Genomic DNA, 141,689 nt, shown 5'->3' with positions numbered 1-141,689 from the left:
GAGCCTTGCATGCGAAGCAATGCAAATAAAGTTTAATAATATATAAGGCTTGATCGTTCCAGTTCAGACTGTAATACCGCAGGCTCGGATCGAGGCGTTCAGACTTGCTGTAGGACTGGCGTCTCTGGGTCACTGTGGGACGTGGAGGGCCCACTGGGTTTCTGCTGGCAGCTAGCAGCAGTTCTGCATCCAGCCTTGAACATTAAGTGATCAGAGAGGACCGTGTCGTCTTCGTCTTGGTGCTGAGCTTTGTGTCACAGATGATAATAGTTGCCATTTCAGAAAGCCACATAACTCATGCTCCTGCCCCAAAAAAAGGATCAGCTTTTCAGGAATCATTCCTGACAGATGTGTCTAACCTGTTCATAAAACCCTTCAGTGATAGGGAGGCCAACATTTCCATAGGCAATCCCTTCCAATACTTTTCTGTCCTTACTACTACAAAGTACTTGGGCTTTTTACCCTTAAATTCTTGACTGCTGTTCAGCTTTCTGTTGCCATGGACAAGAAGATCGTCTCTCTTCAGTCTCTCCTTATTGTCTTCATACAGGACACATTCAGACACATTTCAACTCTTTTCCCTCAGCCAAAATACTTCTCACAGCAGTTCCAATGAGACCTTTTTTCCATGACCTCCAGGTATAACAGCTGTGACACATTTGTTTGGAGGAAACTGTAAGATTAGGAAAAACAAGCTGTTCTTAATTTTCCTTGAAAATAAGCTATTGTTGTAGCTCTCCAAGATCCGTGCTCATTATAGTACTTTGAAAAGTTACCAATCTCAAGGCACACGCAATGCAAGGGAAGTCGGCTCATGTATCTTCTTTGATTGACTTTTCGTCTGGGAAGATTTCAAGAGCTCTTGGCACAGCTTTACGGGGACATTGAGCACTGGGACTTCCCCATGCTGCGAGGATTAGCTTCCCAGTTTGAGAGACCTACACGTGGGATGTCTTTACTGATGGAGGCATAGGGCGAGGAGAGACCTGAGTCAAAAGCAGACCTGCTGTCCACACATGGCCTTAGGATCCCCTTCAGAAAGGTACAGTGCTCCACCCTCACAGCCTCCAGTGTCTCCCCTGCAAGGCTGTTCCATAAGCTGAATGCCCGAAGAGTTCTGAAGCTCCTTTGTAATCCCTGTTATATTTATTTGTAGCCAATTTTTTCCCCAATTGGTTTCATGCCAACATTGTCCTTATGCATAAATAGGCGTCTCAGCTCCCTCTTGGGTGCTTTTATGTGTAGTAATCCTACCCCTTCTGGCCTTTGTTTTGTTAGGCTAAGCAAACTGAGATCGTCTTCTGTAAAAGCTTCCTTTCTCCTTGTTATGCTTCTTGTCAAGGAAGCATCTCAGCCATGCAAACTCTTTCCCACACGAGAGATGTAAAGCATCTCTCCATGACCATGTAAGTGCCATCACCTCTTCGGTAAAACCCAACTATTTATAAATGCATTTGCTGGATGTTGGAAAAGGAGCTGAAAAAGCACACGCATCCAAGCAGAACAGGGAGCGAAAAGTTTGGCACATCTACCTGGGGGGGGTTATAATTCGACAAGGATGTTAGGGTTTATGCTGTTGTGCTTCACAACAGGGCTGTTGGAGCCTCAGCACTGGATCCTGTGATTCATTTGGGTCTCTGCTTTGATGTTTTGTTGAAAGCCTTCTCCAGTGGTCTGGCAAAGGGATACAAACCGGCATTGGTCTGAACCACTGGCTCTGTAGTATCTAGGTGGAAGGAGTTTGGCAAAACCTTACTCTGTACCACAAAAAAGTTGCTTAGAGATCTCCCACCAGTCTGGGCCTGAGTCTCTTTAGCTCCTATGTGCTGATCTTTGATAAGGAACTAAGAAAAAAAAATTTTTTTTTGAAAACTGGGTGCTTTTCATCTTTCTTTGCACTCAGAGCTAGAGGTCCTCTTGACATGGTTCCCACAAGACCGGTGGTATTGCCCCTTCAGCCCTGCATGCCCCAGCGAGCAGCAGGTTTCTGAGGACGGTGGGTTTAGTAGGCACCACTCGGGGAAGAGGGGCTCAGAACGATGCTGTGACTTGATGTGCAAGAGCAGTGAAGCTGCCAGCCACAAACTTGCACCCTGCTCTTCTGCAGGTCCCGGAGATGAACATTTAAAAGCTCTTCCAGTTGCAAAATCCTGGAGCTCTTATTTTGGGCAGATCTGTGCTATAGAAACCAGTTGTGCTTTTCATAGCCATGTGTAGGTTTTGACACCTGGGCAGGGGACATCTGAGGGCTCAAACCCCATCCTCCTTCCTCCTGAGGGGGCTGCGGGCGATGCTCAGAGCTGGGGAACTCCTTGCCCGTGGCTGAAGTATGTTCCTCCATCGGAAAGGAGTGGGGATGGGAAAGGAATCAATGACAAAGAGGAAGAAGGATCATGGCGAGGCTTTGCCCGACCTGGGGATCGGCCCTGCTGTGCTTCAGGGCTCGGGCTCCACTCCGCAATCTCATGCCCCGAGCCCCAGCAGCGTTCAGCCCCCTTTGGGCTGTGCTGTTGGGGAGATGGTGCCGAGGATGCCCACGTCCCTGTGCTCCCCTCTGAAGCCTCTCAGCAGGAACGTGGTACCAGCATCCATCCTCAGCACGAGCACACGCTCTCCTCGCAGGGAGCAATCCCGCTGCCGGCTGGTGTTTGCAGGGAGGACGGGGAAGGGTCTCCTGTGTCTGTAGGGTGGTTGGAGACCCTGTGTGAGTGGAGGGGCTGGATCCCAGGAGAAGCTGGGCTGACAGCATGAGGCTGAAGCAAGCACTGCTGTGAAGCGACGTGGCCGCCTTCCTCCCCCAGCCTCCTGTCCATGTGCAGAGACGATGGTGCCACACCAGCAGCATTGAGCGATGCTTCCCCCTAAACGCACGCGCTCGTTTTCTCTGCGCCAAAGCTGTCCCATCCCCTCTCCCGTCCCTGAACCAGCCCACGTACCTGGGCACGGTTGGGGCTGCGCCGGGGCTGAGTAAGGGTGACTCAGAGCTGGCCCGCGCAGGGAGAGGAGCTGGAGCGGGTCCCACCTCGTGGTGTAGCATCTCTCCCCCACTCCTCCTCCCCGTCACCCCGCACCTCAACTCCTCACCACCGGTGGGTGGAGCAAGACTAAACTGGTCTCTGCATGCATATCGCCTTTGTCTGGTGTGGATGAACATAAACTGCTGGAGGGAAGCATTTTAACGATGAAAACCATGCGGGGCTCAATTGTTCCCTGCATCCATGGAAAATTACTCCTGCTCTCTCTCCCCTTTGCTTGAGCAGCTCCAAAACATGCTTGTAGGGGAGGGCGAGGAGGAGGGAGGTGTATGTGCCTGTGGGGTCAGAGCTGCTGCGCTTTTTTTCCCCCTGCCTCTAAATGATTTATTCTGAAAGACTCTCGCCTTTGTGTCATTGGGAAAAACACACAGCAATCAGAAAGCGTTTTGGGGCCAGCCATTTAAATGTCACTGGGAAAACAGTAGAAAGAAATGAATCCCCGACATCCCCGCGATGGGGCCCCATCCCTCCCTCCCTTCCCATCTGGCACAAGTAAAAACAGATGGGAGAGGTGGCTGTGGTGGGGCCGCGGCGAGGGTGCTGGTCCCACTGCCCGCGTGGGCTGCGGTCCATCGCTGCCGGTCCTGAGCACGCACCGGGCACGAGCTCCCCTGCGGCGGGGAGCACCTCCCTGGGCAGAGCGGCGGGCGGGGAACGGGCAGGGACATGGGGGCGCGCGCTCGGGCGCGGGGCGACGCCGTGGCCGTGGGCACCACTCTGGTGCTAGGGCTGCCAGTCGCTGTCCCAGGAACCCACCCTGGGAGCTCTGCGGGTCCGTCCGTCCATCTGGCCCCTTCATGGCTCTCGTCCTTCGGGGCTGACCGGGCACTCTCCTCCTGCCTCTTCCCCGCGGATTTGCTTTGCCACGGTGATCCATTTTTCTTTTTTCACTTTTTCAGACCCTGCCTTTTTCACCCAAACTTCTGACTCGTTTGCTTGCCCACGCCCTTGATTCTTCTCCTTCTCCCTTTTGTATTTCCCCCCTCCTGCCACTCCCAGCACTGCCCAGTTTTCCTCTTTATCTCCTGCTCTCGCTCTCATTGTCTTTTCTTTGTGGTCCTGACAACAACGTTCTCAGGTATAAAAAAAGGAAAATCCCAGTGATACGCAGCTGTGAGGCTTTCATTAGCGATCAGGGCTGACCAGGCTGGCTTTTTTATTCCCTGCGCAAACCGTGCCTTCCCTCGCCGCTCTGCGTTACCCCTGCACTCCCTTCCCCAGCCAAGCTCCGGTGCTGCGAGACACGTGCTGGCCCCGCCGGCTGCCTTCAGTTGTCTGCTCTGCGAGGATGGAGTTGGGAAGGCTCAGGGCAGAAACCTTCCCGGGAGCTGGCTCCGTGCTGGGCCTGGATTTGTCCCCAAAAACCAGGCAAGAAGGGAGCGGATGTTGCAGGTCGGCTGGGCAATCGCTGCTGTAGCCAGTGACGAGTGGTGAGCGCCCGAAGGAGGAAGGCGGCGGCGTGGATGATATGTTGGGAAAGGGATTGAGCTAAATAAATGGAGGCTGGGCGTCAAGGATGATTTCTGGTTGTGGGATGTGGCAAGCAGTGGATTGTATCTCGAGACGAGGAATAGAAAAACTGTTGTTTGGATGCTGAAAACTGAACTGAACAAAGCTCTGGAAGATGCCGTTGTATAGTTGGGGACGGTGCATTTAGGGTTAAAACTTGCAACAAAAATGCAAAGTACTCTAGTAAACCCCTCTAGGATCTTCTACAACCCATCTTTAGTGAATTTATTTACCTTTCTGTGATGTGGGGAGCACGGCAAATGTCATTCCCTCTGTGTACAGAAAGGGAAGCTGCAGCACCGCGAGGCAGGGGGATTGTCCCCGGCCAGAGCCCACAGCAGGTCCAGACTCGGTGCTCGGCCTCGGTCAGCCTGTGGCTCTGCCCCAGACCCTCCTGCACAATTTTCTCCCGTCTGTGCAGTTCAGCCCCATTGTGTTGCAGGAATGCAAGGGGCTGCCCTGACAGGCTGATCTTCTCTTGCCCATGGTGTGAGCTGGTGCTTATCTTCAAACGTTCCCCTTGCATAGGTGTTCCTGGCACCTGCAATGTTTTTCGCACCAAAGAGTCTTGGGTTGGGCTTTTTTGCATATATTTTTGCCTTTTTGATTTGTTTTCCTCTGCTTTGAAATCCCTCTTGTGCACCTGGTGCCTTTCTGAAGCCTGGTGAGAGCCTTCTTCCCAAGGGGGGATGGAACAGGAGGCAGGCTGGTTTTCATCCCAGGTCCTTAGCTGTGGCTCTGCAGCCTGGGTCTGCCCATGGGACGCTTCAGGGATGCGACATGAGCCACCCGATTGCCGTTGCAGTTCCTTTCACTCTCTAGTACCCAAATTCAGGTTTCTTGCAAAATCCTGATTCCTACAGGGACCAAGGGAAGGAAGGGAGCCAGAGGCATCTCCTGGTACAATACGGGAGCCACTCCTGTCATTCCCCTCTATTTGTTCACCTTTTTTTCCCCCAAGACCTTGAGCTGTTTCAGCTTTCTCTACCCTGCCCAGGCCTGGACAGGACAGCAGGGAGCGATATTTAAAGCGTTTGTGAAACTGCGGCTGAACTCGAGTAGCTCTGCAGTGACCTCCTCTCCCGTCTTGGTTTTGAATTCTTCGCCTCCCTCTTTTCCATGTAAGTGGAGGGCTGCTCTATTTAGGGACTGGTGAACACCCCATCAAAGGCATCTCCAGCAATAGGTTTCTGTGGCTCTTAGGTATTGCTCAGGGTCCCAGTTCCCTGGCTTGCTCGTGGTTGTTAAAAAGGCACCGGAAAGATGGTGTGGGGAGGCAGGGCTGGGGCCAAGCTCATCTTAGGTGTGGCTCCCAAGCCAGTCTCTTTTGCAAGCAATTGCTCACTGCAGCCTCCCCGCTTCCTTCCCCACAAACCCAACAGCCTCTCCCTTCTCAGTATTGGAAATTATTTCACTCAGAAATCAAGAATCATGAAACTGAGGTCATGGGACCAGTTAGTTACATGAAGGGAAGCAATCCCACAGCATTTTTTCCATATGAATAATACTGAGAATCCCTTTTTGGGCACACGTTGCATCCCGCCGTAGGCATGGTTACACCGAGAGGCATGCGCAGGGCAAGAAAGTCGGAGCCCCAGGGAAACTGGAGAAACGTTCCCCGGCAGCGGGTGGGGTGCAGGGGGATGGTACTGGTGTAAATCCAAAGTAATTCTATCAGTTTCGCTGGAGTTAGACCAGAAGTTATGCCCATGTCACTGACATGGCAGCCTTGACTGTTTGACATCTAGGGTTAGAAGCCTGAAGGACACGTGTAATTTAAGCCAATGGGGAATTTCATGGCTCTATAAGACCACTGACCTTCATGCCAGGAGGCAGAAGCCGGGGCAGTAGCAAAAAGGGCAGCTGTAGCAGAGCGTAGGTTAGATCCTCCCGTCCTGCGCTGCCCGGGAGTTTATTCAGTGTTTTCTTGCTACACCTCTGCCTTCGTCTCATTTAGTTAGTAAATCACCCTCCCTTTGTGCAGCTGTTGTATCCCGAATTGGCAAAAGTTGCACCACTTTACCACTTATGCCATTTTTTGGCCTTTTTATATCCCGTAAATTAAGTCAATGATGAGCTTGGCATGGGATCTGGAAGTTTTTCACAGCAGGATCAGTTTCTCCCCTTTAATTAAACATTACAGGTTCCTCATGAATCATACTGCATGCTGTTAAACTTTTATGAAAAGCCTTAACATAGTAATTTATGGGAAATCTGTTTTGATGTGCAGATCTGGGCTTCGCTTCTAACCTTGGACACAGTTGCGAAGCTCCTGTAAATCATCCAACTTTGCTGGATTTGCATCTACCCTGCAACTGCAAAGCAGCAAGTGCAGCCAGGCTGAGCGGGCGTGCAGTGCCGCGGCTGGCCGACCCACTCGCTGAACTCGGGCTCTCGAGGCTGAACTTGGGCTCTCGAGTCTAATAGCATGGACCCGTCCTCCAGACGGGATTTTAACCCCTTTTCGTACGTCTTCACTTGGCTCCTACCGCAACCCATGATAATAAGATCCATGACTCCTTTACATGTCTGTGCAGACCTTTGCTGGTTCTCAAGCTGTCGCTTGCTAATTGCATCTGGAACCCCAATTTTTGTGCTTTGTGAATTGGAGAGTCACAGCTCCCTCTCCAGAGCTCTCTCGGGTTTTCGTTTCTCTTCCAAGCTGATACCTTCCTCTCTTCCATCTTTCCTCGTGTAGAAGCTCTGCCGTATGCACTGTCTGCTGCTGCACCCATCCCAGCCCTTTTTCTTGCTTATCTGTGTCTTTTCTGAGGTGACCAGAGCTGCTGGCAGCGGTTGAGACGTGGGTACTCGGGGGATTTCTGCAAACGCAGGATGGGCTTTTCTAGCATCATCTCTGCACCACTCACAGCGGTCCCCTAGGATGCCTTCTTACTGTCATAAGCCCTGAGCTGACATTTGCACAGTTACATCCGCAGCGTCTCAGAGATCTCTGAGCAGCATTAGCTCATTTATAGCCTGTTATTGAAGGTCAGTTATTGCTTTTTAAAGAACATAAGTGTATGTGATTGTGCTATCTGGCACCCCACCCCTCTTTCTAGTAACTGTAGAAAGCACTGACCAGCAACAGATAAACGGGAAGGAGCGATAAATGTTCCCGGGATGGATGTTTTTCCTGTTTGAGTGAAGGAGGGAGGTGCAGGTCCACACGTCTGTGCACGGGCAGGCAGGCAGAGGCTGTCCCTGCCCGCCAGCTCTCCTGCCTGCACCCCAGCCAGGGCACCCTGCTTGTGCCCACCGAGGGACGTGCAGGGTGGTGGGGATGGGGGGCAAATGACAGAAATTGGTAGGAAGGCTCCTTCGGTTCCTCTGGGCACAGCAGAAGTTGTCCCATGTGGTGGGTTGAGCAACACCAAATTTCAGCTGCTGTGCTGGTGCCTTGTCCCACGCACCAGCACAATGCTCTGGTGCAGGACAAGTCAAGTCACGTATCACTGGGGTAGGATAGTTTCAGACCGCTCACCACTCTCATCAGACCCACAGTGCAACAAGCTGTGCTCTCGGAGGGGTGTCTGAAAGTCGTTTTTAAAAAAAACCCCAAAACTCTTTGCAATGTTAGCTTATGTAAAACATCTGCTTGGCAGAGACAACCGCATGTCCAGTCCCAACGTGGGTGTCAGATCATTTCCACCCCTTTTCCACATCAAGTTTTTTTGCCCATTATTCCCACTGCTCTGCCTACTTAGTCCTATTTATAGAGTGCCTTTCATTGGAGTCTCTAGGCTTTTAACCTTTATTCTTGGAAAATTTTTCACTTCTTGGACCTGCCATGGAGCGGTTACTTGCCAACGCTCCTCCCCAGCCTGACTTGAAAAGAAATTCCCACGAGGCAGCCCAGAGCCTCGAACATCCCTGCGGCCAAAGCCCGGCTCTGCCTTGTGCCGTGACCTGTCTCGGCTTGTCCCGTGGTTCTCAGCCTGGCTCTGTTGTTCATTCACCTGCAGAAATGGTTTGCTGCCTTTGATGCTTCTCCGATGAGATCACTCACCTCCGAGTACAGGAGCAAAACACTCCAAATGGGATTCTGGCGCGGGCTTAATTGGATTCTCCCGGCTTCTTCCTCATTCTCTTACTCATCACCTGCTGGGCCACCGCAGCTTCTGTCTCTGGTCCTGGTCACTGTAGGACAGAATAGCCTGGTCACCATAGAGCAATTTGGGGGGGTTGGTCCTCCAGCTGGGGATAGCTTCCGTGAGCGTGAAAGGGGGGAGTTGCCTCTGTCCCGCCCCAGCATTCCTGTAGCACCCTCCTTGCATTACGTAGGGTCGGAAACAATCAGTGGGTTGTTGGAGGTGCGTGTCGCTACCTGCTTTCAGGTGGTCGGTGGGATCCATCCGACACGGCGAGAGGCTGATGGGGAGGGAGAGGGCTGTTCTACCCCCATCTCTGGAGGGGCAGAGGCGGTCGAAGGGGAGGTGTCTCGTGCTCTTCTCGCTTTTGCTGTTAAAATCCCCGGATGTCTAGAATGTGAAATCAGCTGCATCACTGCAGAGACCTGAGGCCGGCTTGGAGACCGTGCTCTGCTGCGCTGATGAGACCTGGCTCCTTCCTGAGACGCAGAGGCCTGAGCCTGGCAAATGTGGTGTTTGGAGACGGGGGGCTGCTGGTGCCTGAGACTCCTGCAGCATTTCCTACGGAAAGAAAATCCTCGTGGTTTTGCATGCCTAATTTGGGGCCTAACTTGGGGCTTGAGGAGGAAAATCTTTCAGGCTGTTGTTTGCATTTCACTGGAACAAAAAAAAAAAAAAAAGCAAGCAGCAAAAAGGCTGAGCTGGCTTTGCTTTCATACCTCCCAGCGTGAAGCAGGCTGGGCACATGTGGGGTGGGGAGGAGGAAGAGGAACTGATGAAACTATGGGTAGCTGTGTTTAAACATTTGTCTTGGAGCTGTGTTGCAAGCGTGCATCCCTTTAATGGGCTTCACTCGTGCCCCTGAGACACCATTCGAGGGCAGCCACGCTTCAAAGTCAAATGGCTGCCCCAGAACTGGGAAAGGACAAGGCAATTCCTGCCCAGTGCCCTGCCAAAACCCCCCTTCCAGCTGCTGTGCCTGGGTTTTCTTCCCAGGAGGGAGCCTACACCTGGCTCCAGGTCGCTGGTCCTTTAGTTGAGGTGTACGACCAAAGTCACAAGATCTTCAGTGGTCACTTGAGGAGTCCCTAAACAAGAGACGTGAGGGTCCAGCCGGGGAACAGAGCCTGGCTGGCGGGGATGCTGAGCACCTTGCTGCTGGGCGAAGGCTGTGGAGCCACTCCTCTCCTGCTCTTCTGCCCACTCAGGCACCAGTGTTGCCATTTTTTAATAACTCCATCATCACTTTAAATAGCTGTTACTACCAGAGCCCACGGGCTCCTGCCGCAAGTCCTCGCTGGCTGCGCACGCAAGCAAACATCGGCACGCTGCCATTTCCCGTGCATGTCTCTGCATCTACCTGCCCCATCCCGGGGCGCATTTCATTACTTTGTGCCTTTTTGCCAAGAAATACCAGACTGGTGTCGTAGACGATCATGGGAACTAATTCAGTCTGTGCCGAACTTTGCTGCTGTGATCAAAGGTGTGATCATGGAGGGCTACATCCTGCCCCGAAATGTGGCACGGGCTGCTGAAACCGGAGCGAGAATGCGGTTGTTTGGTTTCTTCAGGAGGGAAAAGAGAAGGGTCAGTAGTCAGAGCAAGCCTGGGCACTCGCATCGCCATGTGGTATTGGTGAGAAAACAGCATAAAACCAGGGCAGTGCTCCAGACTGAACGATTGCTTAACTCGGGAGCCACCCGGGTGGAGGTGCTCGTCCAAGTCCCTTTAAAGACCTTCCCCCGGCCAGGCGGGCAGGAGCCCGCTTGCATTCAAGGAGCCCACTTTCATTCAAAGTTCATTCTTGAATCTTCTGCTCTGTCATCCTCTAAAAAATTCTGCCTAAGCTTGTATTAATCATGGCAAGTTGGTGATTGCAGTGTGGCTTTTCCAGGGCATTTGCTTTCTTCTGGTGATGGCTGGGAGCTGTGAATGAGCATCAGTGCTAAAGACGGGCCTTTTTGATGCCAAAGATCCGCAGCTCCGTAATTTCCTCATAAATCTAGCATAACCCCATGGATTCAGAGAAGCTGCCTTGGATTTACACCGGCAACGCTCCTCCTGGCCTGCAACCCAACGTCTCAAGCGAAGCGTTTGCAATTCAGCAAAGCCCTTGCAGGCTGCGGGTATTAACAGTGACCCGTGAGCATAAAATACGGCGGAATCTCTCCTCCTAGCGCCGCGCAGATGGGCCCTGCGCAAGCTCCCGGCCGCGGGTGCCGAAAGCAGAGTGACGCTCCTGGAAGGCTTTTGTGTTTGTGCTGTGGGGTGGAGGGGAAATTTAATTGCTTGGCTGCTGACCGTCAGCTCCAGCCAAAAGCACGCTGGCTCCGGTGTGGCGGAGCAGGGTGCCGGCTTCATGGGCTCCGGGTGCTTGGAAGCTGGGTTTATGGCAAGGGGGGACGCTCCGTTCTCTGTCCGTCTGTCCGTCTGCCCGTCTGCCTGTCCTTTGCTTCAGCCAGCCACAGTCAAAGGTTTCTTGTAGTTTGGTCACGGCTGTGGGGGGTCTCAAGCCTTATTTTAAATACAAATCTTGTTGCGTGCTGTTTGAGCGGGACATAGTTTAGGAACAAATGACCAGCAGGGACATTTTGGGAAAGGACTAGAAAACATTAAGATCATGAGCTTTGATGTCTTCTAATTTAGCCCAGGAGGATGGGAGCCGAACGCCCTACAGTTCCTACAGACCTGCAAGCAGGGCAGGTGCAAACATTTATTTATTTGCCTCCCTGCAGTGGAATTGCCTGCACTGGACAAAACCTGGTCTGCAGGATGACGTTGAGGATGGTGGGAGAAAAGGAGAGAAAACTGAATAATTAAGAATGTGGCTTTGGGAAAGGGAGTTTGCTGCTATTTTGAGGCCTAAATGGTTTGGTTCTTGCGTGTTACTATTACATAATATATTTCATTTGGCATTACTTTATGCGAGTAGGGAGAGGGAAAGCTGGAGCAGAAGGGAACTTCACTCAAAAACCTTGTCCCCAGGCCCCAGCCTTTCCTGTGCTGCTTATAATTAATAGGGTAGTTTGGAGACCAGCTAAAATTTTGGAGGAGGAAAGTCATCATCAAAGTTTCCAAACCTCGGAAAGATGACAAAACACGTCCATGAGGACCCCAGCAAGTGCCTTACAGAGGCATGCAGCACCAGAGCAGACAGTCCTGGTCTTGTCAAAGGGGGAATTTTTATTAAGCAAGCAGAACCCAAACCTCTCCAGCCTTCCTTTACTGTCACAAAGAAACCCAGAAATGCGTGGTGTGAGGCGGGGAGGAGAGAACAGACAAGCCTGGCATGTATGAAACCTTTGCTCTCGGTTTCTATAGTCTGCTGAATTTTAGCTTGGGAGTTTCTTCTCTGGTAACAGACAAGTTATCAGACTAACAAGTTATCATTTCTCTAAATGGCGAACCATCAGGGTGGCACTGGGGAACTGGGAAGCACCAGCCAAGGGTCTGGGGAGTGGTTAGGAAGCTCCTGCTATTTTTGCTGTCGCTGCAATACTTTCTGCTGTACTTTGTGGTGTACTTTATACTTTTATGACCTTCCTAACCCTGGAAGTCTGAAGCCTGCCTGGGGCGTCTCCTCCCCTTGCCATAGAATCATAGAATTGTTTTGGTTGGAAAAGACCTTTAAGATCACCCAGTCCAACCATTAACCTAACACTACCAAGTCCACCACTAAACCAATTCAGGGTAGAGTAATAATTAATCTCCTGTTTCCTGGCTTGGTGGCTGGATTATTTTTTAATGAAAGTAAAACTAGAATTGAATCACTAAAGTTGGAAAGGACCTCTAAGATCATCAGCCCAACCGTCAAACCAACACCCCCATGCCCACTAAACCACATCCCAAAGAGCCACCTCTGCCTGTTTTTTGAACACCTCCAGGGATGGGGACTCCCCCACCTCTCTGGGCAGCCTGTTCCGATGCTTGACCACTCTTTCAGTAAAGAAATTTTTCCTAATATCCAATCTAAACCTCCCCTGGTGCAGCTCGAGGCCATTTCCTCTCGTCCTGTCGCTGGTTGCTTGGGAGAAGAGCCCAACACCCTCCTCGCTACCCCCTCCTGTCAGGTGGATGTAGAGAGCGATAAGGTCTCCCTCAGCCTCCTCTTCTCCAGAGCAAACAACCCCAGCTCCCTCAGCCGCTCCTCTCAAGGAGGCTGTCGTGCAGCCCGCAGGAGGGTGCTGGGGCTGAGCCTCCTCGCTGCCGTCCCGCAGCCCAGCAGCTCTGGGCGCAGCTGCCGAGGGCTGTGAGCATCCCCCCGCGATGGCAGAGGGGCGAAAAGGTGTTTCTCTAGACACGAGCTGATTGCTTTTGAAATGGCTGCTCAGTCCTGCTGAGGCTTTGCAGTGTTATTAATGGTGTCAGGACAACCCTGAGCCCTGGGAAAGGTGCTAAAGCTGGCAGGACCTCCTCCCCGTGGGGTGCCATCGTCCCGAAGAGGCCGGCTCCTGCGAGGAGCAGGGGAACAGCCCTTCGCCCGTCGCACGGGGCAGCTCCAGCAGCACAGCCCTCTCACTCCCAATGCCCTGTGTTGTTTGCAGGGCACCTGCTTGGAGCAGAGGGAAGCGGCTCCTTCGTTGGGTGGGATTCGGAAAGGGAGGAACGGGGCGGCATCTGCAGAGCCCACGGTGCCAGCACGGGGGGACCGAACCTCACCAGATAAAGGCACTGAAGAACCCGCCGCTGCCCCCCTGCAGTCAAAATGGGGAAGATTTGTGATCATTGGGATATTATTCCCAGGCTATTCTAGCGCTTCTTACCCAAAGCCTCACTTTCTCCATAACCTCCTTTTGCCTCAGTTTCCCCTGACACGGCTGTTTCAGACTGATAGGGCAACGACCCCCAGCAGTAGCCCTTCAAGGGACAAACATCGCAGCCACTTTCCCCATTCCCAAATGGCACTTCCAAGGACAGTTCGTTCAAAATGCCATGTTCAAACACAGTCGCGTACTTGTATTCTCCTCGGAGGTACAAACAGCTGTAAATCTTCAAAGAGAATAATGATTAGCCCTAAGTGGTGCTGGGCTGCGAGAAAACGGATTATGGAACAATTACTGAAAGCAGCCGAGACTAAAAGTGCCATTTAATGGGATCCGGCATCTTCTGTTCCCACTGACCTGAATGCTGCTCCTGCTGCCAGGCAAAGGGAGCGAAAACCTCTGAGATTTGTAAGTCGGAGTATTTAGGTCACGCATGGATTACAGTGTGATCAGATTGGCTTTAATGTAGAGCTGCTCTGAATACCTATAGATCATATAGTGCACTAAGGAATCAATGCTTCCAGTGGCTTTTAGCAAGGTGATGGGGCGAGCCTGGTGAAAGGTTCTCCCTGCGGCAGCACCGGGGTGTTCTGTACCGGCTACCGGCGGCACGGTGGGTTATGGGTGTTACTCACCCGTGATCCCAGCTGCTGCGCTGAGAGCAGTGGGGCCGGGAGCCCTGCGGGCAGGATCGCTGCCTGCAGCACATCCCTGTGCCGTGCTCGTCCCTGCTCAGGCACAGATGTCACGGCGAGGGAGGAGGTGCAGGGCAGGAGGGGCTTCCCGCGCCCTCGCTGTTGCCTCCTCTGCTCTTCGCAGAGACCTAACGAGCTCATTTCATTTAAGAGCACATCCGCACAGCTCTCGGCCAGTTACGAATGCATTCGACGTGGTGTTTTCTGCCCCTGCCAGCCTGGTCTCGTCACGGTGCTGAGTGGCCCAAGCTCCAGCCAGTCCTGGGGCTGAGGTCTGTGGCTGGACCATGGCAACCTGCAGGGACCAGGACCTGAGGGCAGGACTGCGGCTGCTTCTTGTCCTGTTCAGGTCTGCCAAGCTGAGGCCTGTCCCCAGCACGGTTCCTCCATCACCACTGGGAAAGATTATGAAACAACCCAGGCCCTGAACGCGATCGGGACGCTGCTGCCAGGTGGGTCTGTGTGTCCGGCACGGCCGCTGCTCTGTCCCTGGATGGACAGCTGGCCGGCTCTAGCTCAGGGCTGGAAAGCCAGAGGTGACGTGAGAGCGTTTCTCTGATGGATGTGATCGCCTTTGCCATCCTCAGCTGGACAAATGTGCCCACAGGTGGTTAAGCCGGTGCTCGGTCTGTCGCACCATGCTGTGCTCCTGAAGACCCCGTGGTGGCATGTCCTCCCAGCCTGGTCCGTAGGCAGGATGTCCCCTTGCCTTTAAACAAAGACCCGTAGTGTTTCTGGCTTGCTGTCCCACCAGGCTCACCCACAGCTAAAAGCTCAGGGTAAGAGGAAGAAGAAGGTCCTCAAAGATGCTGCAAGCTGTGATTTCTTAAACCAGGAGCTGGCCTGAGATGACAGTACCCATCCCACAGAGCTCCCGTCTTCTCCCTCTCCCATTCCACACCACGTCAAACCCTCGCCCCAGGAGAGGAGGCAGAAGATACCCTCAGCTGTGTTTTCCTGGCTAACCAAATCACTGAGGCTGTGGGGAAAGGCCCAGGTCTGAGTTCTTGCAGCAGTTCTCTGCTCTCAAATGCTTTCCATTAGCCGAACAGAGCAGGGCTCTGGCCTGCAAGCAGCATTGCACCAGGGCATTGCACCAGGGCAGCGGAGCCCATCCAGGTATCAGCTGTGCGTACCGGCTTGCGTAGAGGATGTTCCATCTCTCTCGCTGGCCCCCCTCCGACACGGGCAGCACTACCCAACCCCACGGCAATGCCTGGTGGCATCAAGCCACAGGAACATCCCGCTTCCAAAATGCTCCGGGTTTTCATTTAGCTGCACCTCCGCAAGGAGATTGCTCAGCTCAACATATCTAAAATCTCCTGTGATGATAGATCGTGGTTTGACAGGAGAAGCATAGCTGGCAGAGAAAAGACATCTCTTTGCTTCCTGTAACTTCCTGAGCGCTTCTCAATAATGCCAGCGCTCGTAAAGGTCTGTGGTTCTTGCAATCGTGCGGAGAAATAATCTCCCCGGCTGACGCTGATGTGTTGCCACCTCAGGGTAAGGAGGCAGCAGCTGTGTTTCAGCACACAGACATTGCACAACCATTGAGGATGGGAAGAGCTGATGTACGCTGGATCCAACTGAAAGAGGAATTTTAGGTCAGCAGAATATTGTCAGCACTGGGACGTGGCCAGGTTGCTATGGGGACACCTGTGCCTTTAGGTTTTTGATTGTGCGAGGAATCGGGGTGCTCTTTCACCTGATTTTTCCCAAGAAATCATGCTTCTGCGATCCTCTCTTCCAGCCGCCAGCCCCGCTCCCACTCCCATCGCATCTCAGCCCAGTGGCAACCTCCAGCCACATCTAAGAGAAGGGTGGAGGGCTCCGAGATACGAAGCACCTACAACAAGCCTCTGCAGCACCTGGCCTGAGCACCACGTGCATCTCCGGCAGGTATTTGTCTGGTGCCGGCAGCTCCAGGCAGCACGCGGGGGCACTCCCCTGTAGCCCCGGATCATCCGGCACCCACCGCCGCCCACAGCTGCACAAAGGGCGATGCCGGCGTGGAGGTGACGGGGCTCTTGCTGGAGCAGGGACCAACCTACAAAGCTGTCCTCTGCCCAGGGGACCTAGGCTTAGCAGACAACATCCAAATTCCCATCTTTAAAAGCAGGTCAAGAGCCCAGCCCTGCCTACCTGAGGAGTTGAAGGATAAATGCGTCAAGGGCTGGAAGGATGTTTTCAATTCCCAGGCTTTGGGAACGCAATTGAGTGGGTCTGGTGGGGCCAGGGATGAAATCTGGGGGAAAGACCTGCAGCCAGCCCGGTGAGCCGGAGGGTTTGGGCCAAGAGCCGGGGCAGCAGGAAACCCACCCGCAGAACCGGCACAAGCATCAGCCTCCCCTGGTGCCTGTGGCAGGAGGAGCCTGAGTCGGGCTGGGGCTGCTGTAGCAGCAGGGGCTCTGGGGAGAGGGGGAATTGGAGAGAGGAAAGGAAAATTCATCCCCAGAACTAACCTGTGCCGAAAATAATCAGTGACTAATTTCATGTCTTTATGATTGGCTTTTAACTGCAAGTTATTAAAGACAGGGAGAAAGCAGATTATGTCCTGGTGGGAGGATAAATGAGTGTTGCCATAGAAGCGAGGGGATGCTGCAGCACAACTCGGTCCGTCTGGACCACAAACCACGAAGCCATGGCAGAGCCTCGGGGGCAGCCGGTGCGCTGCGGCCAGAGACACGCCCGTGGGAATCAAAGGCAAGCTGACAGCCTGGGAAGTCCAAGAAGGCAGATTTGTGTTATCAAGCCAAAGCCAGAGAGTCAATATTTAGCCTGGACACGGAGCCCAGCCCTTGTGCAGCTGGGCTCCCGTCCATCACGCTGCTCAATTGCCCTCCTGAGCTCTTCCAGCAGTGGCTTTCTCTCCACCTGGTCTCACAGCCCGATCATGTTTCCACCCCTCTCTGAGCTAACCCCATCCCAGAGACGCTTTTATCAGTCTCAGGGCAAGGGAGAAGCCGGGATTTGGGGGGTTCGAGGGATTAGGAAAGAATTTGCCTCTGGGGATCTCTTTCCTCCATCTGCCTGGGATAAATTGTCCGATGGAGATGGAGGCTTTGCAGCTTGGCGGGGAACTGCTCAGAGCTAAACATGTGGAGGCAAAAACACTCCGGGTCCCTCCCTGCTGCAGGAACTGGGTGTTGAAAGGTCCTGGAAAGGGTGGGTAGAGCTCTCTGTCCCATGGCCCCGCGCTGAGAGGATGTTTTTGCCTGGGCTCTGTGCATGCAGACGTTGCCCGTTCAACCCCCGGGTTCTTTCCCGGGAGGACCAGCTCGCCCACGGGAGGCAGGAGCAAGCTTACGAAGCTGCAAGCACCACGGGAAACATGATCAACTGGAAGAAGAAGGGATTTTTATTTGGCCTGTTTATGATTTTCTGCTTTCATTATGTGCCTATAAAGCAAACATGCCTTGCTAGTTAACAGCCCTGACCTTACTGGAGCGGGAATAAAACTGAGAGAACTCCCCTTGGCATGTGCGCCCGCGGCCCTGACATGGCGTGGGGGGCTGTGTTTACAGCTCCATCCCTTCCTCCATCTGCGTTCAGCTTCTGCAGCACGTTATTTATACCCCAGCAGGGTTCATGGCGTGCTCAGCCCTGTCTCTGCCAAAGAGGGGAAATCCCTGCTCTGGAAAGCAGACGACTGTTCCCGAGTTCATTTGCTGCATGGTCCTAAAGCGGGACCATGACCATGACCTAGTCTCACTGGGTGTCCGGGGCCCTGGAAGAAGGCTCAGTCCCCTCTGGGATGCCACTGCCCGGTTTATTCCTCCTTTAGATCTTACAATCAAAGACCTTTCACACTTCTGCTAAAGAAAGATGTCAATACTGCAGACATGAAACATCACAGTTTCAGGGTGTTTTTTTTAAACCTGAAGCCTTTCAGAAGTGGCTCTCCGTAAGAGAGAGATGTCCTCAAAGCAGGATGCCTCCAAGATGTGCCGGGCTGGTACCAGCCACGGCTGCACCACGTCCCTGGGGACAGGCGCTTCTGCCCAAGGCTGTACCTGCCCGTGCTGAGCTGGGGGCTCTGGGCGACCTTGCACAGGCAGGGCCAGAGCCCGATGGTTCTTTTCAGCTCCCCAAATGAGAGGTGCTTCATCTCCTCGAGACCTCCTGTGAGCGGGAAGCTGCAGTGGGGTCCACATCCCTCCCCGCCTCCCCAGGAGGTGCCCGTGGCTGCGGCAGGGCTCCTGGGGACCTGGCTGCAGGAACAGGTACCGCGGGGAAATCAGAGGGGTCTCTGAGCAAAGGACCTGCTCTAGAGACTGGCAAAAAGCGGTTTTCACCAGGGTTGTCTAAGCACTGCTGGTCCCAGGGGATTGCTCGTCCTCTCTCCTGCACCACCTTTTAACCGTGCCTGGCAGGCTTCTGATCCGCCTCTCCGCATCCCCGGCACCCGTGTCCATCCCACAGCTGGCTCAGAGACCCCAGGTTGGGGAGCAAAGGGCCCCTTCTCCCTTCCTTGTGCTCTCTGGGGGGGCTCACAGAGGGACAAGCCGCATCCCAGGTGCCCTTGAGAGCCGCATCCCGCTGCGTCCACCTTGCTCGCTGCAGCCCCTGCTTTCGACGCCTGGGGCTAAACTGCCTTTTCTGGGGCTGAAGCGCGGGTGCTCCGGCTCCCGGTGATTGGGTGCTATTTTGCTCCGGCACGGTTCGGCAGCTGTTGCTGTATATTACCCTGGCGAGCCAGAGCCAGCCGGGGGGCTGGAGGCAAGGCGGCGGTGGTCGAGCCCCAGGTACGAATTTCTGTGGCTTTTAACCCTTTCAGTGGGATGCAGGGCAGCCCACGGGCACGGCCCACAAGGCAGCGCTCGGCTCGCTGCCGGCCGGTGGCAGACTGGGGGCCACAGGGCCCGTCCCGGTGCTGCCGTGTGAGCGCATACAGGGAGAGCGGGGCAGGCGAGGGGACTATTTTTGGAAGTTTCTTTGATGTGAGTCAGCAGCAGAGGCAACCTCGGGAGCTCATGCAGGAAAAGTCCCAGCGACAGCAGAGCGGAGCTGGTTATTCATTGAGTGGCTGTAGTTTTGTGCATTTAAGAGAAGGTCTGCGTGTGGAGCGTGCATCCGAGGGAGCAGGAGCACGGGCAGCGCCGGGGAGGGGATGGACGGATGCAGCAGTCGTACGGGAGGTCTCCTGTGCAGGAGGGCTGGAGCTGGGCTCTGGGGCTGTGGGTGACCAGCCTGCCCGTGGGCAAGCCATCCCTTGCATCAGTGGTCATCCGTGGCATCAGTGGCCATCCCTGCTGTGCTTGGCCTGGGCAGTGGCTGTGTGCTTGGTACATCGGTGCTGGAGCTGGTCCGATAGGAACTGGCCCTAGGAAACCTGGTCCTGCATGTGGCACAGCCCGTCCTGGCTGGGGTGAGGATCCTGCGTGGGCTGTAGAACCCCAAAATGCCTTCCTCTGGGGCACAGGCCCCCATCTCCCATCCGGGGGGGAACAGACCCGGACACAGAGCCGGTCAACTCGTGGGACCACGTTAATGCCCATCGGTGCTGGGGGAGGATGGCTGCCTGCCCGGCCATGGCACGGCTGTCACGGAGCCCTGCAGCCATGGCAGCAAAGCCTGGAAACACGCCCGGGGGCTGGCGGTGGTTTGGGCTCCTCTGTCTGGGTGAAACCCAAGGGAAGGAGGCGTGGGAACAGCCCGGCACCCCGCGACGCAGAGCTGAGCTCAGCCGGTGACCGGGGACCACAGCGAGGACGTGGCAGGACGGCCATGTGCTGTGGGGCACTACTGCCCGCTGACCACCCGGCGCTTGTTTTATCCCTCTTGGTTTAGTGGGAGTCCCTGAAGTGGCATGGCAGCAGGTCCCCATGAGGTGTTGGAGAAAGACTTGGCATGCCCTGAGGCCACCGACGAGCTGCCCAGGCAAGCAGGGAATGCTCAGAGGTGGCCAAGGAATGGGAGAAAATGTACCTTGTCCTCACCACGAGCCGGCGGCCAGGAAGTGCTGGCCATGGCCGTGCCAGTGCCGCTGCCGTGGCGCTTGAGGCACCCAGGAGAGGGCTCAGCCCGGCAGAGATGGCTCTTTGCGGCACAGTGAAATCACGGGGCGACCTCGGACATCGAGGGGCACCTGCGCGGCGCCGACCCCGTGGGGACATCAGCCATGGCCACAGCCAAGAGGAACGGAGACTTGTGCCCTCCTCTGTCTTGTACTCATCTTTGCTCAAAAAAAATGTGAATAACTGTAGCTCACATGACAAGCACTCGGGGGGAAAACTCTTTAAGGAAAAATTCTCCATCTTTGTGCTTTCCTTGGGGCTCGGAACCCCCCAGCCAGCACAAGAGTCCTGGGGCAGCTCCTTCGCTTCCCAGCAGAGAAAGAACCAGACTCGCCATCACTAAAACAAAGCCAAAGACTTTTTTTTGATTTTCTGTTGAAAGCCAAGACCTTTCAGGCCATGGTTCCCCAGCCAAAAGGTTTCCTCTTAATTTATTTGTTTTGCTTCCAATATCATGTCTTAGATTTCATCCTGGGAACTGGTATTTTTTCTCAGCGTTCACTCTTCCACAAGCTAAATCCAGCTCAAAGGAGGCAGAAATTCCTCCTTCTGGTGAGGGCTCGCAAGGATGTGGCATCCAGATCCCTGCAGAGCGAGGGCTGTGCTTGCAGGTGCCGAGAAGGCTGAGGCCGCTTGGCGTTGGGACCGTGTCGGCGCATCCTCACCCCCGTAGCTCACTCCAGACCCAGGGCAGCGAAACCCTTGGGGAGCCCAAGGAGCCCAGCGCGCTCCCCAGCCCTTCGTTGCGTCGAGCCGCTGCAGAGCCCTGGGGACCCGCTGGTTTTCTCTCCCACTTCACATCTGGGAAAAGCTCTGAGAGTCACCCCTGAGCTTCGCGGTCCTCTTGGGTGGCTTGCAGTCTTCTTTGAGGTCTGGTCGCTCCACGGTAGCCGGAGCTTGTCCTGCTGCCTAGGCTACAGCCTGAGCTGCCTCCAGCCTTCCATCCCCCAGCCTCGTGGTTTCAGGGTGTCTGCGCACACCCTAGGCTGTTCGTCCCCCGTGCACCTTGGCAGGGAGGTCACCGTCCCCCTCAGCCGCAGCTCCCCGGAGATATCCGGGACGGTGCCATTTTGGGGCTCGGCAGCCCCAGACGTCCACGGTGATGCTCTTACACCCCGACCTTTCCAGCTGCTACTGCGATGGCTGGGGGCTTCTGAAACCTCTCTGCACGGGTGACCTGGCTGCGCTAATGGGGGAAACGGGGCCATAACGTCCCTGCTCTGTGAGCAGTGGGTGACAGTGGGAGGACCGCACGCCCCCGGCCCCTGGTGATTCCCACCTCTCCGAATTCGCTGCCTAACGGGCTGCGCTGTGCTTGCCTTTAACAGATGCCGACGTGCCGGTGAGCAGCAACGGGGAGAGCGGTAGAGCCCATGTAAGTGTGCGGCATCCCGGGGCCGGGGGGCTGCTGGGGGGTCCCCACGGCAGGGCGGGGGGCTGAGCAGGGTGCCGTCCCGCAGCGGCATTCAGCCAGGAGGGCTCTGCGGGGCGTTGCACCGTGTCCGTCCCGGGGGAGCCAAGGCCACGTCCTTCAGCTGTTGCTGTCACTGATCTGTGCCAGTGGGCAGCTCTCCCTTGTGGCACCGATCCGGTGCCGCTGACGCAGGCCAGCAGCCAACCCGGCCACCAAAACCCCGTCGCCAGCAGCACCGAGCCCAGAGCCCAAGGCGTCGTGCGCTCCCTCCCCTTCCAGCACACCGACCCCGCCAGCGAGCGTGCCCTGGGTCCGACCTGCCGCCCTCAGGGGATGTGTGCTCATCCAGGCTGGGGGCGAATCCAGCCCCGAGGGCTGCTCTGGGGTGGGCTTGCTCAAGTGCAGCCCCGGGGGTCAGCAGCCACCAGCCCACCCGTGTGCGCTGGGGCCGCACCCCGGCGCCTGCTCTGCAGCACGGAGCCAGCTAGTGGCTAAATCCATCTTAGCAGACAAAAGAAAAAAAAAACCTAACATGTTTTTAAGGCTGCTGATGCAAATATGCGCATCAGGGTTGGGTGATGAGCCTGGTTAGCGCTGCTCGGGGCCGGTGGTGGCATCGGCGCAGCCCCGGGGGACCCGGGCAGCGTGAGCACGGGCTGTGGGGCACAGGGATCGGGTCCCTCGGCGGCTGCGCTGAGCACCCCTTGCTCTGGGAGGGGGCACACACCTGCAGCCATGACCCCCATGCTGCTTTTTTTCCCCACGGGGCTGGGCGATGCTCTTACACCCCCGGCCACGCTCGCGCCCCTCCCCGCAGGGGCTAGAGGAGGCAAGGACCCGGCTTGGCGTCTCTGAGTGGGATCCAGACGAGCGCGATCTGAGCATGCCAGAGCCAGCGCCGCTCGGCGTGGACAAGAAAGTGGCGGAGAAGAAGCGGGTGGAGAAGGTGGGAGCCAAAGGCAGCACTGCTGGGCCTCCAGGTAGGTGTGCAGAAAAGCCCTTCTCTGCCCCAAAATTGCCAGCCTGGCCCCAGGTGGCCACAGAGGCATAGACCCTGTCCTGCGTCCCCGGCCAGCCCGGGAGGCACCGCCTGGCCCCAGAGCAGTGATGGACGACGGACGAGCTCTGCTCTCCACAGTCCCCTGGGAGCTCAGCGACATGGAGACAGGGCTTCTCATCCACCTGCCAAATCCCGCTCCTCCTCTTCCTCTCCGCCCTGCCCAGATCTGCTGCTGGGGCGGGGAGCAGCAGACCCAGGAGCACAGGCAGAGGTTTTCCCCACTTGAGCCCCAGGATGCTATAACGCCATCGTGGCCCAAACACCTCGGATTCAGCCCCCATGGCACTTTTCCCCACCCCTGCGGTGCAAACACCTTCCTCTGCGGGCGGTGGCAGGCAGGCAGCTCCTGCCCCTGCCCATGCCCGTGCCCCTGCCCTCCCACCCCACCTCAGCATCCCCTTTGCCGCTTCCCAGCTCCCCCAGTAACGCTGTTTTCCTTGGGGGTCCCCAGTCCCCAAGAGCCTCCCCGTGCAGAGGAAGGTGGAGCCCCCCAGCCTGGACCCCGCAGAGGAGCCGCTCCTCTGGGAAGGGCTCACCCTCAACAAGTGCATCCTGGTGGCTTCCGTCGTCGCCCTGCTCAGCGTCACCTTCCAGGTGCTCCAAGGTGAGCCGGGAGCCAGACGGAGGGGGACAGGGTGGGCAGACTCTGCTGCCACCTCCTGCCTCCTCTTCCCTCCTCTCTTCCAGCGCCGTGCTCCAGGGAAGGAGTCAGCCGCGGCAGGCAGGACCCTCCACCACCTCCCCTTCACGGTGGGTTCGGATGCTCCAGGCTGCCCCGATAGCCCGGATCCAGCCTGAGACGGGGCCATGTCCCAGGGTGGGGTGGCCCTGGGACCCCAGGGACATCACACCCGAACAGCCTCGTCCCCTGCTGACGGTGGCCCGTCCCTCTCCCCTTCCAGAGGTGGTCAGCGCCAAGGAGGAGGAGGTCCAAGAAGTGGTGACTGCCCAGCCTGCCCAGCCCGAGAGCAGCATGTTCGAGGACCATGATGGTGACGAGGATGGCGATGATGACGGTGATGATGACAACGATGCTGACAGCAACCTGGTACGGGTCTGGGGTGGGGGGAGAAACAGGGTCCTTGGGCCACTTCCCATGGGGCGGGAGCATCTCATCCCCAGCGGGAGGGATGGAGAGGGGTCCCGGTCCCTTGGGCTGTGTCACCGGTGCCTGGTCCCCTCCGTCCCCCCCAGGCAGAGCCCTGGATCTTCAAGAAGTGGTTTGGCCGCTCAGCACCGGAGGACGGGGACAAAGAGCCCGTGGATGTCCCCGAGGAGTCGCCGGCTGCAGCAGAGGTGAAGAAGAGCCGGGAGAAGAAGCCAGAGAAGAAGGAGGAGAAGGCCCGGGAGGGCCGTGCCACTCAGGCGGAGCGGAGCAGCCGGAGGGAGGCGCGAGCCAAGGACAGGGTGCCGGGGGACAAGCCCAGCAGAGCCCCCCGGGCCCCCCGGGAGCTGGAGCAGCCGCCCCAGAAGAAGCGGGGCCGGGAGGGGAAGGAGAGCCGGCGGGAGCGGGATGAGCCCAGGAAGGAGGGGTGGAAGGGCCGTCCTGGCAGGGCCGAAGGCAGCGGGGAGAGCCCGAAGCGGGACTGGCGGCAGCAGAAGGGCAGGAAGCCCTGGGAGCCAGCGGCCGCCCCGGGGAAGGACGGCACCGCCAGGCCCAGGGAGGGCAAGAGGCGCGACTGAGGCTGGGACGACCGAGGGGCTCGATGACGCTGAATCCAGGGGGGTCCAACCCTGCCACCACCCCCGGCAAGGGCACCCTGCGGCTCCCTGCCTGCTCTCCAGAGACGCGCTGGCGGCATGGGCAGCGTGAGCAGTGTGGGCAGCGTGAGCAGTGTGGGCAGCGTGAGCAGCGCAGGCAGCGCTCCAGGATCTCCGAGCAGCAGCGGAGTAGCCCGGGAGCCTGGCACGAGCCTCACTGGGGACTTTGGGCCCCCCTGGATTAGATGCACAAAGGCAACCTGAAAGGACCAGGGGAAGGAGCTTCTCTTCATCTGGGCTTCGCGCTATTTCTCCATCCCCACCCGAAATCTCTCTTGCAGTTCATTTTCACTTGTGGTCCCCAAGGCATCGGGGCGGCGCAGTGGGCACAGGGATCCCAGCGAACAGAGTTTGTCTCCAGACTGTGTAGCTCTTGAATTCAGTTAATGGTTTTATTTAAAGCGAATCGAGAGAAGTGTGTTCTGGGTTAACGACGCCAGGCTGCTGCCGTCCTCAGAGGGACGTCAGGGCAACGACCACCCTGACCTCGCCGGGCCCCAGTGCATCGCTGCAGGGTGGCGCGAAGCTTGCTGGTAACAAAACAGGGCTGGAGAGCCCGTCACCCCGGGGTCCCTTCGGGCCTTGCCTTCACGGAGTCGCTTTTAGGAATGAAACACAAGTGCAATATCACGCAGCGCTGTAGCAACTACAGGAGACGTTCACAGCCCCAACCCACGGCAGGTTTAAGTATTTGCTAAATCAATAGAGGTTAAAATAAACTATTTTCATTTTTAATAAGGTATTAAATTGAATGTTTTAAAAAAAAACCAAAACAAAAAAAAAAACCAACCAAAAAAAGGTGTTGTCACTGGTTATGTTTGCGTGTTCTCTGTGCCCCCCGTCCCCGGTGCACAGGGGCTCCTGGCTAACCCGGGTCCCCACGCACGCTGGGGACGGGGCCGGTGCGTGCCAGCCTCCGGCCGTGCCCCTGCCAGCCCCATGGGGACGCTGCAAAGCCCAAGGGCTGGTCCAAGCATGGGGGGCTGCAGCCAGGATGAGCCCAGGAGCTGCTTTCTGGGGATTTGGACCCTGCGGCAGCCCCAGTGGCTCTCACTGAGGGTTGGGCTTAGCTGGGAAGACGATCTGGGGGCAGCCGGGCTCTCCACGCTGACGCCGGCGGGGATGCGGAGCAGGTGCTTTGGCAGCCGTTTGCACCCGCTCCTATTAATGGTGTGAGCAGCCCAGGAGGTGTAACAGGATCGCTCCCCTCTCGCAGCCCTCCCTTCCCTCGCCCCCCGGCTCTGGCAGCGTCCTGGGTGCGGGATCAGCGCGGGGCAACGCAGCCGTGACCCGGCAGGGAGCCCCAAGCCGCTGCCAGGGGCTCTCCATGGCCCCTGGCTCACATGGGGACGGATCCCCAGATAAAGGCTGGTCCCTGTGAGGGGATTTTGCCTCTTGTTCTGCTTTCGCAGGTGGAGCCGTGTAGCCGATGGGGGCTTAGTGACGGGCCGTGGGCTGGGAAACAGCCAGAGGATGCTGCGAGTGGCGGCGGGGGGCTTGGAGGAAGCAACAACTGCCCTGCCCAGCCGCTACATGAACAGAAGGCAGGGTTAATAATAATAAGCATGGTCCTGGCCAGATCTGCCGAGCCTTGCCCTCCCACCATGGCTCTGCAGCGCCCGTATCCAGCCCAAACCCTGCTGTGGGGTCAGGGCCATGCTGCAGCACGGCCCCATGGGCACCTCGGGCATCCCCGGCATAGGAGCAGGCGTGGGGAAACGTTGGGCTGCAGAGCAGCCCCCAGGGACCGGCACAGCTACAGACAAACCCAGAACCAGAGCGATGCTAATGAGCCAAACCGTGGGGAAAGGACACGTGGGGAGCTCCCGCCTCGGAAAGAAGCACCAGCTCTCGAGCTGCAAGGGCAAACCAGACTGGGAGCAGGACGAGGGGGAGCAGGGAGGCGGGCGGGAGCCTCTACCGACAGCCACACTCTTCTGCCACCATGTTGGGGAACTTGCGGACCTCCAGCCCCTCCGTGGAGAGGCTGATGATGAGCTGGTCCGAGTAGCGGACGGGCACGCAGCAGGGAGCCCGCTGGAGGGGCGAGCCCCGCTCCTGCATGCCCAGCAGCAGCACTGTGTGCGAGTAGTAGCTGGGGACACGGGTGGAGAGGGGCAGCCTGCAGGGACCCTCGCAGTTGTTGGCTGCGTAGACGGTGGGCATGACGATGAACTTGCGGTCGTGCAGGTCGATGGTCAGCTCCTGCAGGCGGCAGTGGGCCTGGTGCCGCGCGCTGCGGTTCTGCCGCAGCACCTTCCTCCGCTCCTGCCAACGCGCCCGCACCGTCTGCAGCGCCTTCAGCAGCAGCAGCGTGTGCAGCTTCCCGGAGCCGGGCGGCTGCTTGCCATCTTGACTCTCGCCCGGCCCCGGCGGGTAGTAGCAGAAGCTCAGGAGATGCTGGAAAAGCCCCATGTTGGCTTGGAAAGCCGGGATGTCCTTCAGCTCCTGGATCACTGCCTGCAGCTTGCCCATCAGCAGCTGCAGCACGGTCCCCTCTGGCTGCCAGCCCCCCAGGTGCTGCTCCAGCACGGCTCCGCTGTCCTGGGGGAAGAGCAGCACCGACGGCTCCTCCGACTGCACCAGTCGCTCCAGCGCCGCCTCCTCTGACAGGTTGAGCAGCTGGTGAGGGAGGGTCTCCATCACCTGGAAGTCCAGCCAGTGGTGGGAGCTGGGCTGGGTGGGCGGCTCGCTGGAGGGGCTCAGGACCTGGCGGATGAACCGGGTCAGGGCGCCCAGGAACTGGCTGCTGCTGCCGGGCGCCGGGGATGAAGCGTTGGCTTGGCTCGGGGCGGTGGGGGACGGCAGCTCCTCGGGTGGGCTGTGAGGAGAACACAGGGAGGGTCACAGGGACCCCTTGTACCCCGGGGGTCCCGCCAGGCCCTGTCCCACATCCTCCCACCGCAGTCCCACAGCAGAAGGGCTGGGGCTGCCCCTTTCTTCCCTCAGCTCCCAGCCCCTGCGTTTTTCCGTGGCTGCAGTGAGGGCCACGGACCTGAGCTGCGGGTATGGAGCCACGTCCAGCACCCTGCTGGCAGAGAGGTAGGAAGAAGGGGCCAAAGCCACCTCCTCCTCCTGCTGTGCCTTGGCCAGCAGAAGCAGCACGGGGGTCATCCTGGTGAAGCACTTGTCATCCGAGCCAAAAAGGAGCTGCTGGGTCTCCGTGCGGGGTAAGGGGGAACCTGGTGGGGAGAAGAGCAGGTGAGGATGGTGGTCCGGGGTCTCCCACACATCCCCACAGCCCCTCGTTACAGAGGCTTGAGCGGATCCCAAATGTCAGGACTCAGGGGGCACAGACGTCACCGTCGCCCACTGCCGCGGGCTTCCTGTGCCCCTGCGCCCCTACCTCCCGCTCCGCGATGCCTGATGGCCAGGGAAGCCTCGAAGCTGAGCTGCTCGCTGCTGCGGGTGACGGATGCTAGGGCGGCTGCCAGGACGAGGTACTGGGTGTCCCTGGCGAGGCAGAGGCTCTGCACGGAGGCAAAAGACGCGGGAGCCCCGGGGACGTGGGTGAGCCATCGCGGAGGGGGCACCCGAAGGAGCCCCCCGCTGAGGTCCCTGCTGGCTCCGGGTCACTGTGGCAGGGAGCAGCGAAAAGGGAGGGTGGGGACCACCGGGAGCGGAGCAGGCAGGGGGGCTTTGCCACCCAGCCCCAGGCTGCTCCGGGAGCCGCGGGGTGCAGGGAGGCCCACGGGAGCCGCGGGTGGGCAGAGGGCCCCGAGCGAGCCGGGGGGCCCGGGGAAGGGGGGAGCCGGGCCCCCCAGGACGGGCTGGGTCCCCGGCCGCGCCTGTGGCCTTGCCGGGATGGGGGACAGGGTAAGAGCTCCATCTTCAGGCACGGGGGCGAGGGTGCTGGGGGGGGGCAAAGGTGCTGGGGGGAGCAAAGGTGCTGGGAGGGGTGCAAAGGTGCTGGGGGGGGTACAAAAGTGCTGGGGGGGCGAAGGTGCCGGGAGGGGGGCAAAGGTGCTGGGGGGGGTACAAAAGTGCTGTGAGGGCGAAGGTGCTGGGAGGGGGGCAAAGGTGCTGGGAGGGGGGGGCAAAGGTGCTGGGGGGGGACAAAGGTGCTGGGGAGGGGGGCAAAGGTGCTGGGAGGGCAAAGGTGCTGGGGGGGGCAAAGGTGCTGGGGGGGGCAAAGGTGCTGGGGGGGGGCAAAGGTGCTGGGAGGGGGGGCAAAGGTGCTGGGAGGGGGGTTGCAATGGTGCTGGGGGGGGCAAAGGTTCTGAGGGGATGGCAAAGGTGCTGGGAGAGGATGACGAAGGTCCTGGGAGAGGGTGGCAACGGTGCTGGCAGGGGGTGACGAAGGTGCTGGGAGGGGGCAAAGTCAGTGGCGGGGGGGCAAAGGTCCTGGGAGAGGATGGTGAAGGTGCTGGGAGGGGGTGGCTAAGGCACTGGGAGGGGGTGGCGAAGGCCCTGGGAGGGGGCAAAGGCACTGGCGGGGTGGCAAAGGCACTGGGAGAGGATGGTGAAGCCGCTGGGAGGGGGTGGCGAAGGCCCTGGGCCAGCAGAGCCCAGATGCCCCCTCCCACCTTCCCTGCTCACACCCAGGATCAGGCCCCGGCCGCAGCCGCCCACCTGCTCCCGCGCCAACCCCGTGCCGGTGGCCAGCAGCTCCTCTCGGCGCCCGGCGCCCGGCCGCTCTCGGCTGCCCGGGTAGAAGAGCAGCAAGGCGAAGCGCAGCTCTCCCAGCGACCGGCCCACCTCTGCCTGGAACACCAGCTTGAACCACAGCCTCGCCTGGGCTTCCCACTTCACTGGAACGGAGAAGACAGGGGGGTGAATCGCCCCTCCGGCGGCCGCGGGGCTGCCGGGGGGGTGAAGGGTGAGGAAGGGGCTTCGGGGCCAAGCACCAGTCCCGCGCGGTGGCCAGAGCATCTGGGACGGCAGCCGGCAGGGTGGAGGGACACAGCAAATCCCCTTCCCCGTTTTCCGGGAGTGGGTCAGCAGGGCAGACCCTGCAGCCTCAGCGAGCGGGGGGCTGCCTCGCTCCCAGAGCGGCTCTGGCAAATTTCCACGGGCAGATCCCCGTGGAAATCTCTTCTCCCATGGCAGCTCCTCCGCAACTGGGGACGTTGCGGCCGTTGTGTCACAGCCAGCAGCACTGCCCGGGGAAGAGCCGCTTCCCCACTGCCCAGCACTGGCAAATTCAGCTGAAAATCCAAAATCTGAAATCTGGGAGGGGAAGAAGAGACTTCAAGAAGAGAGAAACAACCGTGACCCTCTTGCTATGCGGGAGGCCGGATGAAAACCTCCCTCAAGCACAGCACTTACCATCGAGGCAGGTCAGAGGAATGCGTGTTGCTGGTTTTCGCATAAGGCTGAAGCTACGCAAGCGAGCCCAGGGCTCCTCAGCAACACCGAGCAGGAGATCGGCGTGCGCTGCAGCTGACTGCGAGCAGCCGGGCTCACGCCACAGCAGGACCAGCCAGGTCCGCTCGTCCGACCCCCTCCTCTCTTTTTGCAATCAGAGAGAGTTGGGACAGGGTCCTAACCCGTGTCATTAAGGCAGAAAGTGAGAAACACTCGTCATCTCGAAAGCAGAGCGGAAGCCACTGAGACTGTGGCACCTGGGCGTGAGACAGGCAGGGACAAGGCACCCTATCGCACACAAGCTGTCATCACTACCAAAGCTTCTTAAAAATGTACCCAGAAAGACATTTTACTGTCTTGCTTTGCTAATTTTAAAAGGAACCCAGCCCCACAAATTTAATTCTGTGTTTAAATCTCATTTAGGGCAAGCACACGGCATCGGCTCCCCGAGCCCTGTGCTTGCCCTGCTCCGCGCAGCCTCGGTGCAGGGATTTCACACCAACCTTCCTCCAGATGCAGCACGAGGAAGCGGTCCTGCCCCGGCTCCTGCACATGTGCATGGATGTGCTTCAGGGGATGGAGAGCAGCACCTGCCTCCCCGGCCGGGCAGAGCCCGAAGGTCTCCAGATAGCTTTCGTCCCAGCTGGTGCGTTGTCTCAGCAGCTTGATGAAGCTGCTTTCGTAGTGGGTGAGAACACCCACAACTTCCAGGTGCCTCGGGGTCAGCCCGTCCTGGTCCATTTTCACCCTGCACACGGGCCCTTCCAGCCCCCCGAGCGGCCACGGGTGCAGGCTGGAGCCGAACCAGCCGATGCCCCCCTCCTCAGCCATCCCCTGGAGGCATTTTGCTCCTGGGTCAGCCTTAGAAAAGAGGCGAGTAGCAGCAGTCATCCTTGATCTTGCCGCCGAGCTGGGTCTCACTCTTTCCTGTAAGCTTGCATTTTCTCTCTTTCTCTCCTCTGCTTCAAGTCCCAGCTCCTCCGGCAGGCTCAGCTCCAGCCGGTTAATTGGGGAAATCTTTTCCCCAGCGCTCCCCTTCCTCGGAAGTGCTGCGGAGGGGAGCAACAGCACCAGGCACAGCAAAAGCACCCTAAGAGCAACCTTCATGTTCCCACTTCAGCTACTCCCAACGCAGTCGTTCGAGCCGCTCACACGCATCTCAAAACGCTTGGGCGGAAGGGGAGGACAGCGTCTCCCTTTTAAAAACCGGTGGCCTTGAGTTGACAATGCACAACACACCTCCCTTGAGAAACTCAAAGGCTGTCATGCTAGAGAGGAGGGACGGATGTTTGAAAGAAACTTTTTTGTTCTATTTTTGGGTTTGCATCTAGTATTGGAAACGTAAAAAAATTAAAGCTGTTTCTCTTACTGGTAGGGACGCACGTCCTTGACTTCAGATGTTTTCTAAAGGAGGATGGATGTCTAGACTTGGATCTTCTTGGGGACTGGCACATACTCTTCCCATCAGCAGTGAAACACCAGGAGGGAAGAATTCGCCAGACTAGGAGGGGGATAGAGACAGATAATGGGCAGAAGCTAAGTAAATGCCTGGAAAGCGTTCTCCCCTCTTCGCTGGAAGGCTCCCCCCTCGGCCAGTACCTGACACGCTGCAGGTCAGAGAGGCCGCCCGGCGGGGGCTCTCGACACGGCTCGAGCCCCAGGCTGCTTCAACCTGCGAAGGAGAATCTCATGGGGCGCAGCAGCAGCCTGGTGACTTTGAACACTTGAGAGTTGGCTCAGAAAGGCTCACAACACACCTGTTATAAGGAATTTTCCCTCTATGAGATGCCAATACTCACTGTAACACTTGGGATTACCAATGCCACCTACCTAACCCGCCCCGAAGAAACCTCCCCCCCACCCAAGGTATCTCCTTTTTTTGGCAACGGAGGGCAGGGGGAAAGGTACTTGCAAAAAAAGTTCCAACGCACGTTCAGACCCTTCTCTGGGTTTCCAAGATTTTGCAGTTTGGAGCTCAGGGTCTGACCGCAGCACATCATGAACAGGCTGCGCACCCAAACCGGAGAGGGACAAAGGGCACCACACCGCAGGGCTGGGGAAGTGGGACCTCTCTTCTACAGGAGCTGTGACAAAGGACACGCACCTGGCAAAGGGGAGACCCCCACCAGCCGACTGGGGCATCGGGCCAGCTCAGCTTGAGCCAAAGTGCTGCTAGCGCAGCGGTAAAGCCAGCGAGGTTCTGACGCACTCTGCCCGGCTCTGGTGTTTGCGCGGCTCCGGGCAGGACCCGTGTCAGGCCAGCTGAAGAGGCGAAGACTTTGATTCCTCCATCAAAGGCGCACGCAGCTGCAGGGCTGCGGCCGGCACAGCCTCCCCGGGTCAGGCAGCCCGGCCTCCAGCAATGCCTTTACCCGCCGAGCACCCCGCTATCGCACGCTGAGACGCCCCAGTTCAGTGAAATGAATCCTGGAAAGGACAGAGAGGAGAGATCTCAGAACTTCTTCTACTTTTTAATGGGAACCAAATGATTGTTTGAAGGAAACATTTAGTATAAATAAAACCGCAGAGAACTAAAAGCTTGCCAAAAGTAGTCTACTAGTGGGAGGATATATACAGTAAAAATCGTACATGACAGCAGGTGCTTCATAACAGTACAGACAACATTTAATGAACGATAACAATAAACACAGATTTAGTATCACTGCAGCTCTGGTAATTTCTTTTGACTAAACATTCCCAGAGATCCCTGCCAGCGCCAGAGACGAGCGCACCAGCGCTTTGTTTGCGAACCCATGTTTGGCATAAACAGTCTAGCGAGCGGCGGGTAGGAGCTAGGCAGCTGCGTACCGGGGAAGGATGATCGCCTGTCTGAAATTGTCAATGGAATCTTGTCTGGCGCTTTTCAAGGACTCCGGAGCCGCCGTCCAAACCCATTTCCGCAGTTGGGATGTTTCCATGGTTTAGCTGGCACCACCTGAGCTACTGTACAGCGCTCCGGCAACGGGAGGAGAAAGGTTTCCAAATGCAGCGGGAGCGACGCTTTTCTGATTGCAACTGTAATTCAGCAGGAAGACAGAGAAAACCACGTTTAGAAAATTCTGCTTGCCCTCCATTCTGCCCGCTGCTGCCATTACTGGGGATACAGTAACGAAGCCTTTCCGCGTGTCTGTGACAGTTCTACCCATCACCGAATGAACGGCTTGATAAAGGGCTTCAGCTGAATAGCAACTGATTAACTGGCTGGTAATTTATGGGACACACATCAAGCAGCCTAGGAGGGGGCAATACGTTAAGCTAACACAGCAGAGCTGAGCTTGATGTAGCTACTTCAGTTGGAAGGAGGTGAGGTGCCTAGAGATCTCCAGTCCTTTGCCTCCTCTTTGGAGGATTTCCAAAATGTAACCAGACTGGGAATGTTTTATATATCTAAGGGCGAAAGAAAGTGAACACACGGCAACGTTTTTAACCAAGACACGGGAAAACACAGAGAAAGGAAAATTGAGACTTTTTAATGAACCTACAGGGTTCTGTGAAATTCACAGGCATACAAAACAGACATATTTCTCTGAATCAGTTGTGTTCTGCATATAAAAAGATGCGAGCTAGAGGAGTCCAGCAGGACTGAGTCCAGGAGGGGCATCAGTTGGAGGGAGGTGGAGGGGGGATAGTGCCTGGCCCCTCCGTGGGGAGGGGTGGTCTCATCATGGGTGGCAGGGGAGCAGGAGGGGGTACACCGGGCGCTGGTGGCAACTGAGGTGGCACTGGCGGCGGCGGCACGGGTCCGGAGGGGGGCATAGGAGGCAGAGTCATGCCTCCTGGGGGAGGTGGCGGCATGGAGTCCGGCAAGGGCGGCCTTGGGGGCAAGCCGTTCATCAGCGGAGGTGGAGGAGGCCGCTTCACAGTTGGGGGCCCTGGAGGGAGGTTTGGGGGAGCTGGGGGCTTCTCCATCTTGAAGTGGAATTGAAGGAAGAACTGGGGAGAGGAGAAAAGCAAAGAGAAGGGAACAATTAATCCTCAGGACAGCTCTGTGCCATCACACAAACACAGCTGCTCTGCCTCCAGGAACACAGCTCGGACTTCTCCTGAGCAGTTACCTCCACAGATCATGGCTGCCCTTCTACCCTGGCAGCGTTCATCACTTGCACCGGTCCTGTCCGTATTTTAACCCCTCTGAAACTCATTCTAAGCACTAAGCTAAGTGACGGGGTCGGTATCCCCCACTACGCATTCGTCCCCTGCTCTCGCACGCGACACCCAGTGAGTACATCCGCGCCGCAGGCGCAGCCAGCCGCGCGCAGGGAACAGGCAGCGAGGAGCCACGGAGAGTGCACAGCGCGGTACGTTTATGCACCCTTCTGCTGCTGCCAGCAACCGAGGATTCTACCTCCCAGGTTAAATCCTCGCAAAGATCACACACAGGAAGATCCTTCTGTCAGGAGGAGTCACTGCACAGTTGCATTGAATGAAGATTTTTAACATCGAAGCCAGCACAGATACCACTCTCCCTGCACTGCCTTTCCCCACAAGCCGCTCTGCCCTCCTGCTCACTCTTTAACCCTTAAGAAAGATGTTGCAGAGCTCCAGCTACCTGTTTGGTTTCCCTGTTCCAGTGGGTCCAAAACTTTCCTTCTGCTTTGTCGATTTCTCTGCTTGGCACCTGCAACAAAAAAGAATAAGGCGCTATTATTAGCACCACCAGATTAGCTCGACGGCCCTTTTTAGCACCAGGGCCTGCAAGATAAGCGCAGTTATTCCAGGCCTCTGCGAGACGCGCTAGTCTCGGATGTTATTAGATAGAGATGGGGGCAGGAAAGAATTGAGTTACTTCCCTATCGGTCAAGGACAAGTGTGCTGGCAAAAAACCCCTCTCTTAACATCTGCACAAAGGCTGAGGAGCAAAGCCCAGAAGGTTCCTTTCTGTGCCAGACACTGAGAATTCCATGGCTCCCCAGAGCTCAGCACACAGCCTAGTTTTCATGCCAGAGTTCTCCACTAATTCTCAGCAGGGTTTAATGACTTCCAGTCATGTCTTCTTGACCCCCCTTTCCACTCCATTAACCCCCTGAAGGCTAGAACAGAACTCTCTAATGATGCTCACTGGAAATTAATGTCTTGGAAAATACGGGAAGAGGACTTTCCCAACAATGTTCATCCCAAATCTTACCTTGAAAGCTATGGTTTCATAGGGCTCTGCTGCCATCAAAAGGTATTGCCAGCGTCTATCTGGGGGCTCAATCCTTTGCTCGTAGGCTGACATGAACCGATGACGAGGCATGATACTTTCTGCAATCTCCGGATAATCAATCTGTTGGGGGGTTATTTACAGCATTAAGGAGAATCACTCCCCCTTCGTACAAAACAAATCCCTCAGCTATGAAGCGTATCAAGAGATCAGCTCCAAACAGAAAAATGAGTGCCACCGAAGGAAACCGCTCGACAACTGCGATCACGGATTTGCTTGACACAATCAGCAGCAGAGGACTAGCAAGGCAAGGCCAGGCCTCTTTTTTTATTATTTATTTCATGAATCCTGCTGCTCGTTTAGCAGCACTTTTACTTGGATAACCCGAACACCAAGAATTTTAAGGGTGCCCTTACCTGGAAGAGAAGGCTCTGCTGGCCTGTTTCTGGATCTCTCTGTTTGGTCACTGTAAAGAAAGCAAGAAAGCTCAGTACATCACATAGCAGGGTTAGAGCAAGGGTTATTTCTGCCCTAGGAAACACACAAAGTTTCCAACAACAAAGTATCACCAGATTTTTCTCCCATTTATCAAACAAAATGCCACATTGTCTTTAACCGAAGCTACTAAGGATGTCTACTGGAATTCAGCTGCTGTGGGGCAAAGACACCGTGCACCGCAGAACAAAGCTGGGAGATAAAGAAGCCGAGTTGTAGACTGAAGGCCAAAACAAAACAATGGGGAGTTCAGAGAAAAAACTTGAGCTATACATGCAATGAGTGACTTATGAACATCAGTGAAAGACGGTACAGCCCAACAAAAGAAGAGAGACTGAAATAATGTCATCATCTCTTGCATGACTACTAATAAGAGCTGAAAGACCGAGACATACCAATCTATTATTAAAATGGTTCTCACTCGACTGTCAGCAATAAAGAGATGTTCCATGGGTAATTTAAACAATAAAGGACATCAGGAGATAAGCCCATATCTTATTCATGGACAGATCTGCTAAAAAGACTAATTAATAATTCACACCCACAGCACTGCACTTCAGGCAAGCTCCAGCAGGCATTAGGTATCTGCTGCGACAGACACCCCTGACATACCCTTATAACCCGGTCGTCCAATTTTCACAAATTTCTTCACTTCCACTTTGACTTTTTCTGGTGCGGGCTGGGCAGGGGCTTCCTTAGCTTCCTTGGCAGCTCGACGGGCCCTGGATTCATGTGAAATGTGCCCAATTTAAAAGGTTAGCCACACTTGTTTCTAAAGGATACACTAGGAGCAGTTTGAATCCCTCACCATGGAATATTCATCGTTTCACAGAAAGCACGCCAGGAAAACCTGCTATTTCTCTTCCACATGCACCTCTACAGGCCAGCTGTATCCAGGCCTTCCCCTGACTAAAGGCTGTCATCTCAATTATCTCATCCACCCACAAGATGACCTTGGTGCCCATCTCCACAGATGGATTTGAGATGACTTCTTGAAATAAAAAAGAAAAAAACCCACAAACTAGTCATTGAAACCAAAGCAAACTGGATTTCTTAAAATAAAACTTAGAAACCTCTCCCAGCCTGCATTCACAAAACCAGGTCCTTATACCTAGACTCAATTTGCTTTTAAAACTCCCTCTCCCCCTTCCTTCAGAAATCCCACAACTGGCTTTGAACTTGAGCTCAAAATGGAGCTTGTCAGCACCACTTTTTGGAGCAGATCTAGGCTGTACCTCCTGGCTAGTGCCAGGCTGTTCGCTAGAAAACAAACGCAGTGAAAGAACATTCAAGCACAGCGTGCTACTGTATAATGGAGTTCAAGATCTATAGATGCACACGAGCACCATTTTAAAGCACTTAGGTAACAGAAAATAAAGTAACAGTGCAGAACGACTTACAAATTGGTCTGATGCTTCTTCCCCTGGGTATGTGCTAAGTAACTTCCCTGAAATAAAAAACAAGGTAGAACAAAGTTAAATGAAGACAGGACTGTTCCTACGCTGACAGATACTTGTCACAGAGGAGAGTCTATATCACAGGTTGACAAGGACATTTTAATTCTTAGCAGAGAGGAATCTTACTCAAAAATCGCAGATTGCTCTCAACTGCTGAACTGTCATAAACTGTCAGGCTTAACACATACAAGCCACTACCCACCCATCATCTCCTTAGCAGTCAGTCATCAGGCGCGTCCCAGGTTCTTGCACTCAAAGCTACTATTATTTTAAACTACCGGCTGCCGAGATCAAGACAGACAGCTGTTCAGCTCACCTCATTGTTGTGCAGCGTTAGGCAAAGCTTGCATTCATAAGAGCCCAAGTGATTTTTCATAAAATAAGGGTCCTAGGAAGAGAATTATTAAAAAGTTACAAGCAAAATACACGGCAAAACAACAGAATAATCAAAATACCGCCTAACTTTTCCTGCACTGGAAGAACTGAGCTTGTAGACTTAAATTAATAGTGTAACACTGCTTTAGGACTATGAAGACAGAGAGAAACCACAGCAGCTTTGGTAATTGGTGACAGCACACCCAACTGCAGGCAAGAAACGGAAAAATACGAACGAGTCCCAAGAAGACTGAAAATAATGTAGTAACAGCTACTTGAATACGCAAGTGCTGACACCTCTCTGGTCAGCCCTGTCACAAATGTTTCTTGCTCGACTCCCACATTACCAGAAACAGAAGTATTTAATTCCAATCCACAACTCTCTGCTATATCTCTCGCCCTCCAAGCCGTTTCACTCAGGCAAAGCTCTAAACTTATCCCCACAACAGACCGCAGGACGGGAGTCCCGTGTCTTTTCTTTCCTACGCACGCAGAGGCCAAGGCTCACCTTGTTGATGTCGATGGTTTCCAAAGCCAGCTGCCGGAGCCTCTCCCTGCGGTCTCGGTTACTTTCTGAGGCAGAGGCTACGCCTCCGCTTCCAGTTTTACCTCCAGGACGATGCTGAAAATCCATGATGGGGACTTCTGTGCTTCAGCTACTTACGGAGAAAGAGAGAGTCTGGAAAAATGAGGAAAAGCAACGTGAGCGATAACTAATGCTTCTCCTAACCTGGAGCTCACAGCACTATTTGGACCCGTCAGTAAGGACATGAGACAAGCACAGCAAACCACGTCCCGGACACTCGACACGTGATGCGATTTCAGTCGGCGCAGGTCTCGTACCACTGACTCAGTAAGCCGAGTAGAAGCAAACTGATCCAAAATAACCAGCCCCCCGAGCCCTTCCCATCTCCTCAGCCCCTTCCTCCACACAGAGATGTGTTCCTCCCCCACACACGCAGCAGCCCCACCAGTGACCCCTCCCAGCCCCCCCAGAGCCTCCCAGCCTCCACCTTGCTAGCTGACAGCCCCGGAGCCTGCCGTGGGCCGAGGCCCCCCTCCACCAGCACGGTTCAGCGCTGCCCCACCCCCCCCAATACCCCCCCCGAGGCCCCAGAGCCCCCCCACCTCCCCACACACATACGTGAACCCCCCAAGAAGGGTAAGACCTTTGCAGGACACAGAGACACCCCCAGACCCTCAGCAAGGGTCAAAACCCCCCTCAAAACACCCCCAACCCCCCAGGAAGGGCCAAAGCCCCCCCAAAACATCCCCAGACCCTCAGCAAGGGCCAAAGCCCCCCCCAGGCACTCCTACCCCCTAGCGAGGGTCAAAGCCCCCCCCCCCCCCCCCCCCCCCAGACCTTCAGGAAGGACCTGAAACATCCCCAGCCTCTCAGCAAGGGCCAAAGACCCCCCCAAACACCCCCACCCCTCAGCAAGGGCCAAAGCCCCCTCAAGCACCCCCCAGCCCCTCAGCCAGGATCACCCCCCCAAAACACCCCAAGCCCCTCAGCAAGGGACAAAGCCCCCCCACCCCCCCGGGACAGTCAGGGCCCTACACATCCCCCCCCCGCCCCCCCCCAGAACCCTCCCGAGCCCCCCCACCCCCCCGGGACAGTCAGGGCCCTACACACACACCCCCGCCCCAGGCCCCCCCAGAACCCCCCCGAGCCCCCCGGCCCCCCCCGGCCCGTACCGGCGCGCGCAGCCCCGCTCCCCGCTCTCGCGCCGCGCATGCGCGCTGCCCTTCCCTCGCCCCCGCGAGCGACTTCCGGCTTCCGGCGCGAGCACTTCCGGGGCGGGCGGGAGCGGTTCCGGGGCGCGGGCGGCGGGCGCGGCCGGGGCGATGGGGCGGCCGTAGGCGGCCGTAGGCGGCCGTGGGCGGCGGGGCGGCCTCGCCATGCGGTACAACGAGCGGGAGCTGTTGTCCCTGGCCCGGCAGCCCGCCGAGAAGGCGGCGGAGATCTTGATGCGGGTGCCCAAGAAGGGGAGCGGTGAGGGGGAAGCGGGGGAAGGCCTGAGGGGGGGGCCGGGGCTGGAGTTGCTGGGGACGGGGCTGGGGGGGCGCCTGGGGAAAAGGGGCTGGGCGAACTGGGGGGCAGGACTGGTGGGACTGCGGAATCAGGACTGGGGAATTGGGGGCAGGAGCGGGAGTACCGGGCGGGGCGGGACTGGCTGGGGTGGGCAGGACCAGGGCAGGGCTGGGAACAGACTGGGAGGACTGGGGAGCGGGACTGGGGAGCACGAGTGGCGGCAGCTCGAGCGGGGGGTACAGGGCCGGGGGTCTGGATGGGAGGGGTGGGGCGCGGCTGGGGACAGCGAGGCTTGTAGGGGCCCCGAGGGACCGGGGGAGCGGAGGAGGGGGCTCTTCCCTGAGACCTCCCAGCAAATTCCCTTACGACCCAGAGCTGGAGCATGAGCTACACTCGCTGCCTGGTCCCGGGCCCTTGCTCTGCCCGAGGACCTGCGGCGTTCTGGTGGGCTGTGTCCCCAGAGGTGACATCTGTGCTGCCAGCCCCCGGCGGGGGCTCCGCCGGGATTGGGAGCATTCCCCGGGGGTGGCTGAGGTCCCGTTGGCCGGGTGGCCACGTCGTCTGCGTGTCAGTGACACGGTGCCGCGGGCTCTGTCTGCCCAGAAGCCACTCGAGAAGCTGCAAAGTGACTTTGTCACCCTGTGGCTGCGGTTCCGCCGAGGGCAGCCCAGCGGGGTCGGTTCAGAGGGTGCCCTTCCCGGGCGGGGAGTGGTGTTGCGAGCTTCTCTAGGAGCAAAGGCCTGAGCTGTACCGGAGCCTCCCCATAGGTTTAGTGGAATTGGCGCCGTGCTGGGCGCTGGCAGGAGCTTCGCTCTGCCCCTCGCGCCGGCTGGCTCGGCCTTTCTGCCCACCTCAACGCTCTCCTTCTTTGCAGTGTTAAAGAAACGCCTCGTGAAGCTTGTTGTCAACTTTCTCTTCTACTTCCGGACAGACGAAGCAGAGGTATGGAATCTGCTTTGTTGTCGTTGGTTGTTTTCCTCCCTCCCTCTCTCTTCTTTTTCTGTGAATTGATCGCGTGGGCTTTGTTAAATGGTACGGTAACAGGCTGCCAGAGCCAGGACAGAGCATCCACGTTTCCTCCTACATCTACTCGGCAAAAACTCCTGGGGGTGAGGAGCAGCACTGCCATCTAACCACAGCCAGGCGCTTCTCCCAGGAGCTTGGAACAAATCTTTTAAACATAACCGTTACCCCAAAACTGCAGAAGGTGGCATCTGTAACATTTGTTTGTAGGACTGTGCCTTATTGTGCCAAACTGTGAGGGGAAGCTAATATTTCACTCTCCCGGGAAAAGAATTAGCGTTGTTTCTTCTTTTTTATGCCAGGAATTTTATTTGTGGACAATGCTCACTGTTACTGGGAAACTTTTGTGGCCACACCCTGTCAACATTGTTACTTTGGGTGTGCAGAAGCCCTACTTAGGTCTAGGAAAAAAAGAAATGAGGGATGGGACTTTTGGGTTCTGTTTCTGGCTTTGCCACTGCTGAGATCTGGTGATTTTTAATTAATCCCTTGATAACTATTCCTGAAGATTCTCTTCTTGGAAAATGAATATAAAAGCAATCTTAATAACGTGTGTGAAGAATGGTGCTGTTTGTGCGCTGGTGCTACAAGCAACGGAACAGGAAAGCTTTTAGTGGCATTTTTAGACACAATCCATCATAAATATTTCACCCTGATAACGGCCGAGCTCCTGTTTTCAGAAATACCCTTTTCTCCTTTCTGCCGAAGCGCAGTCGCTAACGGCCGCTTCGCTGGTGCCGCGGTCGCAGCTCTCCGGGCAGGGCTGAGGTGCTGAGCTCTGGCACGTGTCTGGGCAAAGACTCGGCTGTGGCTCCTGCGCTGGCGCAGGACAGGGCTCTGAGGACACAGCCTGTCTCCTTCGCCGCACCCCAGGCTGCTCAGCGCTCTTCTGGTGGCTATTTGTAAGCGCTCGTGTGTGTTCTGGTGGAGGGGAGAGGGTGTTCTTGAATGGATCAAAAATAGTTCAGCAGGTAGGCGGAGGGTGCTAATGTAAAACCGTTGTGCCAGAAATACAGAGCAAAACAGGTTTTTCAGTATCTTCCCTGCTGCCTTATTTGGCTCTCGTGTTTTGTTTAGCTTGGACAAAAGATTTCGCTTGTGGGTTGCTTTTGTCTATGGCTTTTATCACCCTTTGGTTCTCACGTCCTCGCTCAGTGTGCGCTGGCTGGCAAATAGTACCTGCTGTTTGTCTGCTTCTCCTGAGCTGTCCTCGTTCATCAGCACGCTGTTCCTAACCTCTTGCAAGGACCGCCCTTACAAAGTGCAGTGTGAGTTGCTCTGTGTGTCGTGTTAAATATTTCATCGTCGTTTGATTTACTGAGCAAGGAAGTAAACTTCTTTGCTGCCTTCACATCACAGAAACAAATGCTAAAACCCAGACTGAAGCTGAGCAAGTAGAAATGTTTTAACACCCAAGTAATGTACGCCAAGTGTTACGGGTAAGACTAGCACAACGAAGCACGTCAGCAGACGCCAAAAGGTCGATTAAAAGAACGTGGGACGTTCGTGCAATTAGACTGAATTACTTTAAAGGTAGCACCAGGTTATGAAACTCGCTTAAAATGCACCAGGCAAACTCTGTGGGAGCAAACCGCTGTCGTGCTGGTGGACAACGTGGGTTAAACCCTCTCTCCGGGTCTTTTCCAGCCCATTGGAGCTCTGCTGCTGGAGCACTGCAGGATCACCAAGGAGGAGGAGAACGTCTTCTCAATCAGTGAGTTCTGCCTGTGCATTCTCTTTGCGTTTCCCTGATGGCAAATAGAGCTACGTAAAAGGAAATGTTTTGCTGCTTAGTTCCTGCTTTTCCCTCTGCTTCTCCGGTAACGGTGGGGTTAGTGCTCCTCAGCCCTTCTTGTCAGCTGCCAGTTGTTGCTCTGGCATTGCTGTGCCCCCTCCCGAGGGCAGTGGTATTTCATTGCTGGCCAAAACAGTCTGTGTGATTTGCACAGCTGCACGTGAGGGGAGAAGCGGTAACAACAGACGGACCACGGCTTAGTGCTTGTGGAAATCCCTCCCTAGGAGGGTTTGGTATTGACAGATTCCTGCTTCTGTGCTATTGCATTTTATCAAAAAAAGTGAGCCTCAGATAAATCATCGGTCGGGCTAATCTAGCGCCAGTCCTCCCGCCACGCTGTTCGTCCTTGTGTTGATAGCCGTGGCTCCAGCTGGCTCGTGGTGTGTCGTCCTTTGTAAGCAGCCTTTCATCCAACAACTAATCATTGTGCGAGAGGTATGTGGCGAAAATAACAGGATGTTTCTCCAAGGCCATCCCCATATCTTTTGGCCTGGGTGTCGGGCACAGCTGCTTTTCTGTGCAGAGCCTTGTCTCCTCTTTTAGCCGGGAGAGGTGGTGTTCTCGCTGTCTCCAAAGGACCCTCAAAACAGCCTGAACATACCGATCTCTCATAAGCACCACGCTCTGAATTTCTGGGGCTTTAGGACTGTCGGGAGCTCTGGCAGATGAGGAGTCCCGAGAAAAGTGTTAAAACCGATGGCAGCTGGTGTCAGGTTGTGTCCCCACACAGCAGCCCTGAGGGGTTTGATGGAGTCTGACCCAGTTATTTCTCAGCAGCAGCCTAGATCTCTGCGGACTGTACTAAAGAGCACAGCTCTGGGGACAGTGGAATTAATTAGCTGTCCTGATTCTGTCTCAGTAAAGAACTGGAGTTATGTGGGGACTTGCTTTCCACTGTGCACAGTACCAAATTCCCAAAAGCCTTGAGCAAAGGCAGGTCAGTACCTTCTCCGAGTATGATTTAATTCCTCTGCATATATCAAGATCCCTTCCTCGAGGCCAGTTTCCACTTTGATTGCTAAATCTCTGGTGACTGTTTGCGAGGAGGCTCAGGGAGTGTCGGTTCTGAATCTGTCCATGCTGGTCCGGTTCAGTTCCGAGCTGTCGCCCTCAGTTTGAGAAGTTGCTCTTTCCTCTCCGAAGTCTTTGGCAGCTCTGCCAGGACCCCCCTTAAACCTTTTCCTTATCCTGGGCAGGTTTCATTGAGGAGCCAGAGAGGAAATACTGCTTCGAATGTGACAGCGAAGAGCAGTGTCAGGAATGGATCGAGGCACTCAAGCGAGCCAGGTAGGCTGAGCCACTAGTGCGAGGTCTGCGTCGTGCGCTCTGTGCCATTTATTTTCTGGGATCAGCTTGTAGTGAACCCAGGGAGGAAAGCGATCGTCTCTTCCCATGCAAGCTTCCCTTCAGCTCTAAATAGCATCTGAAACTTCTTCACATCCTTTTCTGCTCAGCCTGCCGCATGGTCTGTTCTTGTCTTACAGCTATGAGTTCATGAGGAGGAGCTTGATTTTCTACCGGAATGAGATCCAGAAAATGACAGGGAAGGTGAGTCCCTTGAAGTTGTCTTGTCAGGTCGTGACCGATGGGTTTGGACTGGAGCAGGGGCTGGTAATCTCGGGTGTTGCCGCTGACTGTCCTGCACAAGGCCATTTGCTGCCGCGTGTACAAAAGAGATCCCGTAGTAAGCCAGCTCCTGAAGCCATGGTCTCAGCAGCCAGACCCGAGGGTCTTCCTCTGCCGAGCAGCCTGCGTTGTTGTGCTCAGCTCCGGCTCTCGTATGCACGCTCTTCCAACGGTGGAGTGGTCCGAGGTTTGTAGCCAGACAGGTCTGGCCTGGGCTAGCCCGGACTCCCACCGGTTCTCTGGAGGAGCTTGCAGGCAGCCCTGGGCAGATCAGAGCGTATGTGGGTCGAGATGCTGCTCACACCTCTGCCGGGCTCCTCGCAGCGTCCCTGCTCGAGGTGATGGGGGTGGCTGCGGCTCACCCGCGCGCTCCTGTGCCAGAGTGGACCGAGTGCAGCCCATGAACCTTGGTTACCTGCTGCGTTACCACTGCTTGACTTTCTGCACCAGAAACACCAGCCGGGGGCTGGAGTGGGACAGATCCAGCACACGACTGGAATCGGCGCCCAGCCCGGCTCCGGACTGCAGGCTGGTTGAGGGGTGGTCCTGCTGGCCTCCCCCATTGTCTGCGCCTCACTGGTGCCTTCCCTGTGCTCTTGCTGCAGGACCCCCTGGAGCAGTATGGGATCTCCGAGGAAGCCCGCTTCCAGCTGGGAACACGCAAGCAATAATCCCCTCGCCTGGGCTGAACTGGTTCCTGGGCCCGGGCTCACCCCGGAGCGTCACCCCCAACCCCCCCCCCCCCAGGAAGAACAGCAGCAGCTCCCCACAGCAGCGACCAAGTGACTTTTTAATTTATTAGCCAAATAATTTTGTATGATTTATGTTTTTTTTAAAGGGAACTCATTGCACATTCCCACTTGCCCCAGCTGTGGAGGCAGCCAGTCTTAACTGCTCCCTGCAGACCGTGCCCTTGAGCTGACACGGCCCCACTGCAGCGGGGGGAGCGAAACCACGCTGGCTCCTGGCGAGAGCAGAGGCCGCAGGGGCTGAACAGAGCTCGCAGCGCCTGCTGCCCGCCCGTGCAGGCTCGCAGCTTCTGGGACAGGCCCTGAGCCAGCCCCGTCCCTCTCCTGCACGGAGCTGCTAGGCTTTTGTAGCTCAGGATCTTCCTGCAGTCTCCCAGGGAGCCATCGAGGGTTCTTCATCCCCTTGCTGTAAGAGGATGGATTGCATTTCTGTGCTTGCAGGGTTAACCCTGTCATGCCCTCCCCTGTTCGCTGCAAAGCCATTTCAGTGGCTGAGAGCTGCTAGCAGAGCCCGAGGGCCAGGCTGTTGAGCAAGGAGGAGTGGGAGGCCTTCCAGTAAGAGGGGGAGCGCTGGGCCACGGCTCCAGCTGCCAGGGAAGGGCATCCACTCCCCTGTGCCACGGCAGCAGTGTCTGTGCAGCCACTGGCACCTGCCTCTGGGGGTTGTTTTCTTTTCCCTTCTCCGGGCAGGTGGTGCTCATTCCTAGAGGCTTGATGAAGCCCCTGCTGCAGCCTGTTAGAGCGCTCTCACAAATGCTGTAGACCAAAGCTGCAAAGCACCAGGGAGCGAAGACAGGGCTGAGAGATCTGCGTGGTGATCCTGCCTCCCTCTGCAGTGCTGGGGGCTGGGCTAAACTGTGCAGTTACTCAGCGTCCCAGAGAGGAAAGCCAGATGGAGAGGTTTGCAAAGACAGGAACTGCTCCACTTCGGCTGGATGTTTGAGCTTCAGGGCATGCAGAAGTTAAGCCCGGGGAGCATGTGACAGGCATTAACGCTTTATCCCCTGAGCCATTGCTGCAGCTCTTCTCCCCTTTGTGAGCATCCAAAGGGGAAGACCAGAAAACTGTGCCAAGGTCACAGTGATCTGCCAGGGAACAAGGGCTGCCTTCCCTGGGGCGCCTGTAACGGAGCGATAAGGAACAGCGTCTCCTCCCAGCTCTGCACCTTCAGCCATGGCTCTGCCTGCACAAAGGAAAATGCCCAGAGATGAGGGATGGAAAGATGCTCCCCACACCTGCGCCCAGGGCTCTGGGAGACCCAGTTCCCTGCCTCCCAGACCAGGAAAGGCCCCAGGTAACACTGGCAGACAGTTGATGACAGAAGGAACTCGACTCTGCTGGGGCAGGTAAACGCAGCACGAGGGCCTGGCCTGAGCTTTGGGGCTTTGCAGCTCTGCGCTTTGGCCCGCCCAGCTCGCAGGAAGGCTGCTCTGCAGGTAAGGGCACGTGGGAGGCGAGGTGGGGTAGAGCAGCCTGTGCTGCAAAGGGAAGTTTTGGGTCTCTTCCTCTTTGGCTGGGAATTAATGCTGAAACAAGAGCCCATGTTGCAAGCTTTAGTGGCTTGGCCTTCCCTCTTTACCTCATGCTGCTGGGTACCAGGAGAGTGGCAGATGTCACTGATGCTTTATTTTTAACCTCAAAGCCAAGATTTTCCCTTTCCCTCCCCAGATACTCCCTTTCCCTCCAGTGGTTCTAGGTGCTTGCTCCAGAAATTACCAAAATAAGCAGAGGGGCCGCTGTCCTGCATCATAAGCTGAGGGCATGGCAGGGTGGAAGCAGCAAACGGGACAGATGGCAACTCCGGTGGAAGCAGCAATGAGGGATTAAAAGCAGGAACATACAAGAGCTTGTGCTTTAGGGAATTAGTGTCCTCAGATGACTTTAAAATGCATTTTAATCCTCACAAGCCTACTCTGCTTTACCTCGGTGCAGGGGCGTGTTCCTGACATGCTTGTGGGGTACATGGCAGCTTTACTTACTGTGAAAAAAAAAAGACTTGTCTGTCTGGTCACTCGGGAGAGGATGGACAGACACGCTCCAGGCTGGGCAGCGGGATAACCAGAGCTGCGCTGCAGCCGCTCTTCGCCCTCCTGTAGCGCGGGCCGAGCGGCGCTGGCGTGGGCTCCCCCACCGCAGGGACCGCAGCTCTCCGGCCTCGGCGCTGGCTTACCAGCGGCGAACGCTTCCGCAGCTCCCGCCAGCCAGCTTCAGAGGCGGAACGTCCGCATCCAAGCTCGGCTCCCCAAGGTTCAGCATTAGCAAATTCTTCAATATGCGGAGTCAGCCCGCGTATAAACAAAACGCCGGGAATTCTGCCAACATTCAATCATTTCTAGCAAACAAAATTCTCGTGCTAGAGCGAGGCTCACCGTTTTTGCCAGCCGCCTTCAGTAGCTAACACCTCTCAACCGTGTGCCTTCGGGACGATCGCTAGCGTCCTCTCTTTACGCGCCTTTCGGGAGGTAGAGCTGGCACCCACTATCTTCACTGTACATAAAATGGGCATTTTATTTAGAGGTTATGGGGAACAGTTGGGCGAGCAAGAGATAATCTCAACGCTTAAAGAGGCAACAATGCCATTTCTTAATGGAATGTAAGACAAATGCTGTGAAGAGTTACACAGGCCAGCGCCAGGCCCAGTAACTTAGATCAACTTCTAGAATAGCGCTAGGACGCTGGGTTAGGGTTCAGGAGTAAAGGAAGATGGTACTTCTAGACACTTTGAGATCTGCATCATCTGCTGGTGATTTATAGAAAATTGTTCATTTCTCATACTCTGGTCACAACGCTTTATTTCAGTGGCCCGTTCCAACGAGCGCTGCGTACGGGCTCCCTGAAAGTGTACTGAAGCCATTTATCTGTTGTAGAGTGAACATTTCCAATAAAAACTTGTTCCAATCTTTGTGGCAGTCAGAGCTGTTCTAAGAAACCAAAACCGCCGGGGAGGGGTGGCTGCGGCGAGCTCTGGGTCCAGCGCGGCCCCAGAGGGACCAGGGGTCTCAGCCGGCAGCTCTGCGCCTCGCAGGGCGCTGGAGGAGGCGTCGCGGCAGGGCGCGGCGATGGAGCAGCGGCACGGAGGAGTCCCACGAGGAGCAGCAGCATGGTAGCTGGAGCAGGCGGTAAGGCGCCGGCTCGGGAGGCAGCTGCGGATGGCTCCGCAATGTGGTTTTTAGAGGCCTTTTGCTAACGGAGCCGAACGCTTGGCAGCGGCTTGAGCGACAAACACGTTGGGGAAGACGAGCTGGGTCAGGCTGCTGCTGCATCCCGTTCCCAACATCTAAAAACCTCTCGAGCCTTCCCACGTTCCGCGAGCTGTGCAAGCGTTCAGCGAAGCAGGGCCCTCACCTCGGTGTAAGAGTCCTACGGCGAATTAGCTCCGAAAGAGTTAGGGCCATCGCTTCCGAAGTTTAAATACGTTGGCCGGCTGATCTCGGTTTCGTTCTAGTGGTGAAATTACCGGCTAAAAGGGTGAATAGGAGCTGTCGCTACGGTGGGTTTGTAACGTCCCTGGCGTGCCAAACCCCGAGAGCTGAACCGTCCCCGGCTTGGCCGGAGCCGAGCGCGCTGCCTGGCTCAGGCTGCGGGGCAGCGCGGGGGAGCCTGCGCCAGCCGCTGCCGCCGGTGAAGCCGCGGTCCAGGAGATCTCGTTTCCTCGGCGCGTGCCGAGAGCCGTCCCCTGCCGCCGCCGGGCCTGCTGAAGCAGTGACACTCCACAACAGTACGGTGTATTAAAATACGTACACTTTAATATAAAGACAAAACTTCAAAGCATCGTTTCAATTACAAATCAAGGTAAAGACACAAGAAATTAAGTGGAGGGAGGGGAGAAAAAACTAACTCTTACATTGTGGAGAATTAGAAAGGCAGGGTGGAAATATATATATTATACATACATATATACACACCAGAAGAATTCACACTACCTCTATGGAAGAATTAAAGGAATGACAGGACAACTTACTGGTATAAAAAAAAAACCCAAAACAAAACAAAACAAAAGATAAATTAGGGGAAGTTTGACTTTTAAATAATTCAGTTTAATAGGCTAAATTATATAAACTAATTCCTATTCACTAGGAAACATCCCATATCACTGTTCTAAGAAAATGTTTTTTTTTAAAAAATCCATTGAAAAATGGATTTTTATTAGTAGTTAAAAGTTTACTAATCAATTCCTGAGCAACAGCAACCTCATAATCTACTGCTTTCCCCATCAAAGTCCCACTCAGCGAGGGCAGGCTCTCACTCCTAAAAAGTTTAAGTAGAACAGAGACCTAAAAAGTTGGTTTTTAATTTGAAATTGATCACTTAAAAGATTAATAGGTTAAAAAAGCCAAGCAGGATGGATCAACCCATTCCACCTTTTCCTCATTAACTCCAGAAACAAGACCTTTCTAAAGAATAATTTGACTGCACCAGAAAAGCAACCAGATGTACCTTGAAAAAAACCAAAGGATGACAAACTTGAGAACTTCAGGGTTAGCACTGTAGAAGTTTGAACTTTAAGATGCGATTTTGTTTTTAAACTATTAAAACTTAAGAAACCTCTTCAGAAAGAAGGTCGCGAACAGCAAATATACTGGAGAAGTACTTCCCTTTTTTTCATCTCGGGTTTAAACCCTGAAGTTCACAATAATAGCATCTTTTATTGCAATACTCAGTCTAAATAGATATTTATATATTTATAACGCGTAAGGATAAATAAAATATGGCACAACAACATTTTTAAAACTGGTAATCCATCTTTTAGTGAAAACCTGATATGCAAGCTATGGAAATGTTGGAGCAAAAAAAAGGAGGGGGAAAAAAAAAATCTTTAACAGCCATAAAACTTCAAATACTCGTACACTGACTACACATCTGTGCTTCCAAAAAATCCAATTCTTGTGATTTTTCCTCAGTGCTGCAAAGATAGTTCACAAAAACACTGTCTAGTTTCTTCTCCCCAAACTGTGATTTTAAAATACGTTATTGGTGGTTTGCAGTCCACTGTACAACGTCCATTCCTTAACTGAAGAAATCATCGTTTGGAGCTCCCAATGCTTAATCCTCTTTATGCTTTTGGCTCAGGCAAAGCAACAAATGCAGAATTTTTCAAGACAGCCACCTGTGTGAGTTGGGATAACTCCCTCCAAGAAAAAAAAAATACATCAATAATCTTCAGGTTTCCATACCCTGTATTAAAAGGACCGATTTCAACACAGAAAGCAAATGGGTTATACATGGGACTCGATCAACCAAAGCCACCTTAGGTCAGCACTAGGACAAAATTACCAAGTCCTAACGAACGGCTCTTCTGCGAGCAGCACCCGCCACCGGCACGGGACGGCGACCCCGGGCTGGGGAAGCGCGCGTGGTACCGGTGCTCGGAGGCGATCAGCACCAACTCCAGACCCGGCCGGGGAAGGAACGGCCACGGGGAAGTCTGAGCCGGGAGGGGAGTCTCCGATCAGCAGCTTGAAAAGATGCTCCCGGCACTGGCAGTCTCCTCGTCCAGCAATGTGGCAACACCTTGAGCGGGGCAGGCAAGCGCAGGCCGACGGAGCAGCGCTCGGTAACGTAAAGGCCCAAAGCCGCAAACCTCGCGCCTGCAGGGCCACCCTGCTGCCGGGGAACACCTTGCGCCAGTGCGTCCCTGCTGCAGGAGCACCACGAGGGCACGGGTCCCCCGGGTCCCCGTGCGAGGGCCGCTGGCGTGTCCACAGGAGGAACAAAGAGGGGGGCCCTCTGAACGCGCTCGGAGGAGATGAAAGCACGTGCTGGCCCTCAAACGGCTCACAGGGACGCTGTCCCACAAAAACCAGTCACCTGAACGCGAGCCAAGTCTACCCCGCTGCAGATACCAGCTCTGCATCCGCTGATGCTCTCCCCCACCATGCAATCGCTCAGCCTCTCTGCTCGGACTCTCTTCCAAGTGGAAAAATTACGGGTGGGGGAGCAGATGCTGCTTTCTAAATACACAATCCTAGCAAGAATCAAACCACACAGGTCCCCGGAGGTGACCCCAAGCTGCCTGTCCGTGGCCTCATGACTCCAGAGCAAGAGACCTTCTCCTGGAAGGGGAAGCCCAGCAGTAGGGGAAGATACAGCCTCTGCGGGGGAGGCTGGGATGAGACAGAACCTGGTCACCACGGGGAGTAAATCCGCCGTGGTGTGGAGCACCCGACCTGCAAACGCTGTTGTAGCCCCGCTGCCTTCGGTATGAATCTGCGCCACAACAGAAGCGGGCGAGGCAGATCTGGCTTACATCCATCTCCTTCCCGCTCACACCCCTCCCATTTATTTTCTGAGGCAAAGTGACTATCCCAGATATGTCTGTACAGAGAATCATAGAATAGTTTGGGTTGGAAGGCACCGTTAAAGGTCACCTAGTCCAGCCCCCCCAAGGAGGAGGTTGAAGAAGCGTCACCAACACCTCTCGGAAGGAAACGCTTGTCCCCAGCAGGGTGAAGGCAGGCAGCCACTCGCCTGACCACGCTGCAGAGCCACGCGGTCAACCCCGACCAGCCACGATGGCCAAGCAGTATTGAAGCAATGCTCCAGTTTGAAATGTTATTCAGATGAAACGGAAGAGCTTATCAAGCCTGAAACCCATCTGCTCAGCAGATTTCAAAGAAAGAAGTTACTTGCTTGGGTATTGACTAAAGAAAGAAGCAAGCTACTCAACACTTTGACTTGAGATTAAGTAACTTGAGTGTTGGGTGAGTTTCAGGCTGAGGAGTGTCAAGTCCTGGGGATTTGAAAGCTCTTGAATCACAAAAGCAGTGACTAGTAGATCTTTTCATGATCAAGTGATGCAACCTTCCTGCCTGGGGTACTTCAGCGACTGTAGGTGCTATCACAGATTCAGAGCCTACAAGCTCACCTTCATCCCCACGTGCCCATCCCACCAGCGAGTCCTGGCACAGGGAGGATTCAGGCTTCACAACCCAGGCCGAGTCCACAGCCAGAGCCAAGCCAAACCCCAGCAAACAGCGGCACGAACACAAACCGCGTGCTAAAAGATAAAGCAGCTACTACTGCTAGGAGGAAGGACATGAGATGGAAGCACAAGAAAGCATTTCTAAGTTTGTCTGGCCAAGGAGACACGAGTTCCTGCTATTAGAAGAAACTAGTCAGAGACGGTGCTTTGCCTCTAAATGTCACGTACATCCAGGATGCGCTGCACTCCCTGTTGTTGTCAGCTTCCTCAAAAAGCAGCTTCCCCTTCGCCTCTCCCACTGCATCCACAACCTGAACTAAGAGAGGTGAAGACGCTTCCCATCATTATGGTTGCCCAGACTGATTCACACCTTCCTAAAGGAAACAGCCTTGTTTGCAGCAGAACAAGAGGCAATGCAGGGGCAGCTCAACCTCCCCGACGTCCTGCACACCAGCTCGGTTTCAGCAACCCAAGCCTCTATGTCCTCCAGTAACATTTTCCCACTTTCCCCCTCAGCTACACAAAAAGCAGAGCAATCTGACTGCTGGGTGCCTCAGACACCCCTGGCTAATGGAAGAATTGTTGTTGAATGACTAATTTGCAGCAAATAGCGAGTTTAGGTTTAGTGTTTTTGGAGCGCTCCCAGCTTCACAGCACGGTGGGTCTCAGTGGACTGAACCCGGCAAGCGCGAGCCAGAGGTAGCAAATCACCAAAAAAGGAAGAGCACGCAAGGCTTGTTCCTCAAGGCTGACATTTAGCAGCAGGGCACAGGTTTTGCTCAGCACAACGCTCAGGAAGTTCCTTTTTTTTTTTTTTGGCAATGTATGTGCTACAAGATGTATTTTAGCTTCCTGATGAGTCCCTTGCTGGCAGCAGCGGCGTGGAGGAGAAGGAACATGTGTGACAGCCACGAAACGACTGGACCCGGCAGGATGTGGTAACACAGAAGGAATTCCTTTTTGGAACTGGCTGTTTGGCTTTGATGACTCAAAAGTATCTCCAATTATTGAAAACAGGTTTCAGACCTCTGGCACAGGGCTCCTACAGTAGGGTCACAAGGGTCTTATTCTTGTAGCCATATGGATCAGATCTTAACATCTCAAAGCCATTCCTTCAGAAGCCCTACGGCAAGGTAAACGCTCTCCCCATTTTGCAGACAGAGAAACAAGTTGAACTTGCCTGAGGTTGTGGCAAAGCGATAAAAGATCGGGGAGTGAGGAAGATGACAACACAAATCTCTTGGCAACAACATCTCCCAGCTAACGCAATACTAAGACATCAGTCCAAAACCTGCGCTCGCCTGGCTTCCCATCTCACGCTGCTCCCTGCAAGCATTAGCTTATCAGGCACCTTCCTGGAAGCGCGTCTCAGTGGGGATTACTACGAAGATTTAGATTACAGCTGCCGCACGAGTGAAACACATTGCAATTACGCAACGCATCGCAAGGTGAAGGTGCCAACGGTGCCAGGCGTGGGTGGAAGACACTGGCAAGGCCAGAGCAGCTCCAGACTCCAGCAGCGTGGGCTGCCAGGATGGAAACATCGGGTCACCGGGGACGACAGCACTGAGGTGATGTAGAGGTAGATGAAGGCCCGGTCCCAACAGACCGCAGGAGGCTGAAGCAGATGCTCAGCAGGTTGGCCAGCAGACTGAATCCCTTTCAAGTACGTCCCAACTATGCGCTTATTCCTGGGTCAGCATCTGGTTTCCTTTGGCCTTCCCGGATGACGGCTGGAGAGTCACAGACTCCAAAACGCTGGGTAGGCGAAAACATCTTGCTAGCGCACGTACGCTCAGCTACAGCGAGCAGGCTTCTGCTGCTGATCTCCGATGGCTGCTCGTGAGCAAATCCTGCAATGGACACCGGCTGGCTGCTGATCACCACAGCACCCGCTACCGCAGGCGACGCTGAGGGACAGAGGGGTTTTGCTTTTCTGCAACACCCGCAGGAGAGCAGATGACAAACGCCTTGCCTGGGGCCTTTGCTCCAAAGGGTCATACAATCACTTAGGCTGGAAAAGACCTTTAAGATCAAGTCCAACCATAAACCTAACGCTGCCAAGTCCACCACTAAGCTATGTCTGACAGTTCTGTCCTGCTCCCCAGACACCCGATTCCTGAAATGCTGTGAACCCCGGGGCAAAGCAAGTCGTTCCTGCAACAAAGATCGGGCCATCCTCTTCAGCCGGGGAGCGGTGCCGGGAGCCGGCTGGGCGATACGGCCTCGAGCAGGTGTTGGAAAGCACAACGGGTTCGACAGAGCCTGTTCCTTCTCCAGTCAGGCATCTTTGCTAGTGTCCTGTGAGCACCTCGGGTATGAGCACAAGCGAACCCTCCCCGTACAGAACAAGTGTGGCTGAGTGCTCTTGCTGGATTTCTTCTGCAGTTTGAGATGAAGGGGAGCACAAGAGGTCCAAGGAGCACTGTATCTTGGTCCCTTTTCAGAAAAGAATCTGATAAAAGCAGAGTGATTAAAAGCTACTTTTATTTCCTCATCTCTCTCATCGGGGATATGAATGATAGGGGGGAGATGTAATTAAGGCTGCTGCCCCTCCAGCAACCGCTCAGGCACAGCCTACCAATTTAAAGCCTTCAAAGACCTGAGCACTCTGCCGTTTGCTGGGAGGGATGCTAAGGCAGCTCTGCAACTTCCAATTACCCAAGGATCTGGCAGAAGCTGGAGCTGCCCAACTCCCAGCTGCAAAACATCTGGGTTACATTGTCTTCCTGGATTCCAGGACATAAACTGTGTACGGCTTCTACTAGAAGCTACTGGATGTTTCTCAGCTATCACCCTCTGAGCATTTTTGCCCTTTTCCAGGTTTTCATCTTACTGTTAATAACTCAGCAGGGCGCACCGCTGTCAAGTCCTCTCCCACACGCATAGCAGAAAACAGTTCCAAAATGTCCCTAATTTCCAGGGCTATCAATCCCTTCCCTTTCCGGTGAATAAGAAGGCAAAGTTAGATCAACAGTTTCTGCGCACAAAGGCTGCCTATGGAAGACACACTTCAGAATCAACAAAATAACTGCACTTTGTCCTAAATCTCTACTAAGATTGCCGGGGATGAGGTACAGAGAAAAGGGCCCAACTGAAGTCTGTAGAGGGTAGGAGCTGTTACGGCACCTCTGCCCCACCGCTCCCTTGAACACGGCCAGCATGGTGCTCCCAGCTGTCCCTCCCGGATCCAGGTAGTAGGAGAGAGCACACAAGGCTGGAAGTACCTTGCCTACTTCAAAAACAGAGGCAGGAGTTAAACAGCTAATGCGTTCAGCCCAGCTTTTTGTGACCACAGGATGCTCCATCAGGTGGCTGCTAAGGCAGGGCTCAAGCCTAAGGTGAATGCCCAATTGCTGGAGGTGGGAGACTCGTTAGGGAGCACTAACGACCTGGAAGGGATTTAAGGACAGTGAGTGCCTCCGACGCAGAGCAGTCAGTGCTGCCCCTCAGAGCACCGGGGCCAGCAGGCAGATGTTTCCCAAAGCCTATATGTGTTTTAATTCTAGTCATTTTGCTGTTGCAATTCCCCTTCTTTTACTGTAGTTTCCTTTATTGGTGCTTGGTCCGGTCTGAACTACAGACCAGCGTGATTTCTACTTAATAGATCATCCTTCTCCTCTGTGCACTTGAATAAATAAGTTTTTACAAGTTTACTGTGCATTGTACAATCTAAAAATAAATGAAATAAAGTATATGAAATTTATAATTTTTCATCACATCTCTATAAAATACAGCCGCTGCTCCGAGCGGTACTTTCTGTACACAGAACACCAAGTCACAATACAATTAACTGCACCAGTTTGATAGTGTGGCAGCACGGTAAGCTAGATTGTGGTGTTTTTGTGAACTACCATTTAGACCTACTTAAAGCAAAGAAATACAAAAGCAAAATGCACTTTGTCAATCAATGTACACGGCTAAGCCATTTCTGAATCAAGTATCAAAACCCTACTAACAAAATACATTGGACTTGGAACAAAAACGACAAGCTGAGAAAATCTGCTACCTGCACCAGTACAGAAGCACTACGTTCAGTCTTCCCAACGTTGGTGAAAGGGGCCTGACCAATACCAGTGATTATGCACCCTGTTCATATGCCAATGACATCCAGACTAGCTACCAAAATTCACAGTGACTTGAGTGCCACCAGCAACTGCAAATGGCCCAGTGAAGTAGTTAGAACGGGGCAGGACTTGAATTTCTTCGGTTCAAACTGTGCCTGCGTTGGCTGAGCTTGCCTGGGCTACCCCAGGTACTCTAGCTGCCACTCCGGAGGGGAGTACTGAGTTCTTGTTTGTAACGAACACAATTAAAAACCACCCAGTTAACAGAGCGCCCGGCTCAGTCCAAATTAAAATAAAACATCAGATAAAAGACTGCCATTCTCTGTAGCTCACACTGCTGCAAACCAAGTGGATTTTGGTATATGAACAGAGTAAGTTGAATAAATAAACTGCAGACCTTTCTGAGAACTGGGTTTGGCATTGGTCAACCCTCCAAATTCAGCACCAAGGATTCAAACTAGAGGCACAGTTCTGACGGATGAAATAGCACCGAGAGGAGGCTCTTTACATCTCTGCTGGTGTGCCAGTCCTTTATTATTCAGAGAATTTAATAATAAGTTGTATTTATGATTCTAGGTGGAATAAAATAAGTCAAAATTGTTTTCACTTTAAAAAAAGATAAATATCTAAACTATCAACAATACAAACTGGAGCTTTAAGCATTTCTTTTGCCTTTTTTTTTTTTTTTGCCTTTTTTTTTTTTTAACTCAGATTCACAGTAAATATTTTCTCCGTTGTTTAGGTCTTTTTATGTTTTTATTTTGTCCAGTAGTAAGAGAGTAGAAACCCCTGCACAGGCCAGGTGAGCACCTTTCAGTGGAAGCCGAGTGAAGTTGGTCCACGTTGTCCTTGCATAGGTCACATTGGGTTGAGGTAGAAATCCTAGTTACCTGCACAACAGGAGGAGAGGAAGAGACTCATCTAAATAAAAGACAAAAATCTACTGTGTGTTAGATGCGTCAATCATTTCTACATTGCTCCAAGACCTCGTTAGCCAGCAAAGAAGGAGCAGCTCTTGACCCAACCGCAATTAGACATAAAGGATGCCTCCAAGAGCGACACGCAGCCCCTCGGGGCTATTGCAGTTTTTAAAGCTTTCTGCCAGCGTAACCATATTGAACTCTGTCCTCCTGTGACTGACCTCGAGGGGGTGGGGGGAAGTTCTTCCCCGCTCAGTACGTCACCTTTTTCTAGCACACACTAATCTGCTTTAAATTTTTTATTACCCTGGGGGAGAAACATTATGAGAAGCAAAGCAGTTTATTTTAGCCTCCAATTCCAGATTTCGACCTTGGTTCATCAAGGACTCTGAGCACGTGTATTCACAATGAAGTCAATGAAACTGCTCAAATATTTGACCTGTGTTCAAGAGTCACATGGAGCGGGACCACAACTACGGCACGTCTGTCATACACCATCTCCTGGTAGCATTATTTCTGCTCCTTTGCTCCACAATCCAGCTTTGTCATCCAGCTACCCTTCTCCGTACGTCACTTTTGTGCCTTGCCTATTTTGCTCAGAACCTTTTTGTGACAGGGACCATCACATTCGATGGTATGGAGTCTAGCCCAACATGACCTCAGTTCCAGGTAAGGCAACTGCTTCAGCAGAAGGCTTTCGCGCCGTTCTTGCTTGAGTCGCTCATGTATACAACACCCCAAGCCTAACCGTCCTCACCCCTTCTCCCGCATCTCGTTTCTATTCAGGGTCTTTCAAGCCCACTCTGTAACTGCATCACACTGTTGGTCTCTGGGGGTGTGCAGGGACCACATTACTCAAAACTCCTCCTCAGCCTCGCTTTCTTGTACAGAAGGACGGAGGTAATACTTACGTGCCTCACAAAAGCCTAATGAGGGTTTGTTCGTGTCTGTGGAGCAATTTGAGGATGAAGACACTATACACAATGCACAGTCAAAGGAATCTCTCAGGTATATTGTAATTGAGTCATATGTTTTATAAGCGGCAAAGAGTATTCAACCATATATTGTATGTAGCTTTGGTATCAGTGAACAGCAACAACATCAAAGACCTACAAGAAAAGCATGGAGCAAGCTCTGGGGCCTAACATACTGATTTAACTTTGCAAGCACGAGTTGTTACATCAGGATGCCACAGAGTATTTTCATTAACAACAGTACCCAACTCTGTGGTGGTACACTTTATTCTGGAGTTGCTCTAAAGGCATTTAAATACTTGCTTCAGGAAAAAATGCATACAGTCTCCGGAAACCCTCCTTTCTTCTATGGCCCCAGCCTTTATGAAGCATGGACCACAGTTAGCCCTGCAGATTCCCTGTGTTCTCATTCACAGTCTACCCAGTAAGCCAGTGATTGCCAAGTGAGCATAAATACAGCGTCTGATGGTTACTGTCAGCCCTAGCAGGCAAGTCCAATAAAGCTGCAGTGCACAGATAAATTACAACCTTTCTTTGCTACCTGCGGTTGTGTTTTCCAGTGATGCAGGGGGCACATTAACTGCAATGCAAGACCAGTGCATTTGCTCTCCAAGACAAAGCTGCAGCTTGTAACCTAGAGATTTTTAACTTTATGATTATTTAGAGCAGCTGTTGTTGACTACAGTAAAAACAAGACCACCGCGTTGCCACATACAGTCACAAAGCAACACCATCACGCATCCTAACACTATGCGAACACACACTTGTGGAGATGCAACAGTCTGCGTCAGAGGACAAAAAGAGGGGGAGGGGGAATCAAAGTAGGCAACAACCACTTCCAATAAGTGTATAAAACCATACTTAAAAATAGACATTTCCTCCCGATTACTGATCTTCAGAAATAAACATTTTCATGAAGTGATCCCAACCTGAACATAATCCTAATGTCAGATGAGGCAGACCAGAGTTACCATTGTGAGCACGCCTTGTCGAGAAATCCTGACTCCCAGAACAGAGAGCATTAAGACTCTCCATCCTCTGCAATCAGATTATTTGCTTCCCACATTTTAGAAGTTTCTCTGTTTCACAGAGCCCATCCCCAACCTATCTCTGAAAAGGAAGAAGCATCATTCAGCATCTTGTACAAAACTCCTCTTTTTTTTCTCTAGCCTTACCTTACAAAATAAGAACTGTTAGCTAAGCAAGCTCTTTATCGTGGCTTAACCCCAGAAAGGTGCGAAGCATAAGGAGACTGCATGCCAAGTGTAACCCACATAGCGGACGTGCCAGCTGCGTTGGACTGCGTGATCATGGGCGCGGACTGTGCCAGCGCCACGCGGGGCAGAGGTGGGTGATGGACTGTAAAGGAGGGGCGGGAGGTTTTGTGCTGGAGAGAAGCTAGCTTAATAGACAAAGAAGCATTAGCAGATTGGACAGAAGCAGCAGAAGAGGATGGCAAAAAAGCTTCGCTAGGTGGGATGGATGGCAGGTTCTGCAGAAGCGCAGGCTCAGAGTTAGAAGCAAGTAATGGAGGAGGTGGGGGCAATGAAACGTTAGGAGGGGGCGGAGGGGAATGGAAAACAGATTGCACTGGCACTCTGTTGAGGTGCTGAGCAGATCTAGTCTCACTAGATGTTACTAAATTAGAGGAAGGGGGAGGGAAGGATGAGGATGAGGTGCTGGCAACAGCCTGCAGAGGGTTTAAGCTTAGCACTGTGCTGCTAGAGACAGCACTGCTGCTGAAACTGGCTCCAAATTGATGAGGAGAGGAGGCAGAAGGCACCGCATGGTTAAAAATACCTGCAAACAGGAGAGAAAAACTCAGCTTCAACAGATGGGCTTTGTACAGTCTCAAGTGACAAGAGAAACAAAAAAGAAAAAAAAAAAGAAAAAAAGCAAAATTATAATAGTTACAGCCCCATACAAAAATATGCAGCATGAGAAGGCAGCAAGCAATGAGAGATAATGGTGCAGGCCAGGAGGTACAAAAGATTTCACTTACCTTTCCTACTGCCAACCTCTAAATGCCACGAGGAAAAATGGTCAGACCCAAGAACTGTCAGTTCTATACCACACGGGTAGACTTTTGATGAGATTACGTGGTCTCTAGAGTTGTTTATCTGAAGACTCAAACTGCTGCTCTTCCCTCCCCACCCTCCTGCTTTCCCACTTACAGGGCAGCAGAGGGGAGATTGTATTTCCAGCAAATCTACGTGCTGAGAGATGTGAGAGTTAGGATTTCCCGACATGGTGCCTGAATGATTATGGACAGGTAAGAAAAACTGCCTTGGACACTTAGTAACGGCAGGTTCAGGCTATCTTCTAGTCCTGCCAGCTTGTCTCCGGTTCGGGCCACAGAAGCCAAGCCTGTGCAGAATCCCAGAAGTGCAAGGTGCATATGGCATTGCCCTTCCTGGCAAAGAAATGCTCTTCGTGTCCATTCAAGGGCCAGAATGCTACGCAATTCCCAACACCATCTCCTCTGAAGAGGCACTGATGTTTTGCTCTTCCTGGATCATGCTATATCCATTCAAGGCCTAATCTTAACCTTTACTCAAGTTGACAAGTTACAATCCTTAACTTAGTACCACGACAAGTTAAATCTTTTACCTGCAGGCGGACCTAAGTTGGTTCCAACACAGCAACATCTGAACAAGCATACATTACGAAAGCACAAAGTCTGGGTGTATTCTTTCATTAAGGTGATACAACAAGCTCATCTAGTAGACAAAGCTCATGAGACTTCACTGTGGGGAACTGAACTCATCCTAGCATTTCCGAGAGAAAGAGGAGACTGGTTATGTGGGACAGATCTGCTTCGCATCCTGCGGAAATGAAAGGGTTTCACCCCTGGAGAGGCAGTGTCAGACTTTCCTTTAGGCCCTGTCTTATACCAGAGAAAGAGTTCTGCCTACCTCCAACTGTTCCACCTGTAACCCCAGGAGAGAAGTTCCCCATAGTGTGAGAATTAGTCAGTCTGGTTGCAGCTGATGACACGTGGACCAGACTGGCAGCAGCTGGCATTGAATTAAATAAGGACTGCAATACTGAGGAATTTGTCACTGAGTTGAGGTTTGCTTGCAAGGCCATGGAGCCAAGGGGGAACTGCGATCCAGTGGTCAAAGTGTTTAGGAAAGGATGGTGCGTCTGAACAGAAGATGCTGGGTTGCCTGCTGAAGAAACAGCAGTAGAAAGGCTTTTACCATTCAAAAGGCCACCAGATGAAACAGCAGCAGAAATGAAAAGGTTGTGGCCATTTTTAAACTCCACATCTCGGTCCCTTCCTTTGCCGACCTTTCCGTTATGCTGCAAAGAGTTTTTTTCTGAAGAACCCCCAGTACGAATGCTTATTTCACTGATCTCTTTGCCTTTGACCCCTGACCGATTTAATTCTTCTCCTTTCGTGCCGCTGAGGCCTTCGAGTTGCCTCTTGTTCAAAAAAGGATTCGTTTCCGATACCCCCACATCTTTGCTTCGCTGCGACTGGAAACCCAGGGAGCAGTTGGAAGTCGTCACGTCCGAAGCCTTATGCGGAAGAGAAGCACCATCGATAAAGCTGTGTAAACCAATGTCTGTTGACAGTCCGCCATTGTACGCGAATCCGTTAGTGGAGTTTGTACTAGGGCTGAGCCCGTCTGCCCCGGACGAGGGCATGGCAATGCTCTTCCTTGTGTGTGCTGTGATCTTGGCGTCGATGGCAAGGCTATCCTCAGAGGACGGCTTGAAGGCAAACAGCGAATTCTGGCTCAGAGATGAAACCGACTGCAAGGGACTGTCTGTAGTTTTGGTCAGGTTGATGTCAGATATTGGTGAAAAAGTAGATTTCCATTTACTGCTATTCATGTTCTCATTGCTTTGTGCTTGTTTCCTCCCAGATAAGCTACCGCCTAGTTTGGAAGAAAATTTATAAATGTGAAAAAACAGCATTCACTGAAATCTGCTCATTAAGAACAGGGTTTTATCTTTCAACACCCACATTTTATCAGTCTGTAATTCTATTTCTGATCCAAAGCCAGAAATATTTGTGAAGTCGCCTAAAAGTCCTTAAAATTTAGTTTAATGCTCTGCAAGAGTTTAAGAATGCTGATCTACTTTTTCCTCAGTCGTCGTACTACAGATCCCTCCCCAAACCCTGAGTCAGCAAAAAAACTGGTCAGATCTTTGGTGACCTGTGACTACAGAAAAAACTGACCCCGAAAATTACCAGCCACCTGTCTTAATTACAATTATGCAAAGCCCTGGCAGAACTGCACTCTGCTCAGCAGCACAGAAAAGCCTGCTTCTGACAACTTCAGTCAGTGGCAGACACCCGTTCCCAAGACCAGCCATTACAACAAATAATTAAGATTCCTCACACCTACCATTTTCAACAGTCTTCTGTGGAGATTTGCTTTCCAAGGATATTGTCGCGATTTTCCTTTCAATTCTAGTGGGAAAATAAAAAGGTTATAGCACTCATCGCAGACCTTTTGCTGCACATTTACCCTCATAACCTATCTTCCTCATGTTCACATCTTAACAGTTGACTAGAGTATATAAAGCCAAGCCAGCTAGAAAGCTGTATGTTATTAAAGGAACTTAAAAGCATTAAAAAATCCACCACAAACTTTAAGTAGAAGCTATTACAGAATTTGTGCTCTTTGCCAAGATTAGCGCACATTCAGAGGACTTCATTGTTGCTCTTCTTTCACAACAAGGCGGCGGCTGTTGCTCACATTTCTATAGTGGTTACTTTTCCAGCATCTTAAACAAGAAAAAAAATTGCAACCCACAGGCAGGGAAAGGGTGGCAAGTACTCCATTTTCAGAGCAACACAGCAGCAGTTTGGGGCAGGAAGTGAAGAATTTTGAATCAAGCTGAAACTGGGAGTGAGGGGAGGGACAGATTCTTAGTTAAAGATTACACACAGCCTCAGTACTCCTACAAAGCAACACAGTGAAAAGAAATCATTTCCACACTAGTTCTTTCAGAGGCCAGGCTCTGTCAGCCTTGCAAACGCAGCAAGAGTAGGCTCCCACATTCAAGTGCTACTGCCTCAATACCTTCCCTATTCACAATTTCAGCCGTGTAAGAGGCTCGGCATAATGGAATTGGCCTCCAAGCAAAGGCAACAAAGAAGGCTTAACACACCTCTCTAGAGCACCGTTATCAGCCCTCAGGGAAATCTCATCCTGAGACCTCTGCCTGTGTATTCACCTGCTGCTATTGTGCTCATCTTCGGATCCCTGCTCTTCATCCGATGTTAGGGGCGAGTAATGAACGCCGTTGGTCTGAATGATGGGCTTTTCCTTTTTCAGTACCGGGGGCTGGTCATTGTCCTGGTAAGGAACAGGAGAGTTCTTCAGGGAGTTTTCAGGAGAGGAAATGGCTGTTATTTCTAAAGGCTGGTTAATGTTATTGACCTGGGCAAGAAGGAAAGAAAGCAGTTACAGATGAGGGTATCCCTTTAGAAACAAGGCGTCTTGTTAAGGATATTAAAAGCAGGTTTAACTTGCCCAGCTTTAGGATATGCCAACAGCTGCTTGTTTAGCGCTGCCGCTGTTATACTCCACCATCCTGCATTAGAGCCCAGGATGAAATTCGGAAAATATCTAATTTTCATTCTTTGATTTAATGTTTAAACACAGAAATGAAGACATGGGAGAATCACTTCTCTTTTTCTTTTTTTTTTTCCCCAAAACTACCATTGCAGGATCACATGAACACAACTTGTATAGCTGGCTTAATTATGCAAGAATGCCATATGCTTCTGGCACTCTTATGCTATTTAGTCAATCTTAGTTTAAACTATTTTCAAAATATTTAATCTACAGCCTAAAAATCAACTTTGCTGCAGAAACAAGGTCTTTGTCATAAGAGAAGAGATTATTTTTAATTTGTAATGCTCTGACAGCAAAGAACTCTTTGAAGATGTTCTACCTATCCAGAAATAGTTCACCAACTTTTCAGCAATTCTCTCGCCCCTCAGAGGGGCCATTTTCACAAAGGGTCTTCACGCCAATTCTAGCTCCTAGCACTGTAACAACCTGAGAGCACGCTAAAGAATAGAGCAGCTGAAGCTTGTTTCTAATTCAAAAAGCTTTCCCAGGCCCTTCTCTCTTGCTAGAGCTCTTCATTTTTGCCCTTACCATGGAGTTGATATTGAGCGGTGAACCCGATGGTTGCGTAAAGAGTCCAGACACAGTAGGTAAGGATTTGCGTTTAGGGGAGACCCCGGAGTTCCCGCTGAGATTTCCAGTAGAGGATCTCTTCCGCCGGCCTCGCTTCTTCCCATCCTGCGCGTGTGCTTGGCCACAGTCCAGCCGAGCGCTCGTGGGCAGAGGACTGTGCTTGTTGGAAGGGGATTGTTTTACATGTCCTGTATTAGGAGAGATTGTAAAGATGATTCTTCTCTTGGCCTCGTTCTCAGGATCTGAAAACGCTGCATCAGACTGAAGATCCCCCTTTGTTCCTTCGGCAAACATCTTCTGAGCATCTGCATATTGCAATACCCCTACCAGGCTCTGGGAGGTGCCATTTAACCTGGGGCTTGTTGAGTGCTGGTGAGCAGGGGAGTTTTGCCCAGAGTTCCTTGACTGCATCATTAGCAAAGGATGTTGTGGAGTGGAACTCCGAGACCCTACTGAGTTAAACAGACTCCCAGAGTCGTCCAGAGCTGCCTGATCAACACTATGGTTAAGATGGGCTGGGCTGTTTGTAAGATTTCCATTGACTGCCACGGAGCCAGAAGAGTAAGAAAAACCTGTTGAAAGGGAAAGTATACATCATTGCTTCTGCTGAGCGATAGTTCACAGTGCTAGATTTCTGGGATGACTGGGAGCGGTTTCAGCTCTACGTGCGTTAGATCAGCCAGCAGCCATGTATTACATGGCAAACCGCACAGCTGCTTTTTACACAGTGCAGTTGAGAGGGTGGCTCTGTGTGCTGATGGTTTCAGCCGGGGGTTAACGTTTTTCACTACTCTTTTGCCACTTCAGGAAAATTCATGTGTTCCATGGGGATATCCTATCCTCTACCCGTTTTTTTAAATGGAACTCAAGTGTAAGTTTCTTTTGAGCTGTTATGCCTTTTGAAATCAGGGCTCCTCCACTGTCAACCCCCTCCTATCATCAAGGAAACAGACGGCCAAATTCAGTGTTTTCTTCCCCAAAAAAGAATGGACTGTGTCATCTATACAGCCCACCTCCTTCTCAAAATTAAACAAAAGGCTGTGGCTTAGGGAGTGACAGGGGATCCTCAGAGAAACTGTGGGAGAAGAATGCCACGTGGGAGGAAGCTTGGAAAGGGAATTAAGTATTTGCCATGGCATATCATAAATGGGTTTAGTGCTCTAGTAAGGTCTTGTCTCTGGGCTGTCTAAATGAAAGGGGTAGAAGGGAACATGGTATTGTTTTACAACAAGGTGCTGGGTTTTGGGTTGGGTTTTTTGTTTGTTTTTTTAAATACTTCATTGGTTTTATAGAAAACTGCAGCCAAGCCCTTCTTTGCAAAACAGATGCTAGAAACAACACAAGCCCTCGAGGTGGTAAACGTTAAGAACAAATGCGCTCTCTGATGAGGGATCAGCTGTAGAATAGCTTCTGTATGCTAGAACCTACTTTTCCTGGTCCACAACATTTCCAATAGCTAAAGGCCACAATTTCAACAGATGAGTGAGTTCAGAAGCAATGTCTGCACTTAAAGGTATCCCTACCTTCTCCCATTTGACCTTTTTTCCTACCCAGACACTTGTGCCTTTACAACTGCTCATGAGGCACCATTGTGACCTGCATCAAGAATTAATTTTGCTATTAAAATCCTCCACCACCCTGTAAAATTGAGCTTTTAAAGCCCAATCATCAGCTCATAGCATAGCTATGCAACACTTTGCTGGTTTGCCACATTGCAGAGGCAGGAATCTCTTAATCCATATGGAAGAACTTACAAAAGCAATTCCTTATTTACACTGCAAGGTGCTGCAGTTCAGGTAAAGGCATGCCAAACCAGTACTTTATGCCAGAATGCATCCAAGCTGTAGGCACATACTGTCTCAAAACATCATCATCCATGATTCTTTGGTCTCGTTACAAAACACACATTTATCTAGCACTCTACTGCCTGAATGACCTGACAAGAAATGCTCGGAAAACTCCGATGCATGCACTTGGGGGTGCTGTCACGACAAGACAGCGCGCCTTCGCGTAGATGAGGCTGTTACCTGAGGTAGCCAAAGCCAGTGGCTTGTTTCCAGCAGCATTGCTTACGCCATTATGAGAACTAGCACCAATCTGCTTTTCAAGTGTCGATGAGTCTCTACTCTGATGGACTGGACTAGGTGTGCTTCTCTGGGGGGAGAGAAACAGGCATTTTAGTATAGGAAGTATACTCAAAAGCCAACGGTTTAAACAAAATTCACATGCATTAGTAGATCTACCAAGGAAAGTGGCCCTACTTCCTAAATGTTGTAGATTTTGCTTGTTTTGAGAAAAACAATAGATCAGCATGTTATGGGACAAAAATAAATACTATGATTAATTATACTGCAATAGTATCTAGCACACAACAGATACCATGCAGATAGGGAGAGAACAGGCTCATCGTCCCAGAAGGTTTAGACTCCGGACAGCACTGCAATCAGAGAACGAGCGCCTGTTTCACAGGCAGCCAGAAAGGAAACAAATGGTTGTACCATGCCCCCAAGCCTCTGCACACAAAGTTCCCCAAAACAACTCCAAACGAACATGAAATGCATTAGGCTATGTTCTCTGGTACACTATCTGAGGGTACAATCAACAAGCGGTGTTTTCCGAAAGCAGGCAAAACAATTGTGAAATGGTAGCCTGAATAAACAATGTGTTGAAGTGAGAAATGCCATCCAGAGCTAACATTCTCTCTCTCTGAGGACATACAACTTCTGCTCGGAGCTGGGCAGACTGTAGTTCTGCTACAACTAAAGTCTACAGCTGGAAAAATATAATGGATTCAATACTATAAAACAGCTGGAAAAACATAATGGATTCAATATTATGAAACAGCTCCAGCTTTCCAAATATGGGATTGTAAGGCAGGCATTTCTGGATGGATTCTAAATTCACAGCTCTTCATGAGAAAGCAGCAAATGTTTCTCAGTTCTCTACTGTAACACTTTTGTGACAAACATATGTGAGAAACTGGACCAGGCTTTTTTAAACTCCTCTGCCACAGAGTAGCATGGACTTATGAGGATTTCAAAAAGAGACGGCCCCAAAAGTTCTCTAATTGCGCTCTGCTGCTACAGAGCAGTCACTCGTATGTTAGGTATTACAGCAGCCTCAAGGCGCTATTCAAGTTCATCCTACACACGTATGTGATAAAGATAGATGATTTTAAGAGGACCACACTGAGGCAGAAGAATTTGTCTCCCAGGGTCATGTAAGAAGGCAGGGGCTAAGAACAAACGGACATGTGTGGTTCTCTGCTTTCACTGCCACAAACTCTCAGACTCCATGCCTTTGCTACCCAGCCAGACGTTTAAGACTCTCTTAAGTCATGTATTTTACTTTCCTTCCTGGGTGAAATACCACCACCCCACAGACGAAGAGAATAAAAATCTACAGAATGACTAAGAGCCAAGAGGATGCGTCCCAACAGCAGCCTCCCCCAAAGCATCAGACATTTGAGATTAGCAGCCCACTAAGGATTCTGGTGCACAGCACCCCATTACTGCCCAGTGTGATTTTAGTTAGGGATGGAAAGTGTTGACAATCCCTTACTCACCACCTTCTCAACACGGCTAGGTAGGACTACGCTGGCCAGAGGGATACTAACAGGGAGTTTATTGGGCTGCACTGTGCTGAGAGGAATACTGATAGGTAGGCTGGTGATAGTTTCTCCATTACTCACAGAGGTTCTCTCTCTCAAAACCTGTAAATGCAAAAGAGAAAGTAATGTTCTTAACCGCATGCTATTACTGAAAAGACTTTTCAAACTAATGGTAACCTGCTCATTTATATTTTGTGTCCTCCCCCCCGCCCTTTTTTTTTTTTTTTTTTTTTAAAAAGAATTACATGATTAAGAGTGATGACTATATACCAAAGACAGGGCATAAATGGAGCAGCTTTGTTACCAACACCAGTCTACTGGAACAGCGATATCCAACAGCACAGAAATATGTAAATTAAAGCTACTGCTGGCCCCAAGCATAAGGAAAAGGATGCTTTAGGCAAGCTCATTTCCTAGTGTCTTTGTTAGAGCTCTGTGAAAAGCACTCATCTCACAGACTTCACATCTTGAGGCCCTCTGTACACAGAAGATGTAGCAGCCAGAAATATTTCCATGGTAACCTCTTATTGGAGGGCACCTGCTTACTCTGAAATGAGCACCAATATGATTTATGGCTGGACCAATTACATGGATTGGGTAGGTTTGTTTTTCAACTATGAAAGAGTCTACTTTTCAAGTTCAAGTAGACACGCACCAGATCAAAAAGAAGTCCTACAGCATTACTGGCACAGTTCATATGCAAACCAGTAACTCGGAGGTAAGCACGTCTTTCATGAGCACAGTATTCTCTTCCTCTAGCCAGCTCCCTTTTATTGTATCACACCTACTGTATTTTGTGTTATTTTCCATGCCAAGCTGACCACAGAAAGGAGCATGCCTGCATTCCCTAGCTTGGCCAACTTTTTCTTTGTTCTACCAGGTGTAACATCTCTGCACTTGAGCACGAGCAGATCTCTCACCTTCTCGCCTGCAATTGGTAAGGCCGCTGGGGAAGAGGGCCGAGTTTCCTGAGGACTCAGCTTTATGCCATTTGAAATACCAGGGCTTGGATATGTAAGGCCATTCTCTTTGACATGGTCAGCTCTGGAACAGAAATGTATGACTGTTAGAATACAAAAGCTAATGACTTCTCTTTTGCAAGGAATTCCTGTACCAAACTCAAGGCACTGTACCACCTTATTTGCCCAATCAGCTGTCACTGCTGGTTTTCCCAACACAAAACTTCTACAACTGTATAAAACTCTACTTTAAAAAATATTTTTCCACAATCCAAATAAACCACTGTTATTAAAAACAAGCAATAGTATTGCCCCTCCTTTCCCATCCCAGGAAATGATCACTCTCACCTCTGTATCTCATTAGTTGTGGCTTTTCCATTGACTGCATGGTCTTGGTTCAAGTGTCTCCTCAGTGCTATTTTAGCTGGGGAAAACCTGGTATAATCAGGTAAGGACAAGCTTGTCATCTTGTCTGCCTTCTGTCTGCTGCTGTGGTTTGGGGTACACGGAACTATTTCTTGGTCCAGGTGAGAGGTCGTGTACTGAGGGGTGTTCTGCTTGGAAGAGGGTCTGCTAAAAGTGTTATGAATTTCGTAGGGAGTAGCATGGCCGTTCATGGACAGTTCAGGGCTCATGCCATTGATGTGGGGCATAGGAAACTTAGAGCATTCAAACTCCAGTTGGAGCCTGCTGTGATCAGCCTCAGGGTCACGGCTCAAATGGTTTTTATTGCGTAGCTGGACTGACAGTGACTCATCAGACGGCGTGTACGATTTCAGCTGCATGAGCTCCTGCTGTCTTTGACTCTTCTCAAGTTCCACAATGCTGATCTTGAAATGAAGAGGAGGACAATGATTAAAGACCATACTTAACAATTCTATCACATTATGGAGTTTTGTCTCGATACGCTTCTCAGGAAAAGCGGCCCCATTTCTGGGAACAATGCAGAACAACTGACCCACAATCTGAGAAACAAATTTCAACACGCTGCTCTGAACTTGAGACCAAAATGCACAGGTAAGGGGAATGGCTCAGAGACTCTTAAAAAGCACCTTTCAGATCTTGAAAGCAAACATAAAATATCTCCAACTTATATAGAGAGTATAAGTAACTCAGTACTGCCAGTCATTGAAGGAAACAGTCACTCCATGTCAAGGCATCCAGCAAAAGGCTGGATTAGCTCCAGCGCTAATCTCACAGGGAAAGAAAAGTTCTTCAGTCACAGCAGTTTAATTTCTTTTCACTATGGTAAGTGACATTCTGTGGGAACTGATTCCTGAATCAAGATGTCAGAGCACACAGAAGATATTATAATGAAGCCACATATTATGCAAACGAGCAGGACCTTTCTTTTCACCAGGTCATGCTTTTTAATTATATTTCATGATAAACCACGATTCCTTCTTCCACAGCATTACCAAGGAATCAGGTCATGGCATCTACTTCCTTCAAAAATTACCCACATCCTTACTCTTCGAGTTTACTAAAACCCTCTAATAAAAAGATTACAGACTCCAGGGCAGTGCAGAGAGGAAAGGTGGGGGAAGAAAAACAGCCACCTAGCTTATCGTTTAACATCATATTTAGTCAAATACCCTTAAGTGGCCCATTGCCCAAGAGCTACCCCAAGGTGGTGACTCTAGATTTGTTTCTTGCTCTCTACCTGCAATTCCAAACAGTGCTTTTGTTTCTCAGAAATCTGATTCTTCAACGCCTGCTTCTCTTTCAGCAAGTTCTCCAGTGACAATGTTGACCAATCCAGCTTCAGTTCTTCACACCGTGCCTTAAGCTGCAAAGACACAGGATAAACGGATCGAAAGACAACTTTCACCACTTCACACTACCCAAGGTGCAAGCTGAAAGCCATGCACATTTCAACTGACTACGTGCAAGAAGCTTCTTAGACCACCGAAAACTCCTCTCAGCTTAAGCCAAATGCCACCAAAATACTCCTGTGGTCACCACATAATGTGGCAGGAGGTGGCCGGCTTCTTTCTAAAAACAGTGTTATCATCCAGCCTCCCTAACCACTTCCTTTCCAGATCTCCCCCTCACCTATCTTAACGGTTTGAGTTACCAAGACAAACACCACAAGAATTATGGCTACTGTACAAACTTCTCGGCCAGCGAAATACAGATCCAGTGACAAGTGCACATACGGGTGCACAGCTGTTTACGGGACACGGCTGAGGCCAGAGCCAACTCTCACCTCAGCATTTTCCCCCATCGTTCTCCTCCACTACAGAGGAGCTATAGCAGCTGGATGATTTTTCATTCGTTAAGATACCTTGAAGTCAAGGGCAGCCCTCGGCTCATGACCTGTCCTCCTTACATAAATGGGAGCATCACCCTGCTACTCAGACACAAGCATTGTACACACCAGCTGTAAGCTCTGGTTCCTGAGTTCGCTGTTATCCTTCTCCAGCTGTTTCGTCTGTTCTTTCAGTTGCTGATTGTGAGCAGAGATTTCCTTCTGAGCCTGAATCAGGTCATTGTATGTCAGAGCTTTAACTCCCAACTGCAAGATGAAGGGTGAGAAGGAAAGAGATCATTCAATAAGGTCTTGACACCCTAATTCCAGATGACCGTCACATTCAAAAGTGACATTGAGGAGATCCGCAGAACTTATGTGGCTCACAGGAAGTCCCCCAGCATTCTCCAAGGCACTTTGTCATTGCTAGGGGATAACGAGGAAGGACAAAAGTACCTTACTTGGAGCTGCTGTTCCAGCAATTCAACTTTAAAAACTGGCATTTAGTTTCTTGCCAGCCAGAATAACACTATTTTTGTAGAGAGCCACCACATTTCCTTCTGTGCTTCTGAACTTGCACTGGCAATGCAGAGTTTGTTCAACCAGCAGGGAATGCATCCTTTACTAAAATACCACAGTGTCTGTGGTCTGTCACTCCCTTCCCTTGGATACAGAGTGGCACACAACAATTCCAACAATGAAGATAAAACATAACCAAAGAGTGATACAGATTCCACATTATTTAGTGTGATCTGCTGCAAAATGGAGGCTGAAGACCTGAGACTACTCTGGTCTTACTTATTTTTATCAAAACTGTTTGCATGCAGATGACTAACAAGCATCCACTTCCACCAGATCAGGGCTACCTCATCAAGTTTCTGCTGAAAAAGACGTTTGATTTCCTCTTTCTGTGCCTGGCAGTGGGTGAATAACTGCTGTGCTGTCCCCAGTAGCTGAGCATTCTTTTCCTGGAAGAGGGAAGAGTGAGAAAATACACTTTTAGCACCAACTGCTGCACGGTCCATCTTAGTAAGATGTTTACACCTAGTTTCTATAGCACATTGGGAGGGAATGTGAGCTCAGAGGGGAGATATACAAACTATTCCAGCTCCGTCTCAGACTTCTGTGAGCCTGTGTTTGTTAGCGTTCAACACCTGAAGTTAAGTAAGCTGAAAAGAGCTTTTAAGTAGTTTTTCTGCTATATGGTACAATATAATCAGTACAGTCTTAAAAATTCATTTTTATCCTCCTAGCACATTGTAAAGAAATAGTAATAATCACATCCTACAGAGCAAAAATGGAACTGGAAAAGATTATCTGTATGAAATCTGTTCCTAAACTGGGAACAGAATCTAAATCTCCAGATTCCCAGTTCAGAGTTTTCCTACTCAATACTCATGGAAGACACACCGTAAATGAGAATACACTGTGGGGGAGATCAGAGAAAAGTCATAAATAAGCCAAACCACTTGTACTTCTAATGCCAAAATTACTTCAGCGGGCCACTTGACCCTTCCACTCACAGAACATTTCCTGCCCATAACATTCCTTAACTAGATACTTGCTGACTCATTTCATGGTTGTGCACTATGCGAGCAGCAAAGGGCAAGGATAGGACTGGCTGAAGTTTCAGCTCCCAATTGAAAGACGAATACAGTAAGAAGAGCAGGCTCTGGAGATTACACTTTTCTCCAACTTTTGCTGCTGAGGTCAAATAGGAATTGTGCAGAAACTGAGCCGTCACTCCAGAAAAAGTGGAGGACAAGGGCAAAAAGCACCTTGATCTTCCAAGCAATCCATGCGTGAAGCGAAGCAGCAGTGCTGGCAAGTTCCACGTGTGAGAAGCACAGGACCTGGCACACAGCTCTTGTTGCCTCTCGCACCAATGACTTGGGAAAACAGTTGAGTCACTGCAAGGCTAAACGGACTGCCATAGGTGATGCTGAAAAAATCCTTTATGCTTTCAACATCAGTCATTTCATTCAGCCTTTACAAGCAGTGGAGGAGCTGACAGCTCCATCTAAGGGTAATCTGGTGAACTAGCAGTTCACAGTAACTTGTTTATTTAAAAACTGTATTACAGAAATGTTGTTCTTGTACTTGAAAAACCTTCATGTAAGAGGGAGTTATTAAATAGAATATACAACAGTACCCCATCCAGCAAAAGCTCTGCTCCTGCTTTTGTGAAGTTTAACTTGCCATGTTCTCAATGTAACACTCCATTAAAAAAATATTTTCATACTGAATTCCTCATTTTAATGTCTTAAAGTATGAAACAGCTGTCAGACACCAACACGAAGTGATTGCTTTTCCACACTCTCAATTTATACTGTCAGTGTACAGCACAACACTTGCACGCTATCATTTCTCATGCTATTTTCTGTACAAGGAAATAAATTAACTTTATGCTGACTTCCCTGACAAGTACAGAACAAGCAGAAAAATATGCTGCTTAAGGAAAAAGTTGAAAATTCAAAAGTGCTGTTTGACTGTGAAAACAAATTGAAACAACCATAGAAAAAAGGTTTGCATGAACACCACCACATCAGCATCAACCAGTTCTCAGTAACAAACGGGGTGGCACAAGTTAGCCTCTCTCATCTGGAAAAAGAGTTCCCATTCTGGAAAAACCCATGAAACAATGCTACAGTTTTATGCTGACACTTTCACAAAGGCCACAGAGCAAAAGAAAGCTTCCACAGGGGCTACCAAAAGCTAGAATTGGCCAGGAGGTTATTGTTGAGCTCTATGGGGAAAGCTTCCTCCATAGAAGTAGCAAGCACAGTCTCTCTCATCAGGACTAATTTAGAAAGCAATTAAATTATTCATTAATTGAGATAAAGCAACACAAGCAGCAAAGGTGTTTAGCCAGTAAATCTCCTCCCTCTGCTGGGGAGATGGCTCCATAGCAGAGATGCCACACGCCACAGCTGCAGGGTTTTCTTCGTCTCCCCATGTATTTCAACCCACAACTGGGTAAATTGACACTCTGCCCACCAGTGTAATCTTAACACATTAAGATTATCAATACTAAGGATGCTTCATTAAGTCCCTTAAGTCAGTGATGACAGTTTGTTTTTTTTAATCCCATACTTCAATTTGTTACAAGTTTAATGAGGCATCCTGATGCTAAGAGTGCTCAATTCATTTAGGCTTTCCCACAGTGGGAAAAGAATAGGATGTCAAAACCCAGAAAATGCAGCTCCAAGGAATTAGTATCTGTGTGTTTTTCAAGATAGCCCTCATTCAAAGTTGCTACAATCTTTAGCTAGATTAAGCACCATTTAATTAGCCAGGAGCAGTTTGACCAGCAGCTCGCAGGATGCATCCATGCAGGGAAGCCCCTCTCAATGGGGGGCAGGAATGCATTCGGGCAGTGCGTGCTGCCGCAGAGGTTGACCACCACCTCTTTCTCCTGTGACCCATGAGACATTCAGAGAAGAAAAGCAGCTGCCAATCCCAAACGGGAGAACAGGACAGGGTTCAAGACACCAGCTTCCTACATAGGTACACACAGCTTCATGTCAAAATATAGGAAAAAAACCCAGAAATACTGAAGTAAGTCTTATTAGGTGGAGGGGCACCAGAGGGAAGAGAGGAGCTGCATCTCTCCCAGTTTGCAGATGGGAGATTTAAGCACACAAAGACTGACCGAGTTAGCAATAAAATGCCCAGGTACAGGCATTCAGCCTATGCGTTACTCTGGTAGAGCCTTTATAATTGGCCTGGTGCAGCACTGATGTTAAGCGTACCCAATTCTGATATCGGCACTTTTTCCCCCCACATCTAAGGTATCCAGTAGTCTGGCAATTTTGTTTAGAAATGTTGAAAATGAGACGTACCTTTTCCTGCTCCAGTAACTGTTGCAGACTTGCTTTATACTGAGGAGTTTTCATGTATGCCATGAACTGCATGTACTGGATCTTAAAAGAGTCTGCAAAATAAATAAGGAGATGATACATTTCAAGTGAGAGAAAGTGCAGTGCTCCTGTTTACCCCCATTTGCTCCCTTGACACCTCTCCCCTCTTTTGCACTCTCTCGCTTTTTATTTGGACTGTAAGTCAGACCAAGCCATTAAAGATCAATTAGAACATGCTGAAAATCCATCTTGCGATGCAAGCTGAACTCTTGGATCCATTAGCTACTGATAATAGGTACCCCGATGGAAGTCATGACAACGCATTCAAAAATGCAGAGGAAGATGATGGGTGCTAATGGTGTGTTTGCACGATGAAAGAGGAGTTGAACAGCTTTTAATGCACTATAAGTAGAAATAATAAAAAAGATGAGCTGTTAACAGCCAAAACCAGCCCTCAGCTCGGAGCACTCATTCTCCCAGCGTCACAAGAAAGGGCTTGCTGTACTCCTCCCACCTCCATACAGACAGATGACAAGCTCTACACCCACATCTCGTCTACCCTTCAAGGAGCACTTGTTTCTCATTGTCCTTCTGTCTCCAGTCTCTTATTATGCAATGAACCTTCCTTCTCCCCAGCCCTCACCACTGGGGCCCTTTCATCATAAAGCCAACTGCATGATTAAGTCCAGTCTGCTGCAATCACAGGCAGCCAAAACATGTAATAAATGGTATACAGACTTTTGCAGCAAGGTTTACTCCAGACAAGTGTCATTCTCCCCACTCCCCCCAGCCACCCCAACATGAAACATCCCTCTCACTCACTCTTTTTCTCTCTCTTTCTCTACAGTAAGAAATCAGTCATAACTGTAAGACACCACAGCAAGAGAGCCGGAGTTAAGGACATCACAGATGCCCTTGGTCTCTACAGACATGAACATCACATCATTCCCAGATCATCCTAGACTGACTCATGCCCAATGCCAAAGGCCAGAAACAGTTGGGAGGTGGAGGTGGCAGGAGGAACCAGAAAGCCCAAAAAACCACCCTCCAAATTTTTCCCTTAAATCCCCTCATGCACGTGGAGCCTATTTTCCAACCACAACACCTTTGTGACCTCAAAAATTCAGACAGCATCTCACTTACTTTGCTCTAAGCTTTGCAGAGCAAATGGAGTTGTGTCCTCCAAGATTGTATCATTTAAGAATAAGAGAATGGTTTCATTTAAAATAAAGTTATTTCTGACTAGCCATTTCCATTTAAAGCTATTTTGGATTCCTGTTAAACGCAAGCTTATTTGTGCCAAACGAGAGCTGAAGCAATGTCAAAAACCAAATGCAGACCAAGACATCAGCTTCAGCAGCAAGCAAGAGAAGAGACCTTGTGGTGATGCCAACAGAAGTGGGGCAGGCAGGGGAAGGTGGGGGAGAAGCTGTCCCCCTCTCCTGTTCAATATACAGCTTTCCAGAGCGGCCCTTTGATTTACCATATATTCAGAAACCTCAAAGTAGAGGTTCCCATGACAAACACAGTGACAACATTACAGTCTTACCTAGCAGCTTCTGTAGTGCAGGTGGGGTAGGTGTCACCAGTAGCTGGTTAGATGAATGCCGTTGCACTTTAGGAGGTAGTTGGTAGTATGGACTATGAGGTGACTTGTATGCATCTAAAGAGAGGAACAAAGATGACCTTTCAGCTTATGAAAGTCAGTGTTTCTGGCAAGCACTTTACCATTAGAAAGCATGTCATTTACAATGCAAGATCCAGTAACTCAGCTAGATCAACACACCGCAACAAGTTGTTTGGAAGGACACCTACAATTTGTCCTTCGAACAGCAGCAGCAGAGACAAGCTGTCAGCCACAGCTTGGCTCCAGCTTCTGGCCAAGTACCTACAGACAGATTCAATCATCATCTCCTCACAGAGGAGTACCCCCATCTCAAGGGGAACTTTGCTTTGGTGGTGAGGGAGAAGTTATGACACAAAACCAAACTAAACCTAGCAATAAAGGAAGAATGACCTCCAAGCATGCATTCAGAGCCTCAGATACTCATCTACACTCATGTGGCAGGGGGAGGCTTCTTCCACTGCCAGCCTTGAACTCACCCTGAGGAGAGGATGAAGAAGTCTGTGAAACAGTTTGAGCATGCAGAAGTTCTAGTGCAGTTTGGTTCTTCTTGGTCTTGCGCTCTGTATTTGCAGTGTTCATTTTCTTGGGACGTCCCCGTTTCCTGCCTGCCATTTTCCTTCCTTTTTTACTTAGCTTTTTCTTCCGTGCTTTGGAGGGAGATGGCTTTTTAACAGAATTTGCTCCAGCCTTTTCTTCTTCAGCACCAGAATCCTAAGAGATTTTTAGAAGCCAAAAGCTCTTTAGTCATTTCTACCTACATATGCAGCACTCCTTTTAAACAAGCATTAATAACTTTGTTTGTTTAATAATGTTATGAAAGGAAAATGATGCATTGTAGTTAAATAACCTGCCAGTAAAACAGACCTGCTTGGGATGAGAGCTGTTCCCACACCCAAGAAGTTGTGCTCATTCTTTTCTGGACTTACTCATTACAGAAAAGGAAATCTGTAACTGTTGTCTAAGAAAAGCTGATTATTTACCTTGACTATATTCTTCAACTGAGTTTCATTAAAAAGTCAAAGTACATTCAATACTTTATATTTTTGTGCATGAACAGTCACTGCATTTCTAACAGTATTATGCAACGGAATGAGAAAGGAAATGAGGCTTTGCAAAAGAGACTCAGCACACTTTGAATTCCATTCAAGGGTTATGACTCAGGGAAAGCTCTGCAAGCTGGTGCTGAAGGTAAGCAAGGGTGGACAAGCAACTATTCTATTCATCTTGCAATACCTTTTTTTTCTAGAATTAGTGGTGCAATTCCCAAGTGCAGCTTTTGTTAAGTCACTCCATCATATTTTTGTCCACAGCAACAGCTATACCAGTTTACAAGTTCAGAACACACACAGTCAGTCTTCCCACAGAATCAAGGCTTTTCCTGACACAGATTATGAGTTCATGCACAGCTAAAGAGAAAATATATTTACTCTACAAAAATGCAGGATGTTCACCTTGTTTTCTTGAACCTTCGTTGGAGTAGTTGTGTTGCTCTTATTTTCTCTTTGTTGACGACGTCTAGCTGCCTCTTGTTCCTCCTGGATAAATGTTTTAAAAGACTTAATAATGTGCTCATATATTTATCATTTTTTAATACAGACCACTGTGTACCCCACCTTAACCTTCCACAAGAGCTACGTGTAAGTGCTCTTATCATACAAATGCCTAATTAAAAAAAAAAACCCAACCCAAACAACAAAACAAAACCAAAAAATTTTGTTACATCGAGAGAAAAAGCTTACCCTGCCTCAGGCAACACTCAGTGGGAAAAGGAAGATAAGTGCAAGTCACCTTTTTGCACTGCATTACCCACTATAATGGTTTCAAACATGCAGCCACAGGGAAAAGATGATTAAGTCCCAGCCTCTTCCCTTACTCTGCCCTTCGCAATCCCAACCGCCAGATCACACACTGGTGTAACAGGTTTGGGGTTGTTTTTTTTTTTTTAAATTATTAAATATTTCAATAGCTTTACCTATATCCCCAACATTTCATGTGCTGCTACATCACTTTAAAAATCTTACATGACTTGAAATGGCAAAGCCATTATTCATCATCTAATTCAACTTTAGCCAAGTCTGTAGAGGAGACTAAAATAAAAAAGCAGCAACTTTTAAGCTTGATTTTCTACTTGGCAGTAAGGACAGGAAATTTCAAAAAGCTCAATCGAAGCCTTTCTTGTATCTTCCAGGTGAGGGTTAATTTGCATAAGAATTCTGGCAATTCCAGCAGCTCTTCAATTTAAGCAAGTTATCAACTAGAACGTATAAATGGCAAATTTAAATAGCCTCACCATTAAAAGCAGAGAAGTTCAAGAGTACATGGATGCCACCCTACATTTTTTCTTTTGACTCTGAGAAGTCTTTTTTTCTCCCAAGGTTGAATTCAGCAGTCTGAAATAACCCAATCTCAAAGCTACCATTAGTCTGTTTTCAACACTTACTAAGCAAGTCACTCTGAAGACTAACATTCACCTGCAGTTTTAAATTAAGTGGCCTCACTTAATTCTCTTACTGGGAATACCAACCTCATCGGTTGTTTCACATTAATACAGCCCAGCACAGTCTCAAAAATCCTCTGGCATTTTAATTTCATATGTGATAGCACAGACTGCAGCAACTGACAACACATTTCATGTCTCAAATAGCATGTCCCAAAAGTGACATCTCGGGAGTGCTCTTCAGCTTCATTTTCATGCAGCTGAACACTGGGACAGATTCAAACTATCATTTCCTTCTTTAACTTCAGTTCTTCAATGAACGAATAGTTCTTTATAGACCTCCAATGCAAGGGAAAAACACCCTGTGGCTGCCCCATTAATTCTCTATTAGAAAGCTCTCGAACATGATTGTATTAGTGCTTGATGGTATATGATGGTCCACACCCACGTTCCTTGCTTATCAAGACAATTTTATTTTCTATTAATTCTGTACATCTTTAACAAGTGACTAAATTCCTCAGAGTGGCTGCTCAATTATTTTGAGTTTTCGACAGAAAATAACTGAAACTTACCCTGAGTTTTGGATTTTTGAGACTAGAAAAATAGTTTTCAAGCTGAAAATAGAAAGATAAGATAGTCATTTTCAAAGTCACGACAGATGAATACACAAGAACAAAATATTAGCTTAAGACAAATGCAGAACTGCAGAAATTCTGACTGGTTTTCTTCTGATAAGCTACATCAAGAAGCCATTTACATTTACTCTTTTTAGAGACACAGACACGTTGTGTAGCAGGACATAATCCCAAGCCTCAACAAGGTTTTATCATGTTCACCACTGCCTACCCTTGTTTTAAAGCTTCGTGTCACGCATCTCCACTGAGCAGAAGGTTATTTTCAATGAAGCTACTTCACTCTTGTACTCCACTAAAATATTTATCTGCACTCTAGCATATTCTTTAACAAAAGCATTATTAGACTACAACAGACTTAGAAAAATAGTCTTATTATCACATTGCAAAAAACTCAGTGTGGGAATAAACTATTTCTCTACAGAGGTTTACATTTCTACAGGGTTGTTTCTGTTTTCTTTAATGGAAAAAAAAAACCCCAAACCCCAGTGAATGCATCAGCATTGTTATGGAGCTTAGGCTGGTTCTACAGCAACCAAAAGTTCAACTAAAATTGAGATTTACTGCTTGAATATGATAGAATGAAATGGTCTGTACACCACAAAGCATACTGAAGAATTAAAGACCCACAGAGTCTTTACTCAGTGTGGAAGCTGTGGCACAAGACCACCCTTCTGCACAGTTGTATATTCTGGAGCATGAGAAGGAACTACACCTGTAAATCTATGCACCTTCAGTGAATTAACAGGCTACGACCGTACTGTCCGGAATTACACAGTTTGCGTAACATGCTGCACTGAAGCAGCCGTGCAGCAGGATCTGCACATTCTGCTAGAGGGAACAGCGAAGTGGGGAAGTGCACCCATTCCAGCTAGGCGTGCTACAGGTCTGAAAATACGCAAACGGGTAAGAAAACAATTCCCAAGACCAAGGATCTGAAGCTGGCACGTTGATTCCAGAGCAAGTAAAGCAGCCAGAGATTTCCTGGCCTGTATTTATACTCACTATGGTTCGGTCAATAGTATGCAGGTAGTAAGAAACTGGTTTTCCGGTCCATGACACCGACCCTTTCAGTGGTGATAGCTCCACAACTCTCATTATAGTGCCAATATCTAAAGGAAGAAAGTCAAGTTAGGGAACCAAAGCTCGCTCAGTTTGCCACGCAGTTCTACTCAGCTGAAACTAGCCATGCAACAGTAAAGGCATGTTCAGAACAAAAAGATAATAGCAATGTCCTAGAAGAAAGCACTCCAGTGAGTTTAAAAAGCAATTTCTTATTCTCTTTCTACATGCACCCTACAGAAAACTTAAGAAATTTGGAAGATCTCTCTTTCATTTCTTCAGAGCTAGTCAGCCATTCTAGAGTAAAATTATGTGCTAGTGCAAGCTTTTAACAAACGGAACTTTCCTCTGTCTCGGAGACAACTTTTATGAAGAGCCCAGCAACACCACATCTGTAGTAACAGGCAGGATTTAATTAGATAGAACCAGTAACAGAGTATCATTAGATCCAACCCATGCAAACTGTAACTGCACTATATTTGGACTGGGGACAAACATGTTTTATATTTGCTTTCTTGCCTATATTTGTTTTGTTCCCTAGAATTAATAGGTATGGGATGTGTCTAAGCATTTCCATAACCACTGAACACTGAGTAAGTGGCATGACTGCAGAAGAAATTACGGCACACTTCTAATTAAATAGAAAATTAGCCAGAAGAGTCAAAAAGCAAGGTTTAGGATTCAGCAGCTTCAACCACTATTTTAACCACATTATAATACTTGTTTTGGTTTGTCCCAAGTCTTTCCACATTTCCATTTCTTTTTCCAGTTGGAACTACTAAGGACAAAAATGGTATTGAGAAAAAAAAGGTTGCCTGCTTCTTAAAGCTTTATCTTTTCCACTATATTTTTTGAATTATTTAACTGTTCATACTTTAGATCAAAACATTAGACAGACAGGCAAGCCACGTGACTCAAATCATACTCAGGCACAAAAAAAACCCCCGCTGAATAAAAGTATTATGAAAACCCTTGTAAGGCAGCAGCATAAAGCTAGCACAGCAGAGTGAAATCGCCGTCTCTGCATGTGAAGGACACCGGCCACGTTTGATGCCACGGGCTCTCAGCAGGTGACATTTCCCTGGAAGCGTCGCTTGGAACAGGCCATGGAGACTGGAACAAGCCCCAGGCCCAGCACGTCCCACGCGCGTTCACTTGACATTGGCATTTCCCAAATACGGCACGGTCACAGAATGCGACTAAGACCTAAAATTTATACCCACAATCTTCCCTAACTGTCTGGAGCATACGAAGGGGATTTCTTTCCATGACCTCTTATCTGAATCCCTGGAAGAGTTTCCTATTAGTGGAAGCTATTATCTATTCTTACGCTAAGCAATCTCCTTCGCCCAAATCTTAATTACCTATCTCTATATAATTTTAACATCAACATTCACATTAAGCATTAAATAACAACTGTTATTTACAGTTGATGTGTAAAACTTCAGCATTCTAGAAAACATTCCCAATGAATCCACACTGGGGTGGAAAGCTGAAATAGGATAAAGAACTGGCTCAACTGAGAGCCATAATCAGGGCTTTTATTAGGTGAAAAAAGTAGTACATGTTGGCCCCTTTGCCTCCTCAACACATTTTTAATAACTGCTGTCTCCCAAACCTAGCAAAGGAAGAGATAACGAAATGGTCAGAAGCCAGGAAAGAAAAAACTTCAGAGGCCAAAAAAATTTATTTATGTAGGCAGGTTTCCTAACTGAAACCTCAGAAGTACTTTCTTGTATTTCATCTAGTTCTAGTGCACTGTAAAAGAGGTAGTAGGCTTTACTTAGGCGCTCCTTGTCTTATTAGCAAACTGACAGACTGATCTCAGCTCTCTGGAGGTTTTAGGATTTCCAGGAGTACCGTTCTGCCTTTTTTTTCCTTTTATTTTCAAGTACATGTCTACAAAGGATTGGCAAGCCAGGACCCAATGGTTGATAAGGTTCCAAACAATCGGATGCCACACAAAAGAGTATCAAACAAGAAGGAAAAGGGCAGGTTTGGGTGTCCAATGCACATGACATTCACAACAATTCAAGCTTAGTAAAAATAACTCACAATGGCACTACTTCACTGAAGTGCCTTAATGACAGTCTTCAAATTACTATTCTTGAAAAGCAGTTTACCATGAGTGTCAGGCCAAAAACAGAAAACACAGCTTGAGATTTGTAACTCAGTATGTTACTTGCCATGTTTGCACAAGGAGGGGAATAAGGCGGTTTTTAAGTTTAGGGAATGTTTTGCACTGGACACAGTAAATATGTGTAAAACCCAGCTTAGATCATTCTTTTGCTTGAAAATACTCAATAATGAAAAAAGGTCAAGCAAAACCAACAACACAGGGTGCTAGTAATCTCAAAACCTCATTAAAGTGCAGTTCACATACTTGCAAAGACAACATTGGCAAATATCAAGGCTACTATGTTCAGAAGAGAAGAAAACCAGAACTTTGTTGGCAATGAAACGGACACAGCGACTGAGCATTTATGGGATAGGTCTGTTTGATCGATTTACAGTACAGAAGACAAGGCATTCAAAGTTGAACGTTTCAGCTTCTAAGCCTTACAAATCATGACTGGCGAGGTTTACCTGCCCAAATTTAGACAGCTACAGTATAAGGAACTTGCATGCAAGTTTGTCACTGCAGCTCTTTGTAGTTAAAGAAATGAATCACGCCCTTGAAACACCTTGTTTCTCTGCAACCGTAAAAGATGCCCAGCCAGGGAAACATTGACATTATAGACATCTAAACGCAGCAGGAACCCCATAAAAAGAGTGTCTGTTTGTTCCAGTGTTGGGTGGGGTTTTTTTGTTTGTTTGATTTTAAATACATGTCACTTTGGCATGTATGCTACAACAATACAACAGCATTTTTCTACTTACTTACACAACTCCTTTAAAGAGCAACAAAATCCCACTACAGACATGTTCAGATAATGACTATGCCATAATTGTAATGAAGAATAAAAAGGGCAATCATACCACTCAAGTTTCGACTGTTAATTCTAAAATTTAGAGGTGCAAAAGGTTTTGAAGACACAATTCTCCCACCTGGAAAAAGAAAAAAAAAAAAAAAAAAAGGCAAAGTGAGCTACCACTGTTTCTTCTAGAAATGACTACTTATTAACTATACCCCAGTACAGAGCCCTAAAGAGCAGCCCTAGTAAAACTACCACTTCTATATCATTACAATTAAAAAAACAAAACAAAACAAAACCCACCAAAAAAACCCTTAAAGCTCATTCTGACAGCATCCCCTAAAGTCAATATATTAGTCCTGCTAGGTAGCTATGAGATGACACCTCAAGGATCACTTTAAAATGACAGATCTTAAAACACTTCAGGGGAAAAAAAAAAAAAAAAAAAAGTGCATTAATTCTCAGTGGCAATCTATAGAAATTTCAATTAGGAACACTGCTATCTCACTCCTAGTTAGTGTCTGTTATACGCAGGCCCCCAAAGCCCTTTTATTTAAAAGAAGGCTAATCCGCATTTCACAGCTATTTGCGGTCACTCAGCCCAAGGCACGGAGCCTGAGCACCTTCTGGGAAGAGAACTAAGGTTTCTTCATTTTGTAAAGAGCACTTGAACCTTCCCCACCTTGCCACTTCTCTCAAGCCACCACTAAACGAAAGTTTAAAAAAAAAGAAAAAATATCAACCACTAAAATTAAAGAAGACAGCTTGAGTTTGGGGTTTTACGGTTTGCTACAGAGCCCAAAAGTCACATTATTTACTTCAGCACAAAGCTGTACTATGGGAAGCCACAGCTTCTTCGCTCATGCCATAAGTATTCCTGAAAAAAATGTATTTTTGTAATTTCTGCCATAAGAAAATAGAACTGTTACTTATGCAAGCGGTTAAGAGGAAATAAAAAAGACACCTCGGGCAGCGTAAGGGCACAGTGGGGTTACCGGGCATCCCCGGTCACTAGCGCCTGCAGCGCGACTTCTGGGGAAGCGCACCAGGCACCCAGTGAGCGTCCCCATTTTAATACTTAATACCCAATACTAAATGTGACAACTCTAAGTAGGAGACTCCAGCAGCTGAACTCAGGCTGCTGTTTCAGAAGCTGGATACACAAAGCCACGCCTGCGCGGCCAGGGGCTTTGCAGCCTTGGCCGCTGCACGTTTTGTGGCTCCCGTCGCAGGTGAGAAAGGGCCGGCAGCTCCTCCCAGCCCCGCAGAGCTCCGCGGAGTCCTCGCATGCGGAGCAGCTTCCCAGTGATCAGGCAGGTCCAAGCAAATATTACGACAGGAAGTAAAAAGGCCAAGAAATAACCACTGCGGTGCAGACGCTCGCCCGCAAGGCACAGAACAAAACCCACCAACCCGGCTTCTGATGGCTGCAGCTAAGCCCGTACCACCACCAGCTCCCACAGCAAGCAGGAAACCAAGGCAAAAAGGTTTTAAGTTCCATTTGTTACCTTCCTTCATGTTCGCAAATCGCTCCTTCAGTTGGTGATCCACCTCAGGACCAAAGGCAAAATTATTCACAAAAATAACACTGCAAGATAATGGTCTCGTTAATGAACAGGGACACACAAATGGCACCCAAGCACACACACGCAGCTACAAGCCACAGTCACAGCCTTTACAGCCACTTGTGAAACTGAAAAACGCTGCTTGTCCCCGACTACACAGCCGCTTCCACCTCACCAAACGCCGCCTTCTTGCGTAGCGACACAAACAGTACCTTACCTTTAGCAGTCACAGACACTGCCCACATAATTACATTTTAAAAAAATTTAAAGGCGTCCTGCTCTGACAGTTCCTCTCAGCATACAGCTGAGTTTTGCACCGTAAGTGTCAACATAAAAACAATGTGCAAAATGTTTTCACCCCACTGTCATGGTGAGATCAAACACCAACACAGCAACTACCAACACACTTACAGCAGTTAATCAACACGTGAAAAGCAACACTTCAACACAACAGACACATATTTCATCCCATTACTTCTTCACGTGCATTTAAAACGTTACAGAAAAATACCAAAACATATTTTCTCTTCTAGCTCTAAATTCCCCCATAATGCAAAAAGAAAGTTGACATCTCTCAGCGTGTTTTCCCTGTCCTAAACACAGCCCTTCACCATAACCCACAACAGAGGATTTGCATCTTTATTTTTTCTGGGTTAGGAAATCCAATGAGCAGGTTTTGTTCCTGAAGAAAAAAACAGAAGTCATATGGAAACAAAGGAACCTGCACATAGGTAGAATCACACAAATGATAAAAATGTTTGGGAAAGAAACAGGACGTGTCACAGATTAAAAAAGAAATATCCCTTTCCTTTGAAGAGCCTGGGCCTGGTCTGATTGTCCCTGGTGCCCATCTCCTGCCAGCCTGCAGCAGAGCCCTCAACACCTCTGGAAGCTGTTGAGCACCCCGCACCGTGACTGGGAAAGCCATTCTGGCGAAACGTTTCCACACGAAGAACTGATTTCTTTGTCTGTTTGAAAACTCCCCTCCTAGTGCCTCCACACACGAAACATGTTCAACAAGGACACTGAGTTTAAGAGCAGCAGCCAAAGCTATTAAAAGCCACGAATGAAAAAAAAAATGTTTATACACCAAGGGAAAAAAGTTATTCTTGCTACGCCTTGCTCTTGGAAATTTGGGAAACCCTGCCTGGCAAGTAAGGCTAGCAGGGGTTTCTTCCTCCTCCTTTCCACCATGTGCCAAAAAAGAGGTCTTGCAAAAGAGCCAAGCGTATTAATGGGACTAGAAAACATCCAGGAAAGGAAGGGAAAAAAAGACATGGCTTGCCAGATATATTTTTTTAGTGTTCATTCTGGCACAATATTTTGTATGCAGACGACAGAAGCACAGGAGCCCCCAGTCCACTTTGACTTCCACCCTCTTTTCAGCACGTACGGCTAAGCCACAAGTACAGTTATTAACAGGAATACTGCGTGCGGCACAGCTTGCTTCCATGTCAGCACTCAACCACGTAGAACCGCGTCTTGGTACAAATGCGCCCTTCCCTTCGGAGCCTGGCCACCGCTCCACGCTCAGGGGAAGGCCGGCACTTAAAATTACTCTCTAAGATTGGATGGCTCCAACGAGAATTCATCAGACGATCTGCAGTCTCATTAGAGCAGACGCTGAACAGTTGGCACGCTCAGAACAAACACAAACACCTAACACTTGTGGGGAAAAAGCTATTTCTTTTCCAATTTCTGTATCGGAGAGCAAGGTGGCTGTGGATCAGCAGGCATACAATTAGCTGCATACCATACAAAATAAACATCTACCAGCATTTCTGCATGCAGTTAGATGTACTTCAGCTAAAAATCTAAACAAAAAAAATTAAATTTGTTCCCAGGAAAGTTGCAGCACAGACAGCAGAGGAGTGTGCGTTTGGAACAGCAAGCAACAAAGCAAAAGCCCACTGTGCTGCAAGGCTGGGACAAGTCTGTCCACAAATTAAAAGGCACCTCCAGAAGTTTTAACTGAGGTACATAATAATGCAAAAATCATCAGCCTGGCAGACTCCCTCTGGATGGAGTACTCTTCAAAGAGTGTCTCGGAAGCAATCCATAAATTGCTACAACACTGAAGACTTCCAGAGAGCCCTCTTTGACAACTGTCTTCTATTCTCCCACGTTACAGGGTGGCCCAGAATGTCATATAAAAATTAAGACTTTTTTTCTGTCCATAAGGCTGAAAGAATGCAAAGCATCTAAAAATACAGAAGAGTATTTTATGCTTTTAACAATTTTACTTTTTGCTACCATCAAAAGAGTCTAGCCCTCTGTACAGATCTTCACAGAAATAATCTTCAAGATAAATGAATTCCCAATTTAAGTTGGAACAGACTCACTTGGGTCTTTTGGGTTTTTTTAAATGGAAAGTGAGCCTAGCTGTAGGCACCAATAGCCAAGGTATCTAGTGTTTTGCCAGAATCACTGACACGAACTACAAGGATATGCAAAACAAACAGAGGTTTATACTTCTCTGTATAACCAGAATTTATCTTGGAAACACCCTTATATGTAATATCACAGGACGTGCATTTAAACCCATTCTTCTAGTCAGAAAACAGGATCTAAAGAGGCCAGTATAAAAGTTGGCAGATAGACTTTTGGTATTTGCTATGGAAATTCTATATAAAAAGCTGGCTAGCCTCCCAGTTTCCATTATACAAACTCCCAGATATTCAGTTCATAAAGCAGCATTCAATTGCTGTACTGTACCTTGTGTTTGCAATTCTCTCTCTCCATTCTTCTGAGAGGAAGTCACCTCTTTCCAGCTTAAAAAAAGACAAAGAACACAAAAAACCACACACACACACAAGAGTTAACATTGTTCCTTTCTGCTCCGTATCGCTTTTCCTTTGGAGAAGAGCAAACATGCTGTACCAACTCAGTGATACCACTAGAAATAAGGTGAAGTCTTTAGGAAATACGGAGGAGATGAAGCACCCAGAGCTCCGCAGCTGGCTCTGCCCGTTCCTCGGCTCCCAGAGATGCCTCCCTCCCTGCTCCCACCCTCAGCTGCTCCCCTCCACGGGATCAACGGGGAAGGGTATCACCGATGCCCTGTGAAGGCTGCACTCCATGGGGAAGCCAGCAATGCCGTGCAGAGCCTGCACCAGAAACGATCAGCAAATGCCTCCTCAAGTCGCCGCTGACCCCCGAGGTTGGGTCAGCCCCTCTCAGCAGAGAGGGAACCGGAGCAAAGAGGTTCGGCACGGCGCTTGCTGGAAACACTGGCTTGTAATTCCGGCTCTTGGTGCAATGGACAGACAAGCATCTGATTTTTCCATGGTACTAAATCTAAATCTTGAATGCTTCTAACACTTTCACATTTGAAATCAAGTAACATAAAGGCCTTATTTGAAAATAATTATAGTTATTACTTCAGTGACTTATATAGTACCCTTCTGATGAAGCCACATCAAGTTCCATATTAATACCCACAACTACACAGCTTTTCCACAGCTTAACGTTTTCTCAGTCATGCTTTTGAGAGGAGAGAGGAATCTATGGGCCATGCTGGTTTGCTCTGCCACCAGTAAGGCAGAAGGAGTGTTGGAGGAGGAAGATAAGAGGAGGAGAGAAAAAAATAATATGCAACTATATAATTAATGATGATGACACACTTTGAAGGGGCAAGTAAGATGATGGCATATATCAGAACCTCAGGAACATCAAAGCAACAACAGTGACTGCTTAGCATCCTTTTTCTGCCTATGTTCCTTTGTATGGAAAGAAGTGAGCAATTCACGTGCCAGCACTTATTCTCCTTTAGTGACACCTCAAACAGAAGTGCCTGCACTGCAACGCAGACACGCTCAAGCTACTTCCAAACCTCGCCAGCTAAGCCAGGATACCTGTCTCAGTGAAGCACCACAGCCTGGCATCTTCCACCACGGCTCCCCCTTCCCAGCGGAGCAGCCTGACGCCACTCAGAGCCACAGAAGGGATGACAAACGGAGGTAAACCTGAGCCGTTGTGAAGGACAAAGGCACAGCTGCCAACAGGAGCGGGTCTGCTTCTCGGGAGGAGAGGAGGGGGAAAAAAAACCAAAAAAGAAGTCCAAATGCCCTGCTGCTACACACTGTGCAAGAGGGCTGAGAAAAGCTAACACTGAGGGTTCTTGGGCAAGAGATCAAGAACTTTTTCAAAGAGCCTTAAGTGTTTGAAATTAAACATGCTGAAAACAGTAAGTTAGAAAAACTAAAGTTAGTCAGAATTATCTATTCTGCCAAACAGCTATGCTGAAATAAGATTTTAAAACAGAATTACTACCTGTATTCTCACACCTGCTGGGAGGGGATGCATGTTTTGATATCCCCCGCTATAGTAAAAACAAAGCGTACGTTGGAGGCAACTCAAAGAGATCCAACCTAACAACATACTACTAGGTATTTTCAAAATCTAAAGCAGAAACTCAATGCAATGTCAGAACAGCTCTAAAGAGTACCGAGTTCTTCTCACCTCATATACAGAAACAATTTTGCTGGAGCTCTGTGTGCCCTATTTGTGAATGGAGACCATCTCTAGATTATTTTTGAGAGATAATTTTGTCTCAGAGTCTTATCTGTTCTTGTAGTAAATAGTTTCATGGTTGGGTAACCAAGACACAGTAGAAGAAAACCCACATGCAAGGCAACTATATTTCTTTTACAACATTTTTTGCAAGTCAGCTTCTATACTGCAGTCCTCCACTCCACAGTTTCTAATGTCTACATGAGGTTTTCATACACTAACAGGAGAAAGAAAAACATTTGAAAAATAAGGAAGCAGGATTATAAAGCCATAGTCTAGCAAGAGAACAAAGAACCAGCGTAACATGAAACTATTTTGAAATACTAAGTTTCATATAAAGGTCTTGAAATCTAACCCAAGTGGCTGTTATACTTTATTTGGATCCAGTTACACTATATGTTTGTCCTGCCTATGTGGTTAGGAAGAGCGCAGTTATAACCAAAATATCCATACTTCAACCTGATCTAACGTGTGGAGGCTGAACGCTTTTTCCCCGTCTACTTTTGCAAGATATAGCCGTGTTACAATTCAAATGAACCACAGCCCTGTTTAAACCCGTCTATTTTTGCATTGTAATGCTACCCTAGCTCATACTTAGCTAATAGTTGAGGGAAAAAAATCTCACCAGGAAAAATACTGGAGTACAGAAATAACCAGATGGTCAACTGTGGTTGGGAGAAAATTGGTTATTTTTTCCCCTCTGGAAGCAAGACAGTGATTCCTGGATCAGTGGTCTGCTACACGTAAAACAGACTACAAGAGCTATCTGATTGACTACTCTTGACGACCAGTTTCTTCACCTGCCCTACTTGGGGAGCAGTGATCGATAAATGATGGCCTAAAAGGAGGAAAGTAGGGCCTTTCCCATCAACTGACATGGGGAATCCAACAAAATCCCCCCAAAATCCCAGTCAACTCTGTGGTTTACAACAATTCTGAGAGCAAAACAAGAACTGGTAAGGAAACTCCATCTAAGTCACTCCTGGCCAAGGGCTGGGGTAGCTAAACCAGTAGAAGAACATGGTCCATTATGGTCGTGTCGGGAGAAGGGGGCACGCCCGTGCAAAGCAGCGCTGACAGCTACAGGGATGCTCTCAATCTCTTCCCACCAGTGTCCCCACCCCCATCGTGTTCCTCCTCTCTCTGCGAAACTTAATCTCCTTAGTGAATAATGAATGGAAGGGACCATCTGTAATGCAGATATTTTCATCTGATTAGACAGTGCAAGAGACATGCTTTATCTAAAAGGATAATTAGCTCAGTGAAATCCGCTCCAGAGAGCTGCCAGCCTGCATTGTTTCTAAATTTAGAAGCCAAAACAGGTTTTTATTCAGGTTTTTCAAACAGATAAATTTGCTCTACGGAGACTGCAGAAATCTGCTCAACGGCATCCGATTCCTGCAACTGGAAGAAAACCGGCAGGTCACCGCCCCGGGGAAGCAACAAGAGGTACACTCCAGCGGCTGTGCATTCATCACGTAGCAGAGCAACAGTTTATGAAGGTCAAGCCCCTCTGCCGCGGAGGAGGGCTCCGTTCTCGCCCCAGTGCTGGGCTGGGAGTCTCTCTGGTAACGCTCTATTTGACCGGCTACACAAAGCCATAAATTCACACGGCAGAATGCCTCATTCCAGCAGCCTCCATGCAAACACTTGGCTCACAAAAACCAGTCATTTCTGCCTGGAAAAGTACACATGGTTATTTTTAGGTTCCTGTTCTTTTCAAAAATAACTTGGAGGCATGAATCCAAACCTCCAAAATGTGGCACCATTTCAAAGCCACAGGGGACGTTTGGAGGGCTTTTCAAATACCAAAACATCAAGTTTCCCGCTGAAATAGGGCATTCAAAAATATCTGGGACAAAGAGATATCTTGCCCTTTCCTCAGCTGCAGTGTACTGTTAAGCAATGCAAGTTTTTAAGTGGAGGTAATGTCAGTTATCCCCACAAACCAGCAGCTGGTATCAGGCAGCAAGAGACAATGAAACTCCCACACAAATCACTCTGCTTTTGCTCAGAACAGAGATTTCCAGGAAAACAAGCCAGACAGGGCACCCCAAACTCAATCAGAGACAAGCCTGCAAGCTTACAGATGCCAGGCTTCCACTGATTTATGCACAACAAAAATCACCTCTAATCCACAGGGCTGAACCACAGAGCATCTTCATCCATTAGAAGCTACTGCGGTTTCCTCCGAGCAGACAGCACGTGTGCCGGAGACGTCCATCCAGCCAAAATCCCAGCCTTTAGCAACACTGACCTAAATTCCCGCACTTATTTTCAAGACTTGTAGATGATTTCCACCTACTGCTAAAACAAGCTTTTATGGAACAGGGGAAGGTATTCTGTTATAAAAACCCCGAGTAAACAAATCCTTGTCTTCAGCAGAAGTCCAATGCGTGACTGCAGCTTGCAGAGACCTCCTCTAGCCTATGACTGGAAGAATACCTTCCGCTAGCAGAAGAGTACAACAGGTAGTAGGCACTGAGGACACACTGAAAACTGTCTTCAAGGGTACCCCAGGAAGGACACTTAAGCACTTTCTGCTACATGGCAATCTCAGCATTGTGCCCTAGATACCTGGAGATGGCTCTCATTTTGAAGCCACATGAGGATATTTACAGTTAGAAACCATGAAAACCCATCTGGCTCTTAATTGCAATACCGCTTTTTAATTTGATGGCTGCACATGTGCAGAAATTCCCCAAGAAAGACTCTCTAATTATCTAGGCCTAATGACCTTAGAAAAGTCTCCGGTTTCCTTCAGACAACACTTTTCTTGAAAAGAATGGGGTAAGGCTAATCTTGGAAACTTCTCAGTTCCATGGGAAGAGAAACGAGAAGATAAAAGGAGTTGAAACAAAGCGAGATGTGTTGAAGTGGGACATTCTAGTCCAAAGAGCTGAAGCAGCTGCTGCTGATGAAAAAAGCTCTAGAAGTATAAATGCATTCCCTCCAAATGCAAAAGAGAAGACTAGCAAAGAATATTATTATCCCTAACCGATCAGGAATTAGACATCAACAGCCATAGCACAGGGATGTAAATATCTATAGCAAATTAGAATCACAGAATCATAATTGAAACATATCAGTTGAATATAAAAACTAAGAAAGATTCTTATCAGAAAGTGTTACTGTCTTTGGGTTTTTTCCCAATTAGAATCATGAGATTGAACAGCTCGTCACTTAAAATGAAACTCAGTTCATTTAACAGGATTATGAGATACGATTACCTACAATAGCTGGAGATCAGGAGACTTACAAGCCAACGTATGATGAGCAACCTTTCTCCCACTCCTTTCATGCCCCGAATGGATCTTTCCACTCTAAAGCGGCAGCGATGACCCATTACTGTAGCTCTGCAGAAGCCTTAGGCATCCAACATGCCTCAGGACACTTTGCCACTAGCTACTGGAGAAGTTTAACATGCAATTATTATCTGAAAGTGACTACGCAACGATGTTTTCTTTTACCGAAAAGATCTGTATGTGTGTGACACTGCATATTTTGTATGGGACCATTTCTCAAAAGACTTTTTTCTATGATAGTGGACAAAATAGAATGGAAATATAGCTGGACAATCAGGGTTTGTTTTAAATGTTGTCACAGGACCTTGCTCGTCAGAATTCAGGTGCCCAAGCTCAGAACTTCCAGCAGTAACAAGAATATTCCAGTGGGGAAGGCGACGAAGTGAATCTAATGGTTGCAGAGCTGGTAAGGGCAGTAACTGTTGCCTCACCAAAACAGTGCTAGCTAAAAGACAAGACTTAAGACAAGCAGCAGATCACTTTTCAGTGAGAAATCAAAAATCCATTTGTATTGGAACCCTAGAATTGTACTAGGCTCTTGGCTGTTAAAAGAAAAAAAACAAACCACAGCCCTGCAGGCCCAGCTCCAGGATTTATTGCTGCCTTATGTACCACAATTTTTACTTTTACAGCAAGGCAGCTGCTACGTGCATGAAGTCAAAACCACTGTCGACATTATTCAGACAAAGCTGCAGGTGGGATCTGAGACTTCTTCCCAGTGAACTTCTGCCAAGCTTCCCTCGTCCAACACTTTATTCTTCTCAAAATATTTATTTTTCATATGACTGCCTAAAATATTAGAGTGGAATTCACAAGTTAAGCTCTGCTGATGACAGATTATTTGAATTTGTGCTTATTTTGCCTCCAACATTTGGAAGTTTGGGACCCCACTAAGCATTTTGCAGGGACAAAGTTGTTTTCCAGAAAGACAAAGATACCAGGCTTTTAATTCCATGCCTTCCAGTGTCTTCTAGATGCATTATGAGACAAGTTTGCACTCTCTTTAATGATCGGCAGCATCTTCCATAGGTGACTAAGGAGTTACCAAAGAAAATATACTGTTTGGCAAAAAGAAGTGTAAGCCTAGGATGTTTGATGAAGCAATAAAAACTGAATAAAATCTGCCCTGGGTGTCTACATGTAAAAGACCAAAATCTATCTTCAAGCATCACTGTGACAAGGCGATAGGAAACCAACTTTCCTTAAGACAAGAAGTACTGCAAGTGTTCAACTCTTCCCAGAAAAGCAGGCTGCATACTCAAGAGAAATTTTACTCTAAACACTTTCAGAAAACAGAGCTATAAAAGCCAAAGAACCTAGCAAAAAATAAGTAGCTTTGTTTCAACAGAGTACCAGACTCTGTCACTTGGAATGCACAATATGGAAATGCTCTCTGCCTACGGCAATCAATATGCTTTCAATATTTTAGTCCAAGTTCCTATCCTATTCTTTAAATTACACAGCTCATAAGCAGAGTATCTTCAGTAACAACTCCTTTCATGTAATGCCAGCTGGGTGACACAATGGAAAAATGCCATATGGCCACTTCATGAAAAGTAAAGCATTCACAGTGTTTCCACAGCAGGAAAGAGTTAGCAGCCTGATATCAATCCTGCTACAAACTAGTCCCACAGCAGGCCCAGCATCCCTCTGAAGAAAATCACACTATACAGTAAAACCGTTTCAGGAAGAAAGTGCACAGAGGCAGGTGGCACTATCACCTTCTCCAGCCTGATTCCCGAAGGGAGAGTTACAGCATCCTTCGTTACAAGATAAGCCCTCTAAAGAGCACTAGGGATCCCAGCAGACACAGAAAATTGGGAAATAAAGGCTGGCCATCTACGACCTGCCATTTGATCCCACACTGCTGGAACGCTGAAAGCCATGTGGTTCAAACCATTCCAGTAACACAGCAATAATGGCTCTGTACAAAAGGAAAATGAAGAAGTAGTTCCCCAAACACTTGCTCGCACTTTAACTGCAGTACGCACTGCTAGCTGCAGCTTCTCGGCAGGAAAGAAGTGACCCAACTTCTCCAGGCAATTAGGGAACAACCCTGATCCATCCAGCCTCTTCCTTGAGCATAGGAAAGTGGCAGGAGAAGCATAAATACATGTATTTTCAAAACTCCCAGTGTGTTCCTATTGTACTATGATTACATACATTTCCTCACTGGAAAGTGATTAACTAAGGAGCAGATTTTCTTAATGACATTTAAGAAGGGGGAGAAAAGGAAAAGAGGAAGGAATGACACAAGACAGCGTACAACTCTGCACATGCTTCACACTATCATTACAGAGTGGAAAAATCATCCACAATAATTAAGTAATATTCGGAGGAAGGAGAAAGCTATTTCAACACGTGTCCCTAGCCTCAGCTAGAGAGATGCCCTGTGGTGACCCACGTACTCCTCCTGCTCTAGCTCCACCCTCAGAGCATCTAATTCCAATCCTTTCTAAATCAGAACTAACCACCCACCATCCTTCCTGAGCCCACAACCCACCCCGTACCTCCAACTACAAACTATCTATCCTGTTAATTGGTCCTGGAGTCTTCTGCTCTGATCTCATAGGGCTGGCACTCACCCAGAACTTCAACCCCACGCTCCCCAGTGTTGAAATCCCTGCCATCCCCTCCCCTCCACAACCTGCCCCAGGTGACCACACCTTCACCTGCCTGCAGAACCAAAGCTTCAGCTTTTGTTTCTAGCAGGAGATTTCAGAAACCCAAGGAGGAGCTGCTATTTTCAATAGTCTACCCAGCAGAACCCCCACACCATGGGGGGGTGGAGGGACCAAATGTAAAAGATTTAATACAAACAGCAGACACATGGCAGCCCCAGTTAAAACGACATTTCAGAAGAGTAAGTCTTCCAAGAGCTTCTGAAAAGACCTGAAAGTGCTCCCAATAACACCATACCACATGCCAAGCAAGACAAAGAGGGAGCCTGGGAGGATGTCTTGGAGAACACCATCCTCGGGTTCAACATAAAAGCCAGGAAGCAGATATGGCTCATACTGCTGCTTGGCTGGTGAAAGGCTGCAGAGGACTTTGCAAATTCTGTACATCAGCATGGATCACAAAGTTTTTCAGCTGAATTTCACTCACTGTGTATTCTGCATGTTTTTTCCCATACCATTTCATCCACTTTCTGAACTCTCTGTCCATCGTCTAGAAGAGGGAGGAAAAACAAAACCACCTATTAGGACATCTCGTGTTACCAGTTACATCGCAGTAAAAGGAGATGCAGCTCTGACAGTGCTCATTGACCCCTAAGACTTTTTGGTTGGTTGGCTTGGTTTGGGTTTTTTTGCCATTAGCACTCAAAGGACAGGCAGACAGACAACTACTGTAGTTTAGTTTCCTTAGAAAAACCTTTGCTTCATCAGGGCCAAGTCAAATCTGGCATCATCTTCTCTCCCCCCTTTTCAACAAAGTTATAAGCAAGGCAATCTGAGTTGACACGGCTCAGCACTAAAAATGGCACTGCGGTACATAATCCCACAGCGAGTGGGAGGCACTGAATGCAGCCCAGTTAGCAAAGGAACAACAGGATAAAGACAGGTCAGCTAGGGCGAATGAGAAAGCAGAAAGCAGCATGCAAAGCATTGCAACAGCAAATGGAAGGAGCACTGCATTTGCTGGAGCAACCAGGAAGAATGCTTCAAACTACATCTAAACAGACTAGGGCTGCAGAGGATGGAAGGCTGCTATTACCCAAACAGGTAGCTGGCACCAGTTTTCCATTGCCCAAATATAGCAGAAAGGAAACAAAAACCCCATACATCAAGGTAGCTTGGTGCCTCACAAATATGCATCTCCACATTTACAAAATTTTGTCCCCATCTACATAAATTGACAATATGCAGCACAGGTCATTATTTTAGAGGGGCAGTGAGGGTCCAGCTACACCTATACAACGCATTTGAAAATGAATTTCTAGTGTCTTGGAAGACTGAAAAAAAAAATCCTGATCTTTAGGATTTAACTCCACATATGGGAGGGCCCAAATTTGGAGGTAGCAGGCAAAGGAGATAAGGGAGAGCAGCACAGCAGGAATTCTGGCTTCAGTGACAACTTGGCGATGGTGGAGACCTCCATCAGCAGCTCAATAAAACAGGGTGTGTTGACAGATGTGTTTTAAAATTCTTCGCGTTTCCAAAGCGCTCCAAAGCTTAGTAGGATAACTCACAAAAATCTTCAGTATTTTCATATGCTGTAAGAACTTACATTTTAATTTTCTTTTAAGACAACTTCACTAGAACAAATCCATAATGTTCCTCCTCTTTAGCTGAAGCTTTACCAAGTCATCTGCATTAATTATCATAGTAACCAGAGACGTGTTGCCACAGCCAATCTTAACTAGAAACTTAATCCAATCCCTTCCACAAATGTTTGTCAGAGATGGGGAGGAAAACTGGTCCATTACAGACAGCACAAGGCAGATTAGCTGTACGCAGGCAGCTTCACACGTTCTGACACTGCAGCAGTTGTTTAGCTGTTAAATCTGACAGGACATCGTCTGTGACCAGAAGGATAATGCAGTGTATTTTGTTCAGCCAGTAACCATATGAGATACTGGTGTACTTCTGAAACTGAAGGTACCCCATGAGCTAATTAATATTCCTAATATTCAATTTGTGGGAAATTTTTTCATTTGCTCACCATTTTCACTAAAGCCTTGTGTTCGCACAATGACATGAAGGGGTATTAGAGAAAGTGAGAATTTAACTTTCCCTCTTTAACGCTGATCTTTATGCTTAATAGTAAACACAGACAGGAGTCCAGGCCTTGCAAGTGACTCCCTAATGAAACCAGAATGCTCACGAAGAGGGACTGCAAAGAGCACTCCAGTTGGAAATTTCCACTGGGTCATGGCAGGGGAAACAAAATGGATTTTTAGAACCTTGTCTGACCTTCTTTGCTGCTGTGTTTATGCATTTTTGCCCACACCACTGAAAAGGAGGATCAAGGGATCCCTCCCTTCATAAGGTATAATTTTCTAGCCTGTACAGACTGAGTCAGCTTGTTTTAGCAATATGGAGGGATAAGCTTCTGTTCAGTCTACTGAAGAAAGTAAACTTCTTATGGTAAGGCATGACTAACCTTTATTGTTTGCTTGTAGCTCATTTGCCTTCCAGGTTTGCCTTGGAACTGATTATCTTTGAGTGTCCCGATTGGCACAGAATTAGAAGAGGCGTAAAGAAAACTGCCTGCCTGACTAAACGTTATGGTTTTCTTATAATAAGACTTCATTTGGGTGCCTACTAAGCAGTTGTTAACCAAGTACCCAACACAGGCCTCATCAATTAGCCTACAACATTTTAATAACTAAGCTGAACTTCAGCTTTAGGACACCAAAAAGGGGCATCACTACCATAAGCAGAAACATAGCCTTTAAAACCTTTAAGAACTATTTGTTTGGTGAATTCATTCCTAGGTTTGCTGAATGGTGTGGTCTCTGGAAGCCCTGCGTTAGAGCCACTTCAGACACAATGATTGCAGGTGTTTAGGTGAAGCTTACACTGCACTTCCTTTTGAATAGGTCCTACACCATTACTGTTAAAACAGCGTTACACCTCCTGGTTCTGAAATAGCTTCAGAAACGTGCTAATGCTCTTCCGGTGCGCTCCGCAAGCACTGCTAGCAAATGACTAGACATACACTTCCTTCCCTAAGCATGCCGTGCTCCAGGTCTTACTGACCCAAGAAACAAAAGCAACTAGGACTGAAATTCTGCTTTTCTTCCTGCATAGCACTTAACAGTAATCCTGAGCCACTGAGTTAGCCTTCAAATAAGGCATATCGCACACAGCTCACTTCAGAAAACCTCACCTCAGCATATTTGGCTGGAATATCAGCTTTCTCCACACCGTAGTGATGTTTGCAGTTTGTGGCTGCAGCCACTTGAAGCACCACCTGACCCACACCTGCAGGAAAGAAAAAACAAACCTGAGAACAAGTTTCAGTAGAAAACCACTGCAAGGGGAGATTAAGAGCTTTTAGAGCAAAGGCCAACGGGAAAAATGCAGGTACTCTGTGGGACTAGGCTGCAGGGTACCATTTCAACTCCCAGTTGCGTCTGACAGTTCCCATATGAACTCTGCCTATCTCCCAACTGAAAAGCAGATTCAAGGCAACGTGCTGAAGTCAGTCCCATTTCCCTGGAAGATGTGAAATACTAAGAACCTGTTTTTCAGTAAAAAGGGTTTACATTCTAACTAGAAAGTAAGCAGTGTAATTTCACTTTTCTTACAGAAAAGAATTTCTAGCATTGTAGTTCTGAGGTTTACGTTTTTCAATGTGTGTGTTTTTCAAGCACTTTTTATTGATAATAGCATAAGACTGCAACATTTACAGCAATGTTTGTACTGATAATTACTAATGGCTACTTTTATTACATATTGCAGGCTCATTTTTACAAATTCACACAGGTACCAGAATAGCTGCATTTTCATTTTTTTGTCCACAAATTTTGTATGTATTACATCGAATCTACAGGTTTTACATTGTAATTCACTATTTAATTAAGTAATTGAACAGTTAGACAAACCTTACCACAACCCAAAACAAATACTTGTTGGTCACATACCTACGCCTTAATTTAAAGATTGGCTAAAATGTTTGCCATAGTCTAGCAATATTTTTACTGGTTTTCACCATGAAATGCAGCACAAACTCTAAGAACAGGTAAAGCTTATTTATATGAGAGCTACTTTAGAAAATGTTACAGGGTTCAACACTCAAAATTTCAGAATTAACCACTACGCTGGCAAGACTCAGTATTGCTTAAAAATGCATGAACTTCCCATCAATCCAAATTCTACTTGCATCAGATGCTACCAGCAGTAATTAGATGCCATTTCTATACCTTGCCTGAATGCATTTCCTCTCCCCCACCCCATCCTACGTTAAAAAGAAAAAAGAAAAAAATAGTAGATTTCTCTCTGATGAGCAACACAGTTTGCACACACTAGAGCGATGTCATTCCACATTTGGTAAAGCAGTCACTTAAGATTTTCTTAAAAGATCCGATGTTCATCAGCAGTACATTGACGCATGGCTTTTTGTCTATGACTAACATAAAATGCATTCTTGTCTCGCCAGTGCACATAATCATTCTGCAGATGACCACATGGGAAACAAGAGTGAATCTAAGAGGATCGCCCATTTGCTCAGAAAACATATTGCTGTTTTCCATTTCATTGGCTGCCGGCAGGAAGCGGCACTGGTAATTGAAGGGGTGGAACTCCTGCATTTAAACCATTACCACTATAATGTTGTCTGGCACAATGAGGACTGTAGTGCTGACAGGGGGTTTTGTTGTTGGGTTTTTTTGGTTGGTTTGGGGTTTTTTTGCCAATTCCCATTTTGCATACACATGCACATTTTATACACTTGCAAATATGGCTGTACAAATTTCTGCAGGGTGGAGAACATGGACAATCAAAGATCTGAGGCAGGACTGTTTTGCTGTTTCTTATTTACGAAGAGCAAGGAGGACGAAGACTAAAGGGACAATCAAGAACACGCTGCACTGCCAGATATCACATGATACGGCATAAGAAGTTATTAATCTTGTCTGTCTTTGGCTTTTCTGTTTGCAAGAACTTAACTGTATTGTAATTTCAGTTTGCCTAATGATGATGCATACCTCCATAAATTCCTCCTGCAATGAGCCACATATTCCTGGCATCACACACAAAACTAACAAGAACAGCCACAGCACCCTGGTGGGGGTTTAGCCCTGCTGTTCAGCCACTGCTGTATGCTTGTAGTTATTGGAACGGCGTTAAATTTACTGATAGAAATAATATGCCATGACAGTGTTTTCATTCACGCTGCGCTCAATACTGCATTGATTACAATTTACAAAAAGTTCACTCCTTCAGTACAAACTCAACAATGTTCTGGTTTTAATTTTTAGCTCACATTAAAAGTCAAAGGCTTCTGAATTTACACCATTCCTTTCATACGGGCTTTTTAGACTGTGAATTTTTATACTGTTGGTCAATCTCCAAGATTAAAGTGGGGAGGTTACCAATAAATACCCGATTTTATTTCTGATGATAGCAGGTAAAAGTATCTAACGTTTGAGCTTGTTACATAATCAGCAGCACTACAGGACTTCAGATATGATCTTCTTTAACCTTCCTGAACAAACAATTGTGAGCATCCATGGCAATTTTTTTCTTCCAGATGGAAAATAGTTTGTCAGATCTGATGCCTTTCTAAATGTCTCATCTGAACATAAGTCACCGAAACAGGAAATTTCAGACACAAGTCCCACTGGGGCAGGAAGCAGGGGGTTAAAAGAAAAAAATCATCACTGAAGATCCCTGACTGGAGATGTATTAAGTTTTGGTGGGGAATGGCAGTCCTGCTGTTTTTTTTAACAAATGAATGTATTTTAAAATATTTTTCCCCAGAAGTCCTGTATCATACCAGCAACAAAACCAAAACCTACTTAATTTAGAACTTTACAACCCTTCCAGTAAAAGGGGAAATTCTTATTACTCCTTTCCTGCTCCAAACCAGATTTTAGCAACAAAAAGAAGAACATCATCTTCTCACTCAGTATATCTCTTCCACATGTGTTTAAGTCGTATCTCATTTCTTTACCAACTAGAAACATCTATTTCCTTTTAAAACTCTAACCTGTTCACAAGATGCAGTTGTAGGTTGTAAGCTATTTTTCATGGGGTCTCACAAGGCAGCTGTTAAAGCTAACTATAAAGTCTTTTTTGACACACTGAAAAGTATGTCAGAGAGAAAAAACTGCTTAATTTTCAGATTCCACACCAAGTGTTTCACGCTGGCACGGGAAGGGTCAAGAAATCACATTTTCAGATATGAAGGGCATAAACGGAATCCACTGAAAATAGATGAAACCTTAGAAATGGAACTGCTATTGTTATCTTTCAAGCATCATTTTTAATGTTGTTCTTCTTTATAAGTGTATCCGCCAATAGCAACAGAAACCAAGAGTTTTCTGTAATAAGGGTTTATTGCATTTGTAGGCCGACGTTTCACTAGCACCACAGGGAAGAACGCCTGGGATGTCTGTTTGGTCTATCTAATTTTGTCATAAAAAGCAGGAGCATCATTGGGGATTATCTAGAAAAGGTGCTTATGCTGTAACACAATCCTTAGTCCTGGCTTACCTTCCAAATATTAATTTCACTTTTTTTTTTTTTTTTTAAAGAAAGGAAAAAACAGCAAGCCAAAAAGAAAAAGAAAACCCCCTTAAGTTATTGGTCACTTACCACTGCCCAAGTCAACAAACAAATCATCCTCTGTCATTTTAATTTCATCTATCATTTGGGCCACCAAGTCAAAGGAAGTTTCTCCGTAAACCTCTGGGGAAAAGGGCTCGTAGTTGTTAAGTTTCTCTGGATCAGTCACCGAGTGGTTGTACACTTGCTGCAGGATGTGCCGGAGGAGCCCGTTGGAGGGACGAGTGTTCAGCTTCATCGGTTGGGTGGTTCCCTTCCACTAAGGCAAAGAGCAGGAAGAACGTACGAACCCAACATGAGGACAAGTAAACGTCACCAAAACAAGGCTGCATCGGCATAACATAGAAATGAGAGAAATTCCCTGCCATCCCCTCCCTCACAGGCTGGTCTGCAGGTGCTCTGCAAAGATAAAACCAGTGAACGATACTAAAGAAATTACTCAACACCTATACTTTGCCTCACCTCAGCTAGTAAGTAATTTCAAATATGCCTGCTGGAAATAGGTGGTAAAGGGGAAATTAAAAAGATGTGAAAATCAGTAGGCAATGTAAAGCTTAATACTGAATATAGTTGGAGTAGGCGTAAAAGTCTGTTCACTCATTTTTTATTTACTGATCGCCACTGAACTGATGTTGACTGTACTGTCAACGTAAGAGCAGTTTCGTTTTCTTTCAGGAACTGTGGGATGGGAGGGATCATATGTACTCAAACAGGGAGTGGCAGGAAAGAGATGGAAATCAAGCTTCCTTTATTCTTCAGAAAAAAAACCTGTCCTAAACATAAAAGTTGTTAAGTTTTAAAAATGTTTACCTCTCCCTTTGGTAAGGAAAAACAAACAAAAGGACAACTCCAGGATCCCTCCTAAACATTTCTCTATTGGAGGTACAGATGGCAAGAAGAAAATTAAACCAATGGGGTTTGCCATTTCAGACAGCAATTGCAAATGCTGAATAGCTTCAGATTTTTAGCTATTAACCAACATACACATGAAGATGCCTGAATCTAAACAAGCACAAGTTTTAGGGCGTTGTAGGCCCACAAAGGGAAGGAAAGCCTGGCAAAAAAGCCTTGTTGCCATCACACTGCACACTTCAAGTAATTCCCACAAGCACAGCAGAGGAAAAAAATCCACCTATACTTTCAAAATTAAACAGAATAGTAACATTAATTCATCGTTCATGCTTTGCTTCCTCCAATTCAACCTTTTATAGGGGTAAGAAAACCAAAACGCTTGTTAAATTGGTCTGAAAAGAGATTACGTTCTAGTTTTGCCAGAGTGATCCCGCAGAACAGAGCGGCTGAACTGAGTGGCAAGCAAGGAAATTCCTAAGCTACGGATCACTTCCACAATACACAGGAGAGTTCATATGGATTATTTAAGTACCCATAAGCCACAGATTTCCCCACACAAAAGTAAATCTATACGATAAATCCCTGTGAAACATCTACATGCTAAATGCAGAGAAACTTCCTCCCCCTAAAGGTAACTCAGCTATTTCAAAGTGCCAAAACAATGGTGCCAGAAGTGCACACTGAAGAGTAATAGCTTACAAATCTGCAGTTTGGGGGGAAAAAAAATATTTTTCCCCCCTTTTCTTCCTATAAGAATGTCCCTCCAATACTAACTCCTTGACTCCCCAGACGTGATCAAGAAAATAAGGTTCAATATCAGGCTTATTAACTCCCCAAAAGAATGCAAGTGCCGAATACCGGTAATGCAACTAGACCAACACATACAATCCAGCACTAAGTCAGTGACGGCTTTCTGGGTATTATTCACTATATGTGAATTCAAACCAGCTAGATAAACATCATGGTGCGTAACAAAGGTAAATACATACCAACTGATGAATGCTATCAATGGCTCGGTTGTACTTGTCACAAAGCCTCTGCATGCTTTCAAAGCTGCGTGGGGAGAAAGAACGCAGGGTCAGTTGAAAACAGAGAGCTCAAAGGCAGGTTAGAAGGTACACCTTGTGCTTTTCTACCACCTACTTACAGTATGTATGGTAACTGTTTCAGGTTTGTTTCTTGCAGAACATGTAGGACTTTGCATACAGTTTCCTTTAAAAAAATTCCCCAGTAGACCAGGAGTACATGACAAATAATATTAGTTTCTTTAATTAATGGAAAAAGGACTGAACTCAAAGTATGACTTTCTAAAGTTTCGTATTCTCATAGTCCATTACTTCTTTTCTGTATTCTCAGCTGCACAGAAATTTAAGACATCGGTAAATTTTTCTCCTTTGTTCCATCACCTCTCCATGATAATCAGTCCTGAGACAAGTAGATATTCCTCTAGAAATTAACTCTGGGACTGAAAATGCAGACAGACCCAGGACACAATCTAAAATTTCAACCGTCAGAAAAGCATACTGATTGCTTCATGGGTTGGTTGGGATTACAGTCGATTCAGGCAGATGCCTTAATGACAGAAGCTGAGAGGATTAAATAAATTCATCTCAGGCCAGGGAAGAAAAGATATTACTAGGAACATCATCCGCTACATAATCAGACCCACAAAGCAGCAGAAAAAAAAAAAAACCAAACAAACAAACCAATCCAAGGAGTTCGAGGAGCAAGATAATTAACCCATGGCCATCCCCAAATCAGGAAGGGGGTGGGGGGGACCAGGGGACATCAGAGGGAAGTGGCTCTTCAGTCTCCCGTGATCCTCATCACCTCTGCGCTGGCCAGGACACCTCTCCGAGGAGTACTGCTGACCTCCACTTCAAGCTTTCAACTGCCCACGTTTATTTCCACTTAAGACAAAGCAAGTGGCTGAAATGGGTTTTCATCTGCACAGCACGTGTATTTCTATAATCCGCTGCTTTTCATTCACATCCATGTGCCAGTCTACCTGCTACAAGTAATTTTTCTGATGAATTTTTTCAAAGGAAGTAAAAAGATTAAAACCATTACCAAAATTACAGGTTTATGACTTCCTTGAAAAGCTGCAGAAACGGAAGTGGGGTGTGACTTTTGGGAACAGATGGGTTTCTCTTATTTGGTATTGCTGCCGGCCACACTGATGCTACCCAGTTAAACACGCCCAGCGAGGATGCCAGAACTACAAAAGTTACAGCATTGCAGTCAACGTGAGTAACCCATAAATCCAAATTAATGGATTTGATGACAAGGGATGCTCAACCCTGATTTCTCCTTTTGAATTTTTCAAGGAGGAAGAGAGGGACTAACAAGTCTTGCAATGAAAAAATTAAAACAAAAGAGAGGAGAAAGCAATACCTTAAGCAGACCATGATACAAGTATCTGGTGCTCAGGACAATAGCCAGCGATTAGAGCGATCCAGTTTCATCTGTAAACCTCATTCTAAAAGTTTAGTCTTTGCCATGAAAGCAGCTAAGAAGGTTTCTGTAAACAGCAGCTTGAGGGTCATCTCTTTTTCCAGTCTCAGTACCGACAAGTCAATACACAGAACCTCAGACCTCTCCACAGACAGACCGCAGGTCAGAATCTGCCTCTCCCCGCCTCAAGGTGAATGCCACATACTATACAGTCATTTTAAGCTGTTTGTGGAATAGGTATTCACATGTAACTACAAGCATCTTAAAATTACTTCTAACTGCCCAGAAGGGCGGTATGAATATTTTGCCTTTTAATTTAGTCCCCCACCCAAAGAGCATCCCACTTGCACTGATTCCTACCCAAAGAAGGGCTGGGGAAGGTTAACCTCCCACAGCCACGGCAGGCGGAGGACATGGCGCTGACAGACAGCTCTGGCACGCCACTTTCTAAACAGGAATTCTTAGTTACTACAAAAGTAGAAACCTCAGTGCCATTCAGATTCCTAACACTGGACACAGTCCAACAGCGCAGATACCGATCATTGTTTTGGAATGAGTAATTCCAACGTACACCAGAGCTCAACTTTCTGCTGTGTGGAGTTTCCAATTATGTCCTTAATCCAACAGCCTTTGCCAATATTTCTGTTACACATTTCCTACCAAAATAACTCTGCAGACTCTGAAGCCAGTTCTAAAAGAAAACTTCAGTTCATAGTGTCTAAGAATAACCAGTTACAAACTGATTCACTATAAACTATGCTGGCCTGTCCTCCTGGTGGGGAAGAAAAAAAAAATATTCCTCTCACCTTTTTGTATCATAGTCAATTAAAACATAGTTTTCCATAGCAAGCTTGAGATCTGGGATTTCTTCACAGACCCACCTGGAACGAGAGGAGAAATAACGAATAAAAACATCTCAAATTAAGTGTAATAAGGCAGTCTTTCTCAATTCTGGACTGGCATTGCTGTGTGTTAAGACAGAATACTGCAGCAGATCTGAAAGATCACAGTATTGTTAGGAGTAGGCAGACATCCCAAAATGCTAACTGGAAAGCTGCAATGGTTCGCATTTGTATTGAATAAACAGTAAGGTGCCCGTAGACACTGGCAGTCGTATAAAGCTCTTGAAATGGCACAACTTCAAAACGAAGTGATAAATGTATTCAATGCACCTAAAAATACTCAAAGCCGTGGCTGATGCTAATCTAACAGAAAATGTAATGCAGAAGTGCAATATTTCAAAAGAATGCTGATACTCTAACAAGCTTTGACAAAGCTGAACGTGGAGAAGACATCTCCTACAGCACTCCAAAACAATGCCACCAACCATTCACTGCAAGGATATTCTCCTCTGTATAGTGCTCTAAACTGCTCTTACACCTTACATGACCCAACCCAAAACAGATTTTCAAAAGTTGTTTTGATAAAAGATCCCCGTTACGTGCTGAATTAACAAAGCCCCGTACGTCGTTGCCATTAGAAATGGAAAGCACGCACCCACGTGCAGCGCATCTGCCAATGGCATCTCACAGAAGAGGAGATCTTCACTCTTGGAATGTAGGAAGATTAATTCCTTTCAAAGACAACTTAAAAGCCACATAAGCTTTGCACACACTTTCCTCTGAAAGCACCAAAATGGGAAAGCACTATTATCATCAAAAAACCTCCTCCGAGCATGTCACAGGATGAATTCCAATAGGAATGGCAGAATTTCTTCTTCGTGCATCTTGATGTGTGCTTCACTATTAAAATGGCGAAAAAAAAGCGACTAGAGCTCTAACAGTTCTGGTTCCTTCTGGCTGATTCACCCTTATCAAATAAATATGTAGGCAAGTAAAAAACAGAACTTCTATATCTATGGCTGACTCTCTTCTGACTAATGTTTCCCATCTCCCTAAAAATGTTAGGACTCTGATTTCTGCAGTTTTTTTTCTCTTAGATCAGGGAAATAGGCAATCAACAGTTGTTTACCACCGACTTGAAGAGATAAATGCTTCTTTGCATTCTTTTACCCACCACTTTCATAACCACATTGCGGTTACTTTGCACAAGGCAGGCAAAGGCAGCATGAAAGCCTTCTAACACACTGTATTCACTGCAGTCATGCTTAAAACACAGTTGTGAAACATTACTTTGTCCCAACTGCTTTCTAACACAGCTTTCCCTTTGCCTGCAGCTAGCGTAGCGCAGAAAGCACTAGCACCGCTGACTCCAGCAATCACTTTCAGCACCACGTCTGTTTAAATCCCTTCAGAAAGGGCCTTCTCAATAATCATACTGACAAATGATGCCACAACTTCCCAAGGCACAGAATCTTATCAGTACAAGTGAACTGGAAGTAGCAATGGCAGTGCATCTTGTGTCAAGGTTTTGTAGTTAGAAAAAGAAATTTCTTTAGAAGAAGAATTCTCAGGTCTAGCCGCTAGCCCCATTACACATTCTCTCCCCCACAGGCCATGGGAAAATGCTATGATTTCATGTATATAAGTGATATGATCAGCACCACCATGCAAGCACTCAGCTCTCACACTCATGCTGGCAGCAAACAAGGCTCACTACCTTTTCCTAGGCCTTACGTGACTGACCAAATTTCAAGCTCAGGTGACTATGGCAGGTACCACACCATTCTTTGTACCTCACCTGTATCTGCACCATCCAACCATTAAAACCTGCTGCAGATAGAGCCCTCGGACAAGGGAAGCCTGTATGGCAAGGATCTAAACCAGTTAACAAGAACAGCTTTTAAACAATCTAATGGGGATACCACATTAACATCCCTCAGGTGTTTGGGGAATCCGTGTTAGCATTTAACAAAGGTTGTTCTACAGCAAGTCACCTCCTAACCCTGCTGAAGTAACAGCAAGCCATGTCATAACCACTGACTGTCTTGGGAAATGCTCAGACTCCCCCACTCTTCGTATTTGTCTTTCACCTTTATCCTCCCATTTTCCCCACGTTGGTCCAACTCTATCAGCAGAATTAAGAGGAATGCTAATAGGGACATCACTCCCAAAATAATGCAAATGCTAACAATGCCACAACATCACAGCGACAAGGGGAAAGGAAGAGGGTGGGGAAGAGGATATGTAAGACCAGAACTTAACGCATCATGCCAACGATGTTTTCTTAACCTTGCTTTTCTAAAGATTGAATACAGACTGCCATAAGCACTGAAGTTGAATATCACTACTCATTTTTAATTCAGTTTGAAAGAGAATAGAATAAGGCAAGTTAAAGTCTGTTTGACAGGGAAATTTGTATTGCAACAATGTCAATTTAGCTTAGAAAATAATTTAGAGCTGCTAAATTGTAATTCTAACTGCTGTCCTCCTTTATATCTTGTCTCAAGATGCCCATTCACTGAGATGCAGCAAGACACAGGGAAGGGTTCTAGCCACGTCTGCATTGAACACTTACCGAATTGTCTCAATAATTTCGTGAGCAGCATCATGGTGTTTGTCCTGAAATAAAAAGAAAAGAAGAGATGTTTTCAAAGAGATATCAGGTGTGCTGTTTGTCAGAAGATTACAGGAATCACAATCTTTTTAAGAATATAGGTGGCCAGCATACTAGGAAAGGAGTCTTTGATTGCCACCCAGGCCATTAAACCCATCAAAATGAGCCCTCTAAGAAAAAATAAGGCTTAAGGAAATACGTTTTTCAAGTTTCTATGGACTAGCAGAAGATTTACATGAAGGCACTGTCATTCTAGTTATTTCTTTGTCATTTCCTGAAATCGGGAATCGTGTAGCTGATACCCTTGAGGATTATTGGTATGCAGTAGGTACTTGACTGCAAGCTCCACAACGAACAGCTGATTTCATCGACCTGGCATCTGGTACATGCTCACATCTCCATACGGGCAGTAAGATTCTAGCAGAGTGAATGGCGCTCTAAAATAAAGCATCAAATAAACAGTGGGAGTGGATATTGGGGCAGGGGGGTGGAAATCACAGTACACAGAAAATGGAGGCCTGAACGTGCAGACCTTTTCATGAACTGAAAAACAAAACACACATGCACAATACACATTAAAACTTGTGCATTACAAGTGCACACTAGACTGTGAGCCACAGATGCTTGCTGACTTCAGTTTGGGAGTTAGCACGAGTGAGTTTAGCAAGCCATTCCAAATTCATGCTGATAAAGCCCTTGGAGCTGCATGTTTATGCACCATGCTACAAAAAAAATTCTATTTTAGGGAAGTTACAGGAGTTCCTATATATATTGTTGTATCCATCTTGTGAAGCCTTAGTTACCAGAGTCCATCTGTGCTAAGTTGAGGTTATATTTAGACATTTGTTTCTTGAAGTGGCTTTGACCTTTTAATTAGGAGTCTAGTATCTAACGAGCTTCCAGAGTTAGAAGTGTAAAGGCTCACTCACTCTCAAATAATTTCCCTTGTCTTCTGCTGCAGAAATGTCATTTCTATAGAGTTACCAGGGGGAAATTCTAGCGAAGGGTAGGGACAGGCAAGAGAAAGCAGAGGATTGGGGGCAGGGGAAGGAAGGGAATGAAAGAGAAACGCTAATGGACAGATAACAGAAAATGGCTGGGGTTATTTCTGTTTCTTCAGGACATGGAAGGACGTGATAGAAGTCAAATAGAAGCTTTTTCCATCAGTGTACAGCTTTCATATTTGCATGAGGAAACAGATTTCCCCTTTTATAACCAGTTTATATACTTAGGATCTGCCAGTGTTGTAGAAATTCTCCTTCCAAGAAACTTGTACACAGCCCTTTAGGTACCTGGATAAAAATCTCATGACTGAGAGGGATAGAAAGGCAAACATTTCTGAAGTCTGTTATATTAAAGGTATGAAGGAACACTTCCTATTTTACTAGGAAAAGCTTTTGTTTTCAGAATGCAAAAAGTTAACCCCGTATCTAGGAGTCACACGAGAGACTAATTGAAGAAAAACCAAACATTCCGGTTGCAGTATCCAAAAGGAGAAACAGCCCATGTAAAAGCAGTGAGGACACCTGCGATCAAATACAGAGCGGCGCAGAAGCCGAGAGTTACCTTGGTCACGGTTCCTAACAGCATGCCGATGCTACGCAAACGCCCCGAGCATCGCGAGCCGCGCAGAACAGGTCTGGGGCTACGCTCCCTCCAGCCTGCGGCGTTCCCTCCGGGCCTGGACCGGGGCAGCCCAAATCCGACAGAAGCCAACAGCACCAATACAGTCACCCAGTTTAAGTTCAGAAATGTCAGGTAAGTAATTCTACCGATAAATCTTGGCCTAGAAAACAGGGGCGTAACCAAACTAAGATCTGCTCCTGACTCTAGCACACATGTAAAAGAAGAAAAAGCATACAGGAGGAGGACTTTTCTTTCTTTTCATTTCTTATCTGCAAAGTATAAAAATAACCCAAGACAGTCAGCTCATCCATAAACATCCCCTATAAATTTTCACCTTTCGCTACACACAGAATTATCACAGTAGAAACCCCCTGGGCTGATCTAGCTCTTCCCGTAAACTGTGTTCCTGTATAGTGAGAATATGCTTTATCAACATAAGCACATTATACCGGAAAAGTGAATTCATGCTTATTCTGGCATAACCGCTTTCTCTGAAGAAGTTATATTCTTCATTGATGGTTTCGGACCGTTTCAGTCCTAGCAGAACACACAGAGGATCCCTTTGTCCTATAGGTCTTCACAAAAACACCCCTGTAAATGACCAAAATCGCTTAATTAACAGATTCCTTTGCCTTGGGTTAAAAAGTTAAAAATTAATTTGAAAAAAAAAAGAAAAATCACAACGCACACCCAGAACTATAGATCATTCAATTTAAGCAAGTAGTTTTACTAACACAACCTCAAGTGGAAACTCCAGCCAGAATGGACGTTTCTGAGTTTAGTTTGTGTCATTATCTAGGAATAACAACGTGGAAAACAGTTCCACATTTACTGCTGCTAAACTTCTCACGCTGAAACACTTACCAAATTTACTATACTCTATAACTAACATACTTTGTCTGAGTAGACAAGCTCCCAAGATCTCATGCAAATCTTGCAAACAAAATCAGAGATGATCTCCTAACATTTCTTCAGAGCGGAGAAGGCCATGGAAAATGGAGGAGGGAAGGGGGGACACAGATCTAAAGGAACTACAGAGCAGCTTCCCTTTCTTTAGAGCAACTCTAGTCCCATTTCAACTGTTAAGATTTAATAAGAATAGACATTAAACATCACATCTGTAGTCATGCAATTATTTCTGACGCCGATAAGAGAGTCTTCAGCAACTCAAAAGGCAAGTTGAACAGAAACCTCACCAAAAGTACAGACTGCCCTCCAACCAGCATCAGCCTCTGCCCATCACCCTTTCAAGCCGATGCTCTGGTTTTGGCCAGACACGGAACGGGGCTCGGTGCAGCAGCCTTAACCCGGGTCCTTTTACAGACCCAGTGGATGAACGCTGAAAGCAGCAGGTTGGGAGGGACCGACGACAATTCCCAGTGGCTCCGCTGCGATCGCAGCGCTCTGACGAACCTTACACCTGGCTCAGCCAACAGCCAACCCCGCACATTCAAAGATGGCCTGAAGCTTCTCAAATTCAGCCACCCACCTCCCCCCCGAGGCTGCGGTGACCCCTGACCAACACCAGCACGCCAGCTACGCCCCAGCGCAGGCGCGTTACGCAAGCACGTCGTGTTATACGTCGGCAAAGTCATCCGTCAGAGCACAGCTTGACGCTGCGTCTGCAGCCGTACTCGCAACGCTTTGTCAGTAGAACACCCTGGTAAAGAGCCTCCCGCAAACAGACTGGCTATCAATCATGAAATACACTGCGCAGAAGCCTTCTGGACGGCTCTCAAGAAGCCTCTCTGTTCTGTCTGCAGTCACGAGATGATGCCGCGGTACTCTCTGTCACGAAGAGGAGTTCCATTCATCCCCCGACTGCTCCAAGCTGCTCTCCCTCCCTCCCTCCTCCCCTACACACTGATGTGAAGCATACTACGTGCTGCTCGTTGGCCTGGCTGTACTTCTGCAATGATCTTATATTTATGTAGTTTGAGAGGCCCTTGGAATCTTCTGAGCCACATAAATGGAAGCTATTTCAGGAGACAAGACCTTTTCTCTTTAATGTGGTCTATGCACTAAGTAAAAATTTGCAGTCTATAGCAATTATTGAGACTGCCCAAAGCTACTCATAACAAGTTTATAAAAAAACCCCTAAATACATATTAAAAGTTAGTTATTGCAGTCAATTCTCTCCAGCTGAACTTTATACTAAAGGGTTCTTATTTTCAACCTAAACATTCAATTTAAAATTGAAATGTAAGCTTCCAGAGAAAATTCAATAGTTTTTGCCAAGACATTTCATTGGAAAAATAATGGAAAGAAAGCAGATACTTTTTCAAAAGTCACTTAAGAGAATCCAGTTTTCTGTGGAAAACAGCAGAGAACAGTTTCAGCCAGCACTGAACAGCTTCACAGTTCCGATTCTTACAACGGATTTTCCCATCCACATGTTACTACAACTCTAATCACAGGAGTTAAGAGTTTGAAGCCAGAAACACACCTACTGCTATTACTTTTAGTAACTAGAGCCCAGAAGCCCTACCAGCATGCACGAGGCCTGCTTACACACCATGCCAAGCAGAGTCCTCCTGCAGAAGCGAACAAGCTGCATTAGCAGTTTTGCCCTTTAGGACGTGGAGCTTAGGCCATAGAGCAATTTTTAAGAGTTTGATCTTTCCCTTCACCCCTTCTCCAGAAGTTTCCCATCCTGATTGTTCACAGTTAGGATCTTCTCCTGCAGTTTAGGCTCAGCTCTTGGGTCGCAGAGTAGGGGGCAAAAAGGGAAGGAGGAAAAAAAAAAAAAAAAAAAAAAGATAATGACTGTTTCTAGGTGCTTCAATGCTTGAGCCAGCCCACCCTCTTTGCACAAAAGACATTTTGTATCTTGCAGATAGGAGAAGCCCCATACATGGTTTTAAAGGCCAAATAAGGCAGTGCCCAAAAGCTCTTTCGAAATATGCATTTTTGTGCAATCATTATCATTTTCTATAATCACATACTCTTTGTTTGCTAACTCAAGTTAAAAAAAGAAAAAAATCATCAATATGACCAGAACTTACAAGTTCTCAGTAGTAATTGCAGCTGTTACTCTAACACCTATGTAAGAAAACTAAAGAAGTCCAAATCATGCTATGCATCACATGAACGGTACCAGACACGTTCTAGTTATCTATACATCACTTTGTCCTACGAAGCACCAAATTTCTAATAAAAACAGCTGAATCGGAAGTTTTTGCAGAACACTCTACAAGAGCAAGGTAAAGTAAAAATTACAGTTCGTTACATTTTTGCCACAAGCTGGCTGTTATGAAGGCTTGCAATTCACGCTGAATACAAAGCACTACGCGCTCTTCCACCAGGTACCCCTGGTTTGGTTACATTATTTTTTCAAGTTAACATCCCATGGAATATTTTACTGGCATTATTTCGATATAATTCTGTATTCCAGTACTGTATCCTAGACTCTCGGGTGTATTTGTACAGGACTAGCTATCTCACAGTGGAACAATTCCTACTCTACAGTGAATCTCTATCCTAAAGCAACAGATTTAAACATTCTATGTTTCCTCCTCAAACACAAAGAACATGCTCACTTAATTGGGCAGCTGTCATTGCCTGAAGCAAGGAACAACACCCTAGTGCCCTTCCAAATTCACATCTTTTTATATTTAGGTCCTTCTTATGAAACTACGCTTATCCTTTGGGATAAGCATAAGTTGAGGCCTGGGAGTGAACGCTGTATTTTTCTAAACTTCATTTCCCCACATGCAAAGTGGGATGGATCCTTGTGAGATCCAATGAGTATACAGAGTGCTACACAGTAAAGGTAGCAAAAAGCCGAAACCTGCAAACCTGAGGAGAACAAATGGTTTGAAAATCTGGATGAGGTCTTGAAAAAAAGAAATACAGCTCATGCGCCTTCAATCAGTAGCTCTCAAAGCACCGTACAAAGAACTTTAAGACCCCTTATCTACTTTTCACAGATAGGAACGTTTTTGTGCATTGCTTCGACTGCCCAAGACTAAACTGTCCCACAGCAGAAGCAATTCTTACCTTTGCAGAGCCAGTTTAGCGTTTGACTCACTAGACCACACTTCCTCCCCCAAAAACAGGCTAAGTGACCAAAGCAGCTCTTCAGAAATGTGCAAGCAAGCTGTGGTCAAGCATGTGCGAAGCAGGAGGAAGAGATCTCCCACAAGCTTTTCACTGTCCACCAGATGAATCCAAACAATTCAGGAGAAAACAAAAGCTGAAACAAGCTAGTTACAAATAAATCAATGGTAACACTGATGTACCTTTTAATGATTGTCTTTAGATACCATTCTACTTCCAACACTTCAACCATGTAACACTGACTCCACTCCTGTATTAACAGAAGTCTTTTTGATTTGCCAAGTTCTGATCTGCGTATGATCTATTTAACTCGCAAAACAAAAGAGGTCAGTCTCACTAGCCCCCGGTTTCAAAGAACAGCTTGGTTGCCTGTAGCGGCAGCTCTCTCCCCAGGCAGTGGTCCATAAATCCAAAGGAGAGGATGTTACAGCTGGAGACAAGATGGTTAGCGGAGATCAAAAAGATGGATTAGGAAAAGCCAATCAATCTTGCAGAAGGGTAGTGGGACAAGTGCCTCTTTAATGTCCCCTAGGTTTCCTCCATCTGTGGAGGATGATAAGCATTTCTCTAGACTCCAAGAAAGGCAATGTGAGCTACTGCAGTTGCAGCTTCCCCACAGGAACCAGGAAAGCATCCAGCGTTCTGCGTGGCACACGGATGCCCTCTCAAAACCTTCAGCCCGTCAGAAGTTTGCATTCCTCCTCCCCTAGGGTTTAACTTAATTTACACCCCATCTAGAAAGATTCACCAGTACAGCTTCTGTGTCCAGAGCGTGTCTGTACTCAATACACCTGCAAACAGTGGTTGACAAGAGCCTGTGAAAAGCTGAAACCAAAGTAATTCCATCTGCTACAGCAGCAAAGGGCTGCCTGCGGGCCAGCTGAACAAAAGGAAAGATCTCAAGCTCCACAGTCCTGCCAGCTAGTGCCTTCAATCACTTCGCATTTTAAGGTCTTTGCCTTGTGCTCAAATGCTAGTTACACTTTGAGTAAGGAAAAGGGAAAGTCTGCCCCTTGCAATACTTCATATCTTATAGCTGGGCTTCGTTTAATATTACCAGATTCTATCCCAAATCAAGATCGTGTCATTTAGCTTCCACAGCAACAACCAAAGCACAAGTTTTCTTACCAAGTGATAGAAGGACCAGAAGTCGTCTTTGAAGCACCCAATTACTGTTGTTCCCCTAATCAGGAAAGTGTAAGGACATTCACAAGTATACATATATATTAGTATGTATAAAAAGAGATCTCCTGCAGACAACAGCTTGTGTCCGTTCTTTTCCACCCAGACTCGGAGAAGTGGCGAGGGAAGCAAGAGCTACCAAGACTGCACTTTGAAACCCACCTCCCACACAGCAAGAGAGCAGACAAGTTTGATGTAGTTTCAGTAGTTCCTAAGTTTACTGTCACACAAAACTAAACAGAAAACATGGAGGGCATTATGGCCTCCCTAATGGCTACTTAAGGACTTGTAAAGAGAAGAGAGTTTGGTCCAAGATCCAGAATACACTAAAACTACCGAGTTAACAAAAGAAATAGGCATTAGAAAAGATGATCCAAACTGCGCTGGGTGACCTTCATATATCATGAGTACACGTGATCCAGAATTTGTAGACAGGACAGTTGTGGATCTGGTTGCAACAGGGACTCACACTTTCATTGCAGCTACCCAAACCACAAGAAAACCGTTTTGCCTTTGCACACAGCAATTCCAACTGTTGCTACGGACACTGCACAAATGCGAGAGGGAACGGTTCCCATGCTAGCGTGTAGGAGGGGCTGTATAAATATATTAACATGCAATCACTCTGCAGGAGTGTCTAAGGCAACATCCACATGGGACAGTTACAGCAGGATGACCTACTGGCTTTAGTCTGCATAAACCAGACACAGCCCACACATAAGGAAGAAGTAGTTCTATTATGCAAGACAGACTAGTTAAAAAAAAAAAAATCCAAAATGTTTATATTTGAATATATAGGGGAATGCAATTATTTTGGTAGAAGGGTACCTTGCACTGGTATATCCTATCACCCTTCCAGTTCAGTTTTAGGCAATTATAAACTGTTCCCACAACACGACAGCTGGAGGGAGCACGCGGATGCTGTAGCTATTCCAGCAGCTGAAGCAGCACTACGTGTTTGCTTATCCTGGGACAGAGCGGACTGCTTGGCTTTCACTCGAGTCAACAAGAAAGGCGGCCCTAGCATCATTTCACAAACAGTTTAAACCAACACAGCCACCTGTCTCGCCACCGCTTCCCCAAAAGCCACCTCTTGCTTTGGGCCAGCAGCGCCCGTGCACGCACACAGCAAAGTCAGGGAAGGCCTAAGCTAAAACTAAACCTTTTTGGTGTTCTGGCTTAGTTACCTTTCAGCCAGAGCAGTTCACCACACCAGCGTACAAACACGCTGTTGTAAGGGTGAGGGTAGCTTTTAGGCACAACAGCCAGCGGACAGAAATGGCAAGAGTTATTTCTACTTGCAGACGTACCAGTTTCAAACTTTCATGCAACCACGAAGCACAGCCTGTGTTAACAGAAATAACCCTCCCATGCAGCAGTAACTGGAGAGGTGCGGGGAGCAGAAAACAGCCGTACCTGCCAGAAACCATCCACACTGCCAGAGACTTAAACCTTTATGGGATCCCTAAGCAAAGGGTTACTGCTGGTAGAAACGAATACCCAGTCCCAAAACTGCTGTTGCCAAAAGTGGCTACCATGTCTTTCTCAAGCCCACAACCCTCCCACATCCTTGGTGGGTGCTGGGAGAAAGCTCATGGCACAGCCCAGCTGTGCGGTCAGCGTTTGCTGTCTGAACAGCTGATGCCCACCTCCTGCAAGGAAAACTGGCGGGCTAAAGGGGAGCATCCTGCAGCCACTGGTAGGACAACATCAACTTGAACAACCACTTCACGTTCTGTAAAGATACTCAGTCGTGGACAGCTCAGAAATTCCGCTCCTGCTTAACGCACATAAATATTCTGCTATAACAGAAGTCAGCAGTAAAAGCTTGTGTTCTTTCTGAAGCCCGCTGAGCTCCTAAAGAAAGGTGGTTTGCGAGGTACGAAAGAAAAATATGAATGGTTACGGTTTTCCCCCCGTAAGCTTCAACTTGCGCTGCAGAGCAGTGATACAAGCTACACCCGGTGCAGATTCTCAACAGCATACGTGAACTTCCAAGTGCCAACCATTTTTAAGAGCTTCCGTTTTAAAGACTTGTATATGACCCTACAATATTACAGTGTATTCTTCATACGTTGCAGATTGCTATTTCTTCTAATAAGCATGGACGGAGCCAAAGCGAGATGAACACGGACTCCAGTGCAGCTCCAGAGGGTCAGAGGCTGCGCCAGCGCCCGAGCTCCCACTGCGAAGGGCTTTGCTGCCAACAGAGGGGCAAGCGAGAGGGAATCGCCTGCAGCCCCATGCAAATCCAGCTGAGGAATGAAAAAGCAGCCTTGAAAGTCAAACCTTTTAGAATTTCAGAAGTATATGCTGTCAAACACCAATAATTTTGCTGGGCTCTAAGAAGTAAATGACAAATTAATGCCAAAACCTCAGGCAATTGCCCTTCACACTACACAGAAAATATCAAAAAGTTTCTCAATTGCAGAAACGGCATTAAAACCCACTAAGTTTTACTAAGAAACTTATTCAGAACCTTCTGTAGTGTTTTGGGTTTTTAAAGTTTCCAATGCCTCATTTAGCTGTCTTCAGTAGTTCCTCAGATTTTTCATCTAACACTAAACAGTTCTTTCAGTGTAGATTTTTAGGAAACTCTCATTCACTCATGAAATGAAACAAAACAAAATACTCAGAACAGGAACTTTTTCGTTATTCATAGATCTGTTCATATCTATGAAGCCATCATTTCCTGCTGTAAAATATATTCACCCTCTTCCTATGCTCTAAAAATAGCACCTACTCAATTTGTTATCTATAGCAGCGTGTGGCAAATATCACATTTATTCAGTTTTATTTCTTGTTCCTCTTCAGAGTTAGCTTTGTCCTATCTTTAATAATTACTACAAAAGTAAATATATTATGTTCACGATTCCTAACGTGAACCTCTCTTGCTTCAGTTAGAAAGGAGAAAATAAATTAAGCAAAAGTATTTTAAATATGTTGAGACACTTTATGATTATCTGTGATAAATACACTGTAAGGGGAGGGGAAAAAAGCGCCCCACCTCTGGTCCTTGTCTTGATCATTAGGGTAAAAAGCTTTAATCAGACAGTCAAAGGTTAACTCAAAGCAGGAAGAAAAAAAGCAAGGCAGTATGAAAGGAGAAAAAGAAGGAAGAGTACAAAAGCAGACATATGGATGTCTGGGGAGAAGGGTGATTAAATTTCCCATAAATCTTGCATACCAAGGGGTAAGATATTTTGCCTAAATTCCCAGGAGAAACACAATTCAGTCACATATCTGAGACTTGAAAGGATAATCATCTCCATATATATTAAGGCTGCCATGAAGGACAAGAGTTGGAGTTGCATGTGGTGGCATGGATTTCCCTTGGCACACTAAAAGCTTTCAATACTGTGTCCAACTGTAACTGATGGGTGAATTTTAGGTAGATAAATTTGAGTTGCCAGAGCTGGAACTCTGGCCAGGACAGGACCATTAATCCTCACTCATCTGCTGATAGGGGAAAGGGGAAAAAAAAAAAAAAAAAAAAAAAAAGCAGCAATCTTGGACAGCTACTCTGTCTTCCAACAGTTACCCTTCAGATTATTCAGTTGTATGAAACATAAAGAGTACTGCAGTCTTAAGATGCAACACAAGAGAACAACTTTTACTTTTCATACAGAAATACTAGGAAAAAAGTGTATGTTAACTGAACGCATGGTTTATATTGTATCCAACGGGTCAGAGCTTTGAACAAAAGCCAGTCTGAAAACTGAACAAGTACCGATTGTCACTCATGGCAAGTTATATTTCAAAGGGTAAAGCCCAGAAGAAAACTGCTATTCTGCAATAACCACGTGCTGTGCAATTAAACGCTGTACGGTTACGGTGCTCCTTGCCTTGTGGGGCCACCTCACCTCCCAACAGCACATTGCTGGGTTCCCTTTGGCATTTGTGAGAGCAGAAAAGTACAGAAAAATGATGTAATTGTGCCAACTCTGTTATTTGTTTCTGTTTATTTGCTGGGCAGCAGAGAAACCCAAGTACTTTTGAAATGACAGAGTCAATTATTTCCCAGTTTTACACTATTCAGTCTCCCCACTTTGGGTTTTGGTTTGGTGTTTTTTTTTTTTTTTAAGAACTGGGGAAGGCAGAGGGGTGTTGAGAAATCGGAAGTCTGCTGAAGCTTTCAAGCCTTGTCTTCACTAGCGAAGTTTCTATAAGTAATTAGTCATCCCCACAAACATTTCCCAACAAGCTGCATCGACAGCATCTATTAAATCAGAGAAAATCCCCTAACCTCTGCCACCGCTGCCGAATTTCTGGGCGATTACTCAGGGCGTGAGGAGGTTTTGCCTGGCAAAGCCAGCTCAACAGTTTCCTCCGCTCGCCACCCCCTCCTTCGTACCGGCACCGCTGCCCTGGGAAGGCAGCGTGAGTCAGATTGCAGATCAGGGCGGAGGGGGGGCCGGCTGTGAAAACACTGGAACAGTTTTTTCCAGCCCAGATATTTCCAGCGATCCGTTTCACAGAGCCGCCCCACACGCAGCTGCACAAGAGGGTCTGCCACCGCGCCTAGGGACCGCAGGCAGCGGCTGAAGGGACGGCCTCACCGTGCCCTCCAGCACACACCGATCCACGGGAAAAACCACACGCACGTGCAACACGCGAAACTGTTTTCCAGCAGCTCATCCTCTCGGAGCGCGCTGGAGTATGTAGTAAGGAAGAGCTGGATTTGTGCAGGGGAAACAGCAAGAGCAAGTCGGGGGGAAAGGAGGCACGGGACCACCCTCAGCAGCGGCCTGCAGCTCCAGCGGGTTAGGTGCAAGGCGAAGGGACCGATTTAGGTCCCATTTAGGACCTTCCTAAATTGATCTTACCATACTATGCTATGGCGCTCAACTTCAGCAACTGCTCCCACACCTGCTTTTCTCAGAAGTCAAAGCTAAGTCATCAGAAAAACTATTCCCAGTAAAGCCGAGTGACACACACACAAAAGGCACTAAATTCTTAAACAAGGTTTGTTAGTCATCTCTACCGTTGATCTTTAATTTCAAAGGTGACACTCCCTGCTGGGCTGTGATTTTCATTATCACTGCCTGCCCTTGAGCTTTTTGTGCCCAGCACATTCCTTTGGTGACAGAATGGTATCAGCTCTATCACCGACTGGTGGAGACAGAAGGGAGAAAAAAAAAAAAAAAAAAAGAAAAGAGAAAAAGAACCCACACACAGACTCTGCACCCCTCCACCTGTACAAAGTCCAGTATTATCAAGCTTGTATCCCATTACTCCTCAGCAGCCGACACACGTACACCTCTCGCACAGCTGCAGGGTGATGCTGACAACACTCAATTAGCCAACGAGAATTTTTTGCCATTACAGCTGAGTGGAAAGTCAGCAGCAAAGAGGAGGAACACAGACAAACCAATGAATTATTCAAGCCAGACTTATCGTCACAGTTGCTAATTTGGAGGCTTGAGCTTCAGCAGCTCACAGCAGAGGCACCTCACCCTGGTTAAGATGTGCACAGCAGCACAACCAGGACTGTCCCCTCCCGGGACAGAGTCAAGGGCCTGAGATTTCCAGCCTGGAAGATGGGAACAAAATTGGTAGAAGATACCCAGAGCGTAACCCTACTGGGATCCACAGTGTGCCCGTCAGCAGCCTGGGCTGCAGGAGAAGGTCCAAGGCACTATCACAACACAACTGCCCAGTCGAACGGGGAGGGAACACGACACACAAAAAACCGACACACACGGAGGTTTGCAGTTATCTTTCGGGGGAATGCTATCCACAGGAAGATCTACCAGATGAAAAGAGCAAGGCAAGACAGGCAGATGCTTCATTCTGAAACTTGAAAGGACTTGCACACCACTTAATGTGACAGGCAGTGAGTCATTTGCAGCCATCCAGGTGAAGGACACAGTGCCACACCAGCATAAGCCACTCAAAGTCACCACCAGTTCCATCCTCCTCCCATCACCTGGCTGCGCCTCGCCGTCCCTCCTTTGTCAGCACTGACACTTTGATCGCACTGCAAACCCGCTCAGTGCAAGCCTAAAGGAGAGAAGCGAACCACAGTGGCCTCTTACCGATGCACGTGCTACCAGAAAACAGGCTTTTCCACATTCACCAACTTGTACACTGCAACAGGGTGCAGTTTAGCAAACATCGATGCTGGTGACAATAATCAGCTTCAGCAGCAATGAAGCTCCTGTTGCTCAGTTCTGCAGATATGCAAGCAATCCCCCACGGGTGCCAGAGACGTATCAGCAGAACCGTGCCAGATCAGATTGTGGAACTGATCCAGATTTTAAAAAAAACAAGAAACAAAAAACCCCAACCATCCCACACTCCTTTTTTCCCCCCACACACAGTAGGCTGGGACTCCTTAAGCAGGAACTGTTGTCAAGAGGAGTTCAAAGTACAACCTCAGACACCTCACAGATCAGGCAGAACTTACCACAGTCTGAAGGTCTGAAAAATCTCCACGTTTAAACCTAATAAATATTCACATTTAACTATAGTAAAAGTCAGAGACAAGAAAATGAACCAATTTAAGGACAATTGTCTGGCATAAACCTAAACATCTGCAAGTCTACAAGGCGACTTCACCCCTTGTATCCATCAGATCTAGGTAGTAAGTACCAAGTCATGCATATCAATACCTGACGCATGACTACAAATGCCATCCCCTATCGGCGTTAGCCCATTTAGGACCACCTAGATCCATTAACTCTGCTCGCTCACTCATTTCAGCACCGAACATACTTCCTTTATCCAGGCCTGTATCTCACCCGCTACCAAAATTAAAATTTTTAACACAGCATCACTGGTCTCTGACAGCCTAACGCAAGCAAAAAATGGGGCAGGTATGTGGGAGTCAAGGAGTTAAATGGCATACAAAAGAATAAACTCACTTCAGCTCTGATTAAGCAGGGCACTCATAAAAACAGAGGTCAACATCAGAAAATATTTTGTGAGTCATGAGGAGAGATTACTCACCATGCACTATTCAACTTACTCATCACAGTGTGCTATGGACAGAACTGCTCACCATGTATTCATTAGGAAACCGTGGCCTTTCCTTTGAGAAAAGCAGAAGGCGGGGGAAAGAGTCATACTTTCAGTTTTGTATGTAAGCCAGTGGGAGGCTGTATCTGCAACACCAATGCTCTCTCCTCCCACGGCCCTAATTAGACTCGTAGGGAAATACATGTTTCACATCACCCTCCCAGGCTCTTTTAGCATCCCAACGAGCACCAGTTTGTCAGCTGAGCTATTATGCAAACTCAGCAGTCTGAAGAGACCCCACTTTTCCTGTTATACATGAAATAAGCAGCAGTCCTGCAATAAACAGGCACGTTATTAATTCAGGCATCCATTAATACGAGAGATTAGACCCTTAGCCTTTTACGCAGCTACACCGCCACCACTAATTTAAGACGTAGCAAGAGCATAAAAATAGCCAGGTTACTCAATGCAGGGTTACATCACGCAGCGGTGCTCACCGAGCAGCAGGTCGACAATACCACTCAGCCTCTGATATTGGGAAAGATGACTCCCTGCCATGCCTAGTGCTCTCACCAAAAATAATTAGCAAGGACTGCGAGCTTCCCTTCCCCTTTCTCTCCAGCTCTCTTTGGAAAATATATCTCACGGCACACAACAGGAAGCAGCAAGAATGCTGCAAAATAAAACTACTGGAAGTGTATTTCCCCCCACCCCAACCCAGGTATCCCACCTTGCTTCCTAGGAACCAGGTGGCAGAAAGAGTGGTGAAACTAAGAAATGTTCTGCTTACGTCAAACAGAGCCGAGCTCTAAAACCACAACGGTACATATACCCTGCTGCCAACTCAAGGCTGAGCCAACGAGGGAAAGAAAGTCTACAGTTCAGCAGAGTACAATGTTAGCAGGCCAAACACTGCCATGCACAGAGAGGAGGATTTATTTCTAAAGCTCCAGAGTTCAGCTGCTGCCGCAAAGGCCAGAGCTGCAAGCGGCGTGCGTGTGTGTATGCATGCGTGCCCACGCACGCAAGCGCACGCTTCTGTAATATGCAGCGTGATCTTCTCACCAAAACTGCAGGACAGAATATTGATTGGCTCCAGATGAACCATCCACTTCTGTATTACCGTGGAAAAATTCGCAACGCAAAGAGGCCGGTTTAATGGCAGCGCGTTTGGGTATTTCTTAACACACGCAGACAGGACATGTGGATAAGCTCCCCTGCCCGTTGCGTTTACGATTAACTGGAAAAGAAAACCTATGTACTCTGCCATCTTCAGAACCGGATGATCGAGTCTTCCTAAATTAACTAATCCTTATTTCCCGTGCTGCAAACAGCATTAAAATGCATATTTTAAGAGGGGGGTAGTAGGGGGAGGCTGGAGGTTGTGGTTTGTTTGGGGGTTTTTTTTTAAGCCTGTGGGAAGTTTTGTGAATATACATAAAACCATTCCTTCCTTCCAGATTAATCCCTAACCTATGTAATCGTTAACCTCTACTTCACGCAACCCGCTTGGAGTCACAAGTTAATATTTGGCGACACGAAGAAAACCGAACTGGTCATCGTTATACTTTCAGTTTCTGTCAATTTAAGCAGAGCGCGCGCCCGCGAACACACACACACGAATGACAGAGCTGCCCAAACAGGAAAGGCTGCGTGAACCAGGGCGTGCTGGAGGCTCCAGCTCCGGGAGCAGCCGATGAGCACGGCACGCCAGCATACATGGAGGATGTTTGGGAAAGCACAGATACAGCAACAGCACCAAAAGGCAGGCAGCAGATAGGAATACACAGCCATCTCCCCTGCCACAAGCGACGGATTTCTAATCATTCACACACAAGCACGTTACATTGCCAAGCGAGCAACGATATCGGCAGTATCGGCTGCCCCAGCTTGCGCGTCCCGGCATGTTCTCCCTGCAAAGCAGCACACGTACAAGAGCAAAGCCTGAAACGCAAGGAATAACCAACCAACGGTACTCAGGCCAAGTAAAATATAGACAGAGAGAGATTTTTCCCTTTACAAACTGTTCTCAAGGGTGCCACAAACAGGGCGCAAAATTTTTCGGGGATTGGTACAAACCCTACACACACGCACAAAAACCCACCCTCCCAAGCCTTTCGCCTCTCGTGAGATTCTCACTAATGCGAACATGGACATTGTTATCAAGGTCACGCATCTCCCACTCGGGGCTCAGGAGAGGCAGGAAAAAAAAAAAAGTCAGGGAAGTTGAAAAAAAAAAAAAAACCCGCCGCTCACGTAACTGAGCAGGGACAAGTGACATTTTATTTGAAAGCATGCGGATTACGGCTGCCATCCACTGACAAACCTGGCTCGAATTCTGCTCAGGCTAAATAAAAGAGAAGCTGCAAGGGCGCTCGCTCGAGGGGAACCGAGGCACCGGCGCCGAGCCCACCAAGGCGTCCCGGGCAGAGCCCGTCGCCCCTGCCCCCCGTGAGCGCCGCTGCCGTGGGTCTCCGCCGCGGCCCGGTACGGGCCCCCCCCCCCCCACCGGCGGCTCGCGCGGCGTTCATCGCCAGGGAGCCCGCCCGGCTTCACCCCGCTCGAGCCAGCCCCGCTTATCAGCCGGTTACGCGAGCCGAGCTCAGGAAAACACGAAAAACTTTTCATTAAGCAGTCCTCCCCCTCTCCGCCCTTAAGTTTAGTCAACCAATTATAAGAAGAAATGGGGGATTTGAGTTCCCGGGGAGCAGCAGCCGGGGCGCCGGGCAGGCTGCAGCCGGGCAGCCCCGCACCCTCCGGCCGCGGCTTCGGGGGCTGCTCCCGCATGGAAGCGCTGCCGGGGAAACACGGGAGCCGCTGCCGGGAAGGAGTGCGGGGAGCGCTCGGGGCAGCGCCGGCGGGCCGGGCAAGGGCCGGGGCAGGGCCGGGGAAGGGCCGAGCGGGGCCGGGGAAGGGCCGAGCGGGGCCGGCGGGGCCGAGCGGGGCCGAGCGGGCGGCCGGGCCCGGGAGCGGGCGGCGCTGACAGGGCCGGGGCAGGTGCCGGGCCGGGGCCATACTCACGTAGACGGGCAGCGGCCAGGGGTAGACGGCGGGCTCGGCTCCCACGGGCGACTTCAGCCGCAGCTCCAGCCTCTCGCCCATGTCGGCAGCCGGAGGAGGCGGCGGCGGCCCCGCACCATGCTAGAGGGGCCGGCCGGGGTGGGGTGTGGCGGCCGGGCCCGGCCGGGGGCGTGTGCGAGGTGCGGCGGCGCGGGGGGGGGGGGCGGAGAGGCGGGGAGGGGAGGCCGGTGCCGGCGGGGGCGCGCGCTCCCCTCGCCTCCCTCTATTGTCGTTAGCGGCTCGCGGGGCTCTCCGGCGCCGCCGCCATCTTGGGCCGGCGCGAGGCGAAGCACAATGAGGCGCCGGGGCCGGGCCGGGCCCCACCGCCGCGCCAGACGCGGGGGGCGGAGGCGGGCGCGGCCTCGCGCTCCCTCCCCCTGTCCTCAGCTGCCCTCCCCGCGCGCGCCCCCTCCCCGCGCGCGCCGGCGGGGGGCCGGGTGGGGGAGCGGCGAGCGCGTGCCAGGCGCCCACGGGCGGCGCGTGAGGGCGCGAGGCGGGCGGGGGGGGGGGGGGGGGTCACCGGCGCGCGCGCGCGGGGGGCGCGGGGGACCCAGAGCGCGCGGGGCTGGCACGTGGCGTTCGGGGGCCGGGGGCGGGCGGAGCGCCCCGCGTGCCGGCGCCTCGCGCGCAGGTGGCGGGGACGAGGCTGAGGGGCCCGAGCGCGCGGCAGCGCCCGGCGGCACCTGGGGGCCGTGCAAGGCTGGCACACGCGTGTGACGCCCCAGGCTGGCACCTGCGCAGGGGCCGTGCAGGGCTGGCACACGCGTGTGACAACCCAGGCTGGCACCTGCGCAGGGGCCGTGCGAGGCTGGCACACGCGTGTGACGCCCCAGGCTGGCACCTGCGCAGGGGCCGTGCAGGGCTGGCACACGCGTGTGACAACCCAGGCTGGCACCTGCGCAGGGGCCGTGCAAGGCTGGCACACGCGTGTGACGCCCCAGGCTGGCACCTGCGCAGGGGCCGTGCAGGGCTGGCACACGTGTGTGACGCCCCAGGCTGGCACCTGCGCAGGGGCCGTGCAGGGCTGGCACACGCGTGTGACAACCCAGGCTGGCACCTGCGCAGGGGCCGTGCGAGGCTGGCACACGCGTGTGACAACCCAAGCTGGCACCTGCGCAGGGGCCGTGCGAGGCTGGCACACGCGTGTGACGCCCCAGGCTGGCACCTGCGCAGGGGCCGTGCGAGGCTGGCACACGCGTGTGACGCCCCAGGCTGGCTCAGGGCCGTGCAGGGCTGGCACACGCGTGTTACGCCCCAGGCTGGCACCTGCGCAGGGGCCGTGCAGGGCTGGCACATGCGTGTGACGCCCCAGGCTGGCACCTGCGCAGGGGCCGTGCAGGGCTGGCACACGTGTGTGACGCCCCAGGCTGGCACGCGGCGCTCGGGGCCGTGCGAGGCTGGCACACGCGTGTGACACCCCAGGCTGGCACCTGCGCAGGGGCCATGGGAGGCTGGCACACGCGTGCAACACTGCCAGGCTGGCACGAGGTGCTCGGGGCCGTGCGAGGCTGGCACACGCGTGTGACACCGCCAGGCTGGCACCTGCACATGGGGCCGTGCGAGGCTGGCACACGCGTGTGACAGCGCCAGGCTGGCACCTGCACATGGGGCCGTGCGAGGCTGGCACACGCATGTGACACCCCAGGCTGGCACGCAGCGCTCGGGGGCCGTGCAGGGCTGGCACATGCGTGCGACACTGCCAGGCTGGCACGAGGTGCTCGGGGCCGTGCGAGGCTGGCACACACGTGTGACAGCGCGTCATGCACAGGTAACGGGACGAGGCTGCAGTGGCACAGACATGTGACAGCGCCAGGCTGGCACGCTGCACTCGGGGGCCGTGCAAGGCTGGCACACGCGTGTGACACCACCAGGCTGGCATGCCGCGCTCAGGGGCCATGCAAGGCTGGCACACATGTGACGGTGCGAGGCTGGCACGCTGCATTTGGGTGATCGTGCGAGGCTGGAGCGCTTCATGTGACAGCACGAGGCTGGCACGCTGCATTTGGGTGGCCGTGCAAGGCTGGAGCACCCTGTGTGACAGCGTGTCACGCACAGGTAACAGGACAAGGCTGCAGTGGCACACACGTGTGACAGCACGAGGCTGGCGCACCACACTCGGGGGCCATGCAAGGCTGGCACACGCGTGTGACACCGCCAGGCTGGCACACGCATGTGACACCGCCAGGCTGGCATGCCGCGCTCGGGGGCCGTGCAAGCCTGGCACCCCCGTGCGACAGCGCATCGTGCACAGGTAACAGGACAAGGCTGCAGTGGCACACACGTGTGACACCGCCAGGCTGGCACGCCGCGCTCGGGGGCCGTGCAAGGCTGGCACCCCTGTGTGACACCACCAGGCTGGCATGCCGTGCTTGGGGGCCGTGCAAGGCTGGCACTCGCATGCGACACCACCAGGCTGGCACGCTGTGCTCGGGGGCCGTGCAAGGCTGGCACACGCATACGACACCGCCAGGCTGGCACGCTGTGCTCGGTGGCCGTGCAAGGCTGGCACACGCATGCGACACCGCCAGGCTGGCACGCCGTGCTCGGGGGCCGTGCAAGGCTGGCACACACGTGTGACACCGCCAGGCGGGCACGCCGCGCTCGGGGGCCGTGCAAGGCTGGCACACACGTGTGACACCGCCAGGCGGGCACGCCGCGCTCGGGGGCCGTGCAAGGCTGGCACACACGTGTGACACCGCCAGGCGGGCACGCCGCGCTCGGGGGCCGTGCAAGGCTGGCACACACGTGTGACACCGCCAGGCGGGCACGCCGCGCTCGGGGGCCGTGCAAGGCTGGCACACACGTGTGACACCGCCAGGCGGGCACGCCGCGCTCGGGGGCCGTGCAAGGCTGGCACACACGTGTGACACCGCCAGGCGGGCACGCCACGCTCGGGGGCCGTGCAAGGCTGGCACACACGTGTGACACCGCCAGGCGGGCACGCCGCGCTCGGGGGCTGTGCAAGGCTGGCGCGCCACATTCACATGGCCGTGCGAAGCTGCAGCAGCCCGTGTGATGGTGCGAGGCTGGCACGCTGCATTTGGGTGGCCACGCAAGGCTGGCACCCTCCATGTGACAGCGTGTCACGGACAGGTAGCCGGACAAGGCTGCAGTGGCACAGACTGGCATGCCGCGCGCAGGGGCTGTGGCAGGCTGGCACCCTCCGTGTGACAGCGCAAAGCTGGCACGCGGCCATGCAAGGCTGGAGCACCCCGTCTGACGGCGCGAGGCTGGCACGTAGCATTTGGGTGATCGTGCGAGGCTGGGGCGCTTCATGTGACAGCGCGAGGCTGGCGCGCTGCATTCACGTGGCCGTGCAAGGCTGGAGCACCCCGTGTGACAGCGCGACGTGTGCACGCTTCACTGAAACAATGGAATGAGCTCACGTGCCACGTGGCTGCTGGTGCAAAGTCTGCACGCGAGTGACGGTGTGAGCTTTGCACGGCGCCGCGAGGTCACGGTGCGAGGCGTGTCGCACGTGGGCGACGCGGCCGGGGGCTTCCCGATGCACATGGGCGAGCGTGCCGGGCTGGTGCGAGGGGCTCCGCACGTCTCCGAGTAGGAGCTTTACTGGGATGGGGGATCGGGAGCCCCCGGCGAAGCCGAGCTGCAGCCTTGCGCCAAGGCAGCACCGCTGCGTGTGCGCCGGTGCATCTTCCAACGGGGACGGGCGGACGGGGTCCATCGGCTGCAAACGCCACGCACGGAAAACGTAAGCGCCGCGGTGGGCGCAGAGAGGAGCAACAGGGGCCAGGGAGCTGCTGCGCTGGCACCTACAGCCTTACGGCACGGTGTAACCCGGGAGCAGGACTAAGCGCACCCCAGCACGGTCCCGGCGCTGGGGCTGGTGCTCTGCACCCGGCTGGGGCTGTCCGACCGCCGGCGCGGCTGGCGCTGGGCACGGAGGGAGCCGGGAAGTGTCCTGGGTGCGGGCTGGCGTCCCCCTGGCCCCTCTTGGCCCCCCAGCCCCTCTCCTCAGCGGCCCTGCTGCCCCGGGGGTGGCCGGGAGCTGAGCGACACCATCCTGCATCTCTATAGTGGCCTGTGATGGCCGGGAGCTGAATGACATCATTTTGCATCTCTATAGGTGCCCAGCAGTGGCCGGCAGCAGAGCCGTACCACTTCCCGTACCATTTTGCGTGTCTATAGGTGCTGGCTGGGAGCGGAGCGATAAAATCAGGCCGGAGCTTCCCCCCTCGCTGCCTTTTGGGTGCTAATTTCCCTTACTTGGGGACGTGTGGGTGTCCTGGGGTGCAGGGACGTCTGGCTGCCCCGCCACCCCGCGCTGGGGCGCAGGCAGAGCCCCGGAGCACGGTCCCCAGGCACAGCGGGGACGCGGCGCCTGCCCCAGCCACCCGCCCCCGGGCACCCTGGGGGTGCACGGGCCAGAGCCCGATCCACCCAGGGCTGGCTCCAGCTCCCAAAACCCGCAGTTTATTCCCACCGGCCTGCCGGCCACCGCAAAACATTGCGTGGCCCCATGCCCGCGGCACGAGAGGGGAGCCGGCGCAGAGCGCCCCGAAAGGCAGGCTCCACGCTGGAGGTCGGAGCCGGCCCGGGGGAGCTGCCGTTGCCGCGTCGCGACAGCTTGTGCCGGGCTCGGCTGTCAGACACGGTCCTTGCTCCGGCGCAGGAGAGCTTCCAGCCGGGCAGTGTCGGTGCGCCCGGAGCTCTCGCAGGTGAAGCACCTGCACCCCGCGTCGGTTCGGAGCGCTGCAGCCGCTTGCTCCTCTGTCACCCTCGAAAGCGGCCGGGTCCTTCCCAGCAGGGATTTTTAAGTGGGTTTCAGCCCGTGGGACACCAGCGCGTCCCCAGGCTGCGATGCCCAGTGCATCGGGGCTCCCCGGCCCCCGGCTCAGCAGTGAGCGATCCCGAGGGAAGAGCACCCGACGCCACCGCAGCACCCGCACCCTCCCCGGCCGCCTCCGCTTGCATCCCGTCACCGGATGGGGCCAGGGGATGGCCACGCCGCGCCGAGTGCTGGCTTCCATTTGAGGGCCGAAAGAGCCGCAGCGAGCCCGCGTCTGCCGGGGACGAGCATCCCTGCGGGGCGGGAGCATCCCGAGGAGACGCCCGCAGCCTGGTCGGGTATCGGCGAGCCCGGGCTCTGCGGCGCAGCCTGACCTGCAGCCTGGTGCAGCAGAGCCAGACGGCTCCTGGAAGGAAAAACCAGCCTTCGCCCATGGAGCTGGCGGTGGAAGGTGTGCTGGGAGCCGCTGCCCTGCGGTGCAGGCGCGGGGCTGGTAACAGCCCCACCGGGTTTCTCACTTTCTCAGCCAAAGATAGGTAAACGCGGCTGGTGGCAGGATGCTTTTGCCATCTGCCTCTTCTGGCTGCTGTCCTCCAACTTATTAATTTCATCTTCCTTTTATCCTGACGGAGAGGATGTGGGTCAGCCACAAACGTGCTGGGGAGGTCGGGGGCCGCCTGCCACAGAGCCGGGCTTCGGCACCGGCCCGCGGTGCCCCTGCTTCGGTGAGATTGCATCCGCTCTCCTGCGCTGCGGCTCCAGGGCCGGACAGGGCCACTCGTGTTCGGTGGGCACCTGCAAAGTCCTTCGGGGTCCTGCTCCCTCCGCCTCGGCGACACGCGGAGACGTCCAATATTTGGGCTGAAAACCGGCGTCGCGGTCGGGGTCACAGCCTGCGGCTGTCGTGCTCCTGCTCCCGTCACCCCACAGCGCGGCGTGGGAGGGCAGGGGATGCACCGTGCCCAAAACACATCCCGGAGCCGCCGCGTGCCAGAGCGGGCTATTTCCTGGCAAGGTATTCTGTGCATTATTTAAGACCTGGATTTCTTGACAGGTCGCTGCCTTCAGCTGAGGAGCAGCCATTCGCTGGAGGCGGGCGCGCAGCCCTGCGTCGGAGGCCTCGGGCTGGGATGTGCCCCTGCTCCTGTCCCCACGGCAGGTTGCTCCCTCGTCCAGAAACGCCTCCGAGTCCGGGTCCAAACTCAGCCACTCTTCTCTTTGTATCCTTTTTTTCCCCCTTAAATGTCCGTACGTGCGGAAAGCTACATAACTCGCTTTTCTAAAGAAAACACTAAAATCATCAAGTCAGCAGTGCTTAAACTGCTCTGACTGCCTCTTAAATAATCAATTCATATTTAATTAGCTTACCACAAAAATTCCATTAAATTTAAATAAATAGACATGGCAGGAGTTCTCCGAGGCACAGCAGGCTCCGTTTAAAGAATTCTCTTTGAGTTCGTTAGGTTGGTCTTTAATCAGTTCGTCATCGAAGTCCTTGTGTGGCCCAAGCAGGCTCCTGGGCAGCTAACGGAGCAATGGAAGCTACAAGGGTTTCCCGGATGGATCCAGCCCATGCTCGGCCGTCTGGCTGCCGTGCAGCGCTTCAGCGCCAGCTGATGGCTTCCGGCAGGTAGCGGAGAGCAGGTCATTTCTGAAACGCCTGCCCCAACCAGGAGATCCCTTTTTTTCCCTGATTTCTCCAAGTTTTCCATCCGGGGGCGAGGAGGGGAGCGAGCAAGGGCAATGCTTTTCTGCCGGTGCAGTGAGCTGAACTGGCCGCTGAGCGATGGGAGCAGCTCCCGGGCTTACCCAGGTGGTGGGAGCCGCTCAGCCCCCTTCCACGGCTCTGAAATTTTGCTTTTTTGGGTCATCTTTGCCTGCTAGCCACCGGGCTTGCCCGCAGCTCGGCTCTGTGCTGCAGCAGGACCTGCCGGGTGCTGCCAGAGCTCCACGGGTCGATGATCTTTCAGGGGCATCAGGCACCGACCTGCAGCGTCGCCTGCTCTGGAGTCACAAGATCGGCTTTGAAATCGGCAGCTCCTGGATTTTGCTGGTGCGGAGGTTCGCGGGTTTGCTGGCCCTGCTGCATGCCCCGCTGGTTGCAGCTCCTGGCTCCGTGCCGGCGCAATTCAGAGCTGAATTTTTTTTTTTTTTGCCACCGCCAGGTAAAGCAGGTTTGACTGAGGGAGGAATGGGGAAGCGCTGCGCAGCTCCCCGCACGCCGGAGAAGGAAGGTTTCCCTGGCAGGCGCCAGGTGCATCGTACGGCTGGCGCCCGGCCCTGCGGAGGCACGCGGGCGGCCGGCCAGCGGCTCCTCCTGCCCCACTGCTCCTGCGTCCCACCTCTGCTCCCACATCTCACCTCTGCTCCCACATCCCACCTCTGCTCCCACGTCCCACCTCTGCTCCCACGTCCCACCTCTGCTCCCACGCAGCAGCCTGGGCCCTGGCCGGGGACCCCCTGGGGCAGGCAGCGAGCGGAATTGGGGTCCCGGCTCCCGCAGGCGTGGGGTGACGCAGGGAGGGCATTAATGCGCCGAGGACATCTTGCGCAAGCGATGCTCCGCGCACGCCCTGCCCGAGCCACGGGCAAAGGCACCTCCCGAGCTTATTCCCACGCTGGCGTTATTCCCCTCGGGGCTGCGGGATCAGCCCCCCGCAGCAGCGCGCCGCTCACGGGTGCGTCGACGCTCGCGGCCGACGCGGCGCTGGCAGGGTGAGCGCTTGGCTGCGGGGTGGGGGCCGGGGTGGGCGCGGGGGCTCAAGGTGCACGTCGGCTCCGCCGGAAGCTTGCCTTTTCAGTGATGTCTCATCTCGAGTATTGACCCAATTGAGTTGACAATAACAAGTTAAATCACGAGGCGGGTTAATGCAGGCAGGTCTGTTCCCATCAGATTAAATATTCCAACTGGAGCCCTGTGCATTTGCCCCCGAACAGCAGGGCGGGATGCTGGTGCGCCACACCCCAGGGGACGGGGTCAGGTCCCTGCTCTGACACCGGCTCCTCGCTCTGATGCTCCAGCCCTGCAAAAGCCTCCCCTCGTTCCGGGAACCCACGTCTTTCTGTTTATTTCTAATTCGGGCTCCCATGGGATGGGGTTGCTGGTGCCCTTCGTGGTACGTGGTTTTTCCTTGTCTCCCCCCGAAGCCTGGAGCGCGGCCAAGCTCTGTTCACTGTTTCGTGGTAGGACCAATAAAACTCGGGCTCTGCAAATGGCTCCCGTTGCACAGCTCGTTTCACGGAGCAGTTAAGCTGTTTAACCCCAGCCGGAATTGCACATCTCAGTCCCCCGTTAGCCTTTCGACAGCCCCGTGAAATAAGGCAGGACGTTTGACAACATGAACCATGCAGAGCTTCCCTTCCCCTCCTTGCAAAATGACCCGTGTGCAATTTTCCAAGCCCCATTTTAATTTCCCGGGGTCAATCCTGCGTCACACCGGGGAGTTCCCTTCCACATGATGGAGCAGCATCTGTCCTTTCCATCTGTCCCAGCAGCTCCCTGGGCCAAATCTCTCCAGGGATGCTCCGGCTGCAGTTGCCACAACAACAAAATGATGCAACAGTTTCCTTTCGGGATGCAGAAGCGGTGTTAACGCTGGGGACCGCGGTGGGCGAGAGGCGCCGCGGCTGCGCTGGTGCCAGCAAAGGTCCGGGTGGGATAAAGCCCTTTTTGGTCATGAATGTCCCCAGTCTGGTCCTGGGAACTGGTCTGTTTGAGCCCAGTTTGGGGGCTTTTCTCCCCACTGAGAGGTGGCTGCCACTGCTGGAGCCACCCTCGCCCAGGGAGGGGAGTGCTGTACCTCAGGAGCCAGAGCCCCAAATTCACCAGGGTGCAGCCGATGTCGGCCGAATCGCCATCGCTGCTCAGCCCCGCCACGCTGGACACAAACCGCACCGAAGTTACCGGGGATGATTCTGCCGGAACAAGCCCAAAGCCATCACACCTCCAGCGTGGCTGGGTGCGCGGCACCCTGCAGAGCCGCGTTCCCGTCGCTGCTACAGCTGCGTGCCCCTTGCGGGCTGCGGTGCCTGTCCCTGGTGTCCCTGCTGCTGCGGCCGCAGGGCATCCACTCTCTCTCCCCATGGGTGCTGCAGCTGCCTCAGCGCTTTTTGGCCCAGGGGGTGCTCAGGTTTGCACGGCCGGCCAGGAGCTCGCCCATCGGGAGCTGGGGAAGCGCTGGGACTGACGGGACGCGACCCCCTCCTCGCTCTCCCCTCCACGCAGCAACCGCCAGGTCCCGTGCGTGCGCCGGGGCAATGCTGAGTCCGTCCCCTCCCGCTGCCCTTCCCCGTGCACCGCCCTGGCTGGAAGCGAACCCCGTGTCCCAGCCGTCCCCCCGCTCCCTGCCCCCTCGGGCGCAGCAACCCCACCGAGCTTTCCCCTTTCCCCTGCCCAAGTCAGAGCCACGCTGCCAGGATCAAGGGCTCTGCCCCTCAGCCCCCGGAGCCTGCTCCCGCAGGGGATCACCGCCAGGCTGGGCTGGGTGCTGGGAGGACGGGGAAGGAAGGAAACTTCCCCCGCTCCCATCAAGCTCCTCCAGGCTCCGTGCCGGGCAGCCCAAAGGAAGGCGCCTCTGAATCAGAGCCGTACCCTGGCTCCGGGCTCACGGGCTGCCACCAGCAACGTGGGCTCGCCTGCCACCAGCAACGTGGGCTCGCCTGCCACTGGCAACGTGGGCTCATGGGCTGCCACCAGCAATGTGGGCTCGCCTGCCACCGGCAACGTGGGCTCGCCTGCCACTGGCAACGTGGGCTCACGGGCTGCCACCAGCAATGTGGGCTCGCCTGCCACCGGCAACGTGGGCTCGCCTGCCACCGGCAACGTGGGCTCACGGGCTGCCACCAGCAATGTGGGCTCGCCTGCCACCGGCAACGTGGGCTCACCTGCGTGCCCCTGAGTCAGCGCTCAGCGGCACCGGGCCTGGCCGGGAGCCGGGCTGCGGCAGGACACGGCGGGCAAGAGTGGCCAGGCACCCCGGGGTGCTGCCCTGCATGGGTGGGAGATTGACCCAGGGTGGGAGATTGACCCAGCGAGAGAGTGATGGCACCCTGGGAAAGCACGAAGCCGGCTGGGCTGGAGTTAAAACCCGAAGGGGTTTCCCTCGCTGTGGAGGGCAACGTGCAGGCACAAAATGGTGGCTCTCGCCTCCGCTTCGAGCCTGGGACTCTCTGGCACATGGGGGCTCCAAAATCTGGGGGCCAGGCATCTCCCCGGGGTGTGCATGCACCCCTTCACACCCACTTGCTTGGTTGTTCCTGGAAGACCCAGCTCTGCCCAGGTGCCGGCACGGCCGAGCCCAACCAGGCATCACGGAGCTGGACTGGAGTTTGCTCAGGGGCTGCCGAGCTGCTGAACGCCCTGGCACAGCCTGGAGCCGGGGAATGCCAGGAGCCGGGGAATGCCATCCCGGCTCCCTCCCGCCCTGCCCTGCGAGGTTTCTGTCAGAGCTCTGCTTTGCCAGGGAAAATCACCTCCAATTTCCTCCTTTTAGGTGCTGCTGGAGCTTGAACCACCCAGCACCACGGTCGTGACATTCCTTAGCAAACCTCACGCTGCTGGAGAGCTCCTGGGGCTACGGATCCATGCGGGGACCCTCTGCCCTGCCGCAGCCCCAGCACAGCCGTGACCCACGGGGACAGCGAGGCCAGACCAGGTCCCGCGGGAGGTCCCCGCAGCTGCCTCCCAACTCCGTCAGCCTTTCTCGCCCCCAGCTCTTGGGGCTTGCGAGCTCAGAGCTGGCTGAAGCAGTTGGGCAGCTTTTGTCCCCAAGACGCCTCTCGGCCGGCCCGGCACCCCCTGCCCTCCCTGCCCATGCCGCGGAAGGCAGCCGGGTCTGGGGGCACCCGGCACCAAGCTTTCCGCAGGGTCCGGCGGGCTCTCCCCAGCCTCCAGCTTGCCCGGCCGTGCCCGCTCCAGCCTGGCATCGTTTGCAACCAATTTCATGCAAGGAATTAGACGTGCCATTTTTGAGCACGAGGCTGTGGTATTTAATCCTCAGGCTCCATCCCCGCTCCAGGATGGCACCGTCCAGCTCTGCACTCCCATTTCGGAGGGGACCCTGGGGGGACAAAGGCGCTGGGAGGGTGGGGGGCGAGGGGACGGTGCCGGCTGCGCGTGCAGCGCGGTGCCAGACCCGAGTCGCCCGCTGCGGGGCCCGGAGCAGCCGAAAGCAGCCACGGCGCACGCAGCCGCCTGAATGGGTCCCTTGTCCCCGCGGCATCGGCTGGCCGGGTGCCCCGCTCCGTGCCTGGCCCACGGGGACACCAGCTGCCCCCGCACCCCACAGCTCACCCGTCACCCAACACCCTAACATGGGTGAGCCAGACATGGGGCGCCCATCACCCAAACATGGGGCACCCATCGCCCAAGCATGAGCACCCATCACCCAAGCATGAGCACCCATCACCCCCACCCAGACACAGCTCACCCATCACCCAAACATGGGGCACCCATCACCCAAATATGGGGTACCCATCACCCAAACATGGGGCACCCATCACCCCCACCTGGACACAGCTCACCCATCACCCAAGCATGGGGTACCCATCACCCAAATATGGGGTACCCATCACCCAAGCATGAGCACCCATCACCCAAACATGGGGCACCCATCACCCAAATATGGGGTACCCATCACCCAAGCATGAGCACCCATCACCCAAACATGGGGCACCCATCACCCAAATATGGGGTACCCATCACCCAAGCATGGGGCACCCATCACCCAAATATGGGGTACCCATCACCCAAACATGGGGCACCCATCACCCCCACCTGGACACAGCTCACCCATCACCCAAACATGGGGCACCCATCACCCAAATATGGGGTACCCATCACCCAAGCATGAGCACCCATCACCCAAATATGGGGTACCCATCACCCAAGCATGGGGCACCCATCACCCAAATATGGGGTACCCATCACCCAAACATGGGGCACCCATCACCCAAATATGGGGTACCCATCACCCAAGCATGAGCACCCATCACCCAAACATGGGGCACCCATCACCCAAATATGGGGTACCCATCACCCAAGCATGGGGCACCCATCACCCAAATATGGGGTACCCATCACCCAAACATGGGGCACCCATCACCCCCACCTGGACACAGCTCACCCATCACCCAAACATGGGGCACCCATCACCCAAATATGGGGTACCCATCACCCAAGCATGAGCACCCATCACCCAAATATGGGGTACCCATCACCCAAGCATGGGGCACCCATCACCCAAATATGGGGTACCCATCACCCAAACATGGGGCACCCATCACCCAAATATGGGGTACCCATCACCCAAGCATGAGCACCCATCACCCAAACATGGGGCACCCATCACCCAAATATGGGGCACCCATCACCCCCACCCGGACACAGCTCACCCATCACCCAAATACGAGCACCCATCACCCCCACCCAGGCACCGGGCACCCATCTCCCAGGAGCGGGTCACTCCTGGCCCCCCGACACGGGGCGCCCCACGCGGGTCCCCCACTCCCGGCAGGTCCCGACCCCCCCCCCCCCCCCCGCCTCTCCCGGGCCGCCGGCGCCATCTTGCGGGGGCCGCGCGCGAGGCAGGGCCGGGCAGGGCCGGGCAGGGGCGGGCAGGGCGGGTGGGGGGTCCCCGGGGCGGGGGGAGGCGGCAGAGCGGGGCCGCGGGCGGGGGCTGTGCTGGGGCACCCCGGGCACCCCGACACGGGCATCCCAAAACAGGGCACCCGGGCATGGGGCACCCCAACATGGGCACCCCAAAAAGGGCACCCCACCCCGGGCACCCCACCAAAGGCACCCCACCCCGGGCACCCCGGCTCAGGGCACCCCACCCCGGGCACCCCACCAAAGGCACCCCACCCCGGGCACCCCGGCTCAGGGCACCCCAGCTAGGGGCACCCCGGCACAGGGCACCCCGGCACAGGGCACCCCAGCACGGGCATCCCGGCTCAGGGCACCCCGCCACGGGCACCCCAGCTCGGGGCACCCCGGCACAGGGCACCCCACCACGGGCACCCCAGCACAGGGCACCCCGGCACAGGGCACCCCAGCACGGGCATCCCGGCTCAGGGCACCCCACCACGGGCACCCCAGCTCGGGGCACCCCGGCACAGGGCACCCCAACTCGGGGCACCCCAGCACAGGGCACCCCGGCACAGGGCACCCCAGCACGGGCATCCCGGCTCAGGGCACCCCAACTCGGGGCACCCCAGCTCAGGGCACCCCGGCACAGGGCACCCCACCACGGGCACCCCAGCACGGGCATCCCGGCTCAGGGCACCCCACCACGGGCACCCTGGCTCGGGGCACCCTGGCACAGGGCACCCCGGCACAGGGCACCCCGGCTCAGGGCACCCCAGCACAGGGCACCCCGCGCGGGCGTCTGTGGCAGGGTGGCCCTGGCTGCAGGCCGGGTGCCCCCCAGAGCCCCCCGGTCCCTGCCCTCAGCTGGGCCGGGGAGAGAAAACGAAACAAAAACTGCGAGGGTCGAGACAGGGCCGGGGAGCCATCATTCACCAGCCTGCCATCACGGGCAAAACCCGCTCGACTGGGGGAAATCAGTTTAATTTATTACCAGTCGGACCAGAGAGGATAATTCACAGAATCATCGAATCGTTTAGGTTGGAAAAGAGCGTTAAGATCATCCAGTCCAACCATTAACCCAACACTACCAAGTCCATCACTAAACTGATTAAGGGGAGAGTAATAATTAATTTCATGTTTCCTGGCTTGCTGGCTGGATTATTTTTTTAATGAAAGTAAAACTAGAACAGAATCATTAAGGTTGGAAAGGAGCTCTACGATCATCAGTCCAACCATAACCCAACACCACCGTGCCTGCTAAACCATGTCCCGAATGAGAAATAAAAAACAAATTTTAAAACACCTTCCTCCCCCACCCCTCCCTTCTTCTTGGACTCAACTTCACTCCCGATTTTCTCTCCCTCCTCCCCCCGAGTGGCGCAGGGGGACGGGGAATGGGGGTCGCAGTCCATCACACGTCCTCTCTGCCGCTCCTTCCTCCTCAGGGGAGGGCTCCTCACACTCCTCCCCTGCTCCAGCGTGGGGTCCCTCCCACGGCACAGTCCTCCAGGAACTGCTCCAACATTCCCACGGGCTGCAGCTCTTCACGCACTGCTCCAGCGTGGGTGGGTGCAGCCCTTCGGGAGCAGGGTGGGTCCCCCGCGGGGTCCCCAGCGCAGCCGGCAAACCTGCTCCAGCCTGGGCTCCTCTCTCCACGGGGCCACAGGCCCTGCCAGCAGCAGGGTCCCAGCCTCCTCCGGGCACATCCCCTGCTCCGGTTGGGCTCCTCCCCGGGTGCAGGGGGATCCCTGCTCCCCCGGGGGCCTCCATGGGTGCAGGGCACAGCTGCCTCGCCATGGGCTGCACCGGGGTGCAGGGGAATCCCTGCTCCGCGCCTGGAGCACCTCCTGCCCTCCTGCACTGACCTGGGGGGCTGCCTCGCACAGACTCTCACTCCAGCTGCAGTTTGTGTCCCACTGGTTTTGGTTTCGGGGTGTTTTCCCCCTCTTCTTAACTATGTTATCCCAGAGGTGCTGCCACCATCGCTGATGGGCTCGGCCTCGGCCAGCGGCGGGTCCGACTTGGAGCCGGCTGGCACTGGCTCTGTCAGACACAGGGGAAGCTTCTAGCACCTTCCCCTAGAAGCCACCTCTGTAGCCCCACCACTACCAAAAACTTGCCACACAAACCCAGTACAGCATCCCAGCAAGGGCAGCCCAACACAGGCACCCCAAGACAGGGCACCCCAATATTGGCACCCGGCTATGGGACACCGCAGCACGGGCATCCCAAAACGGGCACTGCACCATGGGATCCTGTCACGGGCACCTCTGCATGGGGACCGCACCACGGGGCACCCCGGCACGGGTGCTCCAACATGGGCACCCCAGCATGGGCACCTGGGGACAGGGCACCCTGACGCAGGCACCCCAGTATGGTCACCCCAACATGGGCACCCCATCAAGGACATCACAACATGGGGCACCCCAGCGAAGTCACCTGAACACAGACACACCACCACAGGCATCCCGTCATGGGCACCCCAACATGGGGCACACCAATGTGGGTACCCCAGCACGGTGACCCGAACGCAGGCACACTAGCACGCGCACCCCAACATGGGCACCCACCACCTCAACATGGGCACCCACCACCCCAACACGGGCACCCACCACCCCAACATGGGCACCCACCACCTCAACATGGGCACCCACCACCCCAACACGGGCACCCACCACCCCAACGTGGACACCCACCACCTCAACACGGGCACCCACCACCCCAACGTGGACACCCGCCACCCCAACGTGGGCACCCACCGCCCCAACACGGGCACCCACCACCCCAACATGGGCACCCACCACCTCAACACGGGCACCCACCACCCCAAAATGGACACCCACCACCCCAACGTGGGCACCCACCACCCCAACGTGGACACCCGCCACCCCAACGTGGGCACCCACCACCCCAACACGGGCACCCACCACCCCAACATGGGCACCCACCACCTCAACACGGGCACCCACCACCCCAAAATGGACACCCACCACCCCAACGTGGGCACCCACCACCCCAACGTGGGCACCCACCGCCCCAACACGGGCACCCACCACCCCAACACGGGCAGCCACCACCCCAACATAGGCACCTACCACCCCAACATGGGCACCCACCGCCCCAACACGGGCACCCCATCAAGGACATCACAACATGGGGCACCCCAGCGAAGTCACCTGAACACAGGCACACCACCACAGGCATCCCGTCATGGGCACCCCAACATGGGGCACACCAATGTGGGTACCCCAGCACGGTGACCCGAACGCAGGCACACTAGCACACGCACCCCAACGTGGGCACCCACCACCCCAACACGGGCACCCACCACCCCAACATGGGCACCCACCACCTCAACATGGGCAGCCACCACCCCAACACGGGCACCCACCACCCCAACATGGGCACCCACCACCTCAACACGGGCACCCACCACCCCAACGTGGACACCCACCACCTCAACACGGGCACCCACCACCCCAACGTGGACACCCGCCACCCCAACGTGGGCACCCACCGCCCCAACACGGGCACCCACCACCTCAACACGGGCACCCACCACCTCAACACGGGCAGCCACCACCCCAACATAGGCACCTACCACCCCAACATGGGCACCCACCGCCCCAACACGGGCACCCCATCAAGGACATCACAACATGGGGCACCCCAGCAAAGTCACCTGAACACAGGCACACCACCACAGGCATCCCGTCATGGGCACCCCAACATGGGGCACACCAATGTGGGTACCCCAGCACGGTGACCCGAACGCAGGCACACTAGCACGTGCACCCCAACATGGGCACCCACCACCTCAACATGGGCACCCACCACCCCAAAATGGACATCCACCACCCCAACACGGGCACCCACCACCTCAACATGGGCACCCACCACCCCAAAATGGACACCCACCACCCCAACACGGGCACCCACCACCCCAACACGGGCACCCACCACCCCAACACGGGCACCCGTCGCCCCATCTGCGCCTGGGCCAGCAGCAAGGGGCAGGGACGTCCCGCGGGACAGTGGCACCATGAGCCGCGGCACCCGACAGCGCTGGCTGCGCTGGGGCTGCTGCAGCCCCTCGCCTTGGCCGGGCACTGGGTGAACCCTGCCTGCGTCCGCCCCCCGTTTGGGGACGGGATGGGGAGGTACGTGGCCCTGGGACTGGTGACACCGGGCCCGGCCAGTCCGGCATCACAGCCCTGAGGTCCCCCCTGTGCTGCAGCAGTTGCTGGAGCCCAGCCTGAGTCCAGCGTGCGTCGAAAATCCTATTTTTGCCCTTGGAGGCTGAATAGCACCAATTTCATCTTTCTGTCCCC

At 50.8% G+C, this 141,689-nt stretch overlaps 4 protein-coding genes across 4 annotated transcripts; 1 reads left to right on the top strand and 3 right to left on the bottom strand.

Moving 5' to 3' along the window:
• Positions 1–26,262: 26,262 nt before the first annotated feature.
• AMH (anti-Mullerian hormone) lies at positions 26,263–30,997 on the bottom strand. Its single transcript, XM_075723563.1, has 5 exons — positions 30,156–30,997; positions 28,918–29,096; positions 27,692–27,815; positions 27,341–27,527; positions 26,263–27,166 (listed from the first exon to the last, which is right to left on the bottom strand). Exons 1-5 carry the CDS (start codon positions 30,757–30,759, stop codon positions 26,263–26,265), a joined length of 1,998 nt encoding a protein of 665 aa, XP_075579678.1. The 5' UTR covers positions 30,760–30,997.
• A 2,142-nt stretch (positions 30,998–33,139) lies between these two features.
• SF3A2 (splicing factor 3a subunit 2) lies at positions 33,140–38,852 on the bottom strand. Its single transcript, XM_075723564.1, has 9 exons — positions 38,821–38,852; positions 37,631–37,801; positions 37,064–37,135; positions 36,691–36,737; positions 35,903–36,012; positions 35,212–35,261; positions 34,778–34,918; positions 34,202–34,270; positions 33,140–33,585 (listed from the first exon to the last, which is right to left on the bottom strand). Exons 2-9 carry the CDS (start codon positions 37,754–37,756, stop codon positions 33,253–33,255), a joined length of 948 nt encoding a protein of 315 aa, XP_075579679.1. The 5' UTR covers positions 37,757–37,801; positions 38,821–38,852; the 3' UTR covers positions 33,140–33,252.
• A 163-nt stretch (positions 38,853–39,015) lies between these two features.
• Positions 39,016–44,350, top strand: PLEKHJ1 (pleckstrin homology domain containing J1). The gene is made up of 6 exons (XM_075723760.1): positions 39,016–39,118; positions 40,032–40,099; positions 41,828–41,894; positions 43,172–43,262; positions 43,460–43,523; positions 44,207–44,350. Exons 1-6 carry the CDS (start codon positions 39,025–39,027, stop codon positions 44,270–44,272), a joined length of 450 nt encoding a protein of 149 aa, XP_075579875.1. The 5' UTR covers positions 39,016–39,024; the 3' UTR covers positions 44,273–44,350.
• A 14,824-nt stretch (positions 44,351–59,174) lies between these two features.
• On the bottom strand, positions 59,175–125,065 carry DOT1L (DOT1 like histone lysine methyltransferase). Its single transcript, XM_075723876.1, has 27 exons — positions 124,985–125,065; positions 108,098–108,141; positions 105,487–105,561; positions 103,216–103,279; positions 101,405–101,633; positions 97,974–98,068; positions 95,247–95,309; positions 87,037–87,092; positions 84,265–84,344; positions 82,821–82,889; positions 79,785–79,891; positions 78,720–78,761; positions 77,162–77,245; positions 76,187–76,421; positions 75,633–75,746; positions 74,066–74,157; positions 71,090–71,191; positions 70,353–70,490; positions 69,636–69,761; positions 68,321–68,802; positions 67,934–68,057; positions 66,969–67,115; positions 65,431–65,557; positions 63,362–63,975; positions 62,430–62,635; positions 61,595–61,659; positions 59,175–61,120 (listed from the first exon to the last, which is right to left on the bottom strand). The coding sequence occupies exons 1-27, from the start codon at positions 125,063–125,065 to the stop codon at positions 60,078–60,080; spliced, it is 4,704 nt and encodes a 1,567-aa protein (XP_075579991.1). The 3' UTR covers positions 59,175–60,077.
• Positions 125,066–141,689: the final 16,624 nt, after the last annotated feature.

The sequence above is a fragment of the Pelecanus crispus genome, chromosome 20 (genome assembly GCF_030463565.1).
Source record: "Pelecanus crispus isolate bPelCri1 chromosome 20, bPelCri1.pri, whole genome shotgun sequence".
NCBI lineage: Eukaryota > Metazoa > Chordata > Aves > Pelecaniformes > Pelecanidae > Pelecanus > Pelecanus crispus.
The sequence above is the reverse complement of the archived record's forward strand: the minus strand, read 5'-3'. Positions and strand labels throughout refer to the sequence as shown.

Coding starts and splice junctions, on each gene's coding strand:
- AMH (XM_075723563.1), bottom strand. CDS start 30,759: ATGAAGGTTGCTCTTAGGGTGCTTTTGCTGTGCCTGGTGCTGTTGCTC. Junction 29,097..30,155: donor CGTGCTGCATCTGGAGGAAG/GTTGGTGTGAAA, acceptor TCTCCGTTCCAG/TGAAGTGGGAAGCCCAGGCG. Junction 27,167..27,340: donor GCTCCATACCCGCAGCTCAG/GTCCGTGGCCCT, acceptor TTCTCCTCACAG/CCCACCCGAGGAGCTGCCGT.
- SF3A2 (XM_075723564.1), bottom strand. CDS start 37,756: ATGGATTTTCAGCATCGTCCTGGAGGTAAAACTGGAAGCGGAGGCGTA. Junction 37,136..37,630: donor AAACCATCGACATCAACAAG/GTGAGCCTTGGC, acceptor TTCTCTTCCTAG/GACCCTTATTTTATGAAAAA. Junction 35,262..35,902: donor TGGACGACCGGGTTATAAGG/GTATGTCAGGGG, acceptor CTTTCTTTACAG/TGACCAAACAGAGAGATCCA.
- PLEKHJ1 (XM_075723760.1), top strand. CDS start 39,025: ATGCGGTACAACGAGCGGGAGCTGTTGTCCCTGGCCCGGCAGCCCGCC. Junction 39,119..40,031: donor GGTGCCCAAGAAGGGGAGCG/GTGAGGGGGAAG, acceptor CCTTCTTTGCAG/TGTTAAAGAAACGCCTCGTG. Junction 40,100..41,827: donor TCCGGACAGACGAAGCAGAG/GTATGGAATCTG, acceptor GGTCTTTTCCAG/CCCATTGGAGCTCTGCTGCT.
- DOT1L (XM_075723876.1), bottom strand. CDS start 125,065: ATGGGCGAGAGGCTGGAGCTGCGGCTGAAGTCGCCCGTGGGAGCCGAG. Junction 87,093..95,246: donor AAAAACATGCAGAATACACA/GTGAGTGAAATT, acceptor TCTTTTTTTAAG/CTGGAAAGAGGTGACTTCCT. Junction 74,158..75,632: donor TGCACTACAGAAGCTGCTAG/GTAAGACTGTAA, acceptor TTTATTTTGCAG/ACTCTTTTAAGATCCAGTAC.